Source organism: Lycium barbarum, chromosome 10 (genome assembly GCF_019175385.1).
Source record: "Lycium barbarum isolate Lr01 chromosome 10, ASM1917538v2, whole genome shotgun sequence".
Classification (NCBI taxonomy): Eukaryota; Viridiplantae; Streptophyta; class Magnoliopsida; order Solanales; family Solanaceae; genus Lycium; species Lycium barbarum.
Window position 1 is genome coordinate 10,583,812 of NC_083346.1, and position 144,179 is coordinate 10,727,990.

Below are 144,179 nucleotides of genomic sequence, written 5' to 3' on the forward strand. Positions count from 1 at the left end.
ATTCATCCCACCATAATTTTTTACTATAAATTGACACCTAAATTGAAATAATCTACATAGTCTTCCAACCACCTAATACCGCACATGCAATTGAGTCAGTAAGCGTATCTTTTTTGTGTGATGCTAAATAAAGCTTTTTACTTTAATGGGCAAACCACTTGAAACATATTACACTCCACTAAGTCAAACCAAGCATGTTCATTAAGAGACTGTTTGGATTGGCTTATAAGTTGCTGAAAACAACTTATAAGTTGTTTTTAGCTTTTTTGAGTGTTTGGTTGGCCAGCTTAAAGCTATTTTGTGCTTAAAATAAGCCCAAAAAAATATTTGAGCCCGTTTGACTTAACTTATCTAAAGCAGCTTATAAGCTGAAAACAGTTTATAAGCCAAGAAAAATAAGTTGGGCTACCTCAAATTTTTTTTATTTTTTTTTGCTTATAAGCTTTTTTCAGCTTATAAGTTGCTTTTTTTAAGCCCGTCCAAACAGGCTCTAATAGTACTACATTTAATTATATTACGCCGGGTTTCTTCACCTACCTTATACCAAAATCTATCAAAGTTGAATTTTCCTAACTTAACCATAATGGACCACTATCTACTACATCAAAATATGTGGTAATAGGCAAAGAAAAATTGTAGGCACCAGGACAGTTAAATGCTCTTGGAATAGTAAGCCTACGAAGGCAAACATGCTGTTTTTTTTTTTTTTTTTTTTTGACTCTAGCCATCAGTATTCAAAATTCACTTACTCGTCCAATCCAGATTCGCGCTGATAAACCTACCACAGGAAGTAAAACACTCTTTATTTTTCCTTCCACACTTAAAGTACTGGATCAACGCCTCGAATTGACCAGATTCACTAGAAAGAAACATGTTGAGCATGTCGAAATATAGAGTCTAAAGTTGAAAGAACTAAGGAGCCGTTTAATAAAGGTGAATCTAGAATCTAAAGTTACTTAGGTTAAAAAATTTGTACATAAACACACTTCTAATTTTTAGCGTGTAATTTGTCCGAATAAAGAATGAGTATTGACTTTTAACGTGTATACATATTTCGAATAAAAAATACTAGATTTGTCCTTGCAGAAAAAGTAAGAAATTTACCCAATACGTTATGCAATCTTAAGTATATTTTATGTACTGGCGTTGGAAAAGATATTCTCTAGCAAAATCGCCTGCAAGTAAGAGTTCGATTTTGCTATCTTGTTCTCATAATATTTTATATTTCAACTTGATTTTTCTCTTTCCACATCCTCCAATAGCACCGTCAAGTCTCACAGAGGGTGGAAGTCGGCTAATGTAATTGTAAGGTCGGCATACAAATTCTTTGAATAAAAAATACTTTTAAGGATAGTATATATTAAGCTACTGCAGCTGTACGAAGAGTTGGCGCCAGCAATTCTTGACGGTTGAAACATTTAATATTAACTCCGTCATTTTGTAATGTGCTAATGAGCCAAAACCCAAAAGAACTAAAAAAAGAGAGAATGTTGACCATTTTTTTTTTTTTTCTCATTTATGTAAGTTTTGGTGGACAAAGTTACTTGTGGTAATACGAGGTAGAAGCTACTCAAGGAAAGCGTTATCAAATATTTATGTTGATACGAGGAGCATTACTCAATTAAAGCCTAATAAAGTTTTCCGATGTATGTGCTAGTATAAAATAGGTGAACAAAGTTATCTAGTACTTATGCTCCTGCTACTACTCATGGAAATCTCGGTGCATAAACCGATAGAGTTATGTGATGTATGTATTAGTTTAAGGTACGTGAACAGAGTTACCTAATACATATGCTCTTATGACGTAGCAACTACTCCATGAAGTGGATAAAGTAATAAAGTTATCCGATCCATGTGCTAGTACGAGGTAGGTGGATAAAGTTATCCGCTATGCTCATACAAGGTTGCAACTACTCGGCGGATAGACTGATAGAGTTATCCGATGCATGCGCTAGAATGATGTATCAGCTACTCAATTGGAATAATTGAGGTGTATGATATCAGTTACCAATTGAATAATTGAGGTGCACACAAAATGGCCCAACACCACTGTTATAGAAAGAAAATATTGACATGGATGCAGTCTAGTTATCAGAACCAATGTACTATCATAGTAGCCACAAGCTCAAAATTGGCTTTACTAATTCTCAAAATCTCATGCTTCATAATATTGCAAATTGCTCCAATAAATTCATCAAGAACAAACTGCGCCAAACCTTCATTATCTTATATGCTAAAGGAAAGTTCTGTTATGTAAATTTACAAAGCTAGAAAAACAAGCTCAGCTAATTCTATACATTTATCAAATAACAAGATATTGAATTTTATAGCGTGGACTCTGATTCATCAAATGAGACACCAAGTTTTTCCGGGCCAAATAGGAAAATGGTCATCACTTACTGACCTGAAAGAATATGTTTATAGAAGCTTTAAGTTACATTCCTGCAGAGTATTCGTCGCCTTTTAACGAACAAAAGAATCTCATGGAATCCGATCACTGAGTAGCTTGAATCAGCAACACCTGAGAAACCTGGCTAAAGACCAAAATCCCTTCATTCATCCAAGTAATCATCATTAAACATCATTCTAGCACTTGCACATTCCTCTATTGCTTTTGCATTCACTTCCCTTCCATACCTCCATATGTAGTTTAGCCCGACGAGCAGCTCCGTAATTGCTGATTCCGTCTTTTCTTGATTTGCATAATAGAGGGTTTGTACGAGCAGCACATTCGTTCTGGACACGAAATTCTGATGCTCGAAACTCCGTTCAGATTGCCATCTTATCATGTTATGAGCAAGCGGAGCGAGCCATTCTAGTATCCCCAACATTGCTTCATTCCATTCTCCAGCAAGAACCGTGTCGTAAACCGATGACGTTAAGCTCTTAGCAAACGGCTTTAATTTCGCCCTGAGGGCTCCTCTTAAACTAGCCGGTAACATGTTGTATAGGTCTTCTCTTGCATCGTGTCCGATCAAGTGAGGAGATGCTACAAGTTTCTCAATTACGATAATGACATTTGAATAATGCAATGCTAAGGCAGCAGCCCCGAGAGTTTCTGGAGGAGCGTTTAACAACCTTTTTTTCGCATTATAACTTGTCAGATAAGAGCAAGTAGAATAGCCATCGGAAAGGCCTTTTACTATACTATTAGCTCCTTTCATTGAACTGAGAAAACCAGAATGAAATCCGTATTGCGGATCTAGATGGCAATTACTCACAGGAGAAGCGTTCCCAATCATAATGCAGCCTTTTAGCGGTCCCACAGAGGTCGGTCGAGCATGTTTGGGATTTGAACGATCACGAGATTTCCACCACCTCATGCCGGATTTGTTCAACAAAGGGAGCTGCCCAGATTTTGTTGTTGACTTTCCCAGAGGACCGGAATAGAAGCCAGCAGAAGAATGTCTTCCGGGAATCGGGCTGGCCGTTGAAGTTGAACTTTTTAGGGGACCCGAATAAGAAATATGCATGTTTCTTGTGCTTGAAATTGGCCCAGATTTGGCAAGGATGTTTTCTACTGGTTCTGAGGAAAATCTAGTTAGACTATTTTCAGATGGGTGAACAGATGATTGGGCATAAGCAGCAACTGAGTGGCTCCGATGGATATGATCGGAATCTAAATCTCTCGATGCTTTAGCCCTCTCATCCACAACGGGATCGACTCCAAACACATGCCCTATCCTACTAAATATAGTAAAAAGGGATCTTGCCAAAAGTCGGACTGTATAATCATAAGTCCGATTCCAAATTGAAACATCCTTAAGATGCTTCACTTCTTGTCGCTTCCACGCGAGCTTCTTCTCGTATTCAACTAAAGTAATGCTATCTGCATCATCATTTCCTTTCAATCTCCTCAATGTCTGTTCAAGATCAGAAAGATTCTCCATTTCTTGATACAAATTCGCATTTACCACAATAAACCGTTCCATTTTCTTCACTTTCTTGTCCATCTTCTTCCATGAAAGTTGCCAACCGTACGGATCAGCACCGACTTTTAGCAAATCATTGAAGGCTTGCTCGAAACTTTTCAAGAACGGGTCGTTGCATTTTTTCGCAAGCCTAGAAACAGCAATTGCTACGTGTCCCAAGTTTTCAACCAACTCAGTACATATCATCCTTGCAATATACGAATCATCATCCGAAATTAGCTTCTTTATACCAACCGAGTTCATTATCTCATCCCTCAATCGAGCCACTTGTTTATCACTCAGAGATTGCCATACATGAACCAGTTTAGACATTAAACTTGCAACTTCAAATGCTAGAACACCAACAAGCACTTTTTGATGACCACCATGTTCAAGCTTTTTAGAATTTTTCCAGAAATTGCGAAACCAAGATTCCGCAACCATCTTGGTATCAAAGGGAATACTCAAAAATGATCTGAAAAGTCAATTCCACCAGCAACTTAATTGTGGCTAAAAAGCAACACAAAAAAGAAAAAGAAAAATTAGAACAGCATATGAATTAAAATGACATAATGAAAACTTCAACAACTTTTGAAGGGAAAAAATGTGGAACTATTTCTTTGCTGACATCATTACTGTTTGTCCTTATAAATTTTACCTAATCAAAGGTGCAGCTAAGCAGAAATCTTTTATACTTTCTACTCCAAGATTTCATTATCTCATCTTAAAGTCTATACCTTTTAACTTGGTAAAGCAAATCTTTTTTTTTCCTTTTCCTCTTCTTTTGCACAATTTATGTGACTTTAATATCACTATCGGTTAAACCAAACAGAACCCAAATCAAGAACATGAAGAGAAACATTTACAACATACAAAATCCAAAATAAACAATTACAACAAGAACTAAAAAGAAAATTCAATTTAAAACAAATAACTAAAGAAATACAACAAGGAGAGTAGAACACAAAATAGGCAATTACTGTACAAAGAGTATAAACTCAAATTTCTTTCCAAAAGCAGAAAGGGAAAAAAGAAAATAAAAATCCTTTACAAAAGCAAACAACTTCTAAACTCAAAACCCTTCAAGATCAGAAATAAACTACAAAAAGACTCCATTTTTATCACAAAAAAATGCAATCCACTAAAGAAAAAGCCGAGAAAGCTGTAAAATTACAAAAAAGATTCCATTTTTATCACAAAAAAAAAATGCTACCCACCCACAAAGAAAATAAGTCAAGAAAGCTGAAAACTACAAAAAGACTCCATTTTTATCACAAGAAAATGCTACCCACAAAAGAAAAAAGGCCAAGAAAGCTGTAAAATTACAAAAAGACTCCATTTTTATCACAAAAAAATGCTACCCACAAAAGAAAATAAGTCAAGAAAGCTATAAAACTCCAAAAAGACTCCATTTTATCACAAAAAATGCTACCCACAAAAGAAAATAAGTCAAGAAAGCTATAAAACTCCAAAAAGACTCCATTTCTATCACACAAAAAATGCTACCCACAAAAGAAAAAGAAAAAAACTGAAAACTCACCAATTTTCTGAGAAGAAATTATTTGGATTACTCAAAATGAGCACAAATCACGAGGAGTTCCCTTCTTTTGTTTCGTAGGGTGGGGGTTTTGTGGGTGCGTCGTGGGGGGGGGGGGGGGGGGTAGTGGAAAGGAAAGGAGAAAAGGAAGGGAAGAGGAAGGTGGAGTGGAGACTATGAGTCCACATGCAACAAAGTGGAAATTTTGAATAAGAAAAAAAGTTGAAAAAACGAGTGAAATTTATGGTACATTTATTATTTTTGCATTAGCAGCCTCCAACTTATTGTTCTCCTTTCCACCTGCCCCATTTAATTTCTTGGATTTTAGTATCATGATATTCACTTCGTCTCAAAATAAGTGTTGTTTTTGACAAAAATCACACACATTAGAAATTAAGATATACACGATTGAATTTTACTAATTCATCCCTATATATTAGATGGTTTTTGAGAATTGAATAATATTAAAAAGAATTATTTTTTTAATGTTAAGGACATAATTGAAAATATTTGTCAATTTTTGTCTTGCCCTCGATGACAATTATTTGGGCCAATTTTCTTTTTTCTTAATGTGACATTTATTTTGGGATGACAGGAGTACTAACTATACTACTACTTTCGCCGTCTCAATTTAGGTAATGGTGTTTGATTGTTACTGAATTTTAGGACAAAAGAATTTTTTTTTTAAAAAAAAAAATGTGATCTAAATAAGTTATAAACATTTTGTGTAGTTATAAATCATCTAATTAAAGGTACAATTAGAGATTTAGAGTTGTGTAAAATCTTCAACTTTTAAATATAAAAAAAACATATTTTTGGACTGACAAAAAAAAGTGTCCGGGATGAGTACTAAACACTTTTCCTTTGTTTGTTTTCAAATACTTAATTTAATACCATATTCTGGAAAGTTGTGTAAAATCTTCAACTTTTAATACTTTCCTTTTATTTATTATACCTTTAGTCAATATGAATCAACGACAAGAAAACTTGTATTTTGTCAAGTGAAAGAACTGGTCCAATATCATCAAAGTTTGCACTTCAATTTTTGGACTATAATCTTAAAAGGAGTTCTCATTTTGCTCAAAAAAGGGAAAATCGTATTAAAGGAAAGATATCTTTGTTTGACGGAAGACATTTTAATTTTGAATACAAGATTTGACTCTATAAGAATTTTACTTGATAGATGCCTCATTAAAGTTATTAATAATGAGTTTCAAAAAATTACTTCTACAGCTAAATATGAACTTTGAATAATGAACTATAACTTAAATATAAAAAAGATTATTGAGGTTTGTATTCTAATTTTTTTATATAATTGTGTTATATGTGTCAACTTTACGCGCATTTTAATTAATTTTATTGGTGTATCTGGTACGTCGCACCTTTTCAAGTATTGCATAACTCTATCTAACAAATGGGAAGAAATCTTATAATGTTTTCACCTCGGCCACTGGAATTTAAAATTGAAACCTTATCATTTTCAACCCACTTATAGCCTATTTGGTCAAACTTCTAAAATTAACTTAACTTAAAATTACTTTTTTTTTCTTTCAAAAAAGTATTTTTATGTTTGATCAATTAATTTAAAAAGTACTTTTGAGCAGCAATTAGTATTTGACCAAATTTTTAAAAAGTGTTTCTAAGTGTATTTTTCTCAAAAGTACTTTTCAAAAAAGTGTTTTTGGGCAAAAACTATTTTTTCTAGCTTCTGAAAAACTGCTTCTATTACTCCCCAAAAGTACTCATTTTCTCCCAAAGCTTGGTTAAACACCTCACTTTTAAAAAATAAAATAAAAAAATAAGTACTTATTAAAAAAATAAGTACTTTTGGGAGAAAAATAAGCTTGACCTAATGGGATATTAATTAACCATTAAACCACACCATTGGATGCAATAATTTATGTATTGCCATTTTGATATCAAAAAAACTATTGACTTAAATGTTGAATCAAATCTCCCCGATCCTTTTTCCTATTTTATTTATTTATTTATTGTTCTTAATCATGTTGCAACTTAATTAAATGTTATTTTCTATTGATTCTGTATAAACTTCTAAAAATTTACTGTATATACATTGAAGGTTTAAAGATTATGTTCACATTATTATTATAGTTTAACTTATGATAATGTCAATTACTATTTTCTGTAGGTTATCAATATGTTTATTATAAAAAAAAAAAAATTAGTTGTAGTTATCGTGAAAGTGATTTGAATATGTAATTTTTTTTTTATACTAACAGTACAAAGTACTTAAACTCAAAAGAGCAGATATGTGACGAATCTATTCTCTTAATAGTCTAATCTAATCTCAAATAAGAAACTTTAAACTTGTATATTTTTATATCATGTAATCAAATTAATGTTTATTTATAGAGGTTTTACAGTAATTATCGTTTAAGTGATTTTAATTGTACTAATTTTTTTACACTAACAATACACTGAACTTAAAACCAAACCCCAAAGATCCAATATTTGATCAATCCACTCACTTAACAGTCCTAAGATACGAAAATTTAAAATTGAGATTCAAAAAGTAGAAAACAATGTGACTTGAGAGACTAACAAAGGAATAGCTGATAAGTAAAGGAGCAGAAAATGAAATAGATACGTATAGACAGATTTGTCTCAATCATTATAGACGACCACGCGGAGAAAACTGTCTATTACTATTTTGACCTTCGGGTCAATTCTTGGGGACCCATTTAAAACAAAACATGACCCACCCACTCAACTTGGTTGACCCGACTCCTCCTTTTAGGTGATTACCTTACCTGCCCTTTTTTTTTATATATCCCTTCGTTTCAATTTATGTGGCACTTTTCACTTTTTGAGATTTAAACTGTATGAACTTTGACCATTATTTTAAGATATATTTTTTTATCAAATTGGTATGAGAAAAGTTTCCATTTATAGTATGTTTCATATGGTTTTCAAATATATAAATTTTAAAGTTAAATTATCGAGTTAATCTAATCTAATTTAGCTTCAAAGTTTAGTTAAATTGACTCTCAAAAAGCAAAAAGTGTCACATAAATTGAGACGGATGAGTATATCTTTATCTGTTTTTTCAACTTTTATGTTGAGGAATCTTCTCAACTTATTGGGGCTAACAATAGTATAAATTTCTGAGCTCGAGAAAATTGATTTATATATTTAATTATCAAAAAGAGCGTCATATACACTCCAAAATAACTGACTATTTGTTTGGTTAAGTGTTGCATTCGTTTTTTTTTTTTTTAAATGATTTGTCTACTGGAATACACACAAGTTTTACTACTTTGATTCTAAGATGACCAACGATCGTTTAGCAGTTTTCAAATTGCTGTCAAGAAATCTAATAGTTTTCCACTCTACAACGCATGAGAAGAAAAATCATTCAAGGGTATTGTGGGATTTCTTCCACATTTACAGGATATCTTAGGTTCAAACTTTAGAAGTGTTGGAATGGAGAAACCCTTGATAAAAAGTATTTTCACTTTAATATGTTGTGCGCTGTGTAAATTTGAATTAGGTGGGTCGGTAAATGTTGAATACAGATTGTTATGCCAACTCAAAAAATGTAAGTGAAGAAAATAGGTGGAAAACAAATTACAATTTACAAATTGTGTGATTACTAGTTTTAGATTAGAAATAAATAGTACTAGTTTACTAGAATAAATAGTAAACTAGATATAGATTAGAAACATTACTGATAGCATCATCTGTGTTAGAGAGTTCTTTATCCTCAATGTGGTATTTTTCGACACGAATCTGGATTGATAGGCTCCAATAACGAACGGATGGGAAACTAAAAAAGATAAGTGCGTTACTTTAACCCCTTGAGAATTTAAAAGAGAAAAAATAGGCTGGCAAACGAATGCTTTATATTTCACCTGTTGGACTATTTTCCAACCATGTTCTAGTGGTTAGTCCCCGCACGAAGAATGTAGCCAACCATATTATATATTTTATAATATCATCATGATTTAAGTATATAGAGATAGAGATCGTTAAATAAGATTGAATCTTGGAACTTTTGTGTATAACTTAAGATAGGATTTATTGTATAAGTCGAATTAACAATAACTACTGTAGTCAACGAGTTCATGATCCATTGTTTATTGTCTAGAAACCTTCACAGTTGTGTTCGATGCAATTGTTCAGCGGTCGTTATTTCTTGTTATATACTTTGTTGTTATAATGAAAAGAGTAGAAATAGGATTATGATTATATCACTTAAAATAAAACAATTTGTGATTACTTCTTGAAGATTTTTTTTTTTTTTTTTTTTTTTTGTGTGTGTGTGTATAACCACTTGTTTGGATACCTATTGGTCTGGCTAATTTTAATATGCGCGTTTTTCTCCATTCACAAGAGTTGAGCTCAAGACTATTTAAGGTGTCTGTTGCCCTATTCATGTTTGTCAAAACAATTTTTCTTTGAAAATAAATAATTGGGAATCACATTTCTTATTTCTTTATAGTTTTCTGTAACACTGGGTTAAAAGAAAATGACATGTTCTTTGTCTTTCGTCTGTCTATTTTCGCGCTCCTGCGCACACACATTTTGATTCCATGTGATTCTCAATCACTTTAAAGAGAGGGATTTTAATCTAGATATTTCCTTTTATTCCATGATTGTAAAGCAAATAACTGCTTCCTAAGCTAAAATATAGACTTTTGTAACCTAGTGCTGTGGCCATTCTCCAAGTAATAGTTATAGAAAATCTTGAATGATTTGAATTAAATCACAATGGGGTCAAAGATTGCATGTGTGATTAAGAATGCAAAAAAGGCAAAACATTAGGAAAGAGACATTATTAGGTCTTATGCATCTAATATAACAATCTTTTAAAATGTCGAAAGTGACAGAAAGTAATAAGAAAGTGATTGAACTTAAACACTATAATAAGTCAAAAATGTACTGCCATTTGATCCATCCTCATGTACCCTCTCTTTTCCTTTTCACAGAAATCAGTTAGGAGTATAATTAGGTCGAGAAAAAAATGGGATCAGCTTGAGTATTGGGCTTTCATATTGGAACTACTTCAAAAATATGGGCTTTCTAATTTGGGCCAAGAGATTAATAGCCATCTCAGTCTGGATTTCCCATTCCATATTGGGAAAGTCACACAAATACAACGTTTTAAATAGGTATTTAAATAAGTCACAACTACTTTAAAAAAATTACATAAATACAATTTATACTAATTATTAACCTTTTTATTACATTTTGTACTATCTTTCATATCCCTTAAATATCTCTATGAAATGCATTAAAATGGAAAACTTTTAACTTTCCTAAAATTCTAATCACTTAAAGGAATCCCATTCAAACAAGACTCTCAATTAATAACTGACACCCCATCCCATAAAACATGACTTCCTTTCTGTCATTACATATTTATTCTTCAATTTTTTTCTCTCTTTCATAAATAGGAAAATTAACTCAATATAAATTTAAATGTGTATATTTTATATAATATTCAGTATTTTATGAAAAAAATTAACTCAATGTAAATTCATATGATTATTGTATTCTGCTTGTTCAATTTAGCTAAGATATGAATACAATAATGTATGTGCTCTATATATATATATATATATATATATATATATATAATACTTTTGTGTAATATACATAAAAATAATATTATATCTAGTATATAATTGTTAATATACATAACAAATCATATTATATCTAGTATATAATAGTGAAATATATGTAATATATAAGTAAGATTATATATATACTTGTTCAAAGAATTGTAGTATAATATATATCATATAAACAATATTTAAACTATTTGCAGAGTATATGATGGAGACTTTTAGAAAAGTAATTAATGTGTTTTAATATATATTTAATTTCGTTATTACTAATATAGGAAATTCCTTATTTTTAGCCTTTTATTTATAGCAATATTCTTGAATTATGGTATAAAATCATATATACCCTATATACATATAAGGTATATATTGTAGATTATGCAATATGATAAATAGTTGTAGATTATGAAATATGCTACTCATTTGCTAGTATTTATGTAACTTACCCTTCCATATTCTTCAAGAAAACAATCTGTGTTCGGGGGATTTCAAACCAGGAGATTTCACCCAATTCCCTTGGAAACGGACGGCTTTAAATTTTTGATCCCTACTGGCCTCATAGGCAAACCTTCAAGGTCAAAAGTTAAAAATTATTAAACTTGAAATTTTGACATGAAATAAATAAAGTCAAAAGTTCAAGACTAACCACCTCTAAAATCATTCGTGTAAATCTCTCATTGAGCCGTCAAAATAGGCTTGGCCCTTCAGACCAGCTCAACCCAATCCGCTAGTGGGGTAGGGTTTGCCTAGCTCCAGCCAGTCTGTTAGCCCTTGAGGCTTGACAGAGGCCGGCTCATGGGCCAAAAGGCTATTTAATTAAATTTAAATTTAAAATAAAATTGTGAAAAAAATAAATAAATCTTAATCACCAAGTATAGAAGTTGCATTTATGATTGCATCACCAAGTATAGAAGTTGCATCTATGATTGCAATTTAAAAGAAAATTGTGAAAATAATAAGTAAAAACTAGGAACAATGATTACTGAATAAGTCTTAGTTTCTTAGAGCCCGTTTGGATTGGCTTATAAGTTGGTCAAACCAGCTTATAAGTCATTTTTTAACTTATTTGAGTGTTTGGTAACATAGAAAACAACTTAAATTAAGTTTTAAAAAAATGCTTAAAATAAGCCACAACCAAGAAGTTGCTCAACCCCAATTTTTTTTTTTTGCTTAAAAGCCATTTTGGTTTGACCAACAACTTTATCCTTTTATCCCTTATATTTTCTGTTAATTCCAATACTATCCTTACTTCTAAAAACCCTTTAAGCACTTTTATCCAAACATGTAACTGCTTATTTATAAAAATAACTTTCAGCACTTAAAAAATCCTTTAAGCACTTATGATTAACAACCACTTTTTTCAGCTAATCCAAACGGGCTCTTACACAATGCTTTACTCATTTAGCGTTAAATCCCTAATACTAAGATTTCTAATCACCGAGTATAAAAGTTGCATCCATCATGAAAATGTCCAAGCAGCTTGAAATTGGTTGAACGACTTTATTCAAATTCAAAAGTGGTAATATTTTTTAAATGAATTTAAGTATTATTTATTTTTGAAATGTAGTTATTTGATAATGAATAACTAGTTAAATTTGCATATGAATGTAGACGAAGATGAAGATGTTAATTAAGACAAACTCATCACAAACAGATTCAAAAGCGCTAGACTATGTTTGGTGTTGAATATGCTATAAGTTGTCATTGGATTATGTACTTCCATATAATCATATGTTAGAAATGTTAAAAAGAAATGGCGTACTTATTGGTTTGAATATAGATTGAAACTTTGTAACATAAAAAAAGATTGGAAAAATGAAGTGCAGGCCCGCCCTAGCCCATCAAATTCCTTAGTCCGCGAGGCTTGGGTTGGGCTGACCTGTTTTAACAGCTCTACTCATTTGGAAGGTAGGAATTACACCAAGTATCCACTGTAAGTATTCCTATTTAAAATATATCTAACTCTTAAGAATTAGTCAATTTTAAGCAAGTACAGTTATCAGTTTCCTTTTAGATCTTGTTGTTGTTGGGATATCGCGACAATGCAGTTAACATTTGGCTACTGCGGATCATATGACAAAAGTGTTAGTTTTAAATATTTTAATATGAAGTTAGGTTTAACAGATTCCAACTTTAGACCTTTGAGCTGTAAGTTTCAAACTTCATCTCAAAGGTCTATTACCAAATCAGCCTTCACTATAGGTTGTAATGGAACAGTGTCATCAACACTTCCATTCTGATTTTCCTGAGGTAATCTTTTGTTCTCTGAATCCCAAATCTCTTGTGCTTGAATGGCTAATTTAATTTATTTCTCCATTGATCCACTTTCTTGACAGAAGGGATCATCCTTCTTAATTTCATTTTGCCGCCCAAATAACAAGACACAATCCTCCAATGATGCAAGCTACTAATACGGAGGTGCTTCACCCATTAATTGCACAAGGAAGTTGCAAAATTTGGAAAATATCCTTCCTCACATATATGTAAATTTCACATTATATCAACAAAATTTCCCCTTTTTGAGTTCTGGATTCGTTGATTTCTATTCGTCAGATATCTGAGAATCTTATATTGAAAACGGGGTATGAAAAAAATATTCTGGAAGTTGTGTGTTTTGAGTAGTTTTTTTTTTTTTGTTTTTGTTTTTGTGAAGCTGTTAAAGGTGAAAACATTGAGGTAAATTTCATATTATATCAACAAGTTTTTCCTTTTTTTAAGCGAATCCACTAGACGGGTCCCTGATGCTAGTTTTCTATTAATGAATAAAGGCTAAACCCATCGGGGGCCCTTGTGATCCGTAAGACATATCACTTAGACACCTCAAATACGCATTGTTTCAGTTAGACATCTAAGGTCGACCCCAACTGTTCCGTTTAGACACTTTTTACATAGTCAGCCAAATATGTAATGTTTGTGCAACACACTTGCCAATGACATGGCAAATTGATAAATTAAATTAGTGCATGTGGTGTATGTATCCAAAATAATTACTAAAAATTAAAACATGAGTAAAGAAATTATTTTTAAACTATTTAGTTAATTAAAAACTTAAAATCCTATTTTCTAAGCCTATCCTCACCCACTTCTTGACTAGCAGAAGCACCATTGACGGCGGTCATCGTCTCCACCCACCTCCCATTTTCTTCAATCTCCATTCATCCACCATAACCTCTACTTACACAGCTTCAAATCTATTCCATTTTATGAAATTTAAGCTAGAGAAAATCGTTCCATTAATTATATTTTCCCATCTTCAAATGAGCTTTAATGGAATCTTCAAATTTTCATCTCAATTTCTTCAATCCAAAGTGACGAAACAGTGATTTTGATTGAATATATTGGTGGGTTTGTTTCAATATTTTGAATCGTTAACCCAATTGGATCTTTTGTCTGCAAAAACGCGCCCTGCTTTTCTCCACCATACCCCTTGTTTTCGTTTTGCTTTTTTAAATTATGCTCAATCGAAAAAAATGAAGCTTCACCGAAAATTATTTTAGATCCAGATTTATTTTATGTAATTGTTGTTACAGATGGATTAGAAGCATGGAAATTTGATGGTTCTTGTGGTGGGTGAAGAAGGAAATGACGGAGACGTGGTTCCGGTGGTCGCAGCAATAGAGTAGATAAAGAGAAATATGGATATGGTGAAGAAAGTGGTAGGAGGGAGGAAGAAGATGAAAGAGAACGAAAAAATAAAAATAAAAATTATCTTTCACTCATCACAAACAGGTGAACTACACGCACAGTGCCACATCAGTAAATAGTGTCCAATAACACATTTTAACTCAACTTCAGGTGTCTAAATGAAACAAGACGTATTTGATGTGTCTAAGTGAAAAATCTTATGGATCACAAGGGGCTCAAGATGGGTTCAGCCATAAATAAAAGCGAACTTTAAAGAGAAGTACAAGCGAGGGGGATTATGCCTTACCTTACTAATCCTAATAAGGTAATGAGCCTCTACTAATTAACAAGCATGAGAAAAATAAGAGCTAGAGAAAACTAGATATTCTATGATCATCACATAGTTTATAATACACTCTATGATGATATTACAAATGAGGTTGTTTAAGTAATGTAAAAATATAAAAGTCAAGAATAAAGTTGAGTTATCAGCCTCAAACTTTACTAGCGAGTAGTATTTTTAACAAGGATCAGAAACAAGCAACTTTCATTACTAGAGAGTAGTATTTTTAAGAAGGATTGGAAACAACGCAACTTTCATTATATGAATTAAAACGTAGTACCAAAACCCAAAAATCATAAAGAACGAAATACGATCGCTAGAGAGTAGTATATTAACAAGGATTGGAAACAACATAACTTTCATTATATGAACTAAAAACACAGTAGCAAAATCTAGAAATCATAAGGAAGTAGTAGCTAAAACAGTCATACGATGGAAACATAAACATAGTACAGTAGCAAAATCCAGAAACCATAAAAAGGAAGTACATAGTAGCTAGAAACAGTCATACGACTAAACAGTAGCACAACTAGCATCTCAAATAAGCATGCGGTTAACATAAATACGACTCACATTTCTCTTAAACTTGGTCCAAGACTTAGTGTGGTACACCCTTCTACGATTAGCATTTTCGCGTTGATTGACGTAGGTTATATCCGGGAGGACAGCAACTCCGTCGGCAGCGGCATAGAACATGTGATGGCCGCCAACGAGGGTGATTAGTGCATGCTCTCGTTCTATATAAATGCCAAATCTGCTATCTTTGTCTTATTTGACAGGCTTTTTTTCCGTTTGTAGACTATTTAGTACTATTTCATTGATGACATTGTATAAACCTTATTATAAGTATATTTCTTGAGAAAGAAATTACTCCAATTGCTAACTTTTCAAACTAAAATGGAAAAGGTATGGGTACTTTTTTTTTATTACAAAGTAATAAGACAAAAGTAGTTTGAGCGCAAATTAAACCCATATACTCTGATAAGAGGGGGTTGCTCAGATGGTACGCGCCCTTCACTTTTCACTCAAAAGTTGCGAGTTTAAGTCACCAAGGGAGCTCCTAGAGGTAGGGGGTAGGGGTTAAAAGAAAAAAACCCATATACCCTCAAAAATAATGATTCTATAGGTGGGGGAATTTGAAGATGACGTTGTTGACATGATGGATTGGAATTGACAGTGTAGAATGATGGATCAAGAAGTGTTGAATTTAGGACAATATTTTTTGTATAGATATAAAGGATAGTCATCATATAATTGTGCAGTTTCTCTGGATTCTTTTCACTTGTTAGACACGCATAACTCGATTCTTTCCATTCTAGTTTGCCTTTTGGTCAGTTCAATTTCTGTTTCTATTCTTTTGACTTCAATTCGAAAGTAAATACTCCTTCTAGTTTGCCTTTTGTTCAGTTCAATTTCTGTCTCTATGCTTTTGATTTCAATTCAAAAGTTGACACTCCTAAAAAAAAAAAGGAAAAAAAAAGATCTAAGCTATTCTTTTAGATTAGTGGCCATCAATTAATATGATATTCCAATATCATTATTGGTTTAGTTTCCTCCATACTTAGCTGTGGACATTGATAAGTCAAATTCCTCTGTTAGGCTAGGGGTGTCGAGTGGGTTAAGTAGGCCCAAGATTGCTACAACGGAGCGTGCTGGCTTTAGGGGGCTCGAGAAGGGCTCAATTCGACGGGATGAGTTTGCAAGACTGACCACTAAGAAACTTATCTACACCTCTAGAATTGACCAGACCGACTCGCTTAATCAATAGAATTTAAAATAATATTAAAATCTTTTAGCCTAAATTACCTGTTGGCCAACGACCATTTTTCTATTTGACAGTTGGCCGAAATGACTCATAGTTATATAAAAATTAAAGACATTTAGCCAAGGATTTTTTTAGAAAAGTTCTTCTAGTTGTATATGTTCAATAACTCAAAAGTTATAATACAAATTAAATTTATAAAATGACCTAGCCCACCAAAGCTTGGCCAGAGGCCGATTTGATCCTCTCCTAAAAGCCCCCTAAACGACTCCCCTAAGCTTGCAAACTTTGAGCCCCTCTAAGCATGGATTCCATGGTCGGCCCGACCCCTTGACACTTATATTTTAGACTCTCAAAATTTTGGAACTCCAAAAATTTTAATAGTAGATTTTATTTTTGCTGTAGTTGATAGCAAAAAAACATTCAAAATCTTTATCGAAAAGAAGAAAGAAATTTTGCTTACATTAAATAGTAGAAATATTTTAGAACTTTGAATTAAACTTATGTAGACCTTAATATTGATATGTATATATAGTTTTTTACAATATGGTCCAAGGTAATATATTACAAACACATTGTTAACATCTTATTAGTTAAATTTCTCTGCCAATGTAATAATAGTATTATAATAAATTGCCCCACACTTCAGAAAAGTAAAAAAAAGGAAATGAACTCAATATAAAACTAGTCAAGTTTTTATCATGTGATTATGTAATTTCTTAATTCATTGATTAAATTGTTCGAATCGGGTGACTTACTGATTCTTCAGATAGGCTACATAGGTTGCATATGAGTGTAGGCTGGGCTAACATCTTAGGGTTTTTACCCCCTGACACATCAGCTTCTATAAACAAATGGTTAAAAATATCAATTAGCATGTATGTAATACAATTGAAACATTTCAAATTACCAAATTTATGTATTGACGCACATGAAAACGACTTACGGCAATATGTGAAGTAGGCAATGCAACATATAGCAGCCTTATTAATTACCACACATGCGATCGCAGCTAGAATAAATCGCCACTTGCAGGACTCAAATCTACTTAAATATTTCTCAAATTTTACTATCAACCTAGACCGCTCGGTCACTAAATCAGGCATCATTATAGGATGTAATGGAGCGATGTCATCAACCATTCCATTCTGATTATGCTGTCTTATCCTTCGCTCTTCGAATCCCAAATCACTCATGCTTGAATGATTAATTTCTCTCCTTTCATCCATTTTTGACGGAATAGATCATCCTTCTTAAATTTCATCTTTGCGTTCCAAATAACAAGATACCATCCTAGAATGATACAAAATACTATCACGGAAGTGATCTACCCAATAACTACACAAGAAAATTTCAAATGTTGAAAGAATATCCCTCCACACGTATATGACAGAAGAAATCCAATCCGATTCCCTAATGTAGTTATAATCCTATTTGTTTTTTGCTCTAGAGACGTCATATCCGGACCAAACTTATCCATTTTCTTTTCTAAAGCTTCTGTAGACCTAACATTATCATCCAAAGCTTGTAGAGAAGCTGATGTTGAAGCAACCACTACAAATTAAAAGAACCAATTAGAAAATAACCCACAGATCAAATGCAATCAATTACAATAGTTGTCATGAAACAAAAAGCTACACATATAAACTGGAATTATTAAATGCGAACAACTTTTGTTGTGATTCTTTTTCTAAAACACACTTTAAGCAAACCAAAAAAAAAAAAAAAAAAAATGAAGAAGAAGAAGAGGAGGAAGTATGAATGTTACCTTCCAAATCTTGAGATGGAGGATCTATAGCGGTGTAAGTAGTGGAGTCCGGTCTTGAGTTAGAGATGTAAAGGAAAAAACAAGCTCAGTCTCTGATATTAATCATGGAATGCACCAAAAAGGGGGGAAAAGATAGAAATATCATACAATCAGATGCTTTATTTTCAGTTACCACAATTGACTCTCCGCAATTGTCAGATTATCTCCAAGATGATTGAGTTTTAATTAAAATAGACTCAGCAGCAAGATTCAAGATTGCACCTATCGATTTTTATATTCCCAACAGTTCAACAAAGAAAGACAAAACTTATTTCCATGAAGCAAGCAAACATCTTATACACAATCAACCGAATAGAAGAAATTGAAGTCCTTTCTATCTTTTAAAAGATACTAACCATGCACTTTACCTAGACGGACAATTTCAAGTTTGAATGTCCTACCTCATCACAATTTACCCATAAGTATAACAATAATCTAACCAGAGGAATTTGGTAATATTCTCCTTTTCAAAAAATATGCATCAGGTGATTTTCTTACCAAATGACTTGAAGGACAATTTTCTGCACATAGCATAATTCACCAAAACAAACATAAAAGAAAAATATCAAAATATGGTACCTGGAATGAATTATTACCTTCTAAATCTGGAGATTGAGGGTCATCTAGTGGCCAGATATGAAAAGGAAAAAAAAAACAAGCTGAAGTAGGTTCTATTTAAGCAATATAATATTACTCACAAATTAACACATATATATATGGAGGTTGAACGAAGGTAGACCTCAAAATGCATGGGTGAAAGTCGACAATGATATCAAATGCTACTAAGCTAATTAATCGCCAGATCCAAATAATATTATTTTGAAAAAAGCACAAACCCAACCTTAATAAAATATCTAAATAGAGATCACGAACGCAAAAACCAAATGCAGAGTATATCTATGAACTAAGGAAGTGAACCCAAAAGCACATTTTATCATGGTATCCGAAAATTAAATACAGAGTGTATAATAAACTGAACCCAAAAACTATGTTTAATTATCACATTCGTAAACCAAATCCAGAGTGTATAAACTTAGAAACTGAACAAAAAAAAAAATACATTTTTATCATTACACTCAAAATTCAAATGTAGAGTGTATAGATAAACTAAGAAAGTAAACCTAAAATTCACATTTTACCAAGGCATTCAAAAGAAATAGGTGCATAGCTAGAGTTTTAACAAATGATTAAATTCTACTCAACTTAAACACCAGACACAAACTTAACGAAAGAACAAAAATCACTAATGCAAAAGACAAATGGTTAGTGTGCAAACTAAGAAAGTGAACACAAAAAAAACACACTTTATCATGACTTCAAAATTCAAATACAAAGTGTAAACTATAAGAAACCAAACCCAAGTACACATTTTTGACATTGTAATATTGTATAAAGCCTTAATATATAATTGTCTTTCTCGACAAACAAAAGTTATCACTATTACAATTGCCAGCTTTTCAAACTAAGATGAAAATGGTATAGAGTCCTTTTCTTTTTATTACAAAAGTAATAAGCCAAAAAAAGATGAATTATTAGAAAGTAATAGGAGTTTGACCACGAATTAGACCACATGTTCTCTTAGAAATAATGAAATGTTAAGCTTGTCTCTTCTAGCTTTACAACAACATGAAAAAAGAGAAAACTTAAGCTGCGCTGGACATGACAGGAGATGTCTATTCGGAGTGAGCCTGGACAGGTTAAAACAAAAAACAATTGGTATGGAGGGCACGCCACACTAAATTTTTTACAAGATAAGACTTTATTCGCATTGCCTTGTGTGACCTACCAGTATGAGCATTCATGGTTTATAAAGTTAATATGCAAATCAAACGGAACCAAAATATAGTCAGATTTTTTATTTTGGGGTTGTTGATTTTTCGTTTTCTTTCACATGCATTAAAAATTTACTTCATTCAATTTACTAGACCTAAGGACATAATTTATTATATGCAAATATATTTTTAGCAAAACTCTAACAAATTGATTAACCTATTATGTATTGAAATATTTGATTGTAGAAATTACATAATGAGAAATGACAATTATTTACTTTCAAAAGTTTAAAAAAAGATAACCTTACATCAATATCTATTTTTGAACTTACCTAGCTGTAATGATTGTAATAATAAATAAATCACTCCTAAATAACTTCGATATAGAAGAGCATTAAATTGAAGCAAGCCCCATGAATATGTCTATAAAACTTTTTTGGCTAAATATCACCTTCTTCGATCGAGATCAGCTCCACTCAGCTGCGGTGTTTCACGGTTTGATGAGGTTAGTCTTCCATATTCCTTTTGTAGCCATTAATAGTGGTTGGATTGAAGTTGAAAAGGTTGGATTTTTACGATTTTTGAAGCTGAAACGCAAATATATCTTCTTTTACACTTGTTTTTTACTTCTCCTATCATCAATCTGGATGAATCAGTACTAGAACTTGATTTACCAAGCTCCCAAATCCTTGACCTACCAGATTTGCTTTGTTTTGTGTAAGTAGTACTCTGTAGCCTTTGATTTTCACCATTTATATGCCCCTCAAAGCTCTCACCAGAGACGTGGTTACCACCGACAAGGAGTATCTCTCCAGGATTTAGAATAAATTAAATATCACAAAAAAAAATATCTCTAGTTGGTTAGGATATTAGGAATAAGATCAGTACCTAGGAGGTCAAAGCATCATAACTTTCTATAAAGATGACTTAGGAGCTGTAGTTAGACTAGTTTCTCAGTTATGGTCATTTCTTCAATAGGATGAGCCAAGGCTAATACCACACATTGAAGATTTGTCAATATCTAAGTTACAGAGTCAGACTTACACTCCATTTGTTCCTCTATTCTTTCCACTTCTCAACCTGAGATTTGGAGTTGGATGCTTGTTCAAATTGAGAATCCTCCCCCCTGCACTAGGTAGTTTAGAGAAAGTCAGAAATTGTTGAGTACCTGCAAAATCAAAAGTTAGGTTAGTTAAAAAATCTGCTAGGCTACTGCCTTCATGCTACCTCTCAAAGTAGGGGTAAGGTTTGCGTATACTCTACCCTCCCTAGACCCCACTTGTGGGATTACACGGGGTATGTTGTTGTTGTTGCTATTGCCTTCTCTGTAAACATGATGTATCACCACATTGAACTCTCCTTTAGCTTCCTTATTCTCTCCACACAACTGATGTGATGCACCATGGTGCTTCCCACAAATTATCCACCATATTCTTCAGGAGCAAAGAGTCTGTTTACAAAATCAAAGTATGCAAATCCATTCTACACAATATTTTAGACCTTCTAGAATAGCTCTTTCCCCAGCTACTACATTAGTGGTTTCTCCTATCTCATCAGATTGTGCATATGTCAGATCTCCATGCCAATTATTATATATTATTAATAAGTATGTATTAATAATATATACTTATTGATTTGGTTTTTTTCTTCATAAATACCTAAACAAACCAATTATTATTGGTGTTTTCAAATTGAAAATCAAACTAAACGAACTCAGAATTATGTCATTTTAGCTTTGTTTTTGTGGGGTTAAATCGTGATTCAAGTTTTTCTTATTTTCAATTGGCCAAAGTCATAGATGGACTCCTGAACTTGTCCTGATTTTCCATTTAGACCCCCCAACTGAAACGTTGACCATCTGAACCCCCGAACATAAGATAAACTGTGCCATTTGAACCCCTCGTGCCAGCTGGGCACACGCGTGAAGCTCACTGCTTTAAATAGAGCGTGAGAGACCAAATTTTTTCTTTTTTTTTTTTAATTTTTAATCATTAAAATTTAATTTTAACAAAAACTCTATTTAAAAATCTATTTAAATAATTAAAAAAATTGAAAAACCCAACCCATCCTCTCTTATAGCCCACTTCACCGCCGCCACTGCCACCGCTGCCTCCTCCTCCGCCGCCGCCGCTTTCTTTTTTAAAATTTTTAATCATTAAAAAATAATTTTAACAAAAACTCTATTTAAAAATCTACTTAAATAATTAAAAAAATTGAAAAACCCAACCCATCCTCTCCGATAGCCCACTTCACCGCCGCCACTGCCTCCGCCGCCGCTGCTCCACTTCAAAATCTATTTAAATAAATCTCCGAGGAAAAACGGCACCTTTTTTTAATTATTTAAATAGATTTTGAAGCGGCGGCGGCAGTGGCGGCGGTGAAGTGGGCTATCGGAGAGGATGGGTTGGGTTTTTCAATTTTTTTAATTATTTAAGTAGATTTTTAAATAGAGTTTTTGTTAAAATTAATTTTTAATGATTAAAAATTTTAAAAAAAAAACGGCGGCCGGAGAGGATGGGTTGGGTTTTTCAAATTTTTAAATTATTTAAGTATATTTTTAAATAGAGTTTTTGTTAAAATTAATTTTTAATGATTAAAAATTAAAAAAACAAAAAGTGGCGGCAGCGGAGGAGGAGGCAGCGGCGGCAGTGGCGGCGGTGAAGTGGGCTATCGGAGAGGATGGGTTGGGTTTTTCAAATTTTTTTAATTATTGAAATAGATTTTAAAATAAAGTTTTTGTTAATTTTTTTTTTTTTTTTTGACATAGCTTATTTATTTTTTATAACAGGTAACATGACATGGCTTATTTTTATTGGTCTATTTTTCCATGTCATAGCAAGTGAGCTTCACGTGTGTGCCCAGCTGACACGAGGGGTTCAAATGACACAGTTTATCTTATGTTCGGGGGTTCAGATGGTCAACGTTTCAGTTGGGGGTCTAAATGGAAAATCAGGACAAATTAAGGGGTCCATCTATGACTTTGACCTTTTCAATTGGAAAAGGATATCTATTTTACTATATATAATAAGTGGCAATGTAATGAATTTTGTAGGCCTTAGTTAGTTCTCAACTTTCTTGTTGGAGAGTTTCCTAACCAAATGGTTTGCAATTTCAATTTTACCCTTTTATTTGATATTTATTGCATATATATTAAAGTATATTTTCAATAAATCTAGACACTTCCAAACTTATTTTGGTAATACATGATCCCTCAAATTAACTTTTTGTTACTATTATATATAAGAGCAAATGTGGGGATTTTTGTAGTCCTCACAATAATTTTTAAATTTTTTAAAAACTTTTTAATTAACTACTTTTAGGTCCTAATCTTATTTATTTAAGTCAATTTTTTTGCTTTTTATTTTAAGGTCTACTTTTCAATAGCTATCGAACCTGGAGACTTTTGTAGTCCTCACAATAATTTTCAAATTTTTTAAAACTTTTTAATTAATTACTTTTAGGTCCTAATCTTATTTATGTAAGTCAATTTTTTTTGTTTTTTGTTTTTAAGGTCTACTTTTCAAAAGCTATCGAACCTCCTACCTCATTTTTCATGTTCTTTGATTTTCTGGTTGGTGCTTGATATCCGCATTTGAGCCCAATTAATCCAAATAATTCGCACTGTATCGCGCTTATTCGGGAGGAGCCTTCCTCCAAAGATTTTTTCCATATCCATGTTCGAACCCCTAATTCCTAATTAAGAGAGAAGCAGCTCCATCCGCTGCAAAAGTTAAAGTATGTATTTGTCTTCAAAGTTCATTAACTATGTATAGATTATTTATTTGGAACTAAATAACTTCAGAAAATTAGGATACATAAGTTATAAATGTCAAATTCTGGCTCCACATTTGATTTGAAGTAAATAATTTCATCAAAATGGAATTTAAAGTATTAAAGGAGTGGAATGAAAATTTTGCTTTCATATAACTACCCACTTGCGGGACTACAATGGGTATATGGTGGTTGTTGTTGTACACTTGTACTAACACAAATTATATTTCTTTAGTTAAAATATCTACTTTTATATCTTGAGTTTGGGCCCGGGCTCAGCACGGGCCTCACATAACTAGTTAAGTATATAAACTGAAACAAAAGAAAAATCAATTTTTAATCCAAACATAATTGAATAGTTGAGATCAGGGGCGAAATAATTCAGAAGTAGGTATTTTGTATTGATTTAGGTATTTTCAAGAACAAATTAAGATGTACAATGGTCAATGCTTGACCAACCGGATTGAATGAAAAAGTTCAAGTGTCCACGGCGCAAAATTATGCACCTAACACTTAGTAGGCGTTTGGCCATAGAAACAAGAAAAAAAAAAAACATTTTTTTTTGGAATTTTGGAGTTGAAGTTGGAGTTGTGTTTGGTCATAATTTTTGAAATGGTATTTTTTGTTGAAATGTAGTTGTTTTGATTGTGAAAAAAGTGAAAAACTCGAAAAACAAATTTTTCTTGTTTTTCAAATTCCGGAATACAACTTCAAGTTGTATTTGGAATTTTCATGGCCAAACGCTGATTCCGGAAAAAAGTGAAAAAAAATCCGGAAAAAAGTGAAAAAAATTTCCGAAAAAAAGTGAATAATTCTTATAACCAAACCGGCCCTTAGCTTGGTTGAAGAGAAGTGCATATACTAGGCTGAAATTTCTAGTGGCAGCATACATAGTACTAGTAATTACTAATACTATGTTTTTGCAGTGTGCAAAAGGGTAAGGTCTGCGTACACTCTACCCTCTAATAGAGTGTAAAATATTCAACAAAATTTGACCTTGTAACAACAACATACCCAGTAAAATTCCACCAGGTGGGGTCTGAGGAGGGTAGAGTATACGCAGACCTTACTCCTACCTTTTGACGGGCGGAGAGGCTGTTTCCGATAGACCCGACTCAAGAGAGATGAAAATGCATTAGTTATAATAAACAGTAATAATAAATTGTAGGTTCAGCAGAAAGCTAGGATCACCAGAACCACAGACGTCAAACCTTACCTCCCACCAAGGGTGGAGTTAGGGGGCGGAAGGGGGTCATTAGAAATCTCTTCATGTGAAAATTATATTGCGTATACAAGGTCAAATTTTTATGGATATATATCAGATATTGAATTTTGTTGAATTTTCTTAGCTTTACCTTTTATTTTTTATTTTATTTTTGAACTATCTTAATGAAAATTTCGCCTCTGCTTCTCCACTGAAGTTTCGTCCTTTCACATGATCAAATACTCTCTCCGTCCCATAATAAATGTCACCTTAGCCAAAAAAAATTGTCCCATAATAAGTGTCATCTCAGAAAACCAAGACAAAAATTGACTAATTTTTTCCAACTCTACCCTTATCCAAAAACTGACAAGTTAAGGCAACATCTAAATAATGATTGGCAAAGCTACATAGTAACTTCGTATTGTTGGATTCCTAATGTCCAAAGGATTACTACTTCACATGTTCTAATCAAGAGGAAAAAGTAATTTATTTTATTAGATAGGGGTACTTTAGTAAACTTCACATTGCATTATTGGTTTCTTAATATACATATTTTTGGCTAAGATGACACTTATTATGGGACGGAGGGAGTATCTATCAATTTCTGTTAGAACAAGGATGATAATAATAAAAGAAATCCAAAATAAACTTGCTTGGCTTAGAGGCACGTTAAGACGTTTCTTGAAGATAGTTTGAGTCTCTCCCACGAGCAAACGGAAGAATAAATAACAACTCTATCTTCGAGATTCAACTAAGCCACAATAAGTATTATTCAAGAAAGTTGTTCTTCTATTCCGGTGAAAATCGTAATCCTTTGACACCTTACGGCCATGTGTCCTGAATCCTTTAAACTAAGTGCTTTAAGATTTCCCTGTTAAAAGTCTTATTGAAGCGGCCTCCACTTCGCACTTAGCGCGGTGAATTCATCAAGAGTAACTTTGCATACTCCGACCAAACAGTCTATGAATTCATTAAGAGAATTTAATCTCATCCTCCTTTAAAGCAAAGTGTCGATAAATCTATCAAGAGGGTTCCTACACACTCCAACCGATACCGGTTTATAGACTTATTAAGAGAATATAATCTCATCCTCCTCTACAGTAGGAATATTGGTAAATCTATCAAGAGTCGTCATACTAACTCCAACCGAGATCGGTCTTATAGATTTATTAAGAGAATAGAATCTCAACCTATGCACATTTACTCACTCTTTGAAGAAATGAAAGTTTTATTGATGTGCTCCACAATTATAACTTTACTTGTTTTTCCCTTTGAACCTAAGATTACATCATTAGGTAGGGTTACCATAAAGTACAATTAATTTACAACAGGCTTTATTCCCATCCCTTTACAAGTTTCCATTACTAACTCTTTGCCTAACCCTTTAGACAAAGGATCTGCTAGATTAAATCTGGACTTCACATATTGAAGCGATATTATGCCATCCTCCAATAGTCTTCTCACATGATTGTGTTTGAGACGAACTTGCCTTGATTTGCCATTGTAACAATCACTTGAAGCCCGAAAAATAGCAGCTTTATTATCACAATAGATAGTCAAAGGTGGCATTGGCTTACTCCACATAGGAATATCTATCAACATACTTCGAAGCCAGTTAGCTTCTTCTCCAGCAGAAGACATAGCTATAAATTCTGACTCCATGGTTGAGTGAGTAATACATGTCTGCTTCTTTGATTTCCAAGAGATTGCTGCTCCGGCCAAAGTGAAAATCCAAGCAGTAATAGATTTAGAGTCATTTGGATCAGAATTCCAAGTAGCATCACTATAGCCTTCAATAACTGCTGGAAAGGTAGAATAATGTAGGCCATTATTAATCGTGCCCTTTAGATATCTTAAAACACGAATTAAGGCATTCCAATGTTCAACTCCGGGGTTACTGGTAAACTTGCTCAAAGTTCCTACTGCATAACCAATATCTGGCCTGGTACAATGCATGGCATACATAAGACTCCCAACAATCTGAGAATACGTCAATTGATCAAGAATGTCACTAGAGTTTCGCACTAGTTTGATGCTAGGATCAAATGGTGTAGGAGCAGGCTTGTCATTAAAATGACCAAACCTCTTCAGAACTTTCTCAATATAACTTGCTTGAGTAAGAGTCAAACCATTAGCTGATCTCACAATTTTAATGCCCAAAATTTCATCAGCTTCTCCAAGATCCTTCATTTCAAACTGAGAAGCAAGAAATGATTTTGTTTCTTTAACTCTTTCAATATCAGTTCCAAAGATCAACATGTCATCCACATAGAGACAAATTATAACTCCAGATTTTTCTTGAAATTTACTGAATATGCATATATCGCCACCATTGATAGAGTAGCCATTAGAAATTATGGTCTTTCTAAATTTCTCATGCCATTGCTTTGGAGCTTGTTTTAATCCATAAAGAGATTTACGAAGCTTACAAACTTTATGTTCCTGACCAGGAATGATAAACCCCTCTGGTTGTTTCATGTAAACTTCTTCATCTAGATCTCCATTCAAAAACGCGGTCTTAACATCCATTTGATGAATTATCATATTATGAATTGCTGCTAAAGCAATTAAGAGCCGAATAGATGTCATCCGAGTTACAGGTGCAAAGGTATCAAAATAATCAATATCTTTCATTTGAGTAAAACCTTTTGCTACCAAGCGAGCTTTGTACTTATCTATAGTACCATCAGATTTTAATTTCTTCCTAAAAATCCATCTACAACCAATAGGTTTACACCCAGGAGGAAGATTTGATAAAATCCATGTATTATTTGACATGATAGAATGCATTTCATCATCAATAGCTTCACGCCAAAAAGGAGCATCATGGGAAGATACTGCTTCAGCGTAACTTTCAGGATCTTTTTCAACCAAATAAATTTGAAAATCAGGTCCAAAGTTCTTTGGTTGGGCTGATCTTATACTGCGCCTCAGATGGCTTTCTTCCACGGACTCAACTGTTTTCCTTTTAAGAGGAGATGTAAAAGAACTTGCATTTTGTTCTAAAGATTCTTTTTTCTTAGGAAATATATGCTCAAAAAAGTTAGCATGTAAAGATTCAATAATTGTGTGAGGACTTGGAGTCTCAAGATTTAAGAATCTATAAGCCTTACTTGTCTGAGAATAACCAATAAACACACAATCTACTCCTCTATAGCCAACCTTAGCCAAATGTTGATCTGGTAATCTAACATGAGCCAAACAACCCCATACTTTAAAATAATTTATATTTGGCTTTCGATTCTTCCAAAGTTCATAAGGGGATGCCTCAAGTTTCTTGGAAGGTATTCGATTCAAAATATGACAGGCTAAAAATAAGGCTTCAGTCCACAAATTTCCAGGCATACCAGATCCATAAAGCATAGAATTAACCATTTCTATGAAAGTCCTATTTTTCCTTTCTGCTACACCATTTTGTTGTGGTGTATAAGATGTAGTCAATTGTTTTTCAATGCCTTCTTTTTCACAAAAATCAATAAAATCTGATTTTAAATATTCTCCACCTCTATCAGATCTAATTGATTTAATCTTCAAACTCAATTTATTTTCAACATCTGCTTTATATGTTTTGAAAGACTCAAATGCCTCATCTTTTGTTCTTAATGGAAAGACATATGTATATCTTGAGTAATCGTCAATGAAAGTGATAAAATATCTCTTACCATGACGTGACAAACAATCCATCTCACAAATATCAGTGTGAATTAATTCCAAAAGTGTGGATGTCCTTTCAACCGTCTTAAAAGGTTTATTTGTTATCTTGCATTTACTACAAGTAAGACACTTAGTAGTATGATCTTTTCCACAGTCCTTAATTAATCCATTTTTCACCATAAGTTGTATGGATCTAAAATTCACATGACCAAGACGTTCATGCCATAAATCTAGAGACTCCATAATATAAGCAGAAATATTTTCATTATCAATATTGAGTTTGAACATTCCATTTGTAGCATAGCCTTTTCCAACAAATATGCCATTTTTAGACAGTATAAATTTATCTGCCTCAAAAATCATTCTAAAACCATGCTTCGAAAGAAGCGTACCTGACACCAAGTTCTTCCGAATTTCAGGAACATGCAACACGTCCATCAGCGTGACTATTTCCGGAAGTAAACTTCAATTCAACAGTTCCTTTTCCCACAACCTTGGCAGAGGACGAGTTTCCCATATACAAAACTTTATCGTCCCCCACTAATTCATAGGTCTTGAAAGCATTTCGATCACCTGATATATGACGAGTTGCGCCAGTGTCTATCCACCATTCCACTTGATTTCCTGCTACAAATGCTTCGGTAACCATTGCTACAAATTCATCTTTTCCATGATTATTTGCCTTTTCTTTCTTCTTTTCAGCTTTAAGAATTTTACAATCACGCGCATAGTGACCAAATTTGTGACAGTGGTAACATTCAACCGACTTAGAATTGGTACTAGTACGCTTAAAATTTGTACTTCTCTTTGCCTTCGGAATTTTCTTATTAACAGATTCCTTCTTGGTTGATTTTTCTTCAACCACATGAGCTTTCATGACGGGTTCCTTCAAAATATTATTGTCACGATATCGAGTCTCTTGTTCAATTTGCAAATGCTGCAACAATTGCTCAAGAGTCAAATATTCTTTTTTTTTGTGTAAGAGTTTGCTTCTGTATTCTTTCCAAGAGGAAGGAAGTTTTGAGACAATAGCACCTACATGAAAATTTTCATCAAGAGCAATTCCAGAGATAGCAATTTTATTAGCTATAAGTTGGAATTCTTGCACTTGTTCAGTGATTGACTTATCATCAACCATTTTGAACTCCATATAGTTTGAAACAAGAAATTTCTTTGAACTTGCCTCTTCTGCCAAATAGATATTTTGGAGAGTGTCCCAAATATCCTTAGCAAATTTGCACTTGGTATAATATTGATCATAAAATTTGTTGGACATTCCTCCAAGAATATAATTTTTACATAAATAATCATCATCTTTCCACTTGGCAATTTGTTCTTTAATCAAAGTAGCCTCGTCAATTGCTACCTCAGAACCAGGAGCATTAGGACAAGGTTGTTCAAGAACATATGCCAACTTCAACCGTCTTAAAAAGAATTCCATCTTTCCACGCCATCTAGGAAAGTCTTTGCCATCGAATATTTCAAAATTAGGATTAGGCAGAGATGGAACACCATTCAATGTTGATGTAGTAGCCATAGAGACAACTATCTTCAAATTGTTAGAACAAGGATGATAATAATAAAAGAAATCCAAAATAAACTTGCTTGGCTTAGAGGCACGTTAAGACATTTCTTGAAGATAGTTGGAGTCTCTCCCACGAGCAAACGGAAGAATAAATAACAACTCTATCTTCGGGATTCAACTAAGCCACAACAAGTATTATTCAAGAAAGTTGCTCTTCTATTCTTGAATTGGTGATTTCACCTTTTGATCAATGTCTCTAAAGTTTTTTAGGGGAAATTGTTTTCTTGAAGTGCTTGCCTTTTCCAAAAGAATGAAACACTATTTATAGGATAAAAATTACATAACATAAAAGTTTTCATTAAATAGGATTTAAAATAGGTTCATGAATTTTTCTTAAAATACATGCAACTTTCATGTAACTTTCAAGAACCTAAAACGTAAAATACTAAATGAAGAATGTATCTTCAAATTCACATTCATTTAGTTTGAAAACTTTTATCAGATGAAATGTTTCAAAATTAATTAAAACATTAACTTAACAATTTCTACCAGTCTCAAAAATTAAAAGTGTTAACTATGATCCATATTTTTTGTTGATAAGGATGGTGTCCTGACCCAATGTAGGCACCTCGACCATTTCATGTGATACCTAGTAACTCTTACCAGTGCATATACCGAACAACTCTCATCTCTGCCCACCCAGGCTTAGGCAGATAGGAGAAATCACCTAGTGTTTTTTGTGTCTATTGAGATTTGAGCCTGAGCCCTGCCCACTTCATTGATTACAAGGGTGCGACCATGGTCCATATTTTATGATTTGAGCTTCTTATTCCATCCCTCTCTCAAAATTCTGGAGGATCTTGGTATAAAAGTTTTAATCTTTTATTTTGATCAACCGAAACAACCACTGTTTTTCTTATTTTCTGCTTTATATTATAGGTAATGGCACTTGAATGCTTCACATGGACTACAGAACTGTTGGGTTCACTATTTCATACAGTATGTAGAGTTGATGATGGTGAAACTTTTGAACGTTTGCCCGATTGTCTCGTCATTGATATTCTGAGTAGGCTTCCGGCACATTCTTTTCTTAGATGTCGATGGGTTTGTAGGCATTGGAGAGCTTTGGTCTCATCACAGGACTATTTTACCACCTTACATGATGATCTCTGTAGAGCTAGTAGACCCATGATTCTCATACAGGATCATTTTGCCAAGCACGGACAGGATCTTTATGTTTTTGGTGAAAACAACAAGAAGAAAAAGAAGGCCGCCTTAAAGAAACTTCATCTCAGACCTGAGCTGATGATTAATAAGCACTGGGAACACCTGCTTTCTCTTATATACTCTTGTCAAGGAGTTCTTCTGTTTGCTTCCTCAGAGTGGGAGTCAACTTATTATGTTTTCAACCCGATAACACAAGAGGAAGTAACTTTACAACATACACTTCACCCCGGCTACTTATGTGCTCTGTACTTTTGTCCATACACAAGACAATTCAGAATTCTTTACGTGCAAGTACGAGACAGTTGTTGTCAGTATTTCGTATATATTTTCCGGACATAGACATGGAGGAATATCCGTTTGTCCTCCTCTTTCAACTTTTTGCCATCCAGTGTCAATCCGGCAGTTGTTAATGAAGCATTGCATTGGGTCATGCTGCACGATTTAGAAAGAAAAAATACTCCTCCTTGTGAAAACGGAATCATGGTTTTTAGAATGGATAAGGAAGAATTCTCTGCTATGCCTCATCCTGGAAGTACTGTGTGCAACCCAAAGCAAGCGTATCGAACTATGACTCTTTTTCTGAAGGATGATCGTTTGTCTTTTTGTAACTTGCTTTTCCCTGAGTATGCTATCGATATATGGATTTTGGAGGACTATGAGACGCGGGTGTGGATCAAAAGGTACAAGGTTAATCTCTCTGATAGGAGAATTTTCCCTTTTAGTTTGCGTTTCATGGAAATTCCATCGCCTATTGGCGACAAATCTGGGCGGATAAAGCTTCTGAACATCCAAGAAGGTGAACTTTTGCTTGACATGTGGAATGAAGGGTTAATTCTCAATAATTTAGATCATAGAACTATGAAGAAAGTTGAATTGCCGCGACAGGAAATGAAGTTATATACTTGTAGTCCTTATATGAAGAGTTTCTTGGCAATAGCCTAATTAACTTCCCTGTTCTTATTATTAACCTTTCTAATTTTATTGTTTTTCAGTTATCAAATGGTGTTTTTAGTTGTGTTGGAAGTATTATGAAACCATCTACGTAGTTGTTATATTTGTGAGTATAAGTTCTTTATTTCGTCGGTTTTATTATGCCATAAAATAATTTGTACATTTAACAAGAAAGGAAACTGATCAGTAGAATACAAAGGAATAACAACGACGATAATGTAAAAGATACATTTATATGAATCTCAAAACATTCATCCTAATGTTAAATGTTTTACCTGGATAAATTGTGAGGTCCTATAATTTATCCTAGTTGATCATATCCTCCTGATAAGCCACTTGCTGGCAAGTAGATCAACATCTTGCTGGAAAGCAGATCAACATTCTTAATTAATACCTGCTATATTAGTGTTAATTGTGTGGCAGTGCTTATCTGGCAGTTTTTATCTTAAGCTTAGCTGAAATTCGAGATGCCTAGTTGATCTTAGTCAGTGACCGTCCGTAAAATTACCCAAAACTTCCTTCTAAACAATCATTTTTGGTTTGGAGGGTGTTCGATAACAATCTTAAGCTATTTACTCGCTTGTTGAGTTTGATTATATTCCTCTATTAAAACTTTTGTGTATAAAGTGATGGACAGAGGTATTTAACAACAGTTTTATGAGGATGTTATTTCGGGTTGTTCCAGTTTTGATTATATGGGAGATGTGGAAAATGAGATATGCTCACTAATCACAAACATGATATAGAAAGGGGTTATGAATTCATAGGATGCTTTGCAATCTGCATGTAAAAATGTTTATACTTACAGTAATACAACTCGATCATAGATTTTCTTTTGAAGACTTTAACTGAGGTTCTAGTTGATTCAGATTTTAAATTATGTTTTATACAGATTTGATGTCAAGTGGTACGTAACATTAAATTTCTTTTCCTGGATTTAACTTAGAAAATATCAATCAAGCCAATTAAATTAAAACGACTATGTATTGTAGTAGATTGGGTGTAATTATTCTCTTTTCAAAATATTATCTCAATATTGAGATCTTACGTTATATCCAAATCATAACGAGATCAATGTTTAAATTACAGTAGAAATAATTTTCTTAACGTAAAGAAAAGGAAAAAACGTGAACTGGAATTGGATTGATGACAAAATAGAATTTTGGGTCGCGAACGGTGATTCGATCCCCAATGGATCTATGATAGGATTGTTTATTTACAATTTCCCTTTATATGTTTCAACCTCGATTGACAAAATATCGAAGGAGTTTGATCAATCTCCCGAAAAGTTTGAAATCAATAGCATGTTCAAATTAACTTGATTTTCATAACACAACCTAGAAATCTTGAGTCATCAACAAGAGGAACATGAAGAATAACTAGTCCTTTCTTACTTCTTCAAGTCAGTATGTCTCTCACTAATTGGTTTCAACACGTTTCCTACCAAAAACGTAAACGTAGTAACATTATATTCTCTATAGGCAATGATATAGGAATTATAAAATACGACTGATCACTTAACCAAAAAGGAAAGCCGGTACTGAAGAGCATGACAGAGAGGAAACATTGTTTTCTTCATACTTTTGTTATGACTTATGAGGGCTAGCTCCATGTCGCTTAAGGTGGTGTGCCGTAGTTTCATAAGCTTCTGCCTACATCTATTCCCCCCTGAAGTTATATGCCATTAGTGAGAGAAAACAGAAGCGTATTAGTAGGTGTACAAGAAAAGTTGGTAAATCGCATCAAACTGACAAATCGGGTCAAATCGAAAAAAAAATCCGACTAATAGTTCAGTTTGATTGGGTATTGAAAAAATCTATCACAATTAATTTGGTTTGGTATAAACTAAAACAAGTCAAACAAGATTAGGTTGTCCATATTTTTCTTCTTCTTTAATCCCCATTTTGGAGGATCTTAATGTTTCCACACTTTCCCTCTCCAGCGAGGACTCGAACCCTGAATCTACCGGTCATGGGTGGAGGTGTTTTACCAACTAACCAATCCTCAATTGTCCTAGGTGATTTATTTAACCGAAATCCTAACCAAAATCAAATATTTTCCCCCCTGTCCATGTATATTAACTTAAATGAAGTCATTATACCCTTAATATTACCTTGGCAGAAATCCATCCATTTTTATCAATATGTTTCATGTATATATAGTTTATAAAAAAAAAAAGAGCTTAGTTTCTAAGAGTTGAAACATCCAACGTATTGTATGCACTTTTCCTTTTTGTGGCGTTGCGATTGATAGTTTTGTGAGTAATTAATTATTATTTTTTAAAACAATAGTAATTAATTACATTTAACTGAATTAGGTATTTGTATCAAATTGTGTGGCATTTACATAATATTTCACAAAACATCAAATGAATCTTATTGTAAGAACAAATCGAATCACAAAAAAATACGAAAAGATAAAAATAAATCGAGAATGAAAAACCCGACTCTTATTATGATGGGTTGGTATACAAATATAAAAATCTGACACAATAATTTGATCCGGCAAACAAAAAGTTTAAACCAACCCTACATATGTATAATTATAAAGTGTGTATATATTAATCTGAACACTATTATCATATATATATATATATATATATATATATATATAAAAGATAGTATTCTACACACGTTACATGATTCTAAACTTTTACAAATTTAAACAAAATATAATGAAACTTTAGCTAATTCAAGTCAAATTAGCTCCCTTTTCCTATGTGCAAATAATTCCGATTTCATCTTTTTTTCTTAATTAATATTTTAGCCGAACTATACTGCTAGCTCAATTACGGTTACACCCACAATTTTTTGAATAAATATCAAACCTACCCCACAACGCAAATTATACGATTTCATATAATTTAGGAGCAAATTTAACCCTTTATCTCGAATAATAACTAATAATACTCCCTCCGTATTTGTTTGACACTTTTTGCTTTGACTGTGTGTTTGAATATAAAAAATGTAATTTTTTTGATTTTTTTTACATATTTGAAAACTGCGTAAAAAGTATTATTAGTCACCATAATTAATAATTTAAAATATTTAAAAGACATATGAAAAAGTTAAAGTCAAATAATAACTCGTTTGACTCTCGAAAAATAAAAGTGTCAAACAAATTGAAACGGAGGAGTAACTATCTTTTCACTTCAAAGAAAACTTTGAAAGGCATGATATAAATTAAAACGTATACGCTTTTTTCTTTTTCTTAATCGACATAACTGTACTGGTAGCTCAAATTACGGTTAAACCCACGATTGTTGAATAAATATCAAACCTACCCACTAAAAGCGCCACCACACAAAACTGCAAAAACCGCCTTTCTCTCTCTTTCTTTCTTTCTATCAGTGAAATAATAACACAAGCAGCCAGTAGCGGTGGGGAAAATTGACGATTCAATTCAAAGAAGGAAGAATAAAAAGAGTAGAAAGAAACAAGATGATAAGCTCTCTAATCGTATTGCTGGCATTATTGCTGCCAAGAAACGTCGCCTTTCCGGTAAACGTCGTATGTGCGAGGTATATATATATATATATATACACCATTTGTAAGTTATATATTATATATTTATCTCAAGCATATATTAGAGTTGTCTAGTATATGTATTGGTAAGAGGCAGTAGGTATCACATGAAATGGTCCCTTATTAAAAAGTATGGATCATAATTAAAACTTTTAATTTTTGAGAGTGGTAGAAAATTTTGATAAATACTTGATCACGTGAAAGGGCAAATTAATACTTACGAATCAAGTAATCAAAATACACACATGCACATCACGAGGTCTCAAGTTTAAATTTTAGTGAAGAAGCAGAGGCGGAATATTCATAGGGTTCAAAAATAAAAAAATAAAAAGTAAATTAACGCGTGAGAAGGCCAAGGAAATTCAACATCTAATATATATTCATAAAAAATTACACCTTAGTATACATAATGTAACTTTCACACGAAAAGATTTCTAATGGACCCCCTTCTGCCCCCTAACTCCACCCTTGGTGGGAGGTAAGATTTGACGTTTATGGGTTCCGATGATCCTAGCTTTCCACTGAACCTATAATTTCCTTATGCTAATCAGTTCATAGTTTAGCACATATACATATTTAATGAAAATTTTCAATACAGTATTTGAGCCAAAGCTAATGATTCTGTTGAACCTGTATCACATGCTCCGTATCCGCCCCAGGGTCCGGACACCATTGATATAAAAAAAACAAATACATATAAAATAAATAAATAGATAGAGTATGATCAAGCATTGGGTCAATTAAAGGAACTTACAGCTTGTTTGATTTAGTTTGGTACTTCCCCGTCCACTGTTACCTGTCCCCTATACTAATAATAGATGTCCACTTTTATTTGTTCACTTTAGAAATACATAATTTATCATTTTTTTTTCTATTTTACCCTTATCATTAACTATAGTCATCTCCCAATGCATTTCCCAAGACATTAAATTTATTATATTCAAATGGTCATATGGTAAACTTTCCATCCTATTTTTGGCTCCTTAATAGGTGTGTTAAGTCAATAGGTGACAAGTAAAAGTGGACGGAGGGAGTATTTAAGAAAAGAAAATCGAAATCGCCTGCTAAGGGATTAATTGGTATTTGTAAAAATCGTTTGTGGTTAATTATTATCTGATTCGTAGTAATATTCAGGATTTTTCAACAATTGAGAAACACACAATCGTGAGAAAATCCCGGAGGATTTGGCTTACAATGATGGAGAGTATCGTTTGAAGGATCTTGGAATACTACCAATTGTATCACACTGTTTTTTTATTTTTCCACCCGGTTTCCGATACGGTGGTATCCTTATTGGAGTCCGACTATATTCAAATTCGTGCCGCGTAAGGCCCCATTTGGGGAGAATCGGTCCCTACCAAAAACATTTCCATACCCAGAGCTCGAATCCAAGACCTCTGATTAAGGGAGGAGCAACCTCTCAGTTGCACCACATTATGAGTAGGAAAAAAAAAAGATGATTTAAGTTAAGCTGGCAATGTGCTTATTCAAAAAAAGTAACAACGTCACTGAATCCCAATATCCCGTAACCCAAACCCAAAATATCAAACTCAGATAATTTTTTCAAATTTAACCAAAAAAACGACGCATTTCTTTATCCAGCTTTGAATTTATATTTATTACCTTGTAAATGTGATTCTACTCGATCATTGTGATTTTTATGATTAGTGCTATAAATTACTCCTTCCATCTAAAAAAGATTGTTTTAATTTTCTTATTTATTAGTCCCGAAAAGATTAACACATTCTATATTTAGAATAAACTTTATGAGATGATGATTTACAGTCACATAAATATCTAAAACTTGTTTTGGACTACATATTTCAAAAGTATTTCTTTAATTATTAAATTCTTTGTCAAGTCAAACTAAGACAATTTTTTTGTGACAGAGAAAGTAATAAATTTGCGTTGATGTATGAAGGAATGATTTTTTTTTATCTACCAATTGTACTGAATATAAAGCAGTACAATTGGTGGACAAAATATATTCAGGACGTATATATTTAAGCATTATGTCAGATAATTTCTTGCCTTCCAACTCACACACAAATGTCTGTTTCTCTTTATTGGTGTCGATACGTATTTGCAATTGTCACTAGCTAGAAGGGGTGGCATGAGCTATTGGAATGTGGAGATGCAGAAACGCAGAACATAAAAATTGTGGTGCATGTGGAGTTGAATATTGTAAAAAGATCTGGTCCGTTAACTGTATTATGTGCCACGTGTCAATAACCAAAGGTCCATTGAACAATACTTGAGGGAAGGGTACCGGAGGGGATCTCAACCCGTGTGTTATACCTTTTTTTTGGTTGCTCTATTAGAAAGTCACTTAGTTCAAGCCACTTACATTTAAAAGATGGATGAACAGCTTGCACTTTATCCTCATTTCAATCTTTAATGGCTATACTTCGATTTCTGTCAAAATTGATCCCTACTTCAAGTACTTCTATTTCGCCTTCAAAGATCATTTTTCGATTCAATATCTTAATAATGGAGGCTCATGTCACTTCTTTATTTTACTATTAGTTGCTGACTCGAATCCATCGTTTTTTAAATAATAGGAGTATTTCTTTTAGCAAGAAATTCATATGAACCGTGGTTCATTTTTCTGGTGAAATAAATAAATATAGTGAACATGTTCATTTTCAGTTTTCAACAATGACCCAAGGGCCAGGCAATGACAGTATCAACTTTGATTACAAGATGTCTAGTAATCGGATCATTAGACAATAGACATCAGTTTTGAAGGGAATTGAAGTGATAGTGAGTTACTACTAGCTATAGCTAGATTAGCAATGAAATAGAAGTATATGATTTGAGTTGGTAGAAGGACAAATTAAAGTTCTGACAACTTCCAGTTTGTATTCTAATGTCTTAGAGAAAAAAAAAATGTGCCTAAACATGTAGTTCTCAACTTCTCATTTATTTAAGTAGAACCGTCAGTAGTTTAATTAGGAATATATTGAAGCTTCGCAAAAATTAAAGGAAACAATTTCTCATCTTCATTCTCTTCCGTAGTTTGTTTTGGACCACAAGTTTCAAAAGTATTCATTTATTTATTAAACTTCGTGCCTAGTTAAACTATATCACATTAATTGGGACGGAGGGAGTACTATATACTCCATGTGTCTCAATTTATATGACACACTTTTCTTTTTGGTCAGTCAAAAAAAGAATGACACATTTCCTTATTTGACAACAATTTAACTTTAAACTTTATCTTTTACGCTTAACGTACGTTTAACGAGATGATCTATAACCACACAAATATCTTTGGCTCTTTTTAGACCCCAACATTAAAAAGTTTTTCTTTATTTTTTAAACTCCGTAATGAGTCAAACTACATCATATAAAATGGGACGGAGGGAGTACTTGATTTATTGGACCTCACCACCAGTTGTCTCTTTATCTGGGTTTATAGTAAATTACTTCTTCGGGTATATGTGGATTTCGGACGCTTTTTTTGAGTATCTTCTTGAAGGAATATTTATCAGATAACTGAATCCTTTGGATGGTTTTACGTTTATTATAGATTATATATATTTCATAAGTGTTAATCTTTGATAGCGTCGAGGCGGTAAGGACCGAGATATTTTATATCAAATGATCCATGTCGAACAAGCCAAAGGTTTGCACGTACAGATCAACAGGGAATCTCCTTCTGTTATGTATAAGTGACCGGTCATCCAACTCTTCTCTATTCCTTCACTACTCTGCAGTTTATTTCTATTTTCTTTTCGTTTTCCAGTTAAAATGACGGTTAGATCAAGCTCATCATGTTGTTCTCCATTTTCCAGATGTATCTGGGTGAGACAAAGTTGATTCGAGCTTCACGAAATAGAGTCAACCCAAGTCTGAGTGGAGGATAGGGATTGCAGCAGCTTGGCCATGGCCAGATTACAGAAGACCAATTGCTATGTAATGTGTGAAGGTTTTGTATAAGCAAGAGAATAATTGCCCTTAATATACGAGGAGGTGGCGGAATATCGTCCAAGTGTCTCAACATAAAATTCATTTTGAGATGGGAAGCACTTCATTTAAAATCTGTTTCATTCTTGGGTGAATAGGCAAAAGAGCAGTTGATTTTTGTACACAATTTTTTGCACCTTGCAAAATCTCTCTGGGAGTATATGGTTATTTGTGCCTTCTAAGTTACATTTCTACTACCTAAACATAGTATTATGTAATATTTCATTCTCGCAGTCGCCTATTGGAAGAGCGATGGCAACTTCACAAGGCCGAATTGCTTGGAATGAATATTGTATATATGTTGTCCAATTGTCATTGCTAATCACATGTCAAAAATATTTACTGCAAATTATATTCACTTAAAGCAAGCAAAAGTTCAAGTTCGTAACAACCATCTAGTAACAACTAGATGGTTTCATTATACTACCAACACAACTAAAAACACCACTTGATAACTAAACATACACTAGAATTAGAAAGGTTAATAATAATAAGAACGGGGGAGTTAGGCTATTGCCAGGAAACTTTTCATATAAGGCGTGCACGTATATAACGACATTTTCTGTCGCGGCATTTCAATTTTCTTCACAGTTCTATGATCTAAATGATAAAGAAATAATCCTCCATCAGCCTGTAAGTGAAGCAAAAGTTCACCTTCTTGGATGTTCAAAAGTTTCATCTGACTAGAGCTGTCGCCAATAAGCAATTGAATTTCCATGAAACACAAACTAAAAGGGAAAATTATCTTATCAAAGAGATTAACCTTGTACCTTTTGATCCACGCCCTCGTCTCATAGTCCTCCAAGATCCATATATCCACAGCATACTCGGGGACAAGCAAGTTACAGAAAGACAAACAATCATCCTTCACCAAAAGAGTCATAGTTCGATGCACTTGCTTTGACTTGCACACAGTACTTCCAGGATGAGGCATAGCAGAGAGTTCTTCTTTATCCATTCTAAAAACCATTATTCCGTTTTCACAAGGAGGAATATTTTTCCTTTCTAAATCGTGGTGCATGATCCAATGCAATGCTCCTTTAACTACTGCCGGATTATCACCGGATGGCAAAAAGTTGAAAGAGGAGGACGAATGGATTTTCCTCCTCGTCTGCGTCTTGAAAATATATATGAAATATTGACAAGAAGTGCCTCGTACTTGCGCGTAAAGAATTCTGAATTGTCTTGTGTATGGACAAAAGTAAAGAGCGCATAAGTAGCCGGGGTAGAGTGTACGTTGTACAGTTACTTCCTCTTGTGTTATTGGGTTGAAAATATAATAAGTTGACTTCCACCTTAAGTCCCCAAACAGAAGAACTCCTTGACAAGAGTATAGAAGAATAAGGTGATGTGCCTGGGGATTATTAATCATAAGCTCAGGTCTAAGATGAAATTTCTCAAAGACGGCCTTCTTCTTCTTCCTCTTGTTTTCACCAAAAACATAAAGATCCTGTCCGTGCTTGGCAAAATGATCCTGTATGAGAAGCATGGGTCTACTAGCTCTACAGAGATCATCATGTAAGGTGGTAAAATAGTCCTGTGATGAGACCAAAGCTCTCCAATGCCTACAAACCCATCGACATCTAAGAAAGGAATGTGGGGGAAGCCTACTTAGAATATCAATGATGAGACAATCGGGTAAACATTCAAAAGTTTCACCATCATCAACTCTACATATTGTATGAAGTAGTGAACCCAACAGTTCTGTAGTCCATGTGAAGCATTCAAGTGCCATGACCTATAATATAAAGCAGAAAATAAGATAAACAACGGCTGTTTGGTATGACAACAAAATATGTATTGATTCAGAAGCGGTTTCAGGATTTAGATTATGTGGGTTCAATCTTAAGAATTTTAGAAAGAATTGAACCCCCACTTAATAAGCTAAATCCGCCCCTGTACTGATTGATCAAAAGAAAAGATAACCTTTATACTGAGATCCTCCAAAATTTTGAGAGGGAGATATAATAATGGAAAAAGAAGCTAAAATCATAAAATATGGACCACGGTCGCACCCAAGGGTGCAACCTAGACACCTAGTAATCAATGAAGTGAACAGAAAACATGAGGGTTTAGGTAGTCAGGAGCAAATATTAATCCCAGTAGATAGGTGATTTCTCCTCATTTACATAAGCTTTGGGGGACAGAGTTGTCCGGTACATGTGCTGGTGAGATAATACGTATTCGCTGAAATAGTCAGGTGCGTAAACTGACTCGGACACCATGGTTATCAAGAAAAAAGATATGGATCACAATTAAAACTTTTAATTTTTGAGACTAGTAGAATTTGATACTTGTTTGATCACCTGAAGGGGCAAATTAACATTTACGCTAAACAAAATACGCACATGTACATAACGAGGACCCAAGTTTAAATTCCAGTTGAGGAAGGGAGGTAGAGATTAAAAAAAAAAAATAAACACATGGAAAAGTCAAAGAGGTCCAACATCTAATATATACGGATAAAAAAAATTAAATCTTATATAAGCTATGTAATTTTCCAGTGAAGAGATTTCTGACGGACCTCCGTCCGCCCCCACGCACCCGACACCATTGATATAAAACAAATAAATACATAAAAAGTATGATCAAGTATTGGGTAAATTAAAGGAACTTACAGCTTATTGAAGGAAATGGCAGAGAGGAAAATTGAGGAACTTCTGGATGAGTTATTTCCCCTCTGATCTCAAAGGAGTATTCAAATATGTTTGGATTAGAAATTGATTTTGCTGATGTTTCGGTTTATATACACTTTAAATAGATATCCTTTTCCAATTGAAAATAAGAAAAACCCCAAAAAAACGACAAACTTTTGAGTTCGTTTAGTTTGGTTTTCAATTTTACAATACCAAAAATATTTTGTTCGGTTAGCTATTTAAGAAAAAAATGAAATCAAATTTATATATGTATACTCCCTCCGTTCCAATTTATGTGAAATACTTTAATTGGACACAGAGTTTAAGAAATAAATGAAGACTTTTAAATCTTGTGGTCTAAAACAAGCCAAAGTTATTTGTGTGGTTATAAATCACCTCGTTAAACGTAAAACATAAAGTTTAAAGTTATATTATTGCCAAAATAAAAAAATGTATCATACTTTTTTGGACAGAGGGAGTACTAGTTTTAGCGTATCTGCATTGCACATGTCAATAAATTAAAAATTCTATTAAAAATAAATGAATTACTCCCTCTGTACCAATTTATATGATGTAGTTTGACCGGGCACGAAGTTTAATAAATAAATGAAGACTTTTGAATATTATGGTCTAAAAAAAATCAAAGATATTTGTGTGGTTATAGATAATCTCGTTAAGCGTAGAAGATAAAGTTTAATGTTAAATTATTATCAAATAAAAAAATGTGTCATTCTTTTTGGGACTGACTAAAAATGAAAGTATGTCATATAAATTGGGACAGAAGGGTATATAATATAGCAATGATTTTTTTTACCCCTTTCTCAGGAGCTTCCCTTTTACTTCTTTGGTGACTCGAACTCGCAAACTTCGAATTGAAAGTGGTGGACGCTTACCATCTGAGCAACCCCTCTTGTCGTAGCAAAGTGAAAACAATGTTATTACATTAACTTAGTTATTGATTTACGTGTAATAAGCATTTAGATTTAAATAATTAAAATTTGTCAGTTCAAGAAGAATTTTTTTTAGATTATCAATAAATTAATATTTATTTTAGTCCTCAACGGGGCAAACAATCTCCTCTTCATAGTTACTTGCTGCACTAAAAATAATTATCTTAGTAATATAATTGACAAATTAATGAACGAAGAAAGGAAGAAAACTAAAGAGGACGTGAAATAACCTTCGGCTGAACCCCTCACTAGTTTTAGTAGGGTTATGCATGTTAATAGTTAAACCAATAACCCGACCCGATAATAGGGTTATTGGGTTAATGGTTCGGGTTAGTGGGTTAATAGTTTGGGTATCGGGTGGTGTTCTATAGTTATTGGGGTATCGATTCGGGTCTCGGGTTCACCACTTTTGTTAACGGGTGAACCAATAACCCGATAATCATTTATTTAATTACAATTAGACCTTTCCATATATAACCTTTCAGATATAATTTGTGGAGTCCAGCCCAGTGAATTCATTCCATTATTACCCTTCCATACATAATTACTTAGTAAATCCTAAGTCAATTTATTTCTCATTGGTGAAGTTAGCTGCAAGGTTTTACAAGAACTTAACCCGAATGTCAAAGCTTCTAATTGCTTCCAAAGGTGTGAAACAAACTTTACCAAGCATCAAGTACCAAATGCTTGTGGAAATAACTTGCAGGTAGCTAACAACTCCTCTCTACAATTTTGTGCCACTAATGCAACGGGTAAGGACAGCAAAAATGAGGAGAGTTGTTGAGGACTCGGATGAAGAAGCATAAAAAAAGACAACATTGTCAAATTGGAAAGCTGTCAGCAGTGGTCTGGGAACTAGGATTCATGTAAATATGAAGAAAAGGTTTCAAGTTTTTAACGTCTTGGAGATGCTAGCCAGCTTCCAGTTTCAAACTCCATTTATAGCTAACTGCTGCAGGCACTTTCTTTTGTGGCTACTTTATTCATTTTGCATCTCGTTAATTCATTTTTTATTCTGCTTTGAAGATGGGTTCTTTGTTCTTGAAAAAAGATTGTGTGATATCTTAACGGTTAAAGCGATAACCGAACCGATAACGATCAAAAACCGATTAATCAATAACCTATTAACCGATATTTTAATGGTTCTTTAACGGTTTAACATGTCTACAAACCGATAACCGATAAGTTTAACCGATAACTTTCAAACCCGAACCGAACCACCCGATACGCAGCCCTAAGTTTTAGGGTTGATTTTAGATTGATAAACATGAGGAGTTCCTGTATAACTCAAACACGAAAATTCATATAAGGAAAGATTTAAAATACAAAATTTAGTTGATTTCGAAATTCTAAAAATCCGAGAACTAATTAGATGATTATTTTTAATTATTAGAAAAATATTAGTCTTTCTCTGTATTGTAGAGTCTTTTAATGAAGGGTAAAAAGTTTCACCACCATTTCTAAGGCCGTTCTTAAAAAAGGTACTTTTGAGTGTCAAATTACGAAAAGGACAAGTGTCGATGAACATTTACTATCAAGATTATTTTACAGGGAGAAGCTATTTTGAATATCTATTATGAAAAGTTTTTACTTTTATTTAATTAAAATTTAAAAGTATATATTAAATTTTCAATCAATAAAATACATAGATAAATAAAAAAACAAATTTTAAATATTTATATAATATCATCACGATTATTTATACTAGAAAACTACAACCAAAATAAAATTCAAAATCAATCCACTACTTAAAATTCAACACAAAGAATTATTAATTAAAAATTAATGGATTAATGCGGGACATACTTGGTAAATATGTATTTATGGTAAGGATATTTCTGTCTTGAAAAAATAATTTTCTGCTTCTGATTTTTTCAAGAAAATTTCTGCTTCTTCCCAACCACAGGAAAACTGTTTCTGCTTCTACTTAAAAGTAATGTTAATAAATAGCCAAACACCTCAAATATCCAAAAAAGAAGTGCTTTTAGCCTCAAACCCGCTAGGACAAACAGGCTCTAAGTGTTGCATTCGTATATCGATTTAAAAAAAGTTATTCGTCTACTGGGAATGCACACAAGTTGTTCTACTTTGATTCTAAGATTTAGCAGTTTACAGACTGTTGTCAAGAAATTTAATAGTTTTCCACTCTACAATGCATAAGAAGAAAAATCACTCAAGGGTATTGTAGGATTACTCCAACATTAACCAGATATCTCAGGTTCAAACTTTAGAAGTATTGGAATGGAGAAATCTCAATAGAGAGTATTTTCTAGTACTCCCGCCGTTCACTTTTACTTGTCACATTTCGCTTTTGAGAGTCAAATTACATGAACTTTGACCAACATTTAGAAACATTATTGACGGAGTCGTCTTTGTTAGGGAACTCTTTATTCTCAACATGGGAATTTTGGCGCAAATCCGAAATCGTCTTTGTTAGGAAACTCTTTATCCTCAATATGGAATTTTTTGGCGCAAATCTGAATTTGATTGGGCTTCCAAATGAATACCAAACACTGAATGGAAAACTAAAAAGATTAAGTGCGTTACCTGAACCCGTTGAGATTTTTTTTTTTTTTTTTTTTAAAATAGGCTCGCAAGGGAATGCTTGATATTTCCACTGTTGGACTATTCTTCCAATTACTAGTGGTTTGTCCCCGCACAAAGAATGTACCCAACTATTTTGTATCATACTTATATTTTATAGTATCATCATGATTTACGTGTGTGTATATAAGACGACTCCGTCAATAATGTTTCTAATCTATATCTAGTATACTACTAGGCAGAGATAGGCCCGTGCTGGTATAAAAGTTGGAGATGCCTGTATACATTATTTTGCCAAAACATAAGTAAGACTCGCACTTATTAGTCTCAGGAGAAGTATATGCACAATCACAACAACAAAATATCGCATACATTTATGCACATCTTTTGAATTACAAAACATACCAGAGGTGCCAAAACATTCAGAAAATCAAAAAATGTTTGTGTCGTATCATCTTCTTTATGTGTCAATTGTTCCTTTCCTCCCAGATTGTCTGAGTGTACAGACACAGACAAGTACAGCGTTCCAGACGGCCTTGTGTTTCTTTGTCAGCTTCATACCAGCTGCTTGTAGTACCTCCTAAATCAACAACATGGTCCATTTAACTTCAACCAGAAAGAGAAACATTTGTGATAGCTCAGATGCGATGGGCGGTGCAAATAAAGCAATTGATGTTTTCTGAGTTACTGGAGCAAAGGTAACATCTCTTGCATTAGGTGTAACCGCTTTTCTGTAAATTCGCCAGTGCCAGATGATCATTGAGCAATGTTGTCCATACAAAATCAAATGACATTGAGTGAAGCCTTACATTTCTATTTACGTTTCCATTGTCAGTTGTGGAAATGGAGGCTTGAAGTCAAAAGCCAATTGCAGGACGTGATAGAATAGTTATTATTATCATCTTCCTTCCAGAGCATTCTGACATGATCTGTTGTATGAGAAGGAGCTGCGTACACTTCGAAATATTTCATCAATAATGTATGAAACATGTCTTCATTAACAAGTTCAACAACCTAATCTACAGAAGAGTATTATAATAACAATAGAAACATCGATCTATAGTGAGTGGTGCTATATATTGTCAATGTAACACCTTTGTTAAATGTAGTCAAAGTTTCTTACTTGATATACAATTGTAGATGTTAAAATAATCATTCTTGGGGTGAAAAATGTGATCAGATAGTTCATGATTCTGTTCACGATCGGGGCAAGAGATGCACATAAAAATGAAAAAAGTAGCAAATTTGCCAGGATCCCGCTGGAAGTAAAATAAATAGCAAAACTTTTAATTTTTATGACTGGTAGAAACTGATAGATACTTGATCACGTGAAAGGGCTAATCAATATCTACGAATGAAGTAACCAAAATACACACACATACATCACGAGGTCTCAAGTTTAAATTCCAGTGGAGGAGCCGAGGAGTCGGAATTTTCATTAAGAGTGTTCAAAAATAAAAAGTAAAAAGTAAACACATGAAAAAGCCAAAGAGGTTCAACATTTGATAAAAAAAAATAAAATTATCCTTAATATATGCTATCCCCTAAGCCTGGTGGGAGGTATCAGGTACCCGGACACCATTGATATAAAACAAATTTAACCTTATATACGCTCTCCCCTAATCCGGGAGCAGATCTAATATTTGAGGTTTATGGATTCTGGTGATCCTAGTTTTCCAGCAAACCCACAATTTATTTATGCTAATGGGTCACAGATATGTACGTATTTGACCCAAAATTACCAGGATTTGGGTATTAAATAAATACATACATACATAAAGAGTATGATCTAAGTATTGGGTAAATTAAAGGAACTTACAGCTTGTTGAAGGAAAATTTCTGAACTTGTGGATTATTTCGCCTCTATTCAATTATGTTTGGATTAGAAATTGATTTTGCTGATGTTTCGGTTTATATACACTTAAAATAGATATCCTTTTCCAATTGAAAATAAGAAAAACTAAAAATAATCACGTTTTAACCCCCAAAGAAATGACATAAGTATTGACCATATCAAATATGATTTTATTGTAAGATATCATTTTATATATTCTTTACTCTGAAGAATCACATCGTTAATACTCTGGAAGATATGGCTCGATATAGTGCAAGATATACGGCTAGAATCATGCTTGTAATTATGTAGGTATTTGTGTATAAATAGTCTCTAGTTCATGAATTGTAAATCACAAAATATCTAGAACACATTTCAAGATTCTTGATTTATCAATAGTTGTTATGGTATCAAGAGCCTACTTTTTCCCCCTGAAATTGTTCCACTTCTTATACTTTGTTGCTACTTGCTGTCATCAAGTTCTCTTTTATTCTTCCAAATGGTTTCACATTCTCATGAAGATTTGTCTACCAAATTTGATGGAAAAAACTATCCTATGTGGGAATTTCATTTTCGTATCTTTGTTCAAGGGAAAGACTTGTTTGGAATGTTGGATGGATCAAGAACTGATCCAAACAAAGATAAGGAAAAACAAGTTTGGCATGCTAACAATGCTCGTGTCATTTCATGGATACTCAATTCCGTACACGCAAATGTTGCATTGAGTCTGCGTCCGTTCAATCTGGCATCGAAGATGTGGAAGCATTTCAAAAAGGTATATGCTCAATGTAAGCATGCTCGTGATTTTGAATTAGAATATACTCTTTCAGAATACAAGCAGGAAGACAAAGACATTCAGAGATTATTCGGGACTTATGGCAATCTGGTCAGAACAGGACCAAAGTTTTGGAGGAAACCTTTCTTCCACAGGTCTCAAAGAAGTTATGCTGGAGAAGAAGAAGACGCGGGTTGTTCAATTTCTCATGAAATTGAGACCTGACTTTGAACCTATTAGAGCAAACATTCTTAACAGAGAAACTCTACCGGACATTGATGTGGTTTTCGGAGAACTTGTACGTGAGGAGACCCAGATGAATACTCAAGCAGCCATGGATTCATCCTACACAGTTGACACGGCTATGTATGCATCAAAGGTAAATTCTACACTCAGAATTCATTTCAAAAGTCTTGACCACAATGCTTTGAGTGCAAAGAGTATGGTCATATTGCATCACATTGCAAGAAGAGAAATATATGTATTTATTGCAAGAAGCCTGGCCATATAATTTTGGATTGCAATCGATCCCCAAACACGCTCCAAACCAAGGACAAAGTTTATCAAGCAGCCGAAGCTTATATGAGTCGAGCAGTGATCACACCACCATCTGCCTTGGGTCCAAGGGCACTTCAAAAGATGATACAAGATTCAGTTGCTACTGCTCTCCCAATGGCTATTATCAATGCTCTCACTGTTGCCTATCCTGGTAAGAAATTAAATAAGAATTAAAAAGTTTGGCATATAGATTCAGCTGCTTCTAACCATATGGCAGGAGATATCCATAATCTAAACTCTTTATCAACTCTATCAGAAAATCATCTTGTTGTCACAGCCAATGGTGATACATTACCTGCCTCCGACATTAAAAATGCATCTTGCTTCACTAATGTACTTTATGTCCCTAAACTTACTACTAATCTTATTTCGGTTGGACAATTGGTGGAACAAAATTGTCTTGTTCTTTTCTCACGTTTTGGTTGTGTTGGTCAGAATCTGGAGACAGGGAAGGTGATTGCTAAGGGTCATAAAGTTGGGAGACTCTTCCAGTTGTACATGTCAACACCTCACCATGCATATTTTTTGTCTGCCTCTAAAGAGGACATCACCAACTCAAATAAATTGTGTTACTTGTGGCATCATCGTCCTGGGCATCCACATGCTCAAAAGCTTTCCTATATGTTACAACATTGTCTTCATTTGAATAAGAAATCATGGGCTTTGTCATCAAAATTACCTTGTGAAAATTGTGCTAAGTCTAAAAGTCATCAACTGCCTTTTCCTTGTAGTACTACTTCATACAATTCTACTTTGATTTGGTTCACAGTGGTGTATGGGGTCTTGCACCTATTTCATCTAGATTGGGGTATCGATATTTTATTTTGTTCATTGACCTCGTCTCACGATATACTTGGGTGTTCTTTTTTAGAAACAAAAGTGACGTTCCTAAACTCATAAAACAATTTGTCACCTATGTCGAGAATCAGTTTAACAAGTGAATAAAAAAAATTCGATCTGACTCGGGTGGGGAATACATGAAATCTGAACTCATAGATTTTTCAAAGATAGAGGCATTATTTTGCAGCACTCTTGTCCATACACAACTGAGCAAAATGGGATTGTAGAAAGAAAAAATAGGCATGTTCTGAAAACCACATTAGCTCTTCTCGATACATCAAATGTTCCTAAAATATTTTGGGTTGAAGCCATTCAAACTTCTATTTTTTTAATAAACAGACACACTAACACCATCAACAAAGATGATAGTGCATATTCCATTCTTTTTGGTAAACTCCCTGATTATTCCCATCTAAACGTTTTTGGTTGTGTGTGTTTTGTCCATTTACCTAGACATGAACGTCATAAATTATTTGTCAAAGCCGTGAGGTGTGTTTTTCTAGGTTATAATGATGTTCAAAAGGGCCATATTTGTTATGATTCTTCTAGATGATAGTTAAAGGTATCTAGACATGTGATTTTCGTTGAGCATATGTTTGCTTACCCTACAACCTCATCAACAACATCTGATTCTCTCTCCTTTTTGTACAAGTTTGAGAATCAACACGTACAAAGTCACACAGCTCCCAACGAGGACCCTACTGGCATTACTGATGATCCTGTTCAATCTGATACATTCAAAACGGATGATTCAGGTAATAGTACTTCTTCACCGGGTTTGTCCCATACCTTTTTCACTCACTCATCTGACAACAATACTGATTCTAATGGCGAACATGTATCAAATGAGCAAATAAATCCTCCAATTGCTACTTCCTGTCACTCTGAACGTAAAGCATCTGCCCCGGATCGATATGGATACCAGTGTTTTAAAAGGCGTTTTCGAGGCGAGCCCTGGGGCGGGGCGTATCAAAAATGCCCCTGGGCTATGGGTCGGGGCGAAAGTCTCCAAAGGCGTACGCCCAGCAATTCGGGGCGTACGCTCGGGCGTTTGGGGCAAGTTTTTTTTGTTGGGGCGTGTTGGAGCGTAAGCCCAAAAAACTTCTTCAAACTAAAACGAAATTTGTTAAATAAGTCCTTAATATAATGCCCAAATTCTCAAAAGTCAACATGTAATTACTCAAATGTTTTAAAAAGGAACTGAAACATTAAATTTAAAAGTCAAGACCCTTTTTTATTGTTAGAATGCCTAATATATATTCTTTTCCAATTATTTATCTTATCTTCTACTATCTCAAAAAAGTTTCGAGCAGTCACTTGTATTTGCAAGTAGCATATAATAGATTGTTCTAATTAAGTTTTTTGTGGGGGTGGAGCATATATATATATATATATAGTCCGACTATATTCAGATTCGCGCCGCGTAAGACCCCATTTGGGGAGAAGCGGTCCCTACTAAAAAAATTTCCATACCCAGAGCTCGAACCCGAGACCTCTGATTAAGGGAGGAGCAGCCCCTCAGTTGCACCACATTATGAGTAGGAAAAAAAATAAGATGATTTAAGTTAAGCTGGCAATGTGCTTATTCAAAAAAGTAACAACGTCACTGAATCCCAATATCCCGTAACCCAAACCCAAAATATCAAACTCAGATAATTTTTTCAAATTTAACCAAAGAAACTACGCATTTCTTTATCCAGCTTTGAATTTATATTTATTACCTTGTAAATGTGATTCTACTTGATCATTGTGATTTTTATGATTAGTGCTATAAATTACTCCTTCCATCTGAAAAAGATTGTTTTACTTTTCTTATTTATCCGTCCCGAAAAGATTAACACATTCTATATTTAGAATAAACTTTATGAGATGATGATTTACAGTCACATAAATATCTAAAACTTGTTTTGGACTACATATTTCAAAATTTGGTTTTGGAAGCTGTCAGAACTTTAACGAGATGATCTATAACCACACAAATATCTTTGGCTCTTTTTAGACCCCAAGATTAAAAACAATTCTTTATTTCTTAAACTCCGTAACGAGTCAAACTACATCATATAAAATGGGACGGAGGGAGTCCTTTGATTTATTGGACCTCACCACCAGTTGTCTCTTTATCTGGGTTTATAGTAAATTACTTCTTCGGGTATATGTGGATTTCGGACGCTTTTTTTGAGTATCTTCTTGAAGGAATATTTATCAGATAACTGAATCCTTTGGATGGTTTTACGTTTATTATAAATTATATATATTTCATAAGTGTTAATCTTTGATAGCGTCGAGGCTGTAAGGACCGAGATATTTTATATCAAATGATCCATGTCGAACAAGCCAAAGGTTTGCACGTACAGATCAACAGGGAATCTCCTTCTGTTATGTATAAGTGACCGGTCATCCAACTCTTCTCTATTCCTTCACTACTCTGCAGTTTATTTCTATTTTCTTTTTCGTTTTCCAGTTAAAATGACGGTTAGATCAAGCTCATCATGTTGTTCTCCATTTTCCAGATGTATCCGGGTGAGACAAAGTTGATGCGAGCTTCACGAAATAGAGTCAACCCAAGTCTGAGTGGAGGAAAGGGATTGCAGCAGCTTGGCCATGGCCAGATTACAGAAGACCAATTGCTATGTAATGTGTTCAGGTTTTGTATAAGCAAGAGAATAATTGCCCTTAATATACGAGGAGGTGGCGGAATATCGTGCAAGTGTCTTAACATAAAATTCACTTTGAGATGGGAAGCACTTCATTTAAAATCTGTTTCATTCTTGGGTCAATAGGCAAAAGAGCAGTTGATAGAGGTGTGTCCATATTGACAATATATTGATTTTTGTACACAATTCTTTGCACCTTGCAAAATCTCTCTGGGAGTATACGGTTATTTGTGCCTTCTAAGTTACATTCTACTACCTAAACATAGTATTATGTAATATTTCATTCTCGCAGTCACCTATTGGAAGAGCGATGGCAACTTCACAAGGCCGAATTGCTTGGAATGAATATTGTATATATGTTGTCCAATTGTCATTGCTAATCACATGTTAAAAATATTTACTGCAAATTATATTCACTTAAAGCAAGCAAAAGTTCAAGTTCGTAACAACCATCTAGTAACAACTAGATGGTTTCATTATACTACCAACACAACTAAAAACACCACTTGATAACTAAACATACACTAGAATTAGAAAGGTTAATAATAATAAGAACGGGGAAGTTAGGCTATTGCCAGGAAACTCTTCATATAAGGCGTGCACGTATATAACGACATTTTTTGTCGCGGCATTTCAATTTTCTTCACAGTTCTATGATATAAATGATAAAGAAATAACCCTCCATCAGCCCGCAAGTGAAGCAAAAGTTCACCTTCTTGGATGTTCAAAAGTTTTATCAGACTAGAGCTGTCGCCAATACGCGATTGCATTTCCATGAAACACAAACAAAAAGGGAAAAATATCTTATCAAAGAGATTAACCTTGTACCTTTTGATCCACGCCCTCGTCTCATAGTCCTCCAAGATCCATATATCCACAGCATACTCGGGGACAAGCAAGTTACAGAAAGACAAACAATCATCCTTCACCAAAAGAGTCATAGTTCGATGCACTTGCTTTGACTTGCACACACAACTTCCAGGATGAGGCATAGCAGAGAGTTCTTCTTTATCCATTCTGAAAACCATTATTCCATTTTCACAAGGAGGAATATTTTTCCTTTCTAAATCGTGGTGCATAATCCAATGCAATGCTCCATTAACTACTGCCGGATTGTCACCGGATGACAAAAAGTTGAAAGAGGAGGACGAACGGATTTTCCTCCTCGTCTGCGTCTTGAAAGTATATATAAAATATTGACAAGAAGTGCCTCGTACTTGCGCGTAAAGAATTCTGAATTGTCTTGTGTATGGACAAAAGTACAGAGCGCATAAGTAGCCGGGGTAGAGTGTATGTTGTACAGTTACTTCCTCTTGTGTTATTGGGTTGAAAACATAATAAGTTGACTTCCACCTTAAGTCACCAAACAGAAGAACTCCTTGACAAGAGTATAGAAGAATAAGGTGATGTGCGTGGGGATTATTAATCATAAGCTCAGGCCTAAGATGAAATTTCTCGAAGACGGCCTTCTTCTGCTTCCTCTTGCTTTCACCAAAAACATAAAGATCCTGTCCGTGCTTGGCAAAATGATCCTGTATGAGAAGCATGGGTCTACTAGCTCTACAGAGATCATCATGTAAGGTGGTAAAATAGTCCTGTGATGAGACCAAAGCTCTCCAATGCCTACAAACCCATCGACATCTAAGAAAAGAATGTGGGGGAAGCCTACTCAGAATATCGATGATGAGACAATCGGGCAAACATTCAAAAGTTTCACCATCATCAACTCTACATATTGTATGAAGTAGTGAACCCAACAGTTCTGTAGTCCATGTGAAGCATTCAAGTGCCATGACCTATAATATAAAGCAGAAAATAAGATAAACAACGGTTGTTTGGTATGACAACAAAATATGTACTGATTCAGAGACGGATCCAGGATTTAGATTATGTGGGTTCAATCTTAAGAATTTTACAAAGAATTGAACCCCCACTTAATAAGCTAGATCCGCCCCTGTACTGATTGATCAAAAGAAAGATTAACCTTTATACTGAGATCCTCCAAAATTTTGAGAGAGGGATATAATAATGAAAAAAGAAGCTTAAATCATAAAATATGGACCACGGTCGCACCCAAGGGTGCAACCTAGACACCTAGTAATCAATGAAGTGGGCGGAAAACATGAGGGTTCAGGTAGTCAGGATCAAATATTAATCCCAGTAGATAGGTGATTTCTCCTCATTTACATAAGCTTTGGTGAACAGAGTTGTCCGATATATGTGCTGGTGAGAGAATACGTATCCGGTGAAATAGTCAGGTGCGCAAACTGGCCCGGGCACCATGGTTATCAAGAAAAAAGATATGGATCATAATTAAAACTTTTAATTTTTGAGACTAGTAGAAGTTGATACTTGTTTGATCACCTGAAGGGGCAAATTAACATTTACGCTAAGCAAAATACGCACATGTACATAACGAGGACTCAAGTTTAAATTCCATTTGAGGAGGGGAGGTAGAGATTCAAAAAATAAAAAATAAAAAGTAAACAAACGGAAAAGTCAAAGAAGTTCAACATCTAATATATACGGATAAAAAAAATTTAATCTTATATAAGCTATGTAATTTTCCGGTGAAGAGATTTCTGACGGACCTCCTTCCATCCCCTAAGCCCGCCCCTAGTGGGAGGTATCACGTACCCGACACCATTGATATAAAACAAATAAATACATAAAAAGTATGATCAAGTATTGGGTAAATTAAAGGAACTTACAGCTTGTTGAAGGAAATTGCAGAGAGGAAAATTGAGGAACTTCTGGATGAGTTATTTCACCTCTGATCTCAAAGGAGTATTCAATTATGCTTGGATTAGAAATTGATTTTGCTGATGTTTCGGTTTATATACACTTTAAATAGATATCCTTTTCCAATTGAAAATAAGAAAAACCCCAAAAAAACGACATACTTTTGAGTTCGTTTAGTTTGGTTTTCAATTTTACAACACCAAAAATATTTTGTTCGGTTAGCTATTTAAGAAAAAAATGAAATTGTTATAAATATTATTCAATTATGGATGTCTATCTTTAGGAGAAACTTTAGGGTTTGTGACTTTGACACCAAGTTAATTTTATCCTATAAATAGAGATGTTCTCTTCATTGTTTAACACCCCTAACAAGAGAAATAAAGATATGTCCTCTCTTCTCCCTTTCTCTACAAATATTCGTGTTCTAATTTTATTATTTTGTAACACGTTATCAGCACGAGGCTCTAGCCATCATCTCGAAAGTAGGTGATAGTCTTCCTAATTTTTATCTCGCATATGATTCACCCGGTATGTTTTTGATCTTTACTACTTCACCGTGTTAAGTTTACATGTTATGATTTTATCTGGCAGTCTCAAAATTCCTTTGTTTATACGGACACTATATGATGATAACAATTAATCGGTTAACCTGCTAAATTTACTGTTTTCTTAAGTTTTCAGTGAGTGATTAATTAAACTTATGCTATAATATGCCAAACTTTTATAGTGCAATAAATTTGGTATGCTTCTTGTCAGACTAATATAGAATGGCGTTAAATATGTGATTAATGTTTCATAGATGTTCACTCCAACTATTTATTTATAGACTAGTGAAGCTAAGATCTACGTTATTAATAGTTTCATCTACAAAATGCTTTTCTTCGTTTTTGATCAATCAAGTATGGTAATAGGTACTACCACATGTATGTAGATTGAATGTACTTCCTTTGATTTTACTCATTTATTTAAAATCATGGTCTATCTAACGTGAAAACAAGGATGACAATTATGTGATCCATATATTTATCACTGTGTGGATACTTAGAATATATTGCTCAATGCCTATATTCTCAATGCCTTAATACCCTTAGTGATCAACAATGAACCCGCGGCTTTGGTTAATTAAAATTTCTGTCTAATATTTTATACTTAGTTGGTATAATAAAGATTAAGGATCTGTTATCGTCTCTAAGAGATTAACGAAGGAAACTGCTGGTACTTAGAAGCACTGAAACTCTGGTAGAGTTCACAACAAATATATAACCATCAGAAGTGAGAATATTTTTATGACCTTATTGTGATTATAAAGGAAGATATGTTAGAAATATATTCTCTATATTTATGCCTCGATCTGCAGTATTCTTCTCTTAGTGGAGGAAAACAATTCAAGTGTGATGTAATTAAGGTATGTTTACCGTTTTTCATGAGATCCGGTTTTAGTAAACTTTGACAAACAATTGTGGTGTCTATCTCAGGTAAAGTGATTTGAGCCTTTGCTCATTATTGTTGGTGTAATATATTTTTTTTATTCACTTCTAAGGTTACATGCTATGTTTATATATTAGTATGTCATGGTTAAGTTGATACGTTTCTTAGAGTGACCACCAGAAGTGGCAAGTCTAAAGTATCAATAAATTTATCTATATTCATGATCACCAGAAGTGATGATTTATACATAGGCCTATATATCGTGGTTTATATTGGAAATATGTTAGAGAAAAATCTCTACATTATATGCATACCTCGATTTGCTCCCGAAGTAGCAATATTTTAAAAAGGTTCTAAGCGACCATAATTTTTCATGGTAAGACACGTTCATATGATTATGTTCTATTCTTGAAGAATGAGAACTTTTGATAAATATTACAAATACAGATCCAATCCCTGAAGTGATCAATGTGATGATATTTAGTAAAGAATATAAATACATACCTGTGTTTTTGTTGTGAAAATACCACGTCTCACCTCCAGAAGAGATATAGTAATTGAGAAGAAATATTCTAATACTCTATACTTTACTCCCGAAGTAGTAAACACTGAAACTTACTCCTGAAGTAGTAAACTCAGACATCTGCTCCCGAAGTAGCAAACTCAGAAATCTGCTCCCGAAGTAGCAAATTTTGAACTCTACTATTGTTTATCTCATGACACCAATAGCGTTTAATTAAAATTCTTTTATGATACCAGCAGTATCTAAAATATATTTGATAGAACAAAATCAACTAAGGGCACCAGAAGAGCTGACTATTTATCTAGAAGATTATGACATCAATAGTGTCCAAACAATATTTGATTATGGAGAATAAATTAAATACTCCTGAAGAGCTTGTATACCATTACGTTATTCGTTCGAGATTGTATTATATGAAGTTGTTATGATCGAAATAAGAGTTGTAATAAATTCGAAGTTTACTAAAATTGTAATACAATATAAGCATGATGAAATCACATGTCACGGTAACCAGAAGTTTATCGATCCGAAAAAGAATTCATGTCATAGTAAATCAGAAGTTTACTAAAACAAATAGCACATGGCGTGGTAAACCTGAAGTTTACTAGTATAGATAATTTTATCAGATGGCATGAGCAATTTGTTCATCCTGATTCAAATATGATGTGCAGATTGAGTATTCATATTGAAGAACTAGAAGATTCTTCAAGAATTTATTTTTGTTGCTTGTTCTCATGATAAGTTGATTATATTGGCAAATGTTGGGATTGAATTTCCCAAGTTCTGAAAAAATATAAAAGGTAAATATGGGCCCGTTCACCTGTTATGTGATGTCTTAAATAGATGCATCGATTGACGGTCACATGTGTGTTTATTGTCAACCCGCAGTTTGACATATGCGGAGTTACTTGCTCAAAATAATTGAGTTGAGAGCACAATTTTCAGATTATGTAATCAAGATAATTCATCTTGTTAATGTTGGTTGACATATGCAGAGTTACTTGCTCAAAATAATTAAGTTGAGAGCACAATTTTAAGATTATGTAATCAAGATAATTCATCTTGTTAATGCTGGTTTATATCAAAGCTGGTTTGACGTTGAATGCCTCTGATAAATAGCTAAACCATTGCTTATCAGAACAAAGCTTCATGTGCAGGTCTGAGATATGATATATTGTATACAACATCACTTGTATGCTTCAAACCAATAAATTATGATAAATTCCCCCCTCACAATTGGTTTAGGGTTAGGAACCAGATATTTCCATCTAACAGTTTTTATGTGTGGTATATGATTAATTAATCTACCATGATGCACAAAGATGGATTCCCCCAAAGAAGATGGGATATATGTTAGTTTTTCTAACATAAGGGGGAGAGAATAAGCAACTAATGAATATGTTATGAATTATCATTAGTATGATCCTCATTCAAAAGATAATTCAACTCAAATGCTAGAAGCATTTGCTGACCCAAAATTAATTTCTAATTTCAGCTGCAAAATGCTCCTATTAAATTCACGTCCCTGAAGGACAGAGTCTACAGCATGCATGAAGCATGGTAGACTAATCGGTTCCAAACGCAATAATCCTTAAAAAGGGAGAGGAGCAAATGATCAAAATGGTCATAATAAGGAGGCAATGTGCTCTTGAAGAGCATACAACATAACACTTCATGAAACCTCATGCGAGGTTTAGGAACCTAAAATAATGAAAGTGATGAGATCTCAATAAGTTATGTCACATTGCGAACCGATACAAATGATATATCGTCGACGATATCTTTGGTACAATATAGCGCAATATTGTAAAAGATTGTGAGGATCTAAATTCTACGTCTATTAAAGCATGCTAACTTAGAAATTATTATCAAGTAAAATGACGCATCTTGGTAAGCGTAAAGCTTATTGGACCTGCTGTCCAGACACCAGAAGATGTCACATCATTTAAATAGAAATAGATGTTGTCACAGCCTATATGAATTACTTGACAAAATTATATGAAAATTCCTGAAGAATTTTAAATGGCTGAAGCATATACATATTTTAGAAATTTGTTCATAATTCTTATACGAATTAAGTTAAGCAAGGTGAACACGATTTTATCACCTTAATAAATATTTACTGACTAAGGGAACAAATGACTCTATTTATCCTTACGTCTTTGTGAAAATCAAAATTTGTCATATTGTTGGTGCAAGTTGATTACTTGAGAATTATTGAAACTCTTGAAGAGTTTTCAAAAGAAATAGATTATCTGCTGAAAGAAGTTGAAATGAGAAACTTGCAGAATTTTTGGGTCCTGAAGTGCCATATCTTTATGCAATTGATGCATTTATATATTTTGCTATGACTATGAGGGATTATAGTCATACGATGTTGTTCTACATGACAATCAAATTATATAAAGATAACATCTGTTTATAAAGCAAGTCAGGAATGCACTTGGATGATTTCAATAATATTATATACCAATGCAACTCTATCCAAAGACTGAAGATGCAGCAGTATACATAGCCCAACTAAAGAGAGGATTCATAAAAGCACAAGGTATGTTTCATCAAAGTTGTTCTTCACACACTAGCTCCAGAAAAATGGTGATACCAACATGCAAGAGATTTGTTCGAGCAATAATATGACCGATTTATTCACCAAGTCTCTAGCAACTGCAACGTTCGAGAAGATGGTGCACAAGATTGAGATGTGAAGATTCAAGTTTTTGGATTGAAGTTCTCATCAGGGGGAGTTAATACGCGTTGTACTCCTTTTCCCTTTGAAGGTTTTTGTCCCACTGGGTTTTTCCTTGTAAGGTTTTTAATGAGGCAACCAAATGGTGTATTATTAGAAATGTGTACTCTTTTTCCTTCACTAGAATTTTTTCCACTGGTTTTTCTAGTAAGGTTTTAACGAGGCACATTATCTATCAAATAGACATCCAAGGGGGAGTAATATAAGTATTATTTAATTATGGATGTCTATCTTTAGGAGAAACTTTAGGATTTATGACTTTGGCACCAAGTTAATTTTCTCTTGTAAATAGAGATTTTCTCTTCATTGTGTAACACCCCTAACAAGAGAAATAAAGATATGTCCTCTCTTCTCCCTTTCTCTACAAATATTCGTGTTCTAGTTTTATTATTTTATAACAGAAATCAAATTTATATATATACTCCCTCCATTCCAATTTATATGATATAATTTGACGAGACACATAATTTAAGGAATAAATGAAGGCTTTTAAATCTTGTGGTCTAAAACAAGTCAAAAATATTTGTGTGGTTATAAATCAACTCGTTAAACGTAAAACGTAAAGTTTAAAGTTAAATTATTGCCAAAATAAGAAAATATATCATTCTTTTTTGGACAGAGAGAGTCCTAGTTTTAGCGTACCTGCATTGCACATGTCTAGTTTTAGCGTACCTGCATTGCACATGTCTAGTTTTAGCGTACCTGCATTGCACGTGTCAATAAATTAAAAATTCTATTAAAAATAAATGAATTACTCCCTCCGTACCAATTTATATGATATAATTTGACCGAGCACGGAGTTTAATAAATAAAGGAAGACTTTTGAATATTACGGTCTAAAAAGAGTCAAAAATATTTGTGTGGTTATAGATCATCTCGTTAAGCGCAAAAGGTAATGTTTAATGTTAAATTATTGTCAAATAAGAAAATGTGTCATTCTTTTTTGGACTGACTAAAAAGGAAAGTGTGTCATATAAATTGGGACAGAGGGGTATATAATATAGCAATGATTTTTCTTTACCCCTCCCCCAGAGCTTCCCTTTTGCTTTTTTGGTGACTCGAACTCGCAAACTTCGAATTGAAAGTGATGGGCGCTTACCATCTGAGCAACCCATCTTGTTGTAGCAATAGAATTAAAATAGATGCAACATTTATTTAAGTAACAAAACAATATTATTACATTAACTTAGTTGTTGATTTACGTGTAATAAGCATTTAGATTTAAATAATTAAAACTTTCCAGTGCAAGAAGAATTTTTTCAGATTATCAATAAATTAATATTTATTTTAGTCCGCAACGGGGCAAACAATCTCCTCTTCACAGTTACTCACTGCACTAAAAATAATTATCTTAGTAATATAATTGACAAATTAATGAATGAAGAAAGGAAGAAAACTAAGGAGGACGTGAAATAAACTTCGGCTGAACCCCTCACTAGTTTTAGGGTTGATTTTAGATTGCTAAACATGAGGAGTTCCTGTATAACTCAAACACGAAAATTCATATAAGGAAAGATTTAAAATACAAAATTTAGTTGATTTCGAAATTCTAAAAATCCGAGAACTAATTAGATGATTATTTTTAATTATTAGAAAAATATTAGTCTTTCTGTGTATTGTAGAGTCTTTTAATGAAGGGTAAAAAATTCCACCACCATTTCTAAGGCCGTTCTTAAAAAAGGTACTTTTGAGTGTCAAATTACGAAAAGGACAAGTGTCGATGAACGTTTACTATCAAGATTATTTTACAGGGAGAAGCTATTTTGAATATCTATTATGAAAAGTTTTTACTTTTATTTAATTAAAATTTAAAAGTATATATTAAATTTTCAATCAATAAAATACATAGATAAATAAAAAAACAAATTTTAAATATTTATATAATATCATCACGATTATTTATACTAGAAAACTACAACCAAAATAAAATTCAAAATCAATCCACTACTTAAAATTCAACACAAAGAATTATTAATTAAAAATTAATGGATTAATGAGGGATATACTTGGTAAATATGTATTTATGGTAAGGGTATTTCTGTCTTGAAAAAATAATTTTCTGCTTCTGCTTTTTTCAAGAAGTAGAAATTTTTTGCTTCTCCCCAACCACAGGAAAACTGTTTCTGCTTTTATTTAAAAGCAATTTTAATAAATAGTCAAACACCTCAAATATCCAAAAACGTGTTTTTTCTCAAAAAAGAAGTGCTTTTAGCCTCAAACCCGCTAGACTAAACAGGCTCTAAGTGTTGCATTCGTATATCGATTTAAAAAAAGTTATTCGTCTACTGGGAATGCACACAAGTTGTTCTACTTTGATTCTAAGATTTAGCAGTTTACAGACTGTTGTCAAGAAATTTAATAGTTTTCCACTCTACAATGCATAAGAAGAAAAATCACTCAAGGGTATTGTAGGATTACCAACATTAACCAGATATCTCAAGTTCAAACTTTAGAAGTATTGGAATGGAGAAATTCTCAATAGAGGGAATTTTCTAGTACTCCCGCCGTTCACTTTTACTTGTCACATTTTACTTTTGAGAGTCAAACTGCATAAAATTTGACCAACATTTAGAAACATTATTAACAGAATCGTCTTTGTTAGGGAACTCTTTATTCTCAACATGGGAATTTTGGCGCAAATCCGAAGTCGTCTTTGTTAGGGAACTCTTTATTCTCAATATGGAATTTTTTGGCGCAAATCCGAATTTGATCGGGCTTCCATATGAATACCAAACACTGGATTGGAAAACTAAAAAGATTAAGTGCGCTACCTAAACCCGTTGAGAATTCTTTTAAAAAAATAGGCTCGCAAAGGAATGCTTTATTTTTTTACTGTTGGACTATTTTTCCAATTACTAGTGGTTAGTCCCTGCACAAAGAATGTACCCAACTATTTTGTATCATACTTATATTTTATAGTATCATCATGATTTACGTGTGTGTGTATGTATATAAGACGACTCCGTCAATAATGTTTCTAATCTATATCTAGTATACTACTAGGCAGAGATAGGCCCGTGCTGGTATAAAAATTGGAGATGCCTGTATATATTATTTTGTCAAAACATAAGACTCGCACTTATTAGTCTCAGGAGAAGTATATGCTCAATCACAACAACAAGAAATTGCATGCATTTATGCACATCTTTTGAATTACAAAACATACCAGAGGTGCCAAAACATTCAGGAAATCAAAAAATGTTTGTATCGTATCATCTTCTTTATGTGTCAATTGTTCCTTTCCTCCCAGATTGTCTCAGAGTGTACAGAAACAGACAAGTACAGCGTTCCAGACGGCCTTATGTTTCTTTGTCAGCTTCATAACACCTGCTTGTAGTACCTCTTAAATCACCAGCATAGTCCAACCAGAAAGAGAAACATTTGTGATAGCTCAGATGCGATGGGCGGTGCAAATAAAGCAATTGATGTTTTCTGAGTTACTGGAGCAAAGGTAACATCTCTTGCATAAGGTGTAACCGCTTTTCTGTAAATTCGCCAGTGCTAGATGATCATTGAGCAATGTTGTCCATACAGAATCAAATGACATTGAGTGAAGCCTTACATTTCTATTTACGTTCCATTGTCAGTTGTGGAAAAGGAGGCTTGAAGTCAAAAGCCAATTGCAGGGCGTGATAGAATGGTTATTATTATCATCTTCCTTCCAGAGCATTCTGACATGTTCTGTTGTATGAGAAGGAACTGCGTACACTTTGAAATATTTCATCCATAATGTATGAAAGATGTCTTCATTAACAAGTTCAACAACCTATCTACAGAAGAGTATTATAATTACAATAGAAACATCGATCTATAGTGAGTGGTGCTATATATTGTCAATGTAACACCTTTGTTAAATGTAGTCAAAGTTCCTTACTTGATATACAATTGTAGATGTTAAAGTAATCATTCTTGGGGTGAAAAATGTGATCAGATAGTTCATGATTCTGTTCACGATCGGGGAAAGAGATGCACATAAAAATGAAAAAAGTAGCAAATTTGCCAGGATCCCGTGGAAGTAAAATAAATAGCAAAACTTTTAATTTTTATGACTGGTAGAAACTGATAGGTAATTGATCACGTGAAAGGGCAAATTAATATTTACGAATCAAGGAACCAAAATACACACAAGTACATCACGAGGTCTCAAGTTTAAATTCCAGTGGAGGAGCCGAGGCGGTGAAATTTTCATTAAGAGCGTTCAAAAATAAAAAATAAAAAGTAAACACATTAAAAAGCCAAAGAGGTTCAACATTTGATAATAAAAAATATCCTTAATATACGCTATCCCCTAAGCCCACCCCTGCCCCTGGTGGGAGGTATCAGGTACCTGGACACCATTGATATAAAACAAATTTAACCTTATATACGCTATCCCCTAATCCGGGAGCAGATCTAATAATTGAGGTTTATGGATTCTGGTGATCCTAGTTTTCCAACAAACCCACAATTTATTTATGCTAATGGGTCATAGATATGTACGTATTTGAGCTAAAACTACCAGGATTCGGGTATTAAATAAATACATACATACATACATAAAGAGTATGATCAAGTATTGGGTAAATTAAAGGAGCTTACAGTTTGTTGAAGGAAAATTTCTGAACTTGTGGATTATTTCGCCTCTATTCAATTATGTTTGGATTAGAAATTGATTTTGCTAATGTTTCGGTTTATATACACTTTAAAATAGATATCCTTTTCCAATTGAAAATAAGAAAAACTAAAAATAATCACGTTTTAACCCCCAAAGAAATGACATAAGTATTGACCATATCAGATATGATTTTATTGTAAGATATGATTTTATATATTCTTTACTCTGCAGAATCACATCGTTAATACTCTGGAAGATATGACTCGATATTGTGCAAGATATACGGCTAGAATCATGCTTGTAATTATGTAGGTATTTGTGTATAAATAGTCTCTAATTCATGAATTGTAAATCACAAAATATCTAGAACACTTTTCAAGATTCTTGATTTATCAATAGTAATCATGGTATCAAAAGCCTACTTTTCCCCCCTGAAATTGTTCTACTTCTTATACTTTGTTGCTACTTGATTTCTGTCATCAAGTTCTCTTTTATTCTTCCAAACAGTTTCACATTCTCATGAATATTTGTCTACCAAATTTGATGGAAAAAACTATCTGTAACACCTCGTGCATTCGGGTTAAGATTTGTATTATAAGATGGGGGTATAATGAACCCAATTTTAGTAGTGTATAAATGGTGTTTGAAACCCAATCAAGACTTGAGAAGAGTCTTTGGGCAAAACAAAGTTGAAAACCACTCTACGGGGCATGTTTGCAAGTGAGTTTATAGATGGCCTTACTTCCAACGACCATAACCCCATTATTAATTTGGAATTTGGGAAAACTTTCTTGATGAAAGTTGTAGCCCTTTGAAATATCTTTCCAACAGTATATTATGGGCCTCAAACGGACATCTGTGCAAAGAGTTATGCCCATTATACGACAGACTGTCCGAGCAGAAGAATTTTGACGGACCATTTGACGGTCCGTAAAACATTTTGACGGTCCGTAAAATATTTATACGGTCCGTCAAATGGTCACAGAGAATGATATTTCGTTGGTCAGTTTTACGGTAAATTTTACGGTCCGTAAAACAATTATACGGTCCGTAAAATTGACTCAGACCACCGTAAAATGAGCACAGAATGTCCAAATCACTGGAATGGTTTTACGGTAAGTTATACGGTCCGTAAAACCATTATACGGGACGTAAAACACACCGTAAAATGAGCACAGAATGTCCAAATCACTGGAATGGTTTTACGGTGAGTTATACGGTCCGTAAAACCATTATACGGAACGTAAAAATGGGCGTAGAATTGCCCGATGGGTCAGATTTTAAGATGTTAATAAGAGACCCAAACCCATTTTTTTCATTCCCATTTCTCCTACACGACTCAAGGGTTCTCTAGAGTCATCCAAATACTCCATATGCAAGAATCCAAGTGAAACAAAAGATCCACTTCATCAATCCACAAAACTAAGTGTGAGAAACACATCAAATCCATTCAAGTCAAGAAACTCCATAGAAGGTGGAACTAGGGTTTTGTTCAAGTGAAGTATTTCAACTCAAGGCTTATTCCTACAATAACCAAGGTAAGTTTTATGATGTTTCATGATGATTAAAGTGTTGATAAGTTCTTGGGAGAATAGTAAATGGGTTTGATAAAGAGAATTATATGAACTATGCTAGGGTTTTTGGATTGTTGACTTGGGATTGTTGTATTCATATGGGTGATGAAGAATGATGTCAATGACATCTAATAGAGATTGTAGAATCAGCTAGAAGTAATAGAATGGGGATTGGGGGAAGAAAACACCATTAATGAAGGTTGTGGAGCTTCATGCTCACCAAGTGTTTGATAAAATGCTTAGATGAACAAAACATGGATATTGTTGCTAATATAGAGTTCCTATGACCTGTATTGCTATAGATTAAAGTTGAAGGGATTGAAGGACATTGTGATACGCTCAAAAGCAGGAAGTTAAGGTATGTATAACTTCCATCCACATGTGGGAATCTCTATGTTCTTCCCCATGATCCGTTTCGTAAAATCCATGAAGTTCAAATACTAGGGCATTAAACCCAACATATTGGTAGCCCGTAATTATGTATTTATGTGCATGAATTTTGTATCTATATTCGTTATTGCATTCCTAATCTTCCATTACGGTTATTAGGAAATCCTAGCTTAATCCATGAATTATGAATTCTTCCTCATGTGTTCTCATTATGTTTATATGAAACTTTATGATTTCATCCAGCAACTTACAAGCATGTTTTCAAGACAAGTATATATATATGATATCAAACTATTGTTATTACTCATGAACGAAAAACATGTTTTGCAAGACTATGACAAGTTATCTTATGAAACTATACAAGCAAGTTATGATTCATGAAAACCATGTACAAGCAAGTTATGATTCATGAAAACCATGTACAAGCAAGTTATGATTCATGAAAACCATGTACAAGCAAGTTATGATTCATGAAAACCATGTACAAGCAAGTTATGATTCATGAACACTATGTACAAGCAAGTTATGATTCATGATATACCATGGGCAGCAAGTGCCACTATTTTTCATGTTCATGTTTTGGGAGTTGCATTAATTACCGAGGAGGGCTTCAGATAGCCTGAAACTACGTAGCCACCGTAGGATGAGGATCGCTCCACCCATGTTCCGGACGATCTCTCATAATGATTGGATCCTTTCATATTTTATCAAATCTCATGTTCCCTGGCAAGGACTGAGTGTTCTGCTGGCGGGACGCAAGCACCAGACCATGGATCGGTTATAAGTTATTGCTCTCCCTACTTATCATGTTTTTACTAATGTTATATATATACATATGTACTCATGCTCATGTTCATGTCCAGGTTTTCAGTTTTAGTTCTTATCATATTATTCCCTGTCCCATGTTATTTCTTTCAGTTGCTTTACATACCAGTACATTCAATGTGCTGACGTCCCCTTTTATTGCCCGGGGGCCTGCATTTCACGATGCAGGTACTGATATACAGGACGACACATCTGCCCAGTAGGACAACATTCGTATCAGCTTATTGGTGAGCCCCATCTCATTCGGGGTTTAGTCAACTTTTGTTTTATGATTAATTATGCATCTAAAGGTATGCTGGGGGCCTTGTCCCAGTAAGTATGTTTTTCAGTCAGACTCATGATAGAGGTTTCATAGAATAGACAAGTCAGTTATGTCATGTCAGAAATTTGGAGTCGTATAGCCATTTTGGCTCACTCATGTTTAAACAAGTATTTTATTAAGTATTATGACTTACCATGTTTTATAAAGGCTCATCATGCATTCACGTTATATTCCGCTTATGTTATGTATCATGATGATTCAGCAAGCCATGTGGTTCACTCGGTCACATGCAGTCAGGCACCGAGTGCCGTGTTACGTCCAGGCCATAGTTCGGGGCGTGACAAAGCTTGGTATCAGAGCCTAGGTTCAAGAGTCTTAGGGAGTCTATGAAACCGTGTCCAGTGGGGTCACTTTTATATGTGTGTGCGCGCCACACATATAAACAGTTGATCACCAAGACATTCAGGATTGTCTCATTTCTTTCTACTCTAGATCGTGCCATGAAGCTTAGAGCAATAAGAAACTTCTCTTCCTCTCGAATTACGTACGTTTCGAATGCGCAGGAGATGAACAGAAAATTTAAGTATGGTTAGCGCCCAGCTGTGGGTCCTCACACTATCATATGTGGGAATTTCATTTTCGTATCTTTGTTCAAGGGAAAAACTTGTTCGGAATGTTGGATGGATCAAGAACTGATCCAAACAAAGATAAGGAAAAACAAGTTTGGCATGCTAACAATGCTCGTGTCATTTCGTGGATACTCAATTCCGTACGCGCAAATGTTGCACTTAGTCTACGTCCGTTCAATCTGGCATCGAAGATGTGGAAGCATCTCAAAAAGGTATATGCTCAATGTAAGCATGCCCGTGATTTTGAATTAGAATAGACTCTTTCAGAATACAAGCAGGGAGACAAAGACATTCAGAGTTATTATTCGGGACTTATGGCAATGTGGTCGGAACAGGACCAAAGTTTTGGAGGAAACCTTTCTTCCACAGGTCTCAAAGAAGTTATGCTGGAGAAGAAGAAGACGCGCGTTCTTCAATATCTCATGAAATTGAGGCCTGACTTTGAACCCATTAGAGCAAACATTCTTAACAGAGAAACTCTACTGGACATTGATGTGGGTTTCGGAGAACTCATACGTGAGGAGACCCGGATCAATACTCAAGCAGCCATGGATTTGTCCAACACAGTTGACACGGCTATGTATGCATCAAAGGTAAATCCTACACTCAGAATTCATTTCAAAAGTCTTGACCACAATGCTTTGAGTGCCAAGAGTATGGTCATATTGCATCACATTGCAAGAAGAGAAATATATGTAATTAGTGCAAGAAGCCTGGCCATATAATTCTGGATTGCAATCGATCCCCAAACACACTTCAAACCAAGCACAAAGCTTATCAAGCAGCCGAAGCTTATATGAGTCGAGCATGTCACGACCCGACTATAGGGCCATGAAGGGTACCTGGAGCTACCCTACCGACACCACCCAACTCACTTGTCAGCATATTCAATTTGAACATACACTGTTCTCATCATAAAACTCATTACGAGACAGCCTTCATTTACTTCCCAAACATCTATATATATACACATAGGCCCACAAAGCTATAAAAAGATGTACATAACATGCACTAATAGGATCATGAGACATCTACTACCCACACACATGTATCTACGAGCCTCTACTAGAATACTAGAATCATAAAGACGGGATAGGACCCCGCCATGCCCCAAATATGCACACACAAAAATATACCAATAAGCGGCAACTCCGGAGAAGTGGAGTGCTCCTATAAGACTGCTGATAAAGCTCCTAGGTATCAGGTCCGTCTCCCTGTCTACCTGCGGGCATGAACGCAGCGTCCATAAAAGGAAGGACGTCAGTACGAATATGTTACACCTCAGAAAAAAAAATTGAGTCCATGAAATAATTCTGCGGATGAACAGTAACTCGGCGAACAGTAGACGCGGCTGAACAGTAACACGGGAACAGTAGACGCGGATGAACAGTACTCGGTGAACAGTAAAAATCTGGAAAGTAAAAACCGAAAAATCTGATTTTTTTTTTCTTCATTTTTACCTCTCTCTCTCACCCTAAACTCTCTCTATACCCTCCCAAACCCTCCTAAAATCTCTCTAAATTTTTCAAGTTGAAGTCCTCCAAATCAAACCAAGATTTCATCTTAGGAATTGGAAACTAGTTAAGAAAGGATTATAGTATTTGGTGCTTGATGTGTGGCTGATTATTGAAGCTTGGAGCTAGGATTTTAGTTGAGTATTCTGGGCAATAAGGTATGTAATATACTCTATTCTTGTTAATTAAGTTATTCATGGGAGAATTCCCTAGTTTAAAGTGAAGGGAATTATGTTATGAAGTCATAGATTAGTTGGTTGATATGATTGCCTTGAGGGTTGTTTTTTTATTGGAACTTTGAGAGGTTTCTAGGTGATTATATTGCTATATGAGGTTGTTGATATTGTTGTTGATGTTGTTCTTGAATTTGGAAGAATAAAGTGTATAAAGATATTGTATACAAAGCGTATACCGGGCTGTTTTGTGCTGATACTTGGGGCTTATGTAATTTTCGTGGCTGCTTTATGACAATATTTTGGAGCTGTTTTATGTAATTTTCGTGGTTATGTATTTTGTGACTATATTTTGGGGTTGTTTGGTATAATATTTGTGGTTGTTTTGCGATGATATTTTGGGGACTGTTTTATGGTCGTTATAGATTGTTTTGAGGGCTGGAATATCGGAGGATTGACTGTAGTTGTTGTTGTTATATTATGAATATACGGAAATAAAGAAGTGTATACAAGCATTGGCATCCGAATGTATATTGGGCTGTTTTGGGAGTAATTTAAGAATGGATTTAAGTCTAGTTTGATATGAAATTGTTGGTATTGTTGTTGTTGGTATTTTGATTGACGTTTGTCTAAGTTGGAATTTCGAGGATTGTTAAGTTTACAGGGGAAATGCTGCCCAATTTTCTCTAGAATTTACGATGCGTTCTTATAGTCGATTAACTAATGTTAATACAAATTCTCCCGTGAAGGTAACGACGTGACATTGGGGGAGAGCAAGTGAACGATAACATAGCTAAACGACAAAGGTATGTGAGGCTAGTCCTTTCTTTCTAATGGCATGAATCCTATAGCATAAGTTCTTTTCCTCTTCATGAGTTCCTATTTTCCGGAAAGCTAGAAGCCTAAGTCCATAAATGTCTATATAAGATAAGAGATAAGAGATATGATATGATGATGCCATATTGATAATGATGCTATTTATTTCATACACTCACCTTATGTACTAATTCCTTCAAGGTGAGGCAGAATGTCAATAATTGCTCCATAATGAAATCGGGGGATCATGACCTTACGCCACCCCGACAGAGTATAGTTGATCTTGAGTCTTATGCATGTACTATGATAAGCATATTGTGATAAGCATATTATTACAAGTATTTTTGATGAGCATGTCATGATCATATTACACCGCGCCTAGTTGGCCGGGCAGTCACCGCCAAGGCGGGCAGCTATACGGATACACCATGACTTTTTGGCATGGGCAGACACCACTAGTGGGCGGCATGAGATGGTACCCCGGACGCGGGAGGCCTGGACGCGGGCTAATGTTATTGATTATCACACCGTTCCGATATGGACGGGCAGCTTGCATATTATACATATATGAAATTATGATGAGTATGAGTAAGACAGCATGCATTACTTCTTTTATGATTGTCATTCAGATTCAGATGTTTCATATTGATGATCACATTATATTATCACTGTCTTTCTTTATTATTTATGCCTCTCATACTCAGTACAATGTTCGTACTGACGTCCGTTTTCTTTGGACGTTGTGTTCATGCCCACAGGTAGGCAGGGAGGTGAGCTTGGTCCAGACCCTTAGTAGCTGTCAGCTGATTGAGAGCACTCCATTGTCCGGAGGTGCTTATGATTCTTCTTTGGTATGTATGCATATTTTGGACACGAGGGAGTCTTGTTCCGTCTATATGTTTAGTATGTCAGTAGAGGCTCGTAGATACGTAGTGTGGGTCAGATGGTCTCACAAGATGTTATTATTATGTATATATTATTTTGATGGCCGAGAGGCAAATGTATATAAGTATTTATGTTTCTATATAAAATATGATTTTCCTACAATTCGTGTATAAAATTGGTAAAAGGGCATTAAATGAGTAAGATGAGTATTAGAACGAGTGGTGCTCGGTGGCTAGCCCCGGGTACCCGTCACGGCCCCTAGCTGGGTCGTGACAGAATAATGTACTGAGTATGTAAGACATGAACCATAATGTAGTAAAGAAATAAGGAAACATGAGAGAAAGAGATAACCTGTATATCAAACTGCCTCTTAAGGAGAATACCATGCATGCTTAGCCTTTTAAGAAAACTTTTTTCATACATACATAACATAATATCATCACTAGCCCGCGTCCGGGGTAATCATCTCACGCCGCCCACTAGTGGTGACTGCCCAGCCAACTAGGCACGGTGTAACTATCATCATCCATAAGCCGCCCACCGAAGTGGTGTCTGCCCGACCAATTAGGCACGGTGTAATCATACATAAAAATAAGCATGCATGAGAGTCCAATTAAAAGCTACAATTCTATCGGAGTGACGTAAGGTCAGTAACCTCCGATTATGTTATGGAATAATCATGATCGCCATGTCTCACCTTGAAGGAACTAGTATTATGAGGTGAGACTATCAACAATAAGTAATATCAAGAAAATCGTGTAATAGGATCATTAGTCTTATAATAGCATCACTTCATAGGTTTAGAATCTCGATGGATAAAATCATTATAATCATCATCATTATCATAGAACATATCTCATCCTTTTCTCATAAGAAGCTCTTAGAAGTCTCTAACCTTCAACTTTGGGATATGAGGAAGTCATGGAAATATAAAGGAATCATAGTATAGGAGCCATGCCTTTGAAAGAAAGGGGCTAGCCTTACATACCTTTACGTCTCTTTAACTTTATCGACTAAACGTTTCTCCCTCCAAGCTCACGATTCTACATTCAAGATATTTTGTACTAAAATTAGATAATTGGAAGCATACTTGAGTCTAAACTAAAATGACTAAGAGCTAACAAAAATTGGGCAGCATTTCCTTTGTTCCAACCACTTCCTCCATATGATAAACAACTCCCAAATATCGATAGTAACATTTCCATAATCAAAAGATTATATTCAAATTATACTCAATTCCATCCCAAAACTTCTTTTCATAAACAATCCATAACAACAAATTCAATACAACCCCCTTATACTCATGTATACCACACTTTCTCAACATCATTACTACCCCTCATAACAAGATTATACTCATAATATGCTAACAATTATAGCTCAAGCTAATCTACACTCAAAATATCATCAATATTCATATTTGAACTTTTTTCCATAACTCTTTCCACTTTTAAGACTTGCTAAACCTTCACATTCACTTAACACAAGAGATGAGATGAAGAACATACCTTGTGTTTGAAGAATTTCAACTCACACAACTTGCTCTAATACTTAATCCCTACAACTCCAAGTGAAAGCAAGAACACCCCAACTTCCATAAATTAAACCAGGTTTTCAAGGTTGATCTTCTCTTGATTTGATTAGGAATGATTTGGCGTGTTTATGGGTGTTAAGGGGAGCTTAGAGAGAATTTAGGGTTTGATTTTGAGTGAAAAATGAGGCCCAAGTCGTGGAAAGGGGTATATAAAAGTTGGGAAAAATAATTCGACCGCCCCAATTTCTGGAAATCTCGGGAATAGTACGTGTTACTGTTCATCACGTACTTTGAAGTACGTGATGAACAGTATCACGTACTTTGGGGGGCAAAAATTTTAAGTTCTGGAAATTTTTTGCAAAATACGCCCAAAAAGTACGGGACGTACTTTTTTGTACGGGCCGTATTTTCCTCCGTACTCCACAGAAATGCGATCTTTCAGTTGCATTGGAAAGAAGACTCGCTGAACTTCAATTTAAATAGGTTATGGATTCCGTAACTCCTCATATTATAGGAGATATTCCCCTGACAAGTTGGGCCAAAATTTCCGTCAAAAATTTTGTCAAGTTTTTTCCAAATTTTCAACGAACCTATTTTCTTCGATTCGCTTGATCCCGAAACCTTTAAATACTTGTCTAACACTTATTAAAAGACTTCCTTGACCTTATAGGGGTATCACGGACTTTCTGAACTCACGTTAGTTTTCTTACGACGAGGTGTAACATAGCAGATATCACACCACCATCTGCCTTGGGTCCAAGGGCACTTCAAAAGATGATACAAGATTCAGTTGCTACGGCTCTCCCAAGGGCTATTACCAATGCTCTCACTGTTGCCTATCCTGGTAGGAAATTAAATAAGAATTCAAAAGTTTGGCATATAGATTCAGCTGCTTCTAACCATATGACAGGAGATATCCATAATTTAAACTCTTTATCAACTCCATCAGAAAATCATCTTGTTGTCACAGCCAATGGTGATACATTACCTGCTCCGGCATTGAAAATGCATGTTGCTTCACTAATGTCCTTTATGTCCCTAAACTTACTGCTAATCTTATTTCGGTTGGACAATTGGTGGAACAAAATTGTCTTGTTGTTTTCTCATGTTTTGGTTGTGTTGTTCAGAATCTGGAGAGAGGGAAGGTGATTGCTAAGGGTCGTAAAGTTGGGAGACTGTACATTTCAACACCTCACCATGCATATTTTTTTTCTGCCTCTAAAGAAGACATCACCAACTCATAAATTGTGGTACTTGTGGCATCATCGTCCTGGGCATCCATATGCTCAAAAGCTTTCCTATATGTTACAACATTGTCTTCATTTGAATAAGAAATCATGAGCTTTGTCATCAAAATTACCTTGTGAAAATTGTGCTAAATCTAAAAGTCATAAACTGCCTTTTCCTTATAGTACTACTTCATACAATTCTACTTTTGATTTCGTTCACAGTGATGTATGGGGCCCTGCAACTATTTCATTTAGATTGGGGTATCGATATTTTATTTTGTTCATTGACCACGTCTCACAATACACTTGGGTGTTCTTTTTTAGAAACAAAAGTAACGTTACTAAACTCATAAAACAATTTGTCACCTATGTCGAGAATCAATTTAACAAGTGAATAAAAAAAAATCGATCTGACTCGGGTGGGGAATACATGAAATTTGAACTCATAGATTTTTCAAAGATAGAGGCATTATTTTGGAGCACTCTTGTCCATACACAACTGAGCAAAATGGGATTGTAGAAAGAAAAAATAGGCATGTTCTAAAAACCACATTAGCTCTTCTCGATACATCAAATGTTCCTAAAATATTTTGGGTTGAAGCCATTCAAACTTCTATTTTTTTAATAAACAGACACACCAACACCATCAACAAAGATGATAGTGCATATTTCGTTCTTTTTGGTAAACTCCCTGATTATTCCCATCTAAAAGTTTTTGGTTGTGTGTGTTTTTTCCATTTACCTAGACATGAACGTCATAAATTATCTGCCAAAGTCGTGAGGTGTGTTTTTTCTAGGTTATAATGATGTTCAAAAGGACCATTTTCGTTATGATTCTTCTAGACGATAATTAAAGGTATCTAGACATGTGATTTTCGTTGAGCATATGTTTGCTTACCCTACAACCTCATCAATAACATCTGATTCTCTCTCCTTTTTGTACAAGTTTGAGAATCAACATGTACAAAATCATGCAACTCCCAACGAGGACCCTACTGGCATTACAGATGATCCTATTCAATCTGATACATTCACAACGAATGATTCAGGTAATAGTACTTCTTTACCTGGTTTGTCCCATACCTTTTTCACTCACTCATCTGTTACACCTCAGAAAAAAAAAATTGAGTCCATGAAATAATTCTGCGGATGAACAGTAGACGTGGATGAACAGTAACACGGGAACAGTAGACGCGGATGAACAGTACTCGGTGAACAGTAAAAATCTGGAAAGTAAAAACCGAAAAATCTGATTTTTTTCTTCATTTTTACCTCTCTCTCACCCTAAACTCTCTCTAAACCCTCCCAAACCCTCCTAAAATCTCTCTAAATTTTTCAAGTTGAAGTCCTCCAAATCAAACCAAGATTTCATCTTAGGAATTGGAAACTAGTTAAGAAAGGATTATAGTATTTGGTGCTTGATGTGTGGCTGATTATTGAAGCTTGGAGCTAGGATTTTTAGTTGAGTATTCTGGGCAATAAGGTATGTAATATACTCTATTCTTGTTAATTAAGTTATTCATGGGAGAATTCCCTAGTTTAAAGTGAAGGGAATTATGTTATGAAGTCATAGATTAGTTGGTTGATATGATTGCCTTGAGGGTTGTTTTTTTATTGGAACTTTGAGAGATTTCTAGGTGATTATATTGCTATATGAGGTTGTTGATATTGTTGTTGATGTTGTTCTTGAATTTGGAAGAATAAAGTGTATAAAGATATTGTATACAAAGCGTATACCGGGCTGTTTTGTGCCGATACTTGGGGCTGTTTTATGTAATTTTCGTGGCTGCTTTATGACAATATTTTGGAGCTGTTTTATGTAATTTTCGTGGTTATGTATTTTGTGACTATATTTTGGGGTTGTTTGGTATAATATTTGTGGTTGTTTTGCGATGATATTTTGGGGACTGTTTTATGGTCGTTATAGATTGTTTTGAGGGCTGGAATATCGGAGGATTGACTGTAGTTGTTGTTGTTATATTATGAATATACGGAAATAAAGAAGTGTATACAAGCATTGGCATCCGAATGTATATTGGGCTGTTTTGGGAGTAATTTAAGAATGGATTTAAGTCTAGTTTGATATGAAATTGTTGGTATTGTTGTTGTTGGTATTTTGATTGACGTTTGGCTAAGTTGGAATTTCGAGGATTGTTAAGTTTACAGGGGAAATGCTGCCCAATTTTCTCTAGAATTTACGATGCGTTCTTATAGTCGATTAACTAATGTTAATACAAATTCTCCCGTGAAGGTAACGACGTGACATTAGGGGAGAGCAAGTGAACGATAACATAGCTAAACGACAAAGGTATGTGAGGCTAGTCCTTTCTTTCTAATGGCATGAATCCTATAGCATAAGTTCTTTTCCTCTTCATGAGTTCCTATTTTCCGGAAAGCTAGAAGCCTAAGTCCATAAATGTCTATATAAGATAAGAGATAAGAGATATGATATGATGATGCCATATTGATAATGATGCTATTTATTCTTACACTCACCTTATGTACTAATTCCTTCAAGGTGAGGCAGAATGTCAATAATTGCTCCATAATGAAATCGGGGGATCACGACCTTACGCCACCCCGACAGAGTATAGTTGATCTTGAGTCTTATGCATGTACTATGATAAGCATATTGTGATAAGCATATTATTACAAGTATTTTTGATGAGCATGTCATGATCATATTACACCGCGCCTAGTTGGCCGGGCAGTCACCGCCAAGGCGGGCAGCTATACGGATACACCATGACTTTTTGGCATGGGCAGACACCACTAGTGGGCGGCATGAGATGGTACCCCGGATGCGGGAGGCCTGGACGCGGGCTAATGTTATTGATTATCACACCGTTCCGATATGGACGGGCAGCTTGCATATTATACATATATGAAATTATGATGAGTATGAGTAAGACAGCATGCATTACTTCTTTTATGATTGTCATTCAGATTCAGATGTTTCATATTGATGATCACATTATATTATCACTGTCTTTCTTTATTATTTATGCCTCTCATACTCAGTACAATGTTCGTACTGACGTCCGTTTTCTTTGGACGTTGTGTTCATGCCCACAGGTAGGCAGGGAGGTGAGCTTGGTCCAGACCCTTAGTAGTTGTCAGCTGATTGAGAGCACTCCATTGTCCGGAGGTGCTTATGATTCTTCTTTGGTATATATGCATATTTTGGACACGAGGGAGTCTTGTTCCGTCTATATGTTTAGTATGTCAGTAAAGGCTCGTAGATACGCAGTGTGGGTCAGATGGTCTCACAAGATGTTATTATTATGTATATATTATTTTGATGGCCGAGAGGCAAATGTATATAAGTATTTATGTTTCTATATAAAATATGATTTTCCTACAATTCGTGTATAAAATTGGTAAAAGGGCATTAAATGAGTAAGATGAGTATTAGAACGAGTGGTGCTCGGTGGCTAGCCCCGGGTACCCGTCACGGCCCCTAGCTGGGTCGTGACAGACTCATCTTACAGCAATAATGATTCTAATGGTGAACATGTATCAAATGAGAAAATAAATCCTCTAATTCCTACTTCCTGTCACTCTGAACGTAAAACATCTGCCCCAGATCGATATGGATACTTTCTAGGTAGAGATGGCCGATCTTATGCCTTACTTGCTACTTTGAATTATATTTTTGTCTCAACTACTTACCAACAGGCATCAGCTCATGAGTGCTGGAAAAGGGCAATGGAAGGGGAACTTTTAGTTTTAGAAGAGAATCATACATGGAATTTGGTGTCTAAACTAGCAAAAGTTTTTATTATTGGGAGTAAATTGATTTATTCAGTGAAGATGAAGTTTGATGGCACTTTGGAGAGGTATAAATCTTGTCTGGTAGCTCAAGGATATAAACGAATATGGGTTGGACTATGAGGAGACTTTCGCCCCTGTTGCAAAGATGACAACAATTTGTGTGTTGCTCATTATTGCATTTGTCAAACGGTGGAAACTTCATCAAATGGATGTGAAAAATGCATTTTTGCATGGTGAATTACATGAAGTAATATAAATTAAGCCTCCTCCAGGGTATAACCAAGACCAACCTGACATGATACGTCGTCTTCGAAAGTCTCTTTATGGTCTCAAGCAAGCGCCACGTGCATGGTTTAAGAAGCTTCGATCTACCATCATTAATGCTGGTTTTTCTCAGTGAGTTTCTAATTGCTCATTATTTATCCGACACTCCAATACATGTATGATAATATTGTTACTTTATGTCGATGCTATGATTATAAATGGGAATGACGAGAATGAGATTAAACAGCTCAAGAATCTTCTTAATGGTAGGTTAACATATTTTTTTGGTTTGGAGGTTGAATATTTGCAGGATGCTAACATACTAAGCCAAAGGAAGTGGTGTGCCCTATTTTGAAAGGGTCCAAAATAGTTTGTAACTTCCCGGTTCTTCTAACTTATTTAAAAGGGTCAGAGTCGCCACCTAATTTCTTAAGGGAAATCAGAAAACCTATATGCATTTGTATCTACTCCATTTATGGTTTGCGAAACCTATGAGATTCTAGATAAGGGTCTTATTTACTCCGAGTGGAAGGTATTAAGCACCCCCCAGAGCCTATCCGAAAATAGTCTTTAAACTTAGTTTAACTGAATACTGGAGGGGGATTATCTATCTGTTTATCATTATTATTACTTGTTTTCAAAATGTTGTGATTTCATGAAACTACACTAGGTGATGATAGGCTAAGTATATATAATGTATATAAAAAAAATATGTATATCAAGTATCAAGTATTTCTAAAGAATGCACATTGAAAGGAATGTACAAAAGACTGTAAAACAAGATTTTATCTATTGGTACAAAACTGTAATACCTCGTTCGTATAGTAGTGTATTAGTTAGTAAAACAAGTGTATATCTATTGGTACAAAAGTATTCCAATTAGTGTAGAGAATGTATACAACTATATAAATAATGTATTAAAAGAGTATAAGAGAGTATGTAAAGTATGTATATCAAGATTTTATAAAAGAATGTATGTATATTAAACATATGAAAAATGTGTAAAGGGTTGTATAACAAGTATCTAAAGAGTGTATATTGTTAGCATAAAGAATGTATATTATTAGTATCAACGGTGCATATCAAAAGTAAAAAGTGTATAAAAAATGTTAAAGTGTATGTAGAGTAATATATGAAGAATGTATATCTCAACATAAAGAATGTATCTAAGTGAATAAAGGATATAAAAAGTTGTATATGAAGGAATATAAAACGTATGTTGTAAAGAAGTGTATTTAATGAAAGTGTTTGAAAAATGACAAAGTTAATTGAATTGTATCTTCCTTCATGTAAAGGGATAAACATTTTAAAGAATGATTAAAGAATAGAAAAGGCGTATTTGAGAATTAAAGAATATTTACAAAAGAATTACTTGTAAAAAAGTTAAATATTTAAGGAAAAGTTAATTAACCAAGTACTTATACCAAGTCAATTTAATCAATTTATGAAAGTGTGGACGGCCTAAGTCTTGTCTAAAGCGAATAACGAGCTTTAAATTAAACATATAAGTGACAAGCAATTAAATATTCCCGCCCGAAATTAAAATAAGTTTTCACTACTACGAGTTTAGTTTTGTATGATTTTAAATAACGCGGGAAAGTAAATACAAACAAGATTCGATGAAGTCTTTGGTTCCTTCCAAATATGATCTTCGTGATGTATCACCAGAAACCTGTATAAACACTTAGCAAAAGTGTTAGTAAGAGAGTAAATAATTATCAAATGAATTAAATAATGTATAAACTTAAAATTAAAACCCGTATTTTGTATAGGGGAGGCCTTGGAAATCAACGAAATTTCTTTATCGGCTAAAAGTGTAGTATTTGTAGTAAATTGCAAGATGAAAGAAAAATGTATTGGTTAAAATAATTTAAAAAGTTAAGAAGTAAGGGTTGTGACATAAAGTCTTTGAAATGTGATTTGACATAAAGTCTTTAAAAATGATTGACATAAAGTCTATAAAAGAGGGATTTGACAAAAGTAAGGGTAAAATTTGATTTGACCTTAGGATGTAGTGTATATGTAAATGAAGTATATAAAAGAAATATATGAATATAAAAATGAAAATATGTAAATGTAAATATGATGTATAGAAAATGTAAAGAACAAAATGTGTAGAGAAAAAATAAAATATGCATGTAGTGTGATAGTAAAAAAAAAAAAAAAAAGTAAAAGAAAATGCTTGGAAATGTATACATGTATAAAAACAAATAAAATTGTAGAGACAGTATAACAAAATAATAAAGGTAATGTATGAAAAATGTAAAGATAATGTAGAGACAATAAAGTGCATTCTCTTTAATGAAAAGTTTCTTTCTTTACTTTTTGGTCAATAAAGTGTACACTCTTTTTATGAAAAGTTTTCTCCCTTCTTCACTTAGTGATTAAGTAATGTAACTATGTACATGTATATGTATATAATGTATGGTATAAATATATATATATATATATAAGCATATAGAGATGTAAAATGTTGTAAAGGAAAAAGTATGGGTTAAAGTGGAAGAAAGATGTATGAAAAATGTAAAGCAAAACAACAACAACAACAACATACCCAGTTGAATCCCACAGTGTGGTGTCTGGGGAGGGTTAAATGTACGCAGACCTTACCCCCACCTTGGTAGGGAGGCTGTTTCCGAAAGACCCTCGGCTCAAAAGAAAACAAGAAAACAAGAAAACAAGGGGAGAAAAGTTAGATACCGACAGCAAATCAAAGCAATGCGAAAATGAGAAAAAAAAAATAAGGGAAAAGAAGTCATGATAAAACAGCATGGAGAGACAAGACCCAACACATAAAAGCAGAAAACATAGGGCAATAAAAAGTAAAGCAAAGCTACGCCTACTAGTGCGACAGAAAAGCGAGACTACCTACTAGCCTTCTACCCTAATCTGAGCCCTCCACAACCTCCTATCTAAGGTCATGTCCTCGGTAATCTGAAACAACGCCAAGTCCTGCCTAATCACCTCTCCCCAATATTTCTTTGGCCTTCCTCTACCTCTCTTAAAACCGTCCAAAGGCAATCTCTCACACCTCCGCACTGGGGCATCTATGCCTCTTCTCTTCACATGTCCAAACCATCTCAACCTCGCTTCCCGCATCTTGTCCTCCACCGATGTCACTCCCACCTTGTCCCTGATGTCCTCATTCTTGATCCTATCTCTCCTAGTGTGCCTACACATCTACCGCAGCATTCTCATTTCCGCGACTTTCATCGTCTGCACGTGAGAGTTCTTGACTGGCCAACACTCTGCCCCGTACAACAGAGTCAGTCTAACCACCACTTTGTAGAACTTGCCCTTAATTTTTTGTGGCACTTTCTTGTCACACAGCACTCTGGAAGCGAGCCTCCATTTCAACTATCCCGCACCAATACGATGTGTGACATCATCATCATCAATATCCCCATTTTCTTGTAAAATAGACCCAAGATATTTGAAACTTCCTTTCTTTTGAATGACCTGGGTACCAAGCTTCACTTCCACGTCAGCCTCCTGAGGTACACCACTGAACCTACACTCTAAGTACTCTGTTTTGGTCCTACTCAACTTGAATCCTTTAGACTCTAACGTTTGTCTCTAATCCTCTAGCTTAGAGTTGACTCCGCTACAAGTCTCGTCTATCAAGACTATTTCATCCGTGAACAAGATACACCATGGCACCTCACCTTGAATTTGTCACGTCAATCCATCCATCACCAAGGCAAATAGAAATGGGCTAAGGGCTGATCCCTGATGCAAACCCATCAGAACTGGGAAGTGCTCCGAGTCTCCTCCTATAGTCCTCACTCTGGTCTTGGATCCATGATACATGTCCTTGATCGCTCTAATGTACGCCACAGGTACACCTTTAGCCTCCATGCATCTCCACAGAACCTCTCTTGGCACTTTATTGTAAGCTTTCTCTAGGTCGATGAATACCATGTGCAAGTCCCTTTTCCGCTTCCTATACTGCTCCACCAATATCCTAACAATATGAATGGCTTCAGTAGTAGAATGCCCCGGCATGAATCCGAATTGGTTCTCTGAAATAGACACATCTCTTCTCACCCTCATCTCTACCACCATTTCCCACACTTTCATAGTGTGGCTTAGCAGTTTGATACCTCTATAGTTGTTACAGCTTTGAATGTCGCCCTTGTTCTTGTACAAAGGGATCATTGTACTCCACCTCCATTCTTCGGGCATCTTCGCCGTCTTGAAAATGACATTAAACAACCCAGTCAGCCACTCCAAGCCTGCCCTTCCTGCACTCTTCCAAAATTCCACAGGAATCTCATCAGGTCCGGTCGCTCTTCCCCTGTACATCTTACGGACAGCACCCTTAACCTTGTCGACCCTTAAACTCTTACAATAACCGCAATCGCGATGCCTCTCAGAGTACTCCAAATCTCCCAACACAAAGTCTCTGTCCCCTTCTTCGTTCAAGAGTTTATGGAAGTATGACTGCCATCTCCGTTTAATGAGAGCTTCCTCCACCAACACTTTGCCATCCTCGTCCTTGATGCACTTCACTTGATCCAGGTAGCGTGCCTTCCTCTCTCTGGCCTTGGCAAGCCTGAATAACTTCTTATCCCCGCCTCAGTCCTCTAGTTTTGCATAAAGGCGTTCAAACACTGTTGTTTTCGCTGCCGACATTGCCAACTTCGCCTCCTTTCTCGCCATCTTATACTTTTCCCTATTCGTCCACTTCTCTTCGTCATCCTTGCTGTCTACCAGCTTCGCATATGCCTGCTTCTTTGCTTCCACTTTACCTTGGACTTCCTCATTCCACCACCAATCCCCTTGGTGCCCACCACGGCGACCTCTTGAGACTCCTAGAACCTCTCTAGCTGTTTCTCTAATGCAACTGGACGTCCTATCCCACATACTGCTCGCATCTCCCCTGCTCTCCCACGCCCCCAAATCCATCAACTTCTCCCCTAATTCTTAGGCACAGACAAAGTCAAACTCCCCCACCTAATCCTCGGCCGGTCATCGGCGACCCTCTTCTTCTTCTTCCTCTTGATCTCCAAATCCATCACCAATAGCTTATGTTGGGTCGTAAGATTCTCACTCGGAATGACCTTGCAGTCTTTACAAAAGCCTTTATCATCCTTTCTAAGGAGCAAAAAGTCTATCTACGTCGCAGCCACCGAGCAACGAAAGGTTACCAAGTGCTCCTCTTTCTTAGGGAAACTCGAGTTAGCTACCACCAAGCCAAAAGCCCTAGCGAAATCCAGGAGTGAGACTCCTCCTTCGTTCCTGTCTCCGAAGCCAAAACCCTTATGCACATCATCATAACCCCTCGAAACAGACCCAATGTGTCCATTGAAATCTCCTTCTACGAATAACTTCTCAGTAAGCGGTATACCTCCCACCACTTCATCCAAATCCTCCCAAAAACGCCTCTTAACCTCCTCGTCCAAGCCCACTTGCGGCGCGTAAGCACTAATAATGTTCAGGGTGAACCCTCCAACGACCAACTTAATCATCATCATCCTGTCATTAACCCTTCTAGCCTCGACCACCTGATCCTTTAGCTCACTATCAACTAAGATGCCTACCCCATTCCTGTCTCCCGACTTACCCGAGAACCAAAGCTTATACCCGTCCACCTCCTTAGCTTTAGGTCCTACCCATTTCGTCTCCTGGATGCAAGCAATATTAATCAACCTCTTCTTAAGAATCTTAACTAGCTCTATGGACTTACCCGTTAAAGTCCCAATGTTCCAAGACCCTACTCTCAACCTAGAAGCTCCCTTAACCCCCCACTCCTAGCCCCCGTCCTCGACCGAGAACATGATCCTAGTCTACCATCCCTCACTAAAGCCACTAAAGCAAACAAACACTAGTCAAAGGTTTATCCAAGACAAATAGAGGTCAATACTAAAGCACAAGTTAAGCTAAAGGCAACAAAGTGAAAAAAATATACAATAAAGTAAAGCAGGCAAAATTTGAAAGGCTAAATGGATACTGCCCACTGGAGGTACCAACTCCAGGTAAAAGGAACCTGTTCACTGTCGAAAATTCCAGTTCACGCGGGAAAATACTGTTCACCGCTGAGAATCACTGTTCACCACCGTATTCTGCCGGATACTTGTGTACCTGCGCAGACCTGACCGGAAACCTACTGGGGTAGGATTTCCTGGTGCAGGGTAGAGGAGGAAAGAGAAAGAAAAAAAAGAAGAGAGGATAGAAAGCTCTAGCCGGCTGGAAAACGTACCGCTGGTGGTCATCGGTGTCAGCGACAGAGGAGAGGACGGATAGAGTGGGGGGCTGGGGGGAGCTGATCTTACCGTTGGAGGAGGGGGTGAGTAGAGGAGAGAGAATTAATAGTTACCTCAAAAAAAGTATGCATTGTGTTTATATTTATCATACATTATCTCTACATTTTTCTTCATATATTTTCTCTACATTTTGCTTTACAAAAATGTAAAGCAAAATGTAGAGAAAATATATGAAGAAAATGTAGAGATAATGTATGAATAAATATAAACAAAATGCATACATAAATGTAGAGACAAATGCATGAGTAAATGTAAGAACATGCAGATAATAAATTTAAAAATAATGTATGAAAAAAAATATAAAGAGAGGAGGAAGATGCTAGCGAAACGTTAATTTTAAGCACGGCAAGCCAAAATTAGGTGTCAACAGGAAGTATGAAGAAGATCTTGTTACACAATCATGTCTTAGTGATCAGAAGGTAGCACACACACCCATGGAGATCAATGTGAAGTACAAAAATGATGATGGAGATCCTCTTGCAGAACCAACCCTATACCGGAGGCTCATTGGTTGTCTAATTTAACGACAAGATCGGACATTTCTTATCCGGTTCAAGTCTCGAGACAATTTATTGTAAATCAATACCGACATCACTTTTCTGCCCTCCTCAGGATCATTCGCTATGTTCGGAGTACAATTAATCGAGGTCCATTCTTTCATTCAGCATCGTCTCTAAACCTCGAAGGATATGCAAATGCAGATTAGGCAAGATGCCCAAACTCTCGGAAGTCTACAACTGGATGGTGTATGTTAATCGGATCATCACTTGTCTCATAGAAGTGCAAGAAACAGTCAAGAATCTCAAAATCGTCAACGGAGGCAAAATATAGATCAATGTTAGCTGCTTGCTATGACATTGTGTGGATACATCGGTTGCTGGCAGAACTTCATATCCCTATCAATCGCGCCACTACGTTACATGCTGACAAAACCCGTGTAATACAGATAGCAACCAATCCGGTCCACCACGATAATACAAAGCACATCGAAGTAGACTGCCATTATATTTGTGAACTTGTTGTCGATCAAGTCATCATTCTTCAACATATCACTTCACATGATCAATTGGCAGATTAAAAGCAATGACAAGGAGCCGGCACCAATTCCTATTATCCAAATTAATGCTTCTTGATAAGTAGCATAAATTTGAGGGGGGATATTGACCATATCAGATATGGTTTTGTGGTAAGATATGATTTTATATAAATCCTTTACTATGTAGAATCACATCCTTAATATTGTGAAAGATATGGCTCGATATTGTGCAAGATATACGGCTCGAATCATGCTTGTAATTATGTAGGTATTTGTGTATAAATAGTCTCTAGTTCATGAATTGTAAATCACAAAATATATAGAACACTTTTCAAAATTCTTGATTTATCAATAGTTATCAATAAGTTGAGTTCGTTTAGTTTGGTTTAACGACATGAGGTTATCTTTTTTGACTTATGAAAATGAATTATTGTCATATCTAGTACAAATATTTCAATATACAATAATTAATCAATTTGTTTGATTCTTGCTAAACATATACTTACATATGAGAAATTGTGTCTTTAGATCTAGTAAAAATTGTGTCTTTAGATCTAGTAAACTGAATGAAGTAAATCTTTATTTCATGTGAAAGAAAACAAAAAACGGACAACCCAAAACAAAAAGAATCGACTACTTTTTGGTCTGGTTTGGTTTGCATATTAATTTTATAAACCGGCATAGTTGGTTTCGTTTTGATTTTGGCAAAAATGGCAGGGTGCACGAGGCCGTCCGAATCAAGTAGTGTCTTACTCAGCAATCAGAATCAAGTAGTGTCTTACCCAGCAAAAATTTCAGTATGCCCTGCAAATAAATGTGTTTGCACGACATAGTATGTTCTTTGTGTTTTTCATTTCACCCAAATACTTGATAGAATTGTCCTTTAACTCGTGTTTTGGTAGTAAAAATCCACTCTCTATCAACATAAGCTTTTTACCAAGTTGATAATAAGGTTAAATAATCTGTTAGCTCATAAATTAGCACAGTAATAAAAAAGAAATCACATTTTACGTATTCATGGAGAATTAAGCACTCCTCATGGAGCTTCTTTCTTTTATTAGCTTCAAGTAATATAGTACTCTCATTGAATTGTTGACAAAAATAGTTGATAAATGCATAAAAGATGTAGCAATGTAACCAATAGGCAACTGCAAAAGATCTTCAATCTTGAAAAGAGGATGCAGCAAAAATCCTGAAGTAGTTAAAAATGCAGAAAGGAAAGCATCTTTAAACAATCCTCCTGGAGATAAAATCTAAGCCATTCTTACAATTGTGCAGTATCTAACTCTCAACCAACAGGCATATTGTAAAGCATGAACTAGTTTCTACAAACTTGCAATACATAGTTGAGATGACAATGGACGGCAAAGACAAAACAGAAAGCATAACCACAAGTACAACACATAGCAACACAACTATACTAAGGCCAGAGGTGAAGTCAGGATTTGAACTTTTTGAGTTCTAAAATTCTAGAATAATGACATCAGATATTAATAATGGTTCTTAATTCAGTTTTTGTTCATATTTAGTAAATTTCTTAATACAAGTATAGAATTTTAACTAAAGCTACTAGATTTGGCCAAACCCCTACCTAAATCTTCTAGCTCCACCTTTGACTAGGTCCAAGAGTAAAGTAAACCAAAAGGAAACAAGCACTATTACAAACAGACAGTAATACAAGTCCTGGAACGCGTCCTACAGTGCTACAAAATCTATTGACAAAATAAAAAAATGTTCTAGTTTATCAGTAAATGACTAATCTCCTTTCTCAAACTTGTATAAGCTTTTCCTTGAGAGAACTGATCTCCTTTTCTCATACTTGTCAGCCTGAAAGACAGGAAGCACTATGCCATCAATGTAAGTTCAATGATAATCTCATTAATGCAACAAGAAACAGGAAATTGAGTGAAACATAAGAGATCATTCTTTACTTCAAGTATCCTATAAATCCCAAAACTTCTCAAATTAAGCAGTAAGACTTTTGAAGTGCAGGACGTGTAGAATAGTATTCTCCCAAGATGACTCTCAACTTGAGAGCTTTGTGTGTAATAAATAATTAGAAATTGAGTACGCCATGTGAGGTAGTCTTTGACCGATGCAAGCTTGATAGTTACCAGGTTTGTGACGTTTGGTGCAGCAAGAGCAGCGACAGAATTAAATGAAGAGAGAGATGCCGGATCCGCAGTTCCAGTAAATGGATATTGAAAAGGCAAACCAACACTGCTAACAAATGGGCCTGGTAAATTGGTGGGAGAAGGAAGAGAGGGTTGCAGTGAGGAGAATGAATAAGATAGAGGGGGAAGACTAGCAGAAATACCTGTTGAAGGTACAGATACAGATGAATAAGATGAAGAGGGAAGACTGGCAGAAATACCTGTCGAAGGTGTAGATACGGTAGAGGAATTTGTGGAATCTGTTTGAGAAGATGGGATAATGGGTTCTGAAATTATTCCAGAGGTTGCCACCATCTTTGCGTGTGAAAAAAAAAATAACTATGAAGAATTTATTTTGGTGAAAGATCAAAAAGCAGCAGAAGAGAAGATGGACTAGGTTTGGCTATCTGATACCATGTGTAGAATAGTAATCTCCCGAGATAACTCTCAACGTGAGAGCTTTGTGTGTTATATATAATCATATACAAAGTACAATGTATCAAGTCAACTAGGATTCTAGGTAGAGTACAAGGTTATGTGTAATACTAAAAGGATTCTACCTATTCTATATGCACTAATACAGGATTCAGCAGTGCATATATTAGTCACACAAGGATATGGGAAGTATCAAAATGATTTGTCATATGGCATTAACGTTAGAATGTCAAGAGATTGTCTCTTGTAATGTGACGAAGGAAAATGGTTCGTACATTCTGGAGCAGAGAATATGTTATTAATATTGGTACCACAGCCAAGGGGCTGGAACATAAGGATAAGTTTCGAATGGTTAAATACCCAAATAACACCCCATAATTCAAGGACTGATCGATAATTGCAATACAGTATAAAAGTTGGAAAGTACTATTTGGATAACCGGTTTTTCCTCCTCTTGTCCTTTTTACCAAGATGGAAAGTAGCAAATGATTTACCTCAAATGAAATTAGGTCTCTACAGATCTCAAAGATGACAAACAGTTCCTTTATTACTTGGGGCAGGGAAAGAAAAATAAGAACAGATCGATCTCGTTCTTTAGGATCACTAACCTTCAAGTGAGCTGTAGCAGCCTTGTCTTTATCAGGGAAGGCTCCAGTTGAATCCACGACGTACTCTGCTCCAGCCTCAGCCCATGGAATCTCCACTGGGTTTCTTCAGATATCCAATACAGTAAGTTCAATCAGAAATTCATATTGACCCAATAGAGTTCTTATACAAATTTCAAATGTTAATGAGAAGGTAGAGCCATATATTTACCTAATGCCACATCCAATAACAGGCTTCTCACCATAGAGAATTTTCTCCTCATCCTCAAACATGTCTGCCTGCAACAGTCATCACATACAATCCATCAACTTAAGGTCCACAAAATCCATTTATTAAGGATTTAGCAACCTTAATAAATCCTGAAGTTTTATGACTTGCAAGAGTGTTATCGGCCTGAGTCATGATTACAGATAAATCTTGAAGTTTTATGACTTGCAAGAGTTTTATCGGCCTGAGTCATGACTACAGATCATGGCAGCGAAAGAATTTCAATGGCTAAATCTCTTAAATCTTAAATAGAGGATGTCTCCTATATTCCACAAGTAAATAAAAAGAAAGATGTCTCTGTGTTCCCAAAACTTGGCTCATTTTGCACAAGCAATCAATGTAACTTTACTTTAGGTAACTTTCAGAAACTTCTGATGCAACAAAATGATAATCCTGAAGTTGCCATATCATGTTAAAAGTGCAGAAAGGGAAAGCATCTTTGAACAATCCTCCTGGAAAAATGAAAATCTATGCCATTCTTACAAGTGCAATATCTAACTCAACCAATAGCATATGGTAAAGCACACACGAGTTTCTGCAAAGTTGCAATACATAGTTGAGATGGAAATAGACAGCAAAGAGACAAATCAGCCCATGTAACCACAAGTATAGAACAATAGCAACACAATAATACCAGGTCAGAGACTAAAGCAAACCAAAAGAAACACATACTATTACAAAAAGACGGTAACGCAAGTCCTAGAACTCATCCTACAGTATTACCAAATCCATTATATTGACTTTGATTTCAATTCCTTTATCCGCCTTTCACAATTCTGAAAGAAACTTCAATCCTTTTAATATAAAATTCATTGCAAACTCCTTGCATTCTACATGTGTTAGCGATCAACGAAGAGACTCTTCATTAGTGTATTATATTGTCTATAACCGAATTGAAGTTGAAGCTATTGATGGACACCAAGGATCAATGAGTTCTATTTGATGAGGATGAAAAGGATTGTGTTGATTTCCTCTTTCACATACTCTTATTGTGTGTGGGAACTGTCATTAGGCTTCTCAAGAAGAAAGGACGGAATACAATCCAACCAAGGCAAGGCAAGTCTTTAGTTGGCCAATTGGCATATGCAGCATTTTAGAAATTGTACTTCATTCTTTAATTTCTGTGTTTGGTTCTCAAAAAACATGTTTTGAAAATCTTATGAGGCTATTCAAAAGCTTTGTACTAAAAAATTTGGAAACTGGTCTTTTTAAAAATGTGTATCACATGCTTATTTGACTAACGAAACACAATTGCTCTCTCCAGACAAAATAAAACTTTTCCCAGGAATTGATAGAGGCAAATCAAGTATAAGATGTCATCAGTGCAGGTCTCCTGTATGCATAAAAACACATAGGAACTGAGAGTGAAGAATAAATTGATAGAACCTAAATTTAGTGAAAAAATAAGAACAATATAGAGCATAAGCCAAGTAGAAAGTGGAGCTAAGAATAAAGCAAAAACCACAATGAATATACTGCATAACTAGCACTTCAGCAGAAAAGAAAAAAACAAAAACAAAACAAGCTAATGTCCTACTTGGAGTCCTTTATTTGAGAATCTGATATCCTACTTGGGGTCCTTATTCGAACAGCTGATTTATTAGCATTTTTAATTTTATTTTTAGGCTGTATGATGTTGAATTTTTTAAAGGTGATTAATTCGTTATATCTCAACTTTTCCTTGGATGATTCGCAAACTGAACCTTCTAAGTTCAAATTTCACAGATCAACTTGGTAGTCTTTGTCAATGCTCATTCAACAAAGGCAAACTCATCAAAGAATGATATTTAAGACCACCGAAATTCTAACTTGGTTAGTACTGCAACCTTAATATTTTTAGGCCGCTACAAAGTTTTTTTAAAAAAAAAAAGAAGCTGTATCACATGTTTATTTGGTAAAAAGAAACACAATTGCTTTCTCTAAACAAAATAAAACTTTTTCCCAGAAAAATAAAACAAAACCAAACTTACTTCCATATCAACAAACAACTTACAAGTATTATCCTTTTGGCTCTCAATTTCTTTAATAAGTTCTTTTTCTCTTTTAATTTTCACCTTTTTCCCATCCACAGTCGTATGTCCAAAATTTATTTCGAAGTGTAAAATACTACTTACTTTCTTTTCTTTACAAACCTACAAACTTATTATTAAGTCTAAAGCATGATATTTAGGAATTGTTATATTATTCAAATAAGATAGATAAAGCTAATAATGTGACTATTTGCAAAGTAATTGGTTGAAAACGAATTTTCTGTTTTCTAAATCACCAATCCAAAATTTCAAATACAATTGTTTTCAACAAACAAGGTGAATACTAATCTTAAAAGAACAGTTCATAAAGGGGGTTAGTCTTTTGTTGAATAAAATAACTTGTTCTGTTAATCGACTAGGCTTTAATAGAAGATCGATCAAAGACCTTTTAACCAAGAAAGTACGCGAAGCTAGAAGTTCAAAGGTTAACAGTCAAGAAAAAGGAGGAAAGAAAACAGAAAGAATCAAAAGTATTAGATTCTTAAAATTCAATGCTTCGTAGAAACGCCAGTCAGGAAGTCACAAGATCCAAATTGAGCATAAGCTTCTCACAATCTTCTGGCATGTTTTTCCAGCAGCTGTTCTGGTGACTGTTCATTTCCCCATGTTTTCAAAATAAAAACAAAAAACCCAAGTTGGTTTTCCCAGCTTAAGTTGGACAGATCTTTTATATCGTAAATGTTAGTGCATTATGTTAGAGTTAGAATGTTGGAAGTGTGATGTGTTTTAGTTAGATAATTTGTTTGGATGAAGTAAAACTTTCATCGCTAGCATTAAGAAGATGAAAAGGAAAACTTCCATTGATGGAATATAACAAAAGATACCCATGCAACACAATTAAAGCTCTATCATTTAATAAGTACAATAACGTAGAAGGATTAAATAAGTGCTGATCATAGTTCGTAGTACCTTGCAAATTTGACTACTGGGTAAATCTTCATAAGCATCCTCAACCTTACAATAAAGAAGTATTAATTCCACATACTGCTCAGAGTTATAATCCCTAGCAGAATAACTATAACAGATCAGGTTTGAAAAAAGAAAAAAAAAACGAAGGACTAAGACTAGTCCCTACCTAAATCTGTATATATTGATTTGCATCTTCCAATTGTTAAGACAACAGCAAGTTCTAAAGTTCTGTCAGTAGGTGAAAAGAGAGAGGAGCATTAGCAAACTTACTGGGATTGCAGTAGGCTGCCCATCAGCCACATCTTTTGAACCTTCACGTGCCAGTATTTTGGCCAAGAATCTGTCATCAGACCAAATTAAAATAACTTTTTGGGGGCATAGAAAATGAACACACGAAATTGTAACGAGAAACCCATAACGAAAACAATCTCTAACGGTATCTTATTTTCATGCAATTCAACGTCTTATCTAAAATGTGATAGGAAAGTTTACCCTTCTACTAGACTTTCAGCCCCAAGGGTTGCTTTGTCAGCTTCTTTCTCGCAGAGAACATCATCAACCGCTACCTGTGTCAAAAGAAAAATAAGATAATACTTTTTTTTTGTCAAGGAAAATAAGATAATAGTTGCACATGCTATTTAGTCATCCTGCCAAGTGTCTGGGGTATTTTAGTGAAAATTCACTAGCCTCATATCATGCAGCACGTACCTTGTGACCTTCCTTTGTCATCCATTTAGCGATGTTCTATAGGTAAAGTTCAAACAAAGATTTCATCAGCATTGAAAAAGAAACAAGTATATCATGGAAATTCAAAAGTCCAGTATGAACTTTCCATACCATGGTTGGGGACAAAACTGGCATATCAAGGACCAAATGAGGAGGAAGTTCAGATGAGCTGATACTCGCAGGACAGTCTTCTGGAACCCTGTCTCCCGGTGCTGCATCTGTCTGAGAAGGTACCTGATTTTTAACCTCTGATGCACCACCAAAAGTAGCAGAGACTTTTTGTATGTCATCTGCTTCTTCCACCTGCTCAATTAGCAGAAAATATTTACAATAACAGGTGTCCATGGCAATCTACCCAAGCTGCTTAAGCTAAGCATGTAGGAAATGAGAAGTCTATGAGATATCCAATATAGTGAGGCAGAAAAACATTGCAAGAATTCAGCAATAAAGGTGACCGTCGTCCTGACTTTACCAGGGCACGGAGTTTAGTTCATACTATGGTAAAGAAACTAGTTCCATAAATTGCAAAACTTCTCAACTTAAGGTCCAAAAATTACCAATGGGTTGGAACATAAAAAGAGATCTCGTTCGTTAGGATCACAGTACCTTCAAGTGAGCTGCAGCAGCCTTGTCTTTATCATTGAAGACTCTAGTTGACTCCACGATGTACTCTGCTCCAGCCTCAGCCCTTGGAATGTCCTCTGGGTTTCTTCAGATATCCAATACAGTAAGTTCAATCAGAAATCCATATTGACCCAAGAGAATTTTTATGCAGTTTTCATACGTTAATGAGAAGCTAGAGGCATATATTTACCTAATGCCATATCTGGTAACAAGCTTTTCATCATCCTTAACCTTGAGCTCATTGTGCTTCCACTGACCGTGGCGACTGTCATACTTAAAGATGTATGCCTGCAACAACCATCGCATAAAATCCATCAAATTAAGGTCCACAAAATCCAGCAATACATTTACTGAAACTTTACAGTTACTATTATTAATTATGCAATCCCAGATAAAGGAAAATGATTGTATTTGCCCCACACTTCAGGAAAATAAAACAGTATCGATGAAGTTAAAAAAAGTAAATGAATTCAATGTAAAAGTTGTCAAGTTTTTATCTGTGACTCTCTAATTTCTTATTTGGTTGATTCAATAGTTCGACTCGGGTGACTTACGGATTCTTCAGATAGGCCACATAGGCTACATGTATGAGTAGGCTGCATAGGCTGGGGTGGCATCATAGGGGTTTTACCTCCTAACACGTCAGATTCTGTAGGCAAATGGTTAAAAAGATCAATTGGCATGTATGTAATACAATTGAAACATTTTAAATTACCAAATTTCAGAATTAAAGCACATGAAAAAGACTTACGGCAATATGTGAAGTAGGCGATGAAACATATAGCAGCCCCATTAATTAACACACATATGATCGCAGCCAGAATAAATTCGCAATTGTAGGACTCAAATCTACCTAAATACTCCTCAGAGTTTACTATCAGCATAGACCGGTCTCTCACTAAATCAGCCTTCTCTGTAGGATGTAATGGAGCGGTGTCATGAACCGGTCCATTCTGATGGCGGCTTATCCTTTCGCTCTTCGAAACACAAATCGGTTGTGCTAGATTGACAAATTTCACTCTTCTTTCATCCAGTTTCTTGATAGCAGGGATCATCCTTCTTAATTTCATCCTTGCGTCCCAAATAACAAAACCCAATCCTAATATCAAACAAAATACTATCACGGAAGTGATGTACCCAATAGCTACACAAGAAAATCTCAAATGTTGAAAGAATATCCCTCCTGTCGTATATGACAGAAGAAATACAATCCGATTTTCTAATGTATCTATAATTCCATTTGATTCTTTCTCTAGAGACGTCATCTCCGAATCAAGCATATCTATTTTCTCTTCTAAAGCTTCTATAGACCTAACATTAGCCTCTAAAGCTTGTAGAGAAGCTGAAGTTGAATCACCAACTACAAATTAAAAGAAACCAATTAGAAAATAACACTCCAAATCAAATATAATAAATTACAGTACCAAAAGATACAGAAGTATGAATTGTTACCTTCCAAATCTTGAGATGGAGGATTTAATAGCGGTGTCAGTAGTGGAGTCTGATCTTGAGCTAGCGATGTAAAGGAAAAAACAAGCTCAGCTAATTAATCACCGGGTCCAAACATTACTACTATTTTGGAAAAGCACAAACCCAAACTTAATGAAATTTCTAAATAGAAATCGTGAATGCAAAAACCAATATCAAAGTGTAAATAAACTAAGAAAAAGTGAACCCAAAAGCACATTTTATCATGGCATTTGAAAACCAAATACAGAGTGTATAATAAACTGAACCCAAAAACTATATTTTATCATGACATTCTTAAACCAAATCCAGAGAGTATAAACTAAGAAACTGAATCCAAAAAATACATTTTATCATTACACTCGAAATCCAAATGTAGTGTGTATATATAAACTAAGGACACATTTGGCTATGAGAATTATTCAACTTTTTAAGAAATATTTTTTTCACTTTATTTGAAATTTGGAAAAACAACTAAAATTTTATTTTCACTTTCAGTACATTTAAACAACTCTTTGCAAAAAAAATATAACCAGACACAACTCCAACTTCAAAACTACACAAAAAAAAAAAAAAAAAGTGAAACAATACAAAGCTTATTTTCATGTAGCAACCAAACATCTTATATATATATACACAAAGAAAAAACTGATATTAGTGAACTCAAATAACATGTTTATCATGGCAGTCAAACTTCAAAGCTAAAAAAAAAAATGGTGGAGTGTTAGCAGCGTACATTGAGACGTAATCCATCCAAATGGTAGCTTCATTTCAAATGCAAGGAGTAATGCAAGTCCAAAGAGTTAAAAGAAGAAGAAAAAAGAGCTAAGAATTTCCAAATGGTAGCTTCATTTTTCAATAGTGGAGGAGTAGCAGTGCAAGTCCACAGAGAAAAAAAGAGCTAAAGAAGAGAAGTTAGCTAGCCTTCACAAAAAACGCTATAATATACCCACTGTGTATTGTAGTACAAAAAAAACTAACGTACGCTTAATTACCCAAAATGAACCTTTTCGCCTGAAACTTGGGGAAAAAACTACCCCAATTGCCAAATACACTTTCTTTGTCTTATTTGGCAGGTTTTCATTTTTTTATTTTTTGTTTGTTTGTAGTGTAATTAATACTCCCTATTTCATGTAAGTATTACTTTGTTGTCTATTTATTTGGCAGGTTTTCATTTCATTTTATTACTACAAAAAATTGCTAGCTTTTCAAACTAAAATGAAAAGTTATACAGAGTCCTTTCTTTTTATTAGTACTGGCTACTAGTACGTAGTAGTAAGACAAAAAAAAAAAAAAAAAAAGGAGGAATTATGTACAACGGAATAGGAGTTTGAATATAATGTTTCGAGCTATTTTTTAGATAGTTTCTATTACTCCCTCTGTCCCATAATAAGTGTCATCTTAATAAAAAACACGCATATTAAAAAACCTAATGCAATGTAAAGTTTACTAAACTACCCCTATATAATAAAAATAAATTATTTTTCCCTTTATATTAGAGCATGCATCAAAATCAATCTTCTTGACATTGAGAATTCAACAATACCGAGTTTCAATGTGCTTTTTGTCTTGAATACAGAGTTGAAAAAAACTAGTCAATTTATGTCTTGGTTTCCTAAAGTGACACTTATTATGGGACAATTTTTTTTTTTACTAAGGTGACACTTATTATAAGACGGAGGGAGTAAGTAATTTGATCTTTCAGTATTGTTATTGATTTAATTTCCAACACATGCACTTAACTATCGACATTGTTAAATAATCCTTGTCTCAATTTATATAGCATCATTCACATTTTGAGAGTCAACTTTTATCTTTTTTAAAATTAGACTGCGAATTCGAATATACAATTTCTAAGTTTTTTGAAATAAATGTATATAATTTAAAACTAAGTAAAAAGTATTATAAGTCACAATAATTTAGAATTCAAAATATTTAAAAGACATACTCACTCCGTCCTAATTTATGTAGCACTTTTCATTTCCTAGAGTCCATTTGACTATTTTTTTAAGCTAAATTAAATTATATCAAATCAATATTTTAAAACTAAAATTTAGATATTCATAAACTATATAAAAGTACTATAAAGTGCAAATTGTCTCATGTCAATATGATTAAAAAGGTTACATTGTTGGTCGAAGTTTACATAATTTGAATATTGAAAAGCGAAAAGTCTCACATAAATTAGAACCGAAGTGAATAAAAGGATCACGAGACCCTATGTATGGAATACTAGCGAATTCAGACCTATGTTTTTCAATTTTGGACTTGGACACTCAAGCAATGCTTTTACAATTTGGACTAAATACCTATTTGAGTTGATTACCTTATTTTACACGAACTTTTCAAATAAAGCATGAGATTGAAGTACTCATGGACTTGAGCTCTAAACCCAGCTTAGAACGTTACTCCCTCCATCTCAAATTATGTGTCATAGATATTAAAGTTGTCTCAAATTATTTATCGTTTTAGAAGTTCAAGGTACAATTAATTATTTTTCTCATTTTACCTTTAGTAAATTTTTGTTATTAATAACACACACACACACACATATATATATATATATATATAGTAAACACTTAATGGATTTGAAATTGTAACTTAGACATACATAAAGATAAGTTAGTCATAAAACCCCTCCTAATTTCTTAAGGAACGTGTATAAAAAAAAACACAAATAATTTGAGAGGGATAGAATATGAATTTGAGGACCTCTAGGACTAAAAAGTAATCATGATTAGGACGAAAATGTATAGGGTTCGAAAATTTGATTCCGCTAACGGAAAGTTGACTCTTTTATATTGACTTTGACTTTTATCGATGTTTAATTTTAGGGTATGTGTTCAATGCATATAATTAATCTCGAAAATTCGTATTTTGCATAGATTAGAGGCTTTCGAGTATGATTGGACATGATAAATCTATTGTTGATCAACAGTGAGCTACTCTCTCGGTGTCACACCCCGACGAGGAGTAGAACGGGCTCCACCCCATAGGCCGGAAACCACCTGACTTAACAGTTACTTTGAGCATCATATATCATAACTCAAAGAACACCTGCATGCAGAAAAGGCCCAACATAGAAATATCTTATACCCCAACACATGTGTACATACACGAACCGACAAGGTCGCCACAACATCACAAGTATCGTAAGCCGGCAAGGCTAACAATAAAGTATCACAGACCAAAATAAGGCCAACATGACCATATACTATGCTTACATACCCCACTATGTCTATGAGCCTCTAAGAGTGTACATGTGAACATATATTACACTAGCAGAAAAATGCCAAAAGACAGCAAGTCTGGAGAAGTGGCGCTTGCTAACATCGCTGAAGCTGGAAAACCCTACTGCGGTCGCTCCTCAATAACCCTATCAGAGCCTACAGCACAAAATGTGCAACGTCCCGTGCAATGGGACGTTAGTATAGATGAAAGTACTGAGTATGTAAGGCTGGAATCAATAACATAAGTAAGACGGAGATATAAGGAGATTAGAAGTAACCTGCCATCTGAGAGCGCACAATATACAATGCATGAGTTTAAAATCATATGCAAGCATATACATATATACATATATATATATATATATATATATATATATATATATAAAAAAAAAAATAGCATCATCATCATAACGTACCCGACCTTTTCAGGACTAGGTGTATACTCAATGTGTAAGTACCTGGTCCTTTCGGGACTCGTGTGTAAGTACCCGGCCCTTTCGGGACTCGATGTGTAAGTACCAACTGATCAGTGGTTGCACAATAGGTGTCGTACCCGGCCGACTATAGCGCCGCTTGGTGTAGTAAAATAGTGCATATATATATATATATACAATGCATAATAAGCCAAATGAAGTAACAACTACCTTTCGGAGTGACATAAGGTCGTAACCTCCGAATGAATTATGGAGTTCATATCGAATCCAAGGAAATAACTTAACGATGATAAACATGATAATATGGTAAGAGACAGCCAAATAATTAAGGCATTAAGATTTGAGATACATAGCATAGGAATGGAGTGAGTTTGTTATGGAACGTTCAGGTTCATGTTCTAGTTGGATTCGTGCCAAAGAAAAGAGAGAACAAACAACTTACATACCTTATCCGTCAAGCCACCACTTAAAGAATCCCTTACTCCGATGGTTGCCCTTCACCCGAACCTATATATCGAGAAATACATCTTTAATCATACTTTCATCATATTTCCATCAACTTATATGCACTAATTATTGAAGACTAATTTGGGTTACGAAAATTTGGGCAGCATCTCCCCTATATTATCCACTTCCTCCAAATACCAAAACAACTCCCAAACAATACCAACAACATCAACAGCAACATCCTCAATATTCTACAAGATAAATATGTATAATTTCATCCAAAACTTTCTTTAGACTTCAATCCATAAGCCAACGATACCAATACAACAATTATAACTCTTATTCTCATGAATATTCCTAAATTAACATTAACAAAGAGAAATTCACACCTTACCTTCACTAGAATAGGAAGATCTTCAATATCTACTTTGGATCCAAGCCACCTTCAACGCAAAACGAACTATAATCGCGGCTATACGTTGTCCGAACCCGAATCCCGAGATTAAACTTGATTTGGGCTAAAATTTGGTGTATGGAAGTTAAGAGAATTTTCCAGAATATTTGAGAGAGTTTTGGGGTGTTTTGAATGAAAAATGAGGGGTAAGCCCCATTTTATAACGTTCCAGATTCTGCCTCAACCGACCTAAAATTTACTCAACGCGTTCGCGTTAAGTTGTGCCCTATCTCCTCTGCGCGTTCGCGCCACCCACAGGCGCGTTCGCGCAAAGCTAATCCCTGCTCTGGCAGCCTGTCTTAAAATGCTCATATTTCTCTATTCCGGTGTCGGATCGACACACGGTTTGTTGCGTTGGAAACTAGACTTCCCGAACTTCAATTTGCGTTGGAGATAACTTCAATTTATACATAATATGTTAACTAAATGTCTTTAAAATCCTCACAAAATAAATATTGAACTAAAACCCCACGTGGTAGTAATTAACTAAGCCCCACGTAGTAGTAATTAAGTCAGAATTTAAAGACAAACCTTCCAAATAACCGCTTCAGCCCACATAATAGCACATAAGATGACCTTAATGCTATTGCTAATTAAATCCGTTTGCATTAAACGCTAGACCTCTGGCTTTTCAATTTCTCCAGCTTTAAAGATAGACTGGTGGATGGTATCTTGTATAAAGAGTATTAGAGAATGTCAAGCTAATTATCGCCAATTTTATAGATGCAGGGTGTCTTGAAAACCTTTGCCTTTAGAATTTCTCCAATTTCATGCTAGGCAAATCCTCAGAATCATTGGGATGGATACACACCAGCTTTGCCACTACGGACACATCTGTGAGAGGGGGGAAGAAGTCAAGAAGATGTAAGTAAGAACTCACTTATGTTACATCTTTATTTTGATGGTGACTTACTATTGTTTTCAAAAAAAAAAAACTGTATTTGTCTGAATCGGGTAGGACTGTAATTCAGTTTCCTTGAGAAACTAGATTGTGCCAACACGAAGCTTAATATATAGCTTTCGCCTTCGACGCCTCCAAGTGAATGTATTTTGTTTCTAAAGAAGATGGTATGCCATGATTTTCCTTAAGTGCGTGGTATTTTATTTTTTACATACATGTGTTGTAGAATGCAATACAATTGCTTTTGCAATCAATTCTGGATATAGATTGACAAAATATATCCTTAAGATTTAGATTATTAGCATAACTCGAGTGAAGATAGAGCATCATCCTGTAGTGATGAGCGCGGGGAAATTTCCATAAGTGGCTTTTAATGAGAAGAGTTTCTTGAGGAAGGCAATGTCGGACTAATTATTTAGTGTTGAACAAGCATTGATTGGTTCTATGGGATGGATGCCATGGTGCCAGTATTGATGGTGCAATTCAGGGAACATGTAGCTTATTATTTTTGAAAGGAAAGACATGTTCCACAAATAGGACATATCTTGACCTGATTATCTTGGAGGTTGAAACATCAAGACATGCATATTTAGCTCATATAACAAATCATATTAGCACAACAAATTATAGAAATCTCATAGGGTTAGTGGTTAGGTGATTTTATAAAGCTTTTGAAAATAATACCTCTGATAGTTAAACTTAGGCAGTCACTTTTAAGCTTTCTCATGATTTTGATCTTTGAAAAACACAATTTTACAAAGCTTACAAAAATGCGCTCAATATCCGTTACATAAGTTGTTAAAATATATGTATGAAAGTTATGGATCAATAAATGATGAGGTTACAAGCATATTTGTGATGAATTCTTGGTCGTAGATCATGGATACATAATTCCAAGTATGATGAACAGTTAATAAATTTCTATGTAAAAGATGAAGCAGGAGATTCACCTTTGAAGTACATTTAAAAGTATTCCTCTTCAAAAGTTTCACCAAATAAATAAAAAACACAAGCAATAAATACAAAGAGCAGAGATATAAAAAACGAAGAGAGTGATTAAAGGTGTCCAAATGGCAAGAAGAATATTTGAAGAAACTAGAAAGAAACATACTTTTGGATTTTCACATCTAATTCCGAGGAGACAAGGAGGTATTTCTCTTGTGATTTGAGGGTTGTTTCTCCACAATTACGCAAGGGAAGAAGCAGTTAACACGCTTGGAGGAAAAAGGGAAGAAACAAAAGGAAATAAGAAAAAATTGGGAGACGTTAACGGTAGAAAATCTGATGTGTTATCGTTATCTTTTCTACTTATTATTGTTCTTAATTCCTTCTACTTCATTTTTCATAAAATATATCTTTATTTTTACTTTTCATTTGTATTTCTATTTATCTTAATTATTTTAAAGTCAAAATTTGATCAAGTTGTGGATGAGACTCGCTGGAGTGATCTTGACCTCTGCAAGAACTCTAAGTTCTGTCAAGTTATTTTCGTACGGCCTTACTTATTGATTAATTTTTTGGCAGATTTTTGTAAAAGAAGAAAGATAATGACACATTCAAAGGACCTTATACCAAGTTATTGTTAGGTCCAAGGTTTCACCTATTAATTTTGATGATAACAAACTAACATAAATTTTAATAAAAGAACATTTACTTGTGGTAAATTTATTTTTGGTATAGGCTTGTTTGATGAAGACGGATCCGGTGGAGATATAAGAAAATATGGAAAAGAAGATATTACGAGATGGAATTATGGAAGAAACACTTACTCAAATCAAGGTGCAGGAATTATGGGAAGAATATTTACTGCGATCCTATGGAAGGAAAATATTCTACAAAAGGAAAAGATCAAGATTGATTTGGTACTCAAGGAAGATCCAAAATGTATGTAGTATCAAGATATACAAGAAGTCTCAAGTTTACAAGGAGTCCATATGTAACACCCCGTACCTTTAACATAAGCTTTGACCATGATCCTAGACTTAGAAAACCAGATAAAGAATGTGGGAATTGGAAATTTCCTCTTCAGCTGTAAGATGGTGGTTTACGCCCATGAACAGTGACCGTATTTCAGTTTACGGGCCGTAAATCAAATCGTAAACTGTTAGTTGAATGTCATATGGTTAAATACGGACCATATTTCACAATACGGCCCGTATTTCAAATCGTAAACTGAAACCAAGAATTTCTTAACATTCTGGAATTTGACATTTTGAGGTTATATGGTTAAATACGGACCGTATTTCACTTTACGACCCGGATTTCAAATTGTGTTTGGAATTTGGGAAAACTTTCTTGATTAAAGTTGTAGAGCATTGAAATACCTTTCCAACAGTATCTTACGGGGGTCAAACGGACATCTGTGCAAAGAGTTATGGCCATTTTACTAAAGAGACGCAGTGCAGTCCATATGTCAAAATACGGACCGTATTTCAAAATACGGCCCGTATTTCAAAATACGGCCAGTATTTAACTGGGCCGAAAAATGAATTTTTCCAGAACAGTATATATTCGTTCAAATCATTATTTTTCATTCCTTCAAGCCCTAGAACGACTTCCTACCCTCTTGCATCATCAAGAACACCAAGGTAAGCCTACTCTAATTATTCCAAATCAATTCTAATACCTATCCTTGTAATCTAAACAAGAAATCATCATTCCAAGACTAGGGTTTTCAAGAAAACCTATCTCAAGGTACAAGAATTCAAGATTTTGGAAATCTTCTTCAAAGCTCAAGTCTTTAATTCAAGTTTTGGAGCAATTAAGGTATGTAGAACTTCCATCCACATGTGGGAATCTCTACGTTCTTCCCCATGCTCCGTTTCTTGATATCCATGAAGTTCAAACCCTAGGGCATTAAACCCAACATATTGGTAGCCCGTATTTATGTATTTATGTACATGAATTTTGTATCTATATTCGTTATTGTATTCCTAATCTTCCATTACGGTTATTAGGAACCCTAGCTTAATCCATGAATCATGAATTCTTCCTCATGTATTCTCATTATGTTTATATGAAACTTTATGATTTTATGTAGCAAGTTACAAGCATGTTTTCAAGTCAATTATATATATATAATTATGAACTATTTTTATTACTCATGAATCAAGAACATGTTTGCAAGACTATGACAAGTTATCTCATGAAACCATATTACAAGATATTTCATGAAACCATGTTACAAGTTATTTCGTGAAATCATGATTACAAGTTATTTACAAGTTATTTCACGAAAATCATGGGCTTCTTAGCCAACTATATTATGTTCATGTTTTGGGAATTGCTTAGTTAACCGAGAAGGCTCAGATAGCCTGAAACTACGTAGCCACCGTAGGATAAGGGTTGTCAGCAAGGAAGCAACACCTTCATTATGCAGTTTGGATCCTTACATGCTTATTATTACTTAAATCTCATATCCCTGGCAAGGTTGTGAGTGTTCTGCTGGTAGGACGCAAGTACCAGACCATGTTGTCGGTTATACTATAGCATTCCCCACGTTACAAGTAGTTTTACATACAAGTATTTCTATTGATTTACTATTTTAAGATTTTACTCACGTTTCATGCTCATGTTCAAGTTACATTCAGTTTCAGTTCATGTCCTATATCTATGTTGTGCCATGTTCTTCGTTTTAGCAGGTTTTACATACTAGTACTATTCACCATGTACTAACGTCCCTTTGCCCGGGGCCTGCACTTCACGGTGCAGATACCGGTTTTCAGGAGCATACACCTACGCAGTAGGATCACATCAGTTATCAGCTTATTGGTGAGCCCCACTCCTCTCGGGGTTCAACATGGAGTCTGCATTAGTATTCAGTTTATGGTAGTCCAGGTCCATGTCCTGATAGTTAGTATTCAGCCATGTTTTAGAGGTTTCATAGACAGATGTTAGTTCACAGAGTCAGTTGTGCTTTCATGTTTGCAGACTATTATGTTTTCATGATATTTCATGCTATGAGAAAATTCAAGACTTTATTCCATAAATTACATTTTCTTGATTCATTTAAATTGCATCATATAGATTATGTTATTTTGATGCCCATGTTGACAAGCAAGCCATGAGGTTCGCTCGGACACATGCAAGCAAGGCCCGAGTGCCGTGTTATTCCCAGGCCATGGTTCGAGGCGTGACACCATATTCATAGTGATTAAAGTCCAAATTCAAGAAGCCGAATGTGATTACATTCTAATCAAGATCCACGTTGAATGAAGAGGATCTTGAAATTCTCTTGAATTGCTTAAATAAAAGCTCATATTTGTAAAAATCAGAAGAAGAGTGTAGAGAAACTAATGGGAAGAATATTAGTTATTTTGGGAAGAAGATATTCAAATTTGAATATATCTACCGCAAGCTTGGAAAGAGGGTGGATGGATTTTACTACAATATTAAGGAAAGACTATTCAGATTATTTGGTAAATTGCTACAAGTTTCTTTATGAAAATAAATTATACTTCCAAGATCTATGCATGGAAGGAAAGCACTTATGGAATAAATTATTATGCAGAAGATTGGCACAAGATTTAGAAATGGAAAGGAATATTATTGCATCAGCCATGGATGGTAAATATTCATTTCATGATATGAGAGATCTTCATATATTGACTATGGTTGAAATTAAAGGAAGCTGTGATGATTGAGTTATATTTTTGGAAGGAAGACTTTTGATTGAATTAATACTTAAATGGAATAGAAATTTCAAGCAAAGAGGCCATCAAAGAAGTAAATATAAAGGATATGTTTTGATTGGACATCACGTGGAGAAGAATTGAAATTGAGAGCACTTACTATATTGATGGAGCATTAATATTTTACTACGAAAGGAAAAGTCTTTTTGGAATGAGGATTTCTTTCCTTACCAATAATGAATCCGGAAGCATGAATCAAGTCTGCAGTCAAAGGAACGTTGGAGGAAAAGTCAGCAGCAAAGGAAATTCTTTTCCAAAATTAGAAGACCAGTTCAACGGCTAGACTATTCAAAACCAAGTATAAGAGACAAGTCAAGTGCAACAATTTAATTTACGCATCCACTTATACTTTCGTCTCAACCTTCTCAAGTTTTTTGCTCTACTTTTCATAAGCATTGTAATTCTGAGTGACTTGCTGTTTAAACAAAAAAAAGAGGAGAGATATAGTATAGTTGGTGAGGCTTTGTATTGAGAGGTTGTGTCATTGTTTGTTTCGGGTGAGCGAGTGAAAACCAAAGAGTCGTCGTTGGTGAACGAGTGAAAAACCAACTTTGTACGTTGTTGGTGAGCGTGTCAAAACCAACCCTAGTTCTCTGTTGGTGATCGAGTGAAAACCAACCTTGTAAACGTTGGTGGTGAACGAGGAAAACCACAAAGGTTGTACTCAACTCAAACTACAAAAAGCTTAAAGAGATAACCTCCTTGTAACCCAAGGGGACTGGATTAGGATACCACATTGGTTCCGAACCAGTATAAAAATTCCTGGTATCATTTATTTTATTGCTCTCATATTATACTCTGTACCCTTACTATTTATTGTGGTTTATACTTGTGCAAATCAAAGGACTAATAATTTTGCAGGCTGTCTCGCTATCAGTCGACTGGCACCAAATAGTAGTTGACTAGATTTTTAACAGGCTTACAATTCACCCCCCCCCCCCCCCCTCTTGTACTTTCAGTTATTGTATTGTATTTGAGCAATTGAGAACTGCTCACTTCTTCATTTTTTACTTTCTGGAATGGTTTTGTAGAATTGGTTTACTATCATGCTACCGGAAGACGGCAGTGAAACAAACATTATGGGAAGAAGCAAGGGAAAAAATAATTGATTTAGTAGAGGGTTGATGGATCACTTGTCCACCAACATTTGAATGTTAGTGTTCTTGATATCCTAAAAGACCTCCCTGGTTCTACCGGATATTACGCCTATCCGGTGCAGCCATATGGGCATGTTACAGACGTTTCATATTAGCTTTATCTTTTATATTTTTTTCATTTTCACATTGATTGTTTAATTTCCCCCCTGTTTATTTGGTGCAAATGTTTCATATTGCAATTACTTCATTATCAGCTTCACCCTTTGAGTACAAGGGACGAGGTGTGGATTTTAAAGTTAAATTGTAATCCTGAGGACTCTCTTTGGAATTTTATTGCATAAGTTATATGAGGACCATGGCTAAAATAATATTTCTCCCTTTTAAGTTGCTTGTTGATGATTGATCAAGTAATGTCTAGGGATAAATAAGGTGTTAATTCTCCTCTTTATGTAATAGCAGACTCAATTGATTATTAAACAGTGTGATTTTGCTTAAAAAATATTACGACTTTATCTTTATTTTAATTCTTTTCGCGATAGCGCAAAGCACGAGTAAGTACACTAGTAAGTGATACAATATGATTTTGGGGGTAACTATGCATACAAAGCAACATGCGTATACATCGGAATCATGATACTATATGAAGGTTTTGGTATCAGTTCAAAATTATGACTTATGTGCATTATTTGGTACATGCTTAATTCAGTAATTGTTCTTAATGTTTATGCTAGTACGGTGTCACCGTTATACACATGTTATGATACATGTTTAGTGAGAATTCACATATTATAATATGTATGTAAGTGTTTGTATATATATATACAGGGGCGGATTCAAGAGGAGCCCAGGGTGTTCACCCGAACACCCTCGGCAAAAAATTATATTGTATATATAGGGTAAATTTTCTGTGTTTATGTACATATATTAACTTTCGAACACCCTAAACATATGTAAAAGGTTAGCTCAAGTGGTTCAGGGTGTTCAAAATTGACTCTAGCATCCTAGGTTTGATTCTCATTGACAACATTACTCTTTATATTTATTTTTTATTTTTTATAACACCCTGAGTAAAAATCCTAAATCCGCCAGTGTATATATAACACAAAAGCATTATCAGTTGATTGTTGATGACCAGCATCGCACCTAGTCCAATTACAATAACATATGTGATGGTATAGATGTCCATCCAGATCAATTTATTCAGTGTCATACATGTAGATTGAGTCATTGACTATCAGATTTGTGTGGACCTATGAGTCGCTAAACAATCAACCCTCGAATAGTGTATTGTGTGTACACACAGTACGTACGCAAGATTCAGAGCATTGCATTGCGGATTCTCCCCCTAAAAAGAATTACTCTCCGCCCTATAATAAGTGTCACCTTAGCAAAAAAAAATTGTCCCATAATAAGTGTCACCTTAGGAAACCAAGACATAGATTTACTAGTTTTTTTCAACTCTACCCTTAGATAAAAACTGACAAATTTTTGTATTCTAGATAAAAAGCACATTGAAACTTGTTATTGTTGGATTCTCAGTGTCAAAAAGATTATTTCTCATGCATGCTCTAATCAAAAGGGAAAAATAATTTATTTTTATTATATAGGGGTAGTTTAGTAAACTTAACATTGCATTTTTGGTTTCTTAATATGCGTGTTTTCTGCTAAAATAACACTTATTATGGGACGAAGGGAGTACATTTCTCAAATGAATTGATCAAAAATATTTTAACATTTCTCAAATGAATTGATCAAAAAGATTTTATCTTCAAAAAGATTTTTAAAAAATTATTTTATGACAAACAGGCTCTAAAACTTATTGTATACGGTGTAAACCGGGGTCCAAGATTTCGGCCTGTCGGCTGAAGTGGTAACACAGCGACAAGTCAGTTTGCGCTCCCGAACCTAGTTATTCGGACGCAGCAGGATCCAAAGAGTTTTTATGCTTCAATTGATAAGTCTGAGAAATCTAGCCCATTGCGGATTCTTCTCCGCACATCACGCTACATGACGCGTCAACTGCTGTATCCGAGATTTTAGGAATCATTATCCCCATGATTGATTTAGTTATCTCGTATGACACAAACACGTGTACTATAAATAGGGAGGTAAAACCTCATCAGGAACCATCTCATTCACTGCATACAAACGATAAACCCTAGTTCTTCAGCTCTATAAACATCAAAGGCAATATAATTCTCTATACTTTGGCTCGGGTTCGAAGCTCTAAAAGCTCCAGTCTGGTCCAATCATTGTGTTGTTTCTCCAAATCATTTGAGTTTGTTTCTTTACTTGCGTATCGTTAACCTTTATTCATTGTCGCTATTTCTTTACGTAATTAATGAATCAAACTGCATATCCTTTAAACCACATACAAATTGAATTGTTACCTTTTTAAGTGGTAAACAGTTTGGGGCCTACCGTGGGGCAAAGGATAATAGTGGTGATTTGTTTATAACCCTACTTTCACTTGTTCTATTGAGATTTGTAATTTCATGTCAGCTTCACAATGGCAAGCAACAGCCAGTCGATTCATTTGAACAACAACGGTGAACTAGGTCACCACGGCGAGAACAACAACGTGTTACTGGCCAACAATCTGCCCTAAGATCAAAATGGAAATGGTGTTCACCCCGTTGATCCCAATGTTGTCAACACAAATGATGCTGTCGACCAGAACGTGGGCGATAACCACCAACCCGCAAACCCTGTCAACAGCAACAACCTTGTGATTTCACCTAGGGTTTCTGTGCGAAAGACACCAGGTGATATTGGAGAAGAAATTGACTTACGCTTGATATTTGAAATGTTGCAGGAATAGAGGGCGGCTATTGCCAAGCTCGAAAAGAAGGATGCCGAAATCAGCACGGCGGAACCCAATCGAGTACCAGAGCCAGCCCGTAGAGGAGTTGAGATGAGTGATGATTGTGAGCGGCCGGTTCCCGACGAATCATCCGAGGTGATAAAGATGCTGGAAGCACTGGATAAACGAATTGACTCCAACGACAAGAAGGTGGAGGATTATAACTCCCGAGTGGACCAGATCCTAGAGGCTCCCCCGGTTCTGACTGTTGACACCCAATTTTGTCCCTCTCCTATTTAATTTACCCGGGTTTCTAAATTTACTGACGAGCTAAATACTTTATTTTCACTACTACTATTTTCGCTACTTTTATTTTTTTAACATTATAAGTATTACTTTATCACAGATTTTAAACGGTTAGTCATCGTTTCATATTCGGGTTTGGAATCGTTAAATTAATTACAAGAAAACACTTTGCAAAATATTTATTTTTCTACATATTAATTATTTATTATATTTACATAATATATATTATACCAGTTATTAAACTAGAAGCCCAAAAATAATTCAAATAGCGGAGGAAGGATCAACAATTTTCAGCCAAATTAATGGCCCAAAATACAAATTTAATATTATTTCCCTACCCAAATAAACAACCCACATTTCAATACCCAACCCACATTTTCAACCCATATTTTCGGCCCACATCACAATACCCGTCCAGCCCATTACCCATTTTTTGACCCGGCGGCCCACTACAATTAAAACCCCTAAAACTCTCCTCCTCTTTCATCTCCCTCCCCTTCTCTTCTTGACCTAACCCTAGCCGCCCCTCCCCTTCTCTCTTTCTCCTTCTTCTAGCCGCCTCCCTCGTCTCTCTCTTCCATCCTCATCACCTTCCTCTCACGCTCTCCTCCACTTCCTCCTGTCCCCCACGTTCCTTTGTACCTCCACTCACCCTACATCACTCCTCTCTTTCCTCTTCCTCTCCACTCACCTCTGTCTCCCCACGCCATCTCTCTCCCACGCTCCTCTCTTTAATCTAACAAGCGAAACCCTATAAAGAGAACAGAAGTTAAGTAGTTTGAGGGGGGATTTTTTGGGAGCAAAAAGCCGAATCAACTTTAGACAAACAAGATCGAAAACCCCGAAATCCCCTAAAAAAAACAACCAATCGGGAATTTACAAATTCCCTACAAAGATATAAGATTCGACAAAATCATTCGGGTCTGCTTTTGATTTTTTTGGAGAAGAAGAATTGTTGGGTTGTGGTAATTCGAGTTTCAAAATCGTTCGTTGTATTCGAGAATAGATTCGAGGCGCCGACGCCCCGTTCATTGCACCTACAAAAGGTCAGTAAACCTTTCCCTTTTCTTTAATTTTAGTATTCTGCGTGTTGGGTTTTAATTTATGATGATGTGTTAGTTAACAGCTGGGTTGGCAGTGATTTGGTTTAGTCGAACTTAGATTAGTTAATATAGCGTATTCTCAATGATTGCGGCACTCGGGTATGTTAGTATAGCCAAAGACGTTTGCTGGTAATCATAATGTTCAAGCGTGTCTTATTTGTGTAAGTGTTGATTTTCTGTTTGAGAGTATGGGAGATATACCTAAAATATACTAGATGTATACAGTTCCAGCATGAATTTGAGCTATAAGAATTTGTATATTGGAGTATATATCGTGTATATCAGTTATGTAGACTCTGAATTATTAGCTTGTGCTTCATAATAATATTAATTTGGATCTGAACTTTAATTGTTTGCTTCATTGGATTGCTCATTATTGGTTTCTATATTCTGAATGTCGTGGGTATCATTCGGGTTTTGTCTTGTTTATTAGGAATCTAGAACTAATCAAGCAAGGCTGAGTTTTTACGAATTTAGATATTTAATGTCGTTTCAGTTTACAACATGTATGCGAAGTATGGATTTTTGTTGCCCTGTTCTGTTTTTCATCTCTATGTCATTAAATATGTCCATTTGCAAACATGAATATCCTTGTCGAATGTGTCTGTTTTGTGTGAACTGGGGTTGGTTATTGGTTTAGTTAATATTTGGTTTAAGTTTTAGTATGCAGATGCTGTTTTGGAGGATAATCTGGTCCCCTTCTGTTTTGTCTAACAATAGCAGTATAGACATGAATTTTAAGCATAAATTATTGTTCTAATGCACATTTTAAGGGATTGGGACCAAAGGAATATGTTACGAATAATTAGTTAAGTTCCAGCTCTTGTCTTGGCAGTTTTAGAGAAAAATACAATGATACATGATTACTTAACCCAATCTTGGTAGTATAATCAGTTAACTAAGTACTACAGATTGAAACAGCCCCTTTTAATGGCCCCTTGGATATTGATTAAATCTGTTGAATATGTTTGAAGACTGATGTCAGTGCCTGAAGAAATCTAGGAATACTAGAACAAGCTAGATTTATGTGAATCTGTTTGGATATGAATGATTTGTTACCCGAGTCTGTCTAAATATACCATTTGGGTCCAAAGATGAGAATATGCATATGTTTAGTCTATCTCGATCAGAGGAATTCAGAGCAGGTTGGTTGTTAAGTTATCAAAACAAATGTGTTCATCTCTGTGTAACTGCGATGAAGGTTGGTAAGTTAATTTGGCTGCTGCAAAGCTGCAGCAGATGTTTGCTATACTTGGTTGTAATCCCCTCCCATTTACATTGCTATGATTGTTCCTTAAAGTAGAATTTGACCAACATTTAAAGTTTGGTTTGAGATTCACACTAGTTCATATTTGTCACCATCGATTGTCATGAGTTGAATATGATTGAACCAGAATTGTTCTGCAATTCTTTTGCTAGCCTAGACCAATATAAGTTCCTGCCTTAAGTCCAGATATGACCAATATTGAGCATAAGCTTCAAGATACTGTTAATCTCTTTGCCTTTATTGTTTCTCTCATCTAGATATGAGTGATGCCATAGATGATTGTCGAATCACCCTGAATAGTCTTGACTGTTAACCAAAATGTGAATTTACATAATCTGAATTATTGCAAATATGCCATGGAAACAGCCCCAAAACATTCCTTTGAAAATAAGGAGAGGCTTCCCTAAGTTTGTTTCCTCACCTTGCCATACTTTGTTTGAACTCTAGTTCTGATTTGCTTGTTGGCAATTTGTTGAAGTTTAGCATGATTGAGTCTTCTTTTTAGAAGTCCATGAGTCAATTTTACCAATTGAATGCAACATGTATATGAAGTAGGAATTTGTTTCTCTCGTTGATTTTATGCTTCAATGCATCAAGCATCTAGCCATGCCTGGGATTCATAAAATCCTTTGGAGCTTGTGCAACATCGGGAAGACGAGGGTGAAAGCTTTCCGATATTAACCTTCTATATATCCTTATGGATGTATGCGCCTAAGATACACCAAAATATACATAGTATATACATAATCTACTAAGTTCTTTGAATTATGTTTTGTATGTTTAAACTTGTTTATTGATCATATACTAATCCCTTTCTTTCGTTTTGTGCATGATCATCTCGCATGCGAGTCCGAAAGACTCGTTTTCTTCCGTATTTGGCGTTGGGATAAAAGCCCAACATGATTCTCCTTTCTCGTCCAGCCTGCCCACAGCAATAACAACAACAAAAGGGGACTTTCTGGGCCGAAGCCCAGTTGCAAACAGATGGCAACAGTCTAAATGGGATGAGCCCATTCTCGTCATATTTATTCCTCTATTTTTTTTTTTGCATGTGTTTAACGTGTATTGTATGACTAACATTCGTGCTTGTTAATTAAACTTTAGTAACATTAAGGGTTTTAGTTCAGTTGCGGGTAGTTAATTTCACAAAGTTACATTCACTTCTAATTATGTTTTGAACTACTTATATAGTACCGATAACATTTATTTGGAATAATTTTTAAATAGCATGACTATATATATTTGAGTTAAAAGAATCAATAATTATTCCTTTATCTTAGAACACTTGAAATACACATTTGTTAAAACATTAATGTAAATCTTGCAATAACTTTACAAATACATTTTAATTTGCTAGTTAGCGTAATTCATATTCGGAATACATATGAAACATCACTCATCCCATTCCTCTTGGTTTATTTATAATTAAACTTGTATTAAATCACTATATTTTCTATAAGTATTATTTTAAATATTATTATTACACTTTCGTTTAAAAATCAACAACATTTATAAGTCGTGTTTACAAAGTAACATTAGGCATATTCTTTTATACAACTTATTATTTTTACATGTCTTATTTCTAATAAACATTATTACCTTTTACTTTAAAAAACTTTAGCTATATTTATAAGTTATTTCCCAAACATTTATAATACCATAGTTACCCTTAGCCTAATTAATCATAAGTCCGGTCGGTTAACCATTGTTAATGGGTCTTAAAGGATGCCTAATACCTTCCATTTAGACTAATTGAACCCTTACCTAGAATCTTAAGTTTCACAGACCTTAAACAGAGTTAACTTTAAACATAACTTTAATAAACTTTAGGTGTCCTAATTCACCACGAATAATTAGGTGGCGACTCCTTAAAATAAACAAAAAACAGGAATCTCCAATATGTCGTACTTCTACTTTAACCCGGTTTAAATGGGGGTATGACAGCTTGGCGACTCTGCTGGGGAATTTACCTAGGTTCTAACCATAACGGACTTAGTTTAAATAGGCTTTGTGTGCTTGTTGGAAATTACTTTATTTATTCGTTAACTGTTTTACATGCTATTAATTGTTTGTTTGATATAAACTGTTTATGTGTTACTGCTTTGATAAATTGTCATTCCGTTCATATTTCTTCCACTTCTGGAAACTCACACTATCACACGTACACGCGAGGTGTGTTTTGCGCACCCGCAAATTTCTTTCGTAGAATCCAAATTTTAGGAGAGTTGGCGTATTCACGGGGTGCCCGAGTAACGGGGACCGCGTAGCCTTCTCCCTCGAGTTGTCCGCTCGGGAACCTTGCGTCTAGTAAACCCACTCTTAGTCAGCCTAAGATAGAGCTAAACCAACACCCTTTATTAAGAGCATACATTTCATGACCTAGGAGGTTTAATACCCTTGGTGTATTAAACCCATTAGACAACTTTACCCAAATGTCCAAACGGGTTCACGACCCCAAGTGACACTAATCATACTTTATGTGCATGTTTGAAGGATAATTGTGCCTCAATATTGACTATTTGCTCTAATTAATTAAACTTTAGGAGGGAGGGAATGACTAACGTTTCTATGGCAGGTACGAATTTTCATTGAAGTACAACAAACGACGAAGATCAAGGACTTTACAAAAACGAAGCTGAAATTTAGACATAGGAAATTGTACTTACTTTACTTAGATTAAGGAACACTCCATGTTGTATTCATCTGACTTTTGTACTTTATTTTGGGGAAATAGAATTTGTTTAATCAATCAAAGCTTATTGGATGACGTATTATGGCACACTCTACCCTTCAAACAAACGATAGGCCTACCTCTGGCACAAAGAGGTCACATGCATATTAGGACGCGTTATTGTTTGATATACTTGTTTGACAACTTGTTTGACTCTATTTGATAAATTATTTGCTAAATGCCTTACTTGACTTTACGTGATCATGACTTTACCTAGACATATGTTAATGAGACTAACATTGTTTGCACTTTATGTTTCTTTTCATTTAATCCCCAAAGAGTTGATTCATGTTGACACCGAGACACCGACCATCCGGGATGCCGAACCAGGAGAGACATTGGAGAATTGGATTCGTACTCCAGGAGACTTGGTAGTTTGAACATGTAGTAAAATTGTTTTTTTTTAAATTGAGGCTTGAATCACGCACAAAACTTTTGTCGCTTTGCCTCGTCGTTTGGAAGCTTAAATTGCAGAAACTATGAATGTATTTCTGATTTTCCTTAATCATCTATTATTATTATTATTATTATTATTTTTCTACTCAAATTTGCCAACTTTACGATTGTGACATAAAACGAACGAATAAATAACATACAACAAAGAGTTTAGAGGATAAAACAAGATTCCACTCGAAAGAAATTTAAATAGCCAATAGGTGATGACATAAACCTGAAAGCTAGCAATCCAAGAAGAAATCAAAGGACGACATTAGGTAAGACAACCTAGTTTGCAACCTTTCCTTTAACAACTAGGTACGAACTACGCTGACCTGATTCCCATGGGGGATACGTAGGCAGCCCACATAGGGTTCGGTTGCTTTATAACAAAAAATCCGAAATATATCTTATGCGTACGAACTACGCTTGACCTGATTTTTCGGGGATACGTAGGCAGCCCACATAGGGTTCGGTTGCGCTATAACAAAAAATCAAAAATCCCTAACAAAGCACGAACTACGTTCTGACCTGATTCCTTGGCGGATACGTAGGCAACCTGTACAAGGTTCGGTCACACCGCAACATAAATTTAGCATACTCTTCTGAACCCAAAACTGGGGCATATTTTGAAAAGATATAGACAAAAGAACAGTTGTGCATCGACAAGATTAAGGCTACCAGACAGGAAGTATTATGAACCAATTACTTTAGAAGCATCACAATCCGAAGTTGGCAGAATATTTTACAACTTACATACATATATTCACATATATATCTTTCCTTACATACATACATTTACGTATACATATTTCACAACTTATATACATACATTTCCTTATACATATACTTACATACCTACCTTTCAAATGAAATACTTACTTTCAATCATTTTTCACTACTGGTCATCTACCGAGATTTGTACGGAGATCACAAGATCCAAACAAACAAGACAAATGGAGCGCCAACAAAGTCAAGCTTCGAGTCAACACGAATCAACTTTCCTCCTCCCAAACTAAGAATTTTTCTTTGAGTGCAGGATTCAAAAGGCCGTGAGACCAACAGTCAAGTCTATCGATCACAGCTAAAAGCATCGCTTGGCCATTGTGGCCTCGCCTCAAAAGCCATACGGCTTTACTTCCAACCTTATCTTTTAATTTATTTTTATCAAAATAATTTTATAACTTTATACACCTGTTTTTGTAGGTCGACGAGATTGAAGGCGAATTAAATCAGGATTACGTGTCCTGAATTTGGCCTGTCACGATACCATTAACATCATGAGCCAGACGACTATTCCACCACTTTATTCCATACTTTATCAATTATTTTATCATATACTTTACCAGCTTTAACCATTTTACTCCGAACTTTGCAGGAACCATTGTTAAGTTTCCAAAGACAGCTGGAAGCATCAATATCACACCCCGAGGATAACTATACATTTTAAGCTCGTCCGCCTTTAATAGGACATCATTTCTTCAAATGCCCGCATTGCCTAAAACTACACCGACATTGCATTATTACTTTCAAATGCCCGACAAAGGGACAACATCATTGTTCGCAAACGCACACTTTAGGATTGTCCGCCTTTAATAGGACACTATAGGCTCGTCCGCCTTTAATAGGACACTTTAGGCTCGTCCGCCTTTAATAGGATATCATTTCTTTAAATGCCTCACACGACATATGCATCATGTCCTCGAAAACAACCGGAGATATGCTTGGGTTCGTCCACCCTAAAATAGGACATTTTAGGCTCGTCCGCCTTTAATAGGATATCATTTCTTTAAATGCCTCACACGGCATATGCATCATGTCCTCGAAAACAACCGGAGACATACTTGGGTTCGTCCGCCCTAAAATAGGATACCTGGGTTCGTCCACCCTAAAATAGGACATATCGGGTTCTTCCACCCTAAAATAGGATACTTGGGTCCGTCCACCCTAAAATAGGATATTTGGGTTCGTCCACCCTAAAATAGGACATATCGGGTTCTTCCACCCTAAAATAGGATATGTGGGTTCGTCCACCCTAAAATAGGATACTTGGGTCCGTCCACCCTAAAATAGGACATATTGGGTCATTCTACCCTAAAATAAGAATTCACATATTTATCTTGAATTTTACAGGATTGGCGTCGAGTCTCCGAAGACAACCGGGGGCATCATTCGACTATACAGTCTCATATGCATAAGCCAGACGGCTACACTATGACACTACTCTCTACCTTATCATTCACTTTACCAATGCTAACGATTTTACATTGAACCTTACAGAAATTATCATTAAGCCTCCGAAGACAACCAGAGACATAACATCAAGTCCCCGAAGACAACCGGAGACATAGCATCAAGTCCCCGAAAACAACCGGAGACATAGCATCAAGTCCCCGAAAACAACCGGAGACATAGCATCAAGTCCCCGAAAACAATCGGAGACATAGCATCAAGTCCCCGAAAACAATCGGAGACATAGCATCAAGTCCCCGAAAACAACCGGAGACATAGCATCAAGTCCCCGAAGACAACCGGAGACATATCATCAAGTCCCCGAAGACAACCGGAGACATATCATCAAGTCCCCGAAGACAACCGGAGACATCGCATGGCTACACGGCCTCACCTGCATAAAGCCAAACGGCTATACACTTATTTTACTTCTTACTTCATTCCTTTATTTCATCATCTACTTTACCACTTTAATGAATTTACCTTAAAATTCGCAGATATCAGTTATCATCGAGTCCCGGAAGACCGCCGGAGACCTTATCACTATCATATTCAAAAGCAACTAGAGACCTAATTACATCCTCAGCATACGCATCACACATTCATTCAAGTCCCTGAAGACAACCAGAGACAACATTGGCCACACGGCTTCATTTTCATTCCCACACTCATATTTACTATCATTTACACTCTTTATAGTTTTACATTTTTTAACTTTATTACTAATTTTGACATGAATTTCAGTTTTGGCAGAAAATACAACCTGCAGGGACACAGCACAACGTGGAACTTTACCTTACGCAGTGAACTGGGGCAAATTTGCTAAAGAGGAATACCAAACTCACAAGCAAAGGTCACGAATCTACTCTCGAACTCAATTCCGCCTATGTCCACAAACACGTGATACGTAGGTTAAAATTCTCTTTCACATCCTCCGCTAAAACTCTACTAAATCTACTCTTTTCACAATCTCATATTCCTTTCTACACCCCAGTGTCTCCATAACTCAACACTGGGGCATCTTTGAAGAATTTACATCGTGCCCATTAGAGTCCTATTTAAAAGTGTGTTGCGCGCCACATTTATAATTAGGAGGCTATAAGCATATGTTCCATTCTTGAACGTTCTCGTCACCTGTCTACAACCCCCCGCAAGACTATGAATCCACAAAAACTTTCGAACTACACATGCCCTGATCCTCGTGCAACCCGAGATATGTAGGCAACTCGAAACCGAGATTCGGTCATAATTTTCCATAATTCCTTCGGTCCTCATAATATTTGCCATCAATTTTCCAAAATCGTACTTTCTTATAAATTCATATTCGTTGGTCCAAACAAAATAGGCTACTACGTCAACTTCTTCGCCCGAAGATTCTTACATCATCTCCGGTCGAAGAGGGGCATCTGTTGACACCCAATTTTGTCCCTCTCCTATTTAATTTACCCGGGTTTCTAAATTTACTGACGAGCTAAATACTTTATTTTCACTACTATTATTTTCGCTACTTTTATTTTTTTAACATTATAAGTATTACTTTATCACAGATTTTAAACGGTTAGTCATCGTTTCATATTCGGGTTTGGAATCGTTAAATTAATTACAAGACAACACTTTGCAAAATATTTATTTTTCTACATATTAATTATTTATTATATTTACATAATATATATTATACCAGTTTTTATTGAGTCGAGGGTCTCTCGGAAACAGCCATCCTACCTTGGTAGGAGTAAGGTCTGCGTACACTCTACCCTCCCCAGACCCCACGTTGTGGGATTTCACTGGGTTGTTGTTGTTGTTGTTGTATTAAACTAGAAGCCCAAAAATAATTCAAATAGCGGAGGAAGGATCAACAATTTTCAGCCAAATTAATGGCCCAAAATACAAATTTAATATTATTTTCCTACCCAAATAAACAACCCACATTTCAATACCCAACCCACATTTTCAACCCATATTTTCGGCCCACATCACAATACCCGTCCAGCCCATTACCCATTTTTTGACCCGGCGACCCACTACAATTAAAACCCCTAAAACTCTCCTCCTCTTTCATTTCCCTCCCCTTCTCTTCTTGACCTAACCCTAGCCGCCCCTCCCCTTCTCTCTTTCTCCTTCTTCTAGCCGCCTCCCTCGTCTCTCTCTTCCATCCTCATCACCTTCCTCTCACGCTCTCCTCCACTTTCTCCTGCCCCCCACGTTCCTTTGTACCTCCACTCACCCTACATCACTCCCCTCTTTCCTCTTCCTCTCCACTCACCTCTGTCTCCCCACGCCGTCTCTCTCCCACGCTCCTTTCTTTAATCTAACAAGCGAAACCCTATAAAGAGAACAGAAGTTAAGTCGTTTGAGGGGGGATTTTTTGGGAGCAAAAAGCCGAATCAACTTTAGACAAACAAGATCGAAAACCCCGAAATCCCCTAAAAAAAATAACCAATCGGGAATTTACAAATTCCCTACAAAGATATAAGATTCGACAAAATCATTCGGGTCTGCTTTTGATTTTTTTGGAGAAGAAGAACTGTTGGGTTGTGGTAATTCGAGTTTCAAAATCGTTCGTTGTATTCGAGAATAGATTCGAGGCGCCGACGCCCCGTTCATTGCACCTACAAAAGGTCAGTAAACCTTTCCCTTTTCTTTAATTTTAGTATTCTGCGTGTTGGGTTTTAATTTATGATGATGTGTTAGTTAACAGCTGGGTTGGCAGTGATTTGGTTTAGTCGAACTTAGATTAGTTAATATAGCGTATTCTCAATGATTGCGGCACTCGGGTATGTTAGTATAGCCAAAGACGTTTGCTGGTAATCATAATGTTCAAGCGTGTCTTATTTGTGTAAGTGTTGATTTTCTGTTTGAGAGTATGGGAGATATACCTAAAATATACTAGATGTATACAGTTCCAGCATGAATTTGAGCTATAAGAATTTGTATATTGGAGTATATATCGTGTATATCAGTTATGTAGACTCTGAATTATTAGCTTGTGCGTCATAATAATATTAAGTTGGATCTGAACTTTAATTGTTTGCTTCATTGGATTGCTCATTATTGGTTTCTATATTCTGAATGTCGTGGGTATCATTCGGGTTTTGTCTTGTTTATTAGGAATCTAGAACTAATCAAGCAAGGCTGAGTTTTTACGAATTTAGATATTTAATGTCGTTTCAGTTTACAACATGTATGCGAAGTATGGATTTTTTTTGCCCTGTTCTGTTTTTCATCTCTATGTCATTAAATATGTCCATTTGCAAACATGAATATCCTTGTCGAATGCATCTGTTTTGTGTGAACTGGGGTTGGTTATTGGTTTAGTTCATATTTGGTTTAAGTTTTAGTATGCAGATGCTGTTTTGGAGGATAATCTGGTCCCCTTCTGTTTTGTCTAACAATAGCAGTATAGACATGAATTTTAAGCATAAATTATTGTTCTAATGCACATTCTAAGGGATTGGGACCAAAGGAATATGTTACGAATAATTAGTTAAGTTCCAGCTCTTGTCTTGGCGGTTTTAGAGAAAAATACAATGATACATGATTACTTAACCCAATCTTGGTAGTATAATCAGTTAACTAAGTGCTACAGATTGAAACAGCCCCTTTTAATGGCCCCTTGGATATTGATTAAATCTGTTGAATATGTTTGAAGACTGATGTCAGTGCCTGAAGAAATCTAGGAATACTAGAACAAGCTAGATTTATGTGAATCTGTTTGGATATGAATGATTTGTTACTCGAGTCTGTCTAAATATACCATTTGGGTCCAAAGATGAGAATATGCATATGTTGAGTCTATCTCGATCAGAGGAATTCAGAGCAGTATTGCGATTTAATACTTTGAATTAACTATAGCATGAATGATGTGGTTGTTATCAAAACAAATGTGTTCATCTCTGTGTAACTGCGATGAAGGTTGGTAAGTTAATTTGGCTACTGCAAAGCTGCAGCAGATGTTTGCTATACTTGGTTGTAATCCCCTCCCATTTACATTGCTATGATTGTTCCTTAAAGTAGAATTTGACCAACATTTAAAGTTTGGTTTGAGATTCACACTAGTTCATATTTGTCACCATCGATTGTCATGAGTTGAATATGATTGAACCAGAATTGTTCTGCAATTCTTTTGCTAGCCTAGACCAATATAAGTTCCTGCCTTAAGTCCAGATATGACCAATATTGAGCATAAGCTTCAAGATACTGTTAATCTCTTTGCCTTTATTGTTTCTCTCATCTAGATATGAGTGATGCCATAGATGATTGTCGAATCACCCTGAATAGTCTTGACTGTTAACCAAAATGTGAATTTACATAATCTGAATTATTGCAAATATGCCATGGAAACAGCCCCAAAACATTCCTTTGAAAATAAGGAGAGGCTTCCCTAAGTTTGTTTCCTCACCGTGCCATACTTTGTTTGAACTCTAGTTCTGATTTGCTTGTTGGCAATTTGTTGAAGTTTAGCATGATTGAGTCTTCTTTTTAGACGTCCATGAGTCAATTTTACCAATTGAATGCAACATGTATATGAAGTAGGAATTTGTTTCTCTCGTTGATTTTATGCTTCAATGCATCAAGCATCTAGCCATGCCTGGGATTCATAAAATCCTTTGGAACTTGTGCAACATCGGGAAGACGAGGGTGAAAGCTTTCCGATATTAACCTTCTATATATCCTTATGGATGTATGCGCCTAAGATACACCAAAATATACATTGTATATACATAATCTACTAAGTTCTTTGAATTATGTTTTGTATGTTTAAACTTGTTTATTGATCATATACTAATCCCTTTCTTTTGTTTTGTACATGATCATCTCGCATGCGAGTCCGAAAGACTCGTTTTCTTCCGTATTTGGCGTTGGGCTAAAAGCCCAACATGATTCTCCTTTCTCGTCCAGCCTGCCCACAGCAATAACAACAACAAAAGGGGACTTTTTGGGCCGAAGCCCAGTTGCAAACAGATGGCAACGGTCTAAATGGGATGAGCCCATTCTCGTCATATTTATTCCTCTATTTTTTTTTTGTATGTGTTTAACGTGTATTGTATGACTAACATTCGTGCTTGTTAATTAAACTTTAGTAACATTAAGGGTTTTAGTTCAGTTGCGGGTAGTTAATTTCACAAAGTTACATTCACTTCTAATTATGTTTTAAACTACTTATATAGTACTGATAACATTTATTTGGAATAATTTTTAAATAGCATGACTATATATATTTGAGTTAAAAGAATCAATAATTATTCCTTTATCTTAGAACACTTGAAATACACATTTGTTAAAACATTAATGTAAATCTTGCAATAACTTTACAAATACATTTTAATTTGCTAGTTAGCGTAATTCATATTCGGAATACATATGAAACATCACTCATCCCATTCCTCTTGGTTTATTTATAATTAAACTTGTATTAAATCACTATATTTTCTATAAGTATTATTTTAAATATTATTATTACACTTTCGTTTAAAAATCAACAACATTTATAAGTCGTGTTTACAAAGTAACATTAGGCATATTCTTTTATACAACTTATTATTTTTACATGTCTTATTTCTAATAAACATTATTACCTTTTACTTTAAAAAACTTTAGCTATATTTATAAGTTATTTCCCAAAAATTTATAATACCATAGTTACCCTTAGCCTAATTAATCATAAGTCCGGTCGGTTAACCATTGTTAATGGGTCTTAAAGGATGCCTAATACCTTCCATTTAGACTAATTGAACCCTTACCTAGAATCTTAAGCTTCACAGACCTTAAACAGAGTTAACTTTAAACATAACTTTAATAAACTTTAGGTGTCCTAATTCACCGCAAATAATTAGGTGGCGACTCCTTAAAATAAACAAAAAACAGGAATCTCCAATATGTCGTACTTCTACTTTAACCCGGTTAAAATGGAGGTATGACACTGACCGGGTCGGAAACCAAGTATATTATGTGGAGGCCTTTCCCACCAAGTGCAGCTCCAAAGTTGATCCCGGAGAGATTTAAAATGCTGGATATCCTGAAATATGATGGGACGAGAGATCCACAAGAACAAATAACCGCTTACACTCGCGCCATAACTGGCAACGATCTGGAAGATAATGAGATTGAATCAGTGATGTTGAAGACATTCGGTGAGACATTGACTAAGGGAGCTATGCAATGGTATTGTACGCTGCCCCAGCACTCTATTCCATCCTTCGAACTGCTGGCAGATGCTTTCATAAAGGCTCATGCCGGGGCCCGGAAGGTACAAGCAAGAAAGGCCGACATATTCAAAACCTTCCAAAGGGTCGACGAACTTCTTAGAGTTCGTGACGAGGTTCCAAAAGGAAAAAATGTTACTACCTCCGGTTCCTGACGAATGGCGGCCCAAGCTTTCACAAAGGGGCTTAATCCCCGAAGTTCTAACGCTTCCTTCAAACTGAAAGAAAATTTATTGGAGTTTGGAGCAATTACATGGGCGGATGTCCATAACAGGTATGAATCCAAAATACAAGTGGAGGTGATCAGCTCGGGCTCCCACCAGGTCCGGTGAACCGAGTAAAAACTTCTGATAGATAAAAAAGGGTAGCGAAAATGAAGTTTAAACCATCAAGAGATAGATATCATCCGTACCACCAATCCGGAGGGCATTATTCAACCACACAATGATGCTTTGGTAATCTCTGTCCTTGTAAATAAACTCATGTCAAACATATTTTGATTGATCCAGTACGGTAGGGATACATATTTTATACAACAATGATACATTTTTTATATGTATGATATATTTGCGATACATTTTCTATACATAGTTGATCTTCAGTGGTTTGTTTTTTTTAAAAAAGATTGATCTTTTAGTGGCGACTAAAGTCGCCAATAGTCCTTTTTGTTTTTTGCGACGGACTAAAGTCGCCACAAAAAGTCTATTTTTTTTAAAAAAAAAAAAACATTTGGGCTACTGTGCCGGGCGGCCAGCTGATGGTATTAGGCCCAAATGTAGGATTACTTTGGCCTGTTGGCCACAGTATGTCGTTTTTCCCAAAAGAAAAGGGAGCTACTTATAAGGAGTTGGATACTCTTAATGATGTGAGGCCTCTTTAGGAAAACCTTGCGGGCTTGGTCCAGAGCGGACAATATCACATCATATTAAGAGTATCTTTGGACCGTTTAGCCCAACAATCCCCATAATTTGCTAGCTTACATATAAAAGCTTTTGGAATATTATTTTTTGCTTACTTACCAAACACTAGAAAATAAGCAAGAAACCCACTTATTTTTCAAGAAAATACTTTATACAAATATTTCCTTCATGCCAAACATACCCTTAAAAAAAGACTCTCGAAGGCATGATATAAATTAAGGAAAAATAACACTCTATGTCTATTTGGAGAAAATATTTACCCTAAATGACTCATATTTTTAACATTACCCGAAATGACCCTTTTATACATTATTATACACTTTTATACAAGGTTTATACATTATCTACAGTAAGGGTCGTTTGGTAGGGTGTATAAGAATAATGCTGAATAAGGTGTATTAGTAATGTTGGTATTAGCAATGATGATATTAGTAATGCTGACATTAGTTATGCTGGAATTATTTCTTATCCACTGTTTGATATGGTGTATTATAATTAACATGCATTGCATAATGTTTTTTAAAAAATAATTATTTATAAAAATATCCTTCACATTCTTTAGCTTTGTAAAGAAAGGGGATTTGATTGAACCACATACAACGGAGGCATCCATTAGGGAAGAGGACCTTCAAATTTCATTACTGCCACATTTTTAAAGAAAGTCCAAATTTTAATTTGTTGTTCATCTCTCTTCTACATTCCAATTTTCGTTTTCAAGTTATTTGGGCAGCAAATCTTATATGCCCCATTGGAAGAATACATCGCCATCTCAGAATGTTGTCAACATATCACTGCGTGAAAAAAAAAAAAAATATTGTCAAGATTCTGAAAAACATAACATTTGTCTCAAGTTTGGATAAATTAAAGTAGGTCCAACTTAATAATTGGGAAAAGGTTTTAAGTGATTTTAGGGTCAATTGTGTCTTTAGACATGCTTATGCATGTATTAGAAACCCTTACATTTCTAATATCATGATTTTCTATGCATTAATAATGCATAGGATAATACCAAGTATGGTGTATAATATAACTAATGCTTGTATTAGTTATACATACGTTAAAAAAGAGGACCAAATAAGGTATTAGTAATACACACAGCTAATGCATGCATTATTTCTCTAATAGCTCCTACCATACCACCTCTTGTATAATGTTGTATATCGTGTGTATAAGTGTTGTTGCAAGGGGAAAAATTGACTATGCTGATATAAATTAAAAAATGGCTACACAAATGTAATATTTTATGCTGGAAGTCAGCAGCTTCCTTTGAAGATAGGGCATCAGCGGCTTCCTTTGAAGATAGGGCATTTACATAAACTCCGAAACCGTCTCAGGGAGCTTACATCAGGAAACTCCCAAGCTTGCCGAGGAAGGAACAAAACAAAGAAAGTTTTTCTATTTCGAATTGTGTTAGGTCTAATTCCTATTACTTTGACGGGATTATTCGTAACTGCATATTTACAATATAGGTGTGGTGATCAGTTGGACCTTTGATTAAGTAACATCTCTTTTTGATTCTCTTTCACTACTCGGGTTATCCCGAAGCTGCTAACCTATCCCCTTCGACTGAACCACGAAATTCTTTCACCGTGCTCTACTTCCTAAATTCGATCAGAATAGTGGAATGGAAGGCAGTAAAAGAATTGTTTACTCCTTTCTATTCCAATCACCCCGTGAAGAGTATATAAAATTTCAGAAATGTACAAGTTGGTCACTTACATTGCCAAAAAAAAAGCCCAAAACTTACATTACGAAAAATAAGCCAAAATATACAAACATATACAGGCATATACAGACACTTATAGCAACATATATCAATATATACAAACATATTTACAAAGGCAGAGAGAGAGCGAGAGAGAGTGATAGAGAGAAAAATTTGGGTTATTTTTTGTAAGAATTTTAAAAATAAGTCAATTTTGATAACATTGTTGCCCCAATGAACATACAGTGTAATTTTCTCAAAAAAAAAAAAAAACTCTCAAAGGGCATGATATAAATTAAAGCATACACTCCTTTCTTTTCTTTTTGGCTGAAATGATTAAAACACCCTTGAACTTGGCACGTTTTGCAATTTCAGTCCCCAAACTATTGATGGACTTCAAGACACCCTAAACTTGGTCAACTGAATTTAAATTCACCCTATGTTGCCATGTGGCACAGCAAAAAAATGCCAAGTGGACAGTGCGTGGATTCACGTTGCTGAGGTATCCTAACACGAGAGCGTAATAAAACCCATTTAACCGAGTTTAGGAGTATCTTGAAGTTCATCAATAGTTTGGAGACTGAAGTTGCAAAACGTGTCAAGTTCGGGGGTGTTTTAACCATTTCAGCTTTTCTTTTTTAATCGACATAAGTGTAGTACTAGCTCAAATTTACGGTTACACCCACGACATGGTCGAATAAATATCAAACCTACCCGTTCAAGCGCCACTACTTGCAAACCGCCTCTTTCTTTCTTTGAGTGAAACAAGAAGAAGCAGCAGCTATGGGGAAAAGTGACGATTCAATTCAAAGAAGGAAGAATAAAAAGAGTAGAAAGAAACAAGATGATAAGCTCTCTAATCGTATTGCTGGCATTATTGCTGCCAAGAAACGTCGCCTTTCCGGTAAACGCCGTATGTGCGAGGTATAATGAACTAATTTTCCTTTTGGGAATGCTATATTGATAACTGGTAAATGGGTATGACAAAAAGATTCTGAAAGTAGTTTTTTTTTTTTTTTGCGGTGAGGACTTTGAGGTTTTGGTAAATTCTAGTGGAGTTTTAAGGAAATAGGTATTCTTTAACAGCCTCTCTGTGTACACTCTACCCTCCTCCCCAGACACCACTTTGTGGGATTACACTGATGAGTATCTTGTTGTTGTGTTGGTTGGTTAGGAACTGAGAAATGATTTAAATTTTAATTTACTTAGTCTGATTATGTTGATGATATATCTCATGGAAGTGCTGGTTGTTAATGAACACATTTTCTGTTTTGGGTTCTGGATTTGTTGATTTCTAATGCGATATTTCGCCGCGTGTCTTTGAGTACTTTGAGGAAGATTTAGGCTTATTTGTATGCAAAAGTAGTGTCTCGTGAGTAGCTGTTTTTGCGAAACTGTTAGAGAGGACTTTGAGGAGGAAAGACTGGTGGAGTTTTAAGGAACCGGGTATTCTTTATTTGTATGCAAAAGTTGTTTTGTTGGTTTGTTTAGGAACTGAGAAATGTTTTTGAGTTTAATTTACTTAGTTTGATTTTGTTGGCGATATATCTTATGGAAGTGCATTTGTTTGATTATTGAACTAATCCAATTCTCTTTCCCAATGACTATTTGCTCATGTAAATTCATGCTCAGTTACCATCAAATTTTTGCCCTTGTTTTTAAATCATGTGATACCGCTTAAGGGGAAATGCTGGATATAGATATATGTACAAGTATTTATATTTTTCCTGCCTATGTATATTATATACATGGTAACAACTGGCCTAATGGTGTTAACTTATGTGGTGTTGACCTTGGTGTTTTTTTTCTTACCTATCCATTGACAGGGAATGTGCTTTAGCCTGCCTACACTTGAGGATCCGTTCAATGAGAGGCATGGAAAAGCTGATCTTTCTAAGAATAAGAAGAAGAAGATCAAGTCGAAAAAGGACAAGAACCCTGTTAAAAAGACTAGCGTCAGTTCGAAAACCCGAGCTACCGGTCGAGAAGAAGATCAAGTCGATAATCACATGGATGCTCCAACTAAGTTTTTAATTCTGTGCTTGAAAAACATTCAGGATGGCCTTCAGCAGGATGGAGCGTTCAATGATGGAGAGGACAAACCTTTCTTCGTCCATACATGGGGAATTGAATTCTGGAAAATTTTTACCCGTGGCAAAGATATAATTGGTACAAATCAAGCCCATGCTACAACTGAGCAAATTGCTTGGGTTGCAGCAACGGCTGCTGATTCGATCTCAAGAAAGGAGAAAGAAGGCCTGTCAATTAACAATCCCTTCCTATTATTCCTTGTTCCTTCCCAAGAGAAAGCGACCAAGGTCTGGTACAATATTATCCAAAATTTCGTTGCTTCCATTTATGTGGTATGCTTAACACAAATTGCTGAAATTAGAGTGGTATGGTAAAATCGATTTCTAATGGTTGCTAAGTAGATACTTCCTCTGTGTCAATTTGTTTGTCTTACTTCCCTTTTTAGTCTGTTGCAAAAAGAATGTCACTTCCTATATTAGCAACTCTTTACACTCAACATCCTACATGGCATATTTAAGACCACAAGATTCAAAGGGAATTTTGGTACATAACACATCTTTAGTTTAAGACCACAATATTCAAAAGTCTTCTTTATTTTCTTAAACTCCGTGCCCAGTCAAACTAAGACAAACAAATTGAAACTGAGGGAGTATTTTCTTAAGCTAGTTGGACTTTTGAGAGCAAATATTTAAGCTGAAAGTCTTGATTATTGGATAAAAGGTCTATAGAAAATCCTGTGTTGTACAGAATTTCTTTGTGCATCTCCTACTTTTTGTAAAATGATTAAGATTCATTATCTAGAGCAGTCTATCCTTCTCTATATATGTAAATTTATGTAGATGTACATTGTGCTGTAAATATTACATATTAAAATCTTATATAGATATCTATATGTATCCTTCCGTGTCTTGTTGTATCTTAATAAGCATTTTAATTATTCCTTAGGTGCGGAAAATATGCAAGCCTTTGAAAGCTCTTGGAATACATACAGTGAGTCTGCATTCCGGTGCTTCTATAGACCACCAGATTCAGGGGTATAATTTCCTTGTTGGTCTCCTCCTTCCCCCCCCCCCCCCCCCCCCCCTCATTTCTCTTATTTCTTTTGGTGAATATGTTGTAACTTCTCTATAATTGAGGCTATATTAGCTTTTCAAGACGTACATGATTTTTTTTTCCAGAACCTTGAGTTGTGCATTTGATTTGTCTAACTGCATTCATGTGCCATTAGCCCTCGTTGCAACTTCTGGTTGTGTGAATTTACATGTGGCTATGTGAAACTTGCTTGAACTGGTCATGTATTTTATTGGTGTTCGCTTGACATGTGAAAGTAACCTCTCTTGGCTTCTAAGTTTCTTTTCCTTACTGGATTGGCTCTAGTTGCAATTAGTAACAGCGGCGTACTGCTTTGCTTCCATGCATCACCTTTTATTCCCATTTGCTTTCACACATGCTGAATTTTGTACTTGTGTGCTTTCCAGTTTTTTTTTTTCACAATCTTCCTTGTTTTTATTTGATTACACTTTATTGTTGACAGCCTGAAGAACTGTGAGCCCGAGTTTCTTATATCCACTCCTGAAAGACTTCAACAGCTCCTCTCATGTGGTGCCATTGAAACTTCTGATGTTTCTTTCCTGGTAATTTTGACTATCTTGTATTTTACTTATTTATCGATTTTGTCTTGGATCTTTTGTCCTTCCTATCATTTTTTTCGGATGTAGGTAGTAGGAGTAGGGGTGAAAGCTGGAAACTAGATTACTGTGCTCTCTAGTTAACGCAAAGTTTCTAATTTCAAACTTTTGTTTTGTCATTTTTGGCAAAAGTTAGTTAGACAATGAGAAAATTGCTAGCCACTCTAACTAACTTTTGCCAACAACATACCCAGTGAAATCCCACAAAGTGGGGTCTGGGGAGGGTAAGGTCTGTGTACACTCTACCCTCCCTAGACCCCACTTTATGGGTTTTCAATGTTGTTGTTGGCAAGAGTTAGTTAGAGTGGCTAGCAATTTTCGCATTGTCTTACAGTTTCAAAGAAAAACAAAATTCCTCAATGTCTTCTCTTTAAGGGGAAGATTACAGAGAAGAAAGAGAAATATCTATTCTCACAACAGTAAGCTGAGACAGCGAAAGGAATTGCAGTAACAAGTAAAAATAAGAAGAGCAGGTATCATTAGGTGGAATAATATGCTCCATGTTTACATTTCGTGCTGAAAATGTGGAAACATCTATTTGGTGGTTTCCAGTTTACTCAAATTACGAATTGCTTTGTGGAAAATAAGTAAAGGAAACTAAAATATAAGTATACAATACATATTTTCCCTTTTCAGTGGGAGGAGAAAATGGAAGATTTTGGGAGTTTCTCTGAACGACACTAACTAGATTTCTTACCAAGTTGGTTTTCATGCAACATATAAGATTTAAGGGCCTCTTTGATTTGGTATGCCTGCCACATTTTCAGTTAACCACATACTTCTTAGGTGAAGGTAATTGATATTAAATTAGTTATTGAACAATTACTTGTTTCATTAATCAGAATCGATTTTACTTGCAAACCAAACATGCACTTCATTAGGGACTTAATCATGCAAACCAAACATGCACGTCATTAGGAACTTAATCAAACGATAGGCGTAGGTTCGACTCCCACCATCCCCCTTCCCTTTCTCCTTTCCAGTCCCCAGGTCTCTCTCTCTCTCTCTCTCTCTCTTCTCTCATTTGGTTTTATTTCCAATTCTACGGTCGGAATTACTCTGTTTTCCCCCTCCTTTTCTTCTTTCTTTGTAACTTAGACGTTTTCTGGTTATCCATTCAGTTGGGTTTTCAACATTTTCCCTTGTTTTTTTTCCTTTTCCAATTGTGGACAGAGAATTTGGGTCTTGCCTTGTGTACTGATCTATAAAAAAGAATGAGTCTTCCCTTGTAATTTGAGATTGTTATTCATTATCTCTGGTAGAGAGATATAGGATTTTATACTTTTGGCAGTTATGTCACTAGTACATATTCTCTTATTTGATTATTGGTGCAGGCAGACTGGTTTTTTGGAACTTATACCATGCAAGATATATATATATATATATATGGCATTTACATCACTAGCATTACATGTTCCCATTTGGAGATTACTCATAGTAGTCTTTGTATTTCAGGTCATTGATGGACCTCTTACTGAAGCTGGTTATGTTGATGCGGTTGAATCCATTGCAAAATCTATTTCTGGAAAGCCACAAATACTGGCTTTCAGTGACTGCTCAAATTCTTCGTCCAATTTTCTTATAAAGAAGAGCTCTGGAGAATCAATCTGTAGAATACCGCTTGATGATCCAATAAATGGTCATAGCATGGCTTTAGATATTCGTGCTTCTAAGTTGTCAAAGGTATGTCTTTATCAGTGAAACTTAAGCCTTGCACTTCACATTTTAGAATGGTAGAGACTAGAGATATTAATATTTAGGTCCATCTCTCTTACGATGTGTATTTTAGCTCAGCCTAAAATAATGGGTCTTTTTACCCGGAACTCTTGAATATTTGTTGTCGGTCTGTCGCCTTGGTTTGTTAATGTTACAACTCTCATTTTGTCTGGCTCTATTTGTGTTTACCATAATCTTTGTGTGCAACAAGTTCTCTAGTTTTGATTTCTCACTTAATGAGATTGAATTTGGGTCAACTTAATAGTCCTATGTACCCATCAAAACTTCACAGAACTAGGAAAAATTGAGTTTGCTCTCTGTTGTTCCTAGAGCTGCCTAACTATCTAAGTTAGCTGTCTTAATAAATGACTTGTTATATCGGTTCACTACGAGTTATATAGGAACTTTAACAGAGGATAGGCGGTGAGAAAAACGGAACAAAAGAAAGAAGGAAAGGGAAAATGCCAAAAAAGGATATTTTTTTTCTAAGGAAAGGAGCAAGACTTGGAAAGAAATCACCTATGAACAAAAATTGTCAACTTGCTTCATTGTTCTAGCTACCAGATGAGCAATGTTGATCTTTTGGCTTAACAATACAGTAGCTCCTGTTGCTCCAAAAGTAGTCTAGTTCAAGGTGGAAGTTAGCTTGATAGACTAGTGTAATCTATTTTACTATTGTGTTTTGCAAGCAGAACAATAAAATATGCTATTGGATCGACAAAATAGTAGTGTAGGTATTTACCAGTTATCTATTAGATCTTTCTTTTGGTTCAAAGCACCTTGAGCTAAAGCGAATTTTCCATACTTATGCGTTCCTTTTTATGTTTTAACTTCTCGTTCATATAATCTGATATTTTGCTCCCACTTTATTCCTTAGACAAATGGCGCCTGCTGTCCATGCAGTTGATTTGCCACAACTTCATCCTTCCTTGCCAAGGTTGAATTGTCCTGGCTGTAGTTCAAACTCATTACAATTTCAGACACTCTGGCGTCATTCAGCATAATAGAAGGAAGTTCTATAATTGTAAGCTTCCATATCACTGGTGCTGCTTCTGCACATTCGTCTGCATAATTCTTTGTGATAGATGTACTCAAGTTATCTTTTGGTTTAGATGGTAGGTTCTTTAAAAGAATGCTACTGTTTCAATTTTGTTAATGTTGTGTTAGCCAGTGATATGAGCAGAAGTCAATTGTAACAAGAGCGTGTTCTGGGATTGGCAAGAGCTACTTCACAAATTGAAATCTTTTACTAGTTTCTAATAGCGTCTCTTTTTTCCTTTATTATTATTTGCTTGAGAGCTTGCTTATGAGGGAATGGAGGATAATTTTCACGGACACTGTTTTACTTTGGGAAATCATTTTCTGGTTTATCGTCTAGTGTTAGGTTGAAAAAAGAAATTTGTGGCATATGTTAATCCTACGAGGCGTAGTATTAGGTTAGTATGAGAATACTGTTGTGACGCGCTCTCTCTCTCTCTCTCGGTGCATCTAATGCCAACTATAGACTTGTGGTATCTTTTTCATTTATATTTGTAATGACTACTGCACACTGTAAATGGTAAAAGAATCGATCGAGCTGCCTACATAAAATTGAGGGGAAACGTTCTGTAATATATAATTTGGACATAACCCCAAACTTCAATAGATTAGAACCTAATTTTTTTATTTCTTGCATTTCCTCCTTAAAGATGCTAATTGATAGTTCACCAGAGATATATCCACAATCCAAAAGTCAAATTATTTTACAACTTACGTGCTACGAGGGCAAGATCGTTGATAAAAGCGTATAGTGTTGAGGCCTTCTAAATATGAGACGTGACTGGTTTTGATGATTGATAATACCTAGTGTGAGCAAGGTCCGAGACAACAAGTTCTGGTTCTGATTCCTCTTGAAGCCAGTTTTTATTATAAAGAATATATATTGAGCGAAAAAAAAAAAAAAAGTCACCCCAACAAGCCAGCTTTTATGAGGGTGAAGTGCACATACAGTCGTTTTTAGACCTCTATTCAAAAAACAATCGAAGTTCATAGAAGTTGGGGTCTGCCAAAACCTAACTTTCAAGGGGTCATTTGCACTTTTGACCTTGTTTTGTGCTGGTCTTTGATTTTTTTCCCCTCATAACAAACAATTTTCGCCGGACATAAGTTTACTTTTTCGTGTCATAATATCTCATATTTCATTCTTGAAGGACAAACCATGCAATTTCTTCACTTTCAAGGCTTTGGTATGCCCCTATTTCATTCTTGAAGATTTGAATTTTTGCTTCTTAAACTTCAGACTTTCGGGGTATGAAGTTAAGACTCTGACAAAGCCAATTTTAGACCCGAAGATCTAAAGAGCAAGCAGCAAGAGCAAGAGTTCTGATATGAAGTTTGGCTAACTTTTAAATACATTTTGAAAATTGATTATATTTTGAATAGAGGTGCGGAGCGCGTACGTAGTGTCATGTCTACCTGTAAGATATGATAGATTTTAATTTCTGTTAGAAGTGGCAGGTCATTTATTAGTAATCCATCTAGTTCTTTCAAGTTAATACAGATTAAGTCACGTCTGTTAACTTGAGCTAACTGGTCGAAACTGAGATGACACATCAAACTATTAGGCTAAAATATGCAAAAGAGTGTAACCCGATTAGTTAATATGCAGTCCAAATTCAAATGTAAAAAATCAGATTGGAGATGGAATAATGTGTGTAAATTTAGAAGAATTTAAGCTAATAATAATTTAATAAAACAGCTTTCACCATTTTTTCCAAAAGAAAAAGTAGAAAACGAGAATTTGTGTCATTTTGGATGGATTGGTTATGACCTGTTATTTGGGGGCGAAGCGCTCAGATATTCGATTAGTCTGAAGTTAGGCTTTGTCAAGATTAACTTTAGACATCGTATATTTGAAGTTCAACCATTTCTATCTAAAGTTCAGACAGTTTTGTCTGACTTCAGCCATTTCTGTCTGAACTTCAGATATTTTCGCCTGGAGTTCAACCCTTCTTTTTTATTTTTTTATTTTTTTTACAGTACTTCATGCATAAATGCCTAAACTTCAAACATTTCTTTTGTCCTGTGACATTTTTACATTGTTTGTCTTGTTTTGATCCAAACAAACTTCGGACGACTCATGATCCACATATTAATTCTAACATTTGACGTCCATTTCCACATGTGATTCGCGTCATAATTATTTTCTTAATGCTAGGCAAATAATGTATTTTTAATTCTTTTCCGTAAGGAAACTTGATGTAACAACACAGAAAATAAAAGTTGCAAAAACGAATTGCTAAAGGTACCACCTTTTTGATAAGTAAAACTATTTTGAGTGTTGACTATAAAAAAAAGTTTGGTGCAATATCTCGTGACAATATGTGTCACTATTTGTGGCATGAAACACTCCAAAGCGCATCCAAATATATTACTCCCACGTTAATATTTTACTGAACATGATTTTTTTTTTTTTAATTTGTAACTTACAACTAGTTTTAGATATTTATGTGGTGATAAATTATCTATTACAGCTAAAAATTAATATTGGTTTTTAGAATATATACTAGAAATGTAATATATTTTTAAGTACATATTACTGGTCACATGTCTGGAAGATATTCTCAAGATTTTGGAGCTTGTCATTTAAATTCTTTAGGTTTTGTACAGTGTTTTTCACATTTTTCGCGTTATTTTTAGGTAATAGGAGTACTATCATATTTTAGTATCTCTGACCAACTTTTCAGCTAAAATACTTGTACAAATGACGATTAGTGGGTAGTAAATTGGAAAAAAAATGTATTCTTGGGCTAGACGACGAGAGTCATAATTGTCATTTCTCATCATCAACTATTTAAAGTTTTCCCTCATAGTTTTTAATGAGGTTGTTTTTCTATTAAATTGGTTAGACCTATATATATATATATATATATATATATATATATATATATATATATATATATAAACATCTTATTATTAGTAGTTTCTTTGTTTTCATTATAATTTTGTTAGATATTTCTAGTATTAAAGTTTTTACAAGAGGGAGATCTCGTGACCATTGTTTAGCAAGAATCTCGTGAAAGAAAATATCAAACGAAATAAAAAGACCAAGACTTTTACTTTTACATACCTTTGAAGTGTTAATGGTTATCTGCAGAGACAAGAAATCTAAAATGTATGTAATAAATTAACAATCAGAGAGTGTATCACCACCAAAGAATGTGGTGCGACGGATAAACTGCTCTTCCCTTAATCAGAGGTCTCAGATTCGAGCCTTTGGTATGAAATAATCTTTGGTAAAGAGCGCTTCCCCCGAATCGGCCTATGCGGCGCTAATTCGGATATAATCATGTTTTTAATGAGGGTACCGAACACCAAATGGAAAACCAAAAATAAATAAATATATAATAACATCAAGTAAAAAAACAAAAAAGCTAAAAAAAAGATAGATTCACCATAAGATTTTCACTTGTGTTACGTGCAAATGTGTTCAGTTCCTTCAATAGCGAATCCAGACTTTTTAAGGCTGTAAATCTACTTTAAATCTGAAGTTACTATTAATCACAGAAGGGTGAGTATTTTTGTATGTACTATGTATTATTAATTTCAAGGTTCCATCAATCAGCGAGAATTTTATAGTTGACATATGCTCCCTCCGTTTTCATACCATTGTCATATATACTAAAAATAGTTGTTCACTTTTCAAATACTTGTTATTTTAAAAAATTAATTGGAAGAATTCTTAATTTGGCAAGAACAAGCTAAGTTCTTTCTTTGACCTACTCACAAGCTTATTCTAACTTGTCTAGAAGTCGGAATTGGTATTTGAATACTTTTTTGTATTCAAAGTATCGATGATTCATTCTTAGAATTTCTAGGATTTTCTAAATGATGTAGAAGAGATAAAAAAAAATTAACTATCTTGAAATGCTGATTCTAATAGTAATAAGTGATAATAAAAAAGTGATCTAATCCAACCAATCTTGCTTGTACAATAAAGAAGGCCATTGATTTATATTTCTCCAACGAATCATACTGTTCAAAGATATGCATTCATGAGCCTATGCTAAAGTTTGTCTTTTGAAGCATCAGTTGTTGTAGTTTTGACCACTTCAACCCTTTCGTTGTTATGCTCCGGATTCCGATCTATATTGACCTCCGTGCAGTGCAAAGTAAGCCTCTTCCGTAGAAGCTTATAACCGTTTTAAAATTTTACATTTAATACTAATTGTTCTAGATTTAAGAGGCACGTAAATAGACAAAAATTAAAGAATATATAAGGGGTAGATTGATCAAATTACTTTGTTTATTACTAATAATTTTTTAGTAGATGTGTAACACTAGAACCTTATCGTGACAACTCCATGGGACATAGGGGAGTATGTATTAATCAGTGCGTTTTTTCCCCCACCCCAATCCCCACCTTATCAGGAAGATCAATAGTGTTCCTCTTATCCTCCCATGTGACTCGTACGCTCAACCAACTGATTGTTGGTGGAGGTGCTCAACCACTTGAGCAAACCTTTAGTTCAAGGTTACAATTTTTATTTGGATGACAAGGGAACAACCGCTACCCTTTAGCTACTCACTGGGTAAATCCTGCTATAGTGTAATACCGCAAATCGCACAGAGAGGTAAATCGCACTAGGTAGATTCGTGCGACGAGTACGATCGAGAAAACATGTAGGAAATTTCGAACATGAGACTCCCAATTTGAGAGATTCCCTACTCAATCAATTTGGCAACCCTGCAGATCAATAGTTGATATATATGTATTAATCAATGTATATTTTCAATTCGTCACATTCCTTTAGGAAAAAGGTCTGAACCAACATAGAATAGAAATTAATGATGCACGTAATATCTCATTTTCGATGATAAACTATTAATATATAGACAAAAATTAGCAAGTGGGTGCATTATTATTTCCATTGTTCTTAATTTTTATTTGGGCTTACTATCCCAACTAAGCTGTATTTTATAACCTCTTGTTTTTGAAGACGGTACAATACTTTTGATTAAGTTATTAATAGTACTCTTTTGATTTAAAGATTGATACAAAATTCAACTCTTCAAAATTATACTTTAAGCTAAACAAGGTGATTTTTCTCAAGTTTTTGACTTGTTTTTTCCTTTGTTCATACAAAAAGTTATTCACAAGATAACTCTATGACCAATCTTGACGGCTTAAGTACTTAAGATTTTGACGAGTTGAACCTCATTAATAAACAACCAATTGAAAAATGATAAAATTTCTCAATTTTATTCTGTGTCAAAAATTACTAGCTACGTACGTATGTATTAGTTTGATACTTTGATGTACTTTCACACTTCATGCTAATTGGCTATGAATTAGTTATAATCTTTATTTAATTTTCTAATTTCTTTTCTTCAATATTGAGTTTAGCCAGTTTATCCCAGTAGCCTTTTCTGTACTCAAATTAAATTGTTTATGTTTTCTCTTTTGTCTCATTATTTATCTCGTATTATTTTGATTTATAATTTTTATGTTTGTCTTTAATCAAGTGTACTTCCTGTTAGAACAAGTTAAAATCAGAATTAACCCATCTGATTCCCAGTTATTTAAATTAAGTTAAAAAAAATACACAAGACTTTTGAAATAAATCATAAATAGTAGAAACTATAAAAATAGTACATCTAAATGTGAATTCTTGCTAATTTCCCTTATATTTGTGAGCAGTTTTGTTTGTTTAAGTTTTGCCAAAATTTAACACTTTTAGTCTCTGTCAAATATTTACCAAATTTTGTTTGTTAGATTTAACAGAAACAATGAAAAAGTAAGTTTCTTTTTTTTTTCTTTTTTTCTTTCAATGTTTCCATTTCAAAAACTATTTGGAAAGAAAAATCTCGTATCATGTTCTCTTATCAGAAATTATGTATCATATTTTTAGTTAACTGGAAAATGGAGGAGTCTTAGCCTCAATTTGCATAATTTAGCCCGAAAATATCAATTTGTGCTAAACAAAAAGAAAGTTTTCCAAAATGATAGTTGGATTAAAATAATTAATGTAAATTAAACGTTTAAAAGGAAAAAGAGAACGTTTAATAGACACCTTCAATAGGGGGGAAAACGTTTTATGTATCAGCCTTCTTGCGCTTTAATTAAGCCATTCTTTTTTGTCACTTCATTAACCTATTAACCCAATCATCAATCAGTTCGTAAGAAAAAGAATTGATTTTGTCGAGGAAACTTATAAAATAAGTTTTGGCTCACATCCATAATAATTACAAACAAACAAAAAAAAAAAATTGGCACATTAAAAATTCCACTAGAATATGACTGTAGATGCTAGTTTTGAGCTCTCCAGTTTGTTCTTTGGCTATGCCTATACGTAACTGAATTTACCTTCTTTTGACTGAGAATGCGCATAATTTTTACTCCATTATAAGGTTATGTTGACTTACAAGGACAAAAACTGTCCTAATCTAGTAACCTAAAAGATGCAGTAAATAATACTAATACTATTAAATTCTGATAGTATAAATTTTGTGTGGGCACTATTTGCTTAGTAGTCCGTTTTAAAAAAAAAAGTCTTTTATATTTGAAAACAATTTAAGTTTAAACTTTTCATATTACCTATATTGATCGATAGTCTTTTATACAAGGTTGGAGGTAGGGGACTGACTGACTCCATTTGTTGGGAAATTACACTATACATACAAGATTAGAATTATTTTTATGTATATATAGTACATGTATAATCGTTTTGGCTTCTTCCTGTATTTACTTTTTTAATGTTTTGAATCGTCTTAGTGAAAATTTTGACCCTGTACTTTGTATCCACAAAAATCTCATGCCATGTTTAAAATCATAAATTTTAAAAGTATTTTAAAACTTCATATCCAATCAATTTACACCACGTATATCGAAATGGTTTTTTTTGCTTATACAATACATGAGGCTTTGAGTCTTTATCCATCAAATTTAAAGAAGAGAGAAACTTCCTAGCTTTAACAAAACCAATTAGAAGCATACTTGTATATATATTGTTTTAGTTGGTTGAATGATCATTATAATTCTGCATGTGGGGTTAGTTCTTTCTGAAAGCCTTCATCCAAAGTGAAGAACAGAGATACTAATTTCCAGCTCTTGTTAATTTCTTTCTTCTTAGTCAACTTTTGCTTGGCATAGAAGCAAAAATCAAAGGCTTCTTCCCACTCAAACCTAAAGCACGAATTGCATATTTCATTGGTGTTCTTTCTTTAAAGCAAACATTTTATATTCTTACACAAATTAAGTTCACTCTCACTCATTTATAGCACCTTCTCCTGGTTCTTAATCTTTGCCGCCTCCGCTGAAAAGCTAGAATTAGCTCAAGTGAAGGTGCACTCAACTAAAAGATCATAAGTTTCATTCTTGACGTTGTTAACTCTTTTATTACCTCTTGCACGACGACAATTCATTTTGGTTCTGTCGACAAATCGTCTTCCTTATGGACGTGGTTTTCTCTTCCTCCCAGGCTTTGTTGAATGCTCATAGTGGCATTACTAGCCACGTTGGGTTCATTTGGCAGCAAACTAGAGCTGTTTTGGTTGTGCCATTGTTAAGAATAGTGTTGTTTGTTTGCTTGGCCTTATCATTTATATTATTTGTGGAGAGGCTTTACATGGGGATTGCCATAGCTTTTATAAAGTTGTTTAGGAGAAAACCAGAGAAAAAGTACAAATGGGAGCCAATGAAGAGTGATTTGGAGCTGGGAAATTCTTCCTATCCTGTGGTCTTAGTGCAAATACCAATGTACAATGAAAAAGAGGTGCTCATTTTATAAGCATATTTTTTAGCTGCACTTTTAGTATATGGCTGGTATTAAAGGGATCTTTACAAAATAGCAGGCCGGATAAAAATACGGTTATACGCAAATTATACATCCGTAGAGACTATTTTTAGTGTAAGTGGTTGGATGGGCGGGTATTTAGGTTAATTGCTCTATATTTTAAAATTGCTGAAATCTTATGTGTTCTTTGATGAATTGTTACTCTGCAGGTGTACCAATTGTCCATTGGAGCTGCCTGTAACCTTTCATGGCCAGCAGATAGAATCTTTATCCAAGTCCTTGATGATTCTACTGACCCTGCAATTAAGGTCCAATATTACCTTCTAAATCTACCAACAAAATAAATGTGACTATCATCATTTCTACTAGTTAAAATCGGAACTTGTACAAGTGGAAAGTCCACAAAATTGTACTAGTAATTACCAAAATTAGCACGGCCTATTACTAGAAAAAGAAGTACTAAACAATGATCTTCTTCTTAATGAAATTACTGGAATGGAAATTTTATGTAACAAATAAAAACAAGATTTTAACTGTTATATACTGACAGTTTAAAAAAGGCAGCCGGTGCATGAAGTATCCCGTGTGCATGTAGGGTCCAGGAAAGGACTGCACCCCAAAGGGATATTATGTAGGCTGATTCCACAGCTCGAGCCCGTTATCTATAGTTTACATGAAGACAATTTTACCATTGCCTCCAGGCTTCCATTTTAGTTTATATAGACTGACTGTACCTGTCCAGAATTACTGAGATTGGAAACACAGAAAATAAAGCACCTAACCTGCTATAACAAGTTAAAACACACTATCAGTGTCGATATTTTTACACTGTATCCTAATTTAATTGTTGAACTTACTGTGATAAAACAACAGGCTTTGGTGCAGCAAGAGTGCAGGAGATGGGCAAGCAAAGGAGTTAACATAAAATATGAGATAAGAGGCAACAGGAAAGGGTACAAAGCTGGAGCTCTCAGAGAAGGAATGAAGCACAGTTATGTGAAGCTGTGTGAATATGTGGCCATCTTTGATGCTGATTTTCAACCCGAGCCTGATTTCTTGGATCGCGCCATCCCTTTTCTTGTACACAACAACGAAATCGCACTCGTTCAAGCTCGTTGGGAATTTGGTAAATATCTCTAATTTCCTTTTCTTTTTGAGAACGCGAAACAAATAAAAGCAAGAGTGAAGGAGCCAGTGGTGGAGACAGAGATTTCATTAAGAGAATTCAACTTTTTAAAAAATAGACTATATCACGCTTGTGTTTCAAGTCAAGGAGATTCAGCCCTTATATTTATCATGCATTTTAGTACTATTTATTTTGACTTGTAATATACATGTATAATAAGTAATTTTTTTTAGCAAGGGGTATCAAATGAACCCCCTTGCTTCAATGTGGCTTCGCCACTGAAGGGAGCCTTGGTGCAACGGTAAGGTAATCGCTGTGTGATCGGAAATCACAGGTTCAAGCTATAGAAATATCCTCCTGCAAGGTTACGTACAATAAACCCAATATGGTCTATTGTACAACCCTTCCTCGACCTCGAGCTTAGTTGGAGGCCAGGAACTTAGTGCACCAAGCTCAGGAGGTAAATTAATTATACTAATCAAATAGGATAACTATCTTTTATGGGTGTATATATATAAATTGTTCAGTCCTTTTGACATGAGAAATGTGTCTGGTGTACCCGCGAAGGCGTTCAAAAATTGCTGTAAGTCATTTGTCCAATTCAAATGTGGCATCTTGGCTTTTTTGAATTTCCATTTTAGAATGCGTGACCTTGATAATTTGTGAAATAGAGAAAAAATAACTGGTTAGTTGCACATAATTAGCTTGAGGGAAATTCAAGACTTGGATGGTCCTTAAAGATTGACATTAGTCAAATTCATCTTTAGTAATCATAGACCAAATCAAACTTTCCAGCCATGCCCATATGAAATAACCTACTCAATAACTCTTTGGTTTTTCTCTCACAGAAATTTATCAGTTAAAGCTCAGTAAAATTTCATGTAAAAATTGTTAAACAAGAGCTTCTTTCCATAAAAATAATGCTGGTTTTGCAGTGAACGCTGAAGAGTGCTTGTTGACAAAAATGCAAGAAATGTCATTTGGTTATCATTTCACAGTGGAGCAAGAAGTTGGATCTGCAGCCCATGCATTTTTTGGCTTCAATGGTAGGGCTATCCACACCCAAAAATACTGGTTTTGTAAAAGAAATCAGCCAAGATATTATTATTATTATTGATGTTGTTGTTGTCACCGTTGTCACAAGTAGATTATTCCGAGCATAACAATTAGAATTAGATACAAATAGCTTAACATTGAGGAATCAACCACTGATAATTGCGTCAGGGTAGACTGCCTACATCACACCGCCCTGGGATACGACCCTTCCCTGAATGCTGCGTGAACGTGGGATGCTTCGTACATATGCCTGTCCTTTTACTTCCAATTCTAATGCAATATGAAGTTCCCACATAATAGAGAAATAAATATATGTACAGTTATTAGTATATGTTCAAGGAGACACCAATGAGCCGAGGGTCTTCCGGAAACAGCATCTCTATCTTCCGAGATGGAGGTAAGGTCTGCGTACATTTTACCCTCCCCAGACCCTACAATGTGAGATTCCACTGGGTATGTTGTTGTTGTTGTTGTTGTTGTTCAAGGAGACACCAAATGTTAGCACTTCGGTTATGCTACTTTGCAAAGTCTCATTTGCTTGAGAATTTGTTAATAGCAAATGGATAATTTGAATGTTGCAGGCACTGCTGGTGTTTGGAGAATGTCAGCTCTTAATGAGGCAGGAGGATGGAAAGACAGAACAACTGTGGAAGACATGGATCTAGCAGTCCGAGCTGGTCTCAATGGCTGGAAGTTTGTTTATGTTGGGGACGTTAAGGTACAATCACACATATCTGTTAAAAGGATTTAACTTAAAATACACAAACAACGTAAAGAATTTTTTGTACTATCAATATATTTCAAGGAATAATTACCTTTTTGGATCGCTCAAAAGAATAATAGTCATCAAATGTATAGGTTTTGTATATTAAATACAAATATACATACCATATACATATATGTAATATACATACAATATACACAGTCAGTGTATATGTTTTGTATATTTTGGCAAACGCCTGTAATTAATTTCGATCGACAGGCCAAAAATGGAAAAAGCCCCTATTTAATCTGTTGTAAAAAGTGACAGTATTAGGTAAACAAATGATTGGATTTTAAAATTGAAATTGAAGGATAGACGGTAAAGGGTCAAGGGATGCTCTTTTTATCTCATCGATATGAAGAATATCTCAAGATAGTGGAAGTGAAATGATGGTTCTACATCCAACATTGTTGTTACCTATTTTGCTCAAACTCTACAAAAATGTCAAATACATGCGTGTCGGATCCTCAAAAAGTAGTGTATTCAGATCCGACACAAGCACAACAGCATTTTTGGAGAATCCAACTAGCAACATGGGTTAGAATTAAAAGTTTTTTCTTCTTTTACCCTGTCAGGTGAAAAGTGAATTGCCAAGCACCTTCAAGGCCTATCGCAATCAGCAACACAGATGGTCTTGTGGACCTGCTAATCTTTTCAGAAAAATGGCAATGGAAATTGCAACTAA

At 34.9% G+C, this 144,179-nt stretch overlaps 8 protein-coding genes and 1 pseudogene across 11 annotated transcripts in view; 5 read left to right on the forward strand and 4 right to left on the reverse strand.

Moving 5' to 3' along the window:
* Nucleotides 1–2,190: 2,190 nt before the first annotated feature.
* Nucleotides 2,191–5,610, reverse strand: LOC132613792 (uncharacterized). Of its 2 annotated transcripts, none has more exons than XM_060328019.1 (2): nucleotides 5,452–5,610; nucleotides 2,191–4,421 (listed from the first exon to the last, which is right to left on the reverse strand). In XM_060328019.1, the coding sequence occupies exon 2, from the start codon at nucleotides 4,353–4,355 to the stop codon at nucleotides 2,553–2,555; it is 1,803 nt and encodes a 600-aa protein (XP_060184002.1). In that variant the 5' UTR covers nucleotides 4,356–4,421; nucleotides 5,452–5,610; the 3' UTR covers nucleotides 2,191–2,552. The 2 variants fall into 2 exon arrangements, with proteins under 2 accessions (XP_060184002.1, XP_060184003.1); XM_060328020.1 differs by having other exon boundaries at nucleotides 2,191–4,386; nucleotides 5,452–5,574.
* Nucleotides 5,611–31,440: 25,830 nt separating this feature from the next.
* Nucleotides 31,441–32,703, forward strand: LOC132612708 (F-box protein At3g07870-like; annotated as a pseudogene).
* Nucleotides 32,704–40,498: 7,795 nt separating this feature from the next.
* LOC132614123 (F-box protein At3g07870-like) lies at nucleotides 40,499–42,989 on the reverse strand. Its single transcript, XM_060328489.1, has 2 exons — nucleotides 42,788–42,989; nucleotides 40,499–41,907 (listed from the first exon to the last, which is right to left on the reverse strand). The coding sequence occupies exon 2, from the start codon at nucleotides 41,902–41,904 to the stop codon at nucleotides 40,675–40,677; it is 1,230 nt and encodes a 409-aa protein (XP_060184472.1). The 5' UTR covers nucleotides 41,905–41,907; nucleotides 42,788–42,989; the 3' UTR covers nucleotides 40,499–40,674.
* Nucleotides 42,990–48,632: 5,643 nt separating this feature from the next.
* LOC132612709 (uncharacterized) lies at nucleotides 48,633–49,419 on the forward strand. The gene is made up of 2 exons (XM_060326813.1): nucleotides 48,633–48,908; nucleotides 48,964–49,419. The coding sequence occupies exons 1-2, from the start codon at nucleotides 48,633–48,635 to the stop codon at nucleotides 49,417–49,419; spliced, it is 732 nt and encodes a 243-aa protein (XP_060182796.1).
* LOC132614229 (F-box protein At3g07870-like) lies at nucleotides 49,047–55,833 on the reverse strand. 2 transcript variants are annotated; one of them, XM_060328639.1, is made up of 3 exons: nucleotides 55,672–55,833; nucleotides 53,789–54,756; nucleotides 49,047–49,614 (listed from the first exon to the last, which is right to left on the reverse strand). In XM_060328639.1, exons 2-3 carry the CDS (start codon nucleotides 54,751–54,753, stop codon nucleotides 49,560–49,562), a joined length of 1,020 nt encoding a protein of 339 aa, XP_060184622.1. In that variant the 5' UTR covers nucleotides 54,754–54,756; nucleotides 55,672–55,833; the 3' UTR covers nucleotides 49,047–49,559. The 2 variants fall into 2 exon arrangements, with proteins under 2 accessions (XP_060184622.1, XP_060184621.1); XM_060328638.1 differs by lacking the exon at nucleotides 49,047–49,614 and having other exon boundaries at nucleotides 53,366–54,756.
* Nucleotides 55,834–68,717: 12,884 nt separating this feature from the next.
* Nucleotides 68,718–69,398, forward strand: LOC132612710 (uncharacterized). Its single transcript, XM_060326815.1, has 2 exons — nucleotides 68,718–68,885; nucleotides 68,952–69,398. Exons 1-2 carry the CDS (start codon nucleotides 68,718–68,720, stop codon nucleotides 69,396–69,398), a joined length of 615 nt encoding a protein of 204 aa, XP_060182798.1.
* Nucleotides 69,399–87,599: 18,201 nt separating this feature from the next.
* Nucleotides 87,600–110,454, reverse strand: LOC132612711 (uncharacterized). Its single transcript, XM_060326816.1, has 14 exons — nucleotides 110,436–110,454; nucleotides 95,367–95,426; nucleotides 94,666–95,274; nucleotides 94,469–94,563; nucleotides 94,105–94,202; nucleotides 93,897–93,999; nucleotides 93,402–93,593; nucleotides 93,273–93,308; nucleotides 93,057–93,130; nucleotides 92,835–92,904; nucleotides 92,565–92,609; nucleotides 89,569–89,636; nucleotides 89,361–89,463; nucleotides 87,600–87,991 (listed from the first exon to the last, which is right to left on the reverse strand). Exons 1-14 carry the CDS (start codon nucleotides 110,452–110,454, stop codon nucleotides 87,920–87,922), a joined length of 1,644 nt encoding a protein of 547 aa, XP_060182799.1. The 3' UTR covers nucleotides 87,600–87,919.
* A 16,594-nt stretch (nucleotides 110,455–127,048) lies between these two features.
* Nucleotides 127,049–133,037, forward strand: LOC132614637 (uncharacterized). Its single transcript, XM_060329128.1, has 6 exons — nucleotides 127,049–127,264; nucleotides 128,167–128,658; nucleotides 129,317–129,405; nucleotides 129,906–130,005; nucleotides 131,515–131,742; nucleotides 132,653–133,037. Exons 1-6 carry the CDS (start codon nucleotides 127,124–127,126, stop codon nucleotides 132,680–132,682), a joined length of 1,080 nt encoding a protein of 359 aa, XP_060185111.1. The 5' UTR covers nucleotides 127,049–127,123; the 3' UTR covers nucleotides 132,683–133,037.
* A 6,684-nt stretch (nucleotides 133,038–139,721) lies between these two features.
* The window catches only part of LOC132613501 (glucomannan 4-beta-mannosyltransferase 9-like), a 5,583-nt gene continuing 1,125 nt past the window's right edge, over nucleotides 139,722–144,179 (forward strand). The window contains exons 1-6 of one of the 2 annotated variants that reach the window (XM_060327538.1): nucleotides 139,722–140,528; nucleotides 140,759–140,857; nucleotides 141,423–141,675; nucleotides 142,611–142,721; nucleotides 143,313–143,449; nucleotides 144,070–144,179. The exon at nucleotides 144,070–144,179 is cut by the window's right edge and continues 4 nt beyond it. In XM_060327538.1, coding sequence (XP_060183521.1) covers nucleotides 140,208–140,528; nucleotides 140,759–140,857; nucleotides 141,423–141,675; nucleotides 142,611–142,721; nucleotides 143,313–143,449; nucleotides 144,070–144,179 — 1,031 coding nt within the window. In that variant the 5' untranslated portion in view covers nucleotides 139,722–140,207. The remainder of the gene's footprint in view (nucleotides 140,529–140,758; nucleotides 140,858–141,422; nucleotides 141,676–142,610; nucleotides 142,722–143,312; nucleotides 143,450–144,069) is intronic. The other variant, XM_060327539.1, reaches the window with a different exon arrangement.

Excerpts from the sequence above, each read along its gene's own strand:
- LOC132613792 (XM_060328019.1), bottom strand. The coding sequence starts at position 4,355 with ATGGTTGCGGAATCTTGGTTTCGCAATTTCTGGAAAAATTCTAAAAAG.
- LOC132614123 (XM_060328489.1), bottom strand. The coding sequence starts at position 41,904 with ATGGCACTTGAATGCTTCACATGGACTACAGAACTGTTGGGTTCACTA.
- LOC132612709 (XM_060326813.1), top strand. The coding sequence starts at position 48,633 with ATGGTTTCACATTCTCATGAAGATTTGTCTACCAAATTTGATGGAAAA. Across the intron at positions 48,909-48,963 it reads TGTGGAAGCATTTCAAAAAG|AATACAAGCAGGAAGACAAA; the intron begins GTATATGCTCAA and ends ATACTCTTTCAG.
- LOC132614229 (XM_060328638.1), bottom strand. The coding sequence starts at position 54,753 with ATGGCACTTGAATGCTTCACATGGACTACAGAACTGTTGGGTTCACTA.
- LOC132612710 (XM_060326815.1), top strand. The coding sequence starts at position 68,718 with ATGTTGGATGGATCAAGAACTGATCCAAACAAAGATAAGGAAAAACAA. Across the intron at positions 68,886-68,951 it reads TGTGGAAGCATCTCAAAAAG|GGAGACAAAGACATTCAGAG; the intron begins GTATATGCTCAA and ends GAATACAAGCAG.
- LOC132612711 (XM_060326816.1), bottom strand. Across the intron at positions 94,203-94,468 it reads GTGGCCTATCTGAAGAATCC|GCATACATCTTTAAGTATGA; the intron begins GTAAGTCACCCG and ends TGGTTGTTGCAG. Across the intron at positions 94,000-94,104 it reads GTTACCAGATATGGCATTAG|AAACCCAGAGGACATTCCAA; the intron begins GTAAATATATGC and ends GGATATCTGAAG.
- LOC132614637 (XM_060329128.1), top strand. The coding sequence starts at position 127,124 with ATGGGGAAAAGTGACGATTCAATTCAAAGAAGGAAGAATAAAAAGAGT. Across the intron at positions 128,659-129,316 it reads CCCAAGAGAAAGCGACCAAG|GTGCGGAAAATATGCAAGCC; the intron begins GTCTGGTACAAT and ends ATTATTCCTTAG. Across the intron at positions 130,006-131,514 it reads CTTCTGATGTTTCTTTCCTG|GTCATTGATGGACCTCTTAC; the intron begins GTAATTTTGACT and ends TTTGTATTTCAG.